The sequence below is a fragment of the Amphiura filiformis genome, chromosome 2 (genome assembly GCF_039555335.1).
Source record: "Amphiura filiformis chromosome 2, Afil_fr2py, whole genome shotgun sequence".
Classification (NCBI taxonomy): domain Eukaryota; kingdom Metazoa; phylum Echinodermata; class Ophiuroidea; order Amphilepidida; family Amphiuridae; genus Amphiura; species Amphiura filiformis.
Genome location: NC_092629.1, coordinates 28,622,711 through 28,766,889, shown reverse-complemented (window position 1 = coordinate 28,766,889; position 144,179 = coordinate 28,622,711). Strand labels below are relative to the sequence as shown.

The 144,179-nt window shown below is 37.2% G+C and overlaps 2 protein-coding genes, 1 long non-coding RNA gene and 1 other non-coding gene across 5 annotated transcripts; 3 read left to right on the top strand and 1 right to left on the bottom strand.

Annotated features, from left to right (window-relative positions):
• Nucleotides 1-678: 678 nt before the first annotated feature.
• LOC140135804 (uncharacterized) lies at nucleotides 679-1,914 on the top strand. Its single transcript, XR_011856571.1, has 3 exons — nucleotides 679-738; nucleotides 1,124-1,190; nucleotides 1,832-1,914. It is a non-coding gene; the product is annotated as an uncharacterized lncRNA (long non-coding RNA).
• A 38,577-nt stretch (nucleotides 1,915-40,491) lies between these two features.
• On the top strand, nucleotides 40,492-84,056 carry LOC140139565 (uncharacterized). Its single transcript, XM_072161273.1, is given in 18 exon segments — nucleotides 40,492-41,904; nucleotides 41,906-42,495; nucleotides 43,405-43,558; nucleotides 47,976-48,132; nucleotides 53,865-54,079; nucleotides 54,909-55,440; nucleotides 56,325-56,468; nucleotides 58,860-59,029; nucleotides 59,837-60,032; nucleotides 61,282-61,423; nucleotides 63,117-63,316; nucleotides 67,681-67,842; nucleotides 75,988-76,159; nucleotides 76,651-77,000; nucleotides 78,191-78,710; nucleotides 79,840-80,111; nucleotides 81,723-81,941; nucleotides 83,956-84,056. Coding segments are annotated over 18 exon segments (5,709 nt in total).
• Nucleotides 52,737-52,808, bottom strand: Trnap-cgg (transfer RNA proline (anticodon CGG)). The gene has a single exon. It is a non-coding gene; the product is annotated as a tRNA-Pro (tRNA).
• LOC140146061 (uncharacterized) lies at nucleotides 82,675-96,142 on the top strand. 2 transcript variants are annotated; one of them, XM_072167805.1, is made up of 4 exons: nucleotides 82,675-82,837; nucleotides 83,956-84,052; nucleotides 85,396-85,831; nucleotides 94,932-96,142. In XM_072167805.1, exons 3-4 carry the CDS (start codon nucleotides 85,531-85,533, stop codon nucleotides 95,339-95,341), a joined length of 711 nt encoding a protein of 236 aa, XP_072023906.1. In that variant the 5' UTR covers nucleotides 82,675-82,837; nucleotides 83,956-84,052; nucleotides 85,396-85,530; the 3' UTR covers nucleotides 95,342-96,142. The 2 variants fall into 2 exon arrangements, with proteins under 2 accessions (XP_072023906.1, XP_072023905.1); XM_072167804.1 differs by lacking the exon at nucleotides 82,675-82,837 and adding an exon at nucleotides 82,871-82,978.
• Nucleotides 96,143-144,179: the final 48,037 nt, after the last annotated feature.

The window sequence follows — 144,179 nt, the reverse complement described above, 5'->3', positions numbered from 1 at the left end:
CTGTCCGGTACCGTACTTTTAAATTAGTCCCAGTTGAAATCCGTACATACCCTATGGACGACATGGCCTTAAACGTCCACATTTTCAAATGGTGTTAACTGAATGGGTGACTCCATTTGAGGTATACGCCCCCTGTGTGGGGATTAATTAGAGAATAAAGGTATTGTTTTTAGCCCTGGAGTGCATCTATCGTCTCATATAACACTGGCGACATCATTATTTTAAGTACGAGGCGAAACCGCGTTGTTTTACGCCAAACATAATGATGTCGCCCGTATTATATGAGACGATAGATGCACGACAGCGGCTAAAAACAAAACCTTTATTCTCATTCTTAAACACTTCAATTCAAATAAAAATATCATACAAATTTTAATCAAATTAAATCCTAGGGCTTAAAATCGATCAGTCTCGTTGTTGCTGTGCGCCTCCGATTGGTCCAAATAGCGAGTACGCGTATCGCGTTGACGCACACGCGCTGACCCGTGTGATATCGTGGCATATCACACGGGTAAAGCTGGGTAAGAACCAATAAGATTGCAGGAACGTTCTCAAGTGTTTAAGAATGTCTAGTCTTCCATAGGGGGTGTATAGTTTTCAACATAAAAAGCTAATTTTAAGTTATTTCCTTAGTATGTACGTTTTCATTGTCTGTCATTTGTCTCAATGTTGTTACCCCATCCTTATTACGCTCGTCTCTGTTGCTACTGGACACAATTATTATGGAAACACTGAACAGTAAGTAATTTCTTAATGTCGCCGTCATCAAGGTCATTAACAACACCGCTATCAAATCAGCATTGTTTTCCGACATTGGTGGCATCAGCTTTTCAGCAGAAAAAATTTCCCACGGGGGATGGTCAATCCCCCCCCCCAATGTTGACGCCTGAATATGGGTTTCAGACCAAATTAACCTCATATTTACCCATTTTAGCTCCCAAAGGGCAATTTTGTACCATAAACTTATTCTGTCACCAAAAGGTACTGGATTCACTACATGTATACTTCAAGAATTTTTTCCCATCCTATCCCTCCCAATGTCAAAAGAAATATTTTCATCATAATGGTACGGAATTGTGAATAAAATATACAAAAGTGTTTTTGTTCTTCTTTTTACTCTTAGATGCTGGTTGTCGAGAGAACAGGGATTCCTGTGGGCCTTCCTAGGTCCCGTCTTGCTCATTATAACGGTAATGACATTAATATAATAATAGTAATAATAATCAAAACAATGATATAATAAAACTATATTCTGCTACTATTATAAACAGTGTTTATGATTTCCCAGAAATAACGTTTTAATATATTTCATGTTTTTAACAGCGAAGTGTTCCTGAAATCTTGTAATCATAATAGGCTTTGGAAATTATCCTTTAAGACAGTTTAGTAATATCCTTGTAAATGCCAGAGGCTGTTCAAAAATTATGAGCCAGGAGGGTAAAATTTCTAGATACCAAGCCAAAATATGCACGCTCCCCTCTCGGTCAGCTAAAATGGCTTTCCCACTCTCTTTCTGTCAAAAAGATCTCTGCCCCCCCCCCCCTATTTGCACATACCCATATTTGGGGATCTCAATTTGCAAGCCTTAAATGGCCTAGATTATATATTGCAAACTCAGCGAGTAGGAAAATTTGCACATTTGGTGTTTCCGTACTGTTTTTGGAGCATTTAATTTAAAAGGCGCCCAATGAATGTGTGCCAAAATTCGCTTGCTCCCCTCTTGGCTTGCCAAACATTGTTTGCCAATGCCCCCACTTTCGCCCCCCCGCCATTTAACTCTCCCCCAGAGGTTATAGTTAATTTTAATTTGTTTCGTCATCCATTATTTTAGGCTAACGTAGTGATTCTTGCCATTGTCATCGTCAAAACAGTTACGGCTGCCACCTCAACCCGAGAACATGAAACTCTTGCTCTTGTCAAGTAAGTGAAATTTAAAATGTTAACCCTGTTTTTTGCCTTATTTTTTCGGGGAAGGAGGTGTCCAATGTCTTGCCAGCCTAGCTCAGTTGCAGATGAGATACGCTAGTTTTCCCTCACAAAGAGACCAATTGACCTTTTCGTTAAATCCCATAATTCTTTAAAGTTTTTAATTATGTAGTCAAATCCAATGAAATTCTACTCAATTAGACAGTTTCGTCTTCGTGGTCGGAAGACTTCTTCAGTAATGCGATAATCCACTGGTTTTCCCGCGAGACTTCTCATCCATAGGATGCACAGTTCTTAGTAGTGGATCATATATGTGATTTAGAGAATATACACCTTCATCGCGATTTAGCGTCTCCTTCCCCCTCTTTCTGATCCATATTGCCTCGCGTATCCATCTTGTGTGTTTATTTGTGTGTTTATTTGAATCCTTTTCGAGAATCTTAGCCCCCCCCCCCTCCTTTGCGTTTAGACCTGACATGTCGTCAAGCCGATGCGGACATCGTTACTGCGCACTTCACGGCTTTCAAATGCGCGGTAACGATGATCGCTAAACGGTGTGACGTCAATTGTCGACATCTCAGGTCTAACCGCAAAGAATTATGGGATTTGCCGAAAAGGTCAATTTATCATTGTTGTGAAAGATAATCATGTTGCATGGAACTTGAACCTGATTTTGTCATGCTTCGCATACATAATTAGACTGCATTAAATGGAATATTTTTATTTTTCAGAGTTGGGTTGCGTGGTGTCTTTCTGTTGCTCCCAATGCTCGGAGTTGGTTGGCTTGTCGGTTTAGCTGGAAATTATAGCATGTATGTGGCCTATGTGTTTGACATTCTGAGCGGTCTGCAGGTATGAAACAAAGTACTTCCCTATTAAACAATAACTTTGTTTGTTTTTTTTCTTTGAAAAAGTTCAATTTGTTCATTTTGAACAATTCCAAGTAAAAACGAAGTTGGTTCACTCACGTTTTTAGTGACGTTTCACCACTACACTAGTGGCTTCTTCAGACTGGCAACTCATCACATCTGACTACTTGCTTTTATAGGCAACAGGAAGCACCGTAGAGGGCGTGATAAGTTGGTCAAACATGTTGTTGAGTGAGTAGGCCCCCTCGTCCTTGTTTAGAGTGTCTTGACCTTTTCGGGGATCCAGATGATCTTGTCTGCTTCACGATCAATCACTTTTGAGTCCTCCCAATTGATGGAGTGATTTGTAGAGGCCACGTGATCAGTGATGGCGGATTTGTGAATGTCCGTGACAGATGATTGGCGTTTTGCTCGAGTAAATGGTTTTCTCCACCTCTTTCTGGTGCTCTTTGAGTCGGATAACCGTTCCGGTCCATACAAATGTAAATATTTACATGGAAATTTACTGAAAATCGGTACTGATTATTTTCAAAAGCCTTTAGATATATAGAGAAACGCACGTGTATTCGTATACAAACCATTTTGAAAAAATAACGCCTGTGATCGGAAGTCTTGATGTGTTATATGATCATAAAAGAAAATTGAAATGGAACCGATCTGATCATACTGACCGCCCGGCAATCCTAAAAAGCAACCACAAAATGCAGAAATGTAACTAAATATGTTTATAATGATGATTTACAATGTACGGGTATCTAAGTTAATCTGTAAACCGATTGGGCATATTAAGGAACATAAGAAATACACGGAGATAGAGTACAAGACAATTCCTACTGATACATCATAATGCCATTTAGATGAGACGTTTAGGTAAGAGACGGAGTGGATACACCGTGCGGACGACGTTACAAAGAATTGTCCGATATTATGCCACTAAATTACGCCAAATAGGGTTACGTTACTACCACAGTTGATTAAAACTGAATTTACTTTGTCAATTACATTTCTTTTAATATTAGTTCTTCCATCAATTTTACAACACAACAAATAGCATTTCCTCACTTAATTTATACGACGTTCCTGATATGACGTGCGACGATACGCCAGCGCTAACTTTAACTGACTCGACAAAGTTGGGACAGTTGGTCACGTCGGCTGTTCGTCGTATGCCGACTGACTTCACGGGGTTTTACTCCAATTACAAATCAGGAACACTGCCTCATCACACTTGCGTGGTCACAAGGGCTGAAAAGGCAAATTACATCACTTATTATCGCTTTATACATAAACGTCATGACAGAATCTTAAAAACAGTATTATTTTCTTACAGGGTATCTATCTTGTCGTGGTAATCTGTGTGGTGAATTCTGAGGTAATTACATTATTTCAGTAATTATTGTCATACACAAACAAAAACACAATAAGCCCCATTCCCTTTGTAAATGCGCATGTGCGAAGTGCAGGTCACAGTAAAAAATTAGAGATAATGAAAGACAGAGATAAAAGATTTTATCGCGTATGATGTCACTTTCAATTACGATCCTTGATTGGTTTACACAGGTAATGGCGCGTAAAAGGAAGGCCGATTTATCTGGTGCCGGTCGGAGAAAAGGAATAGCAGAAAATGACGAAACATTACGTACTTTTACAAGACAAAAAGCAACTTTTCTAGGCATTGTTGACATGGTGCCTCCGCGAAAGAAAGTTTCCTACTATAAAGACCTAACTTTTGAGATGGTTTGTATGTTTGAAGGTGCAAAATTAACAATAAGGCGCCCGGTTATACCGCCGCGTTCAGCAAGTCATCATCACGACACTTGTAAACAAACCGTGCTCGAGTTTGATTGACAAATGACATCAGACGCGATAAAAAAAATTTTATCTGTCTTTCATTTTATCTCAAATTTTTTACCGTGACCTGTACTTCGCACATGCGCAGTTACAATAGGGATGACATCAAAACCCGACCACCTTTCGTCCACAGGCGCCTTGGCAACACTGGTGGTTTAATTGCGTTTTATTGTTGACAACAGTAGGAACCAGTTTCCATCACCAATTCAGCCAGGGCGTCAGCGGTCAAAATGTTGTATTGTTTTGAAGTCATCCCTTACGTTACCTGTAGCATTGATTTGAAACGTTATCAATTATTTAACTTATTGTTCAGTATATTAATGATTTCCTCCAACTAGGTGCGCAAAAGTTTTCAACAAGAGTGGAAGCGGCTACTGATGAACAAAGTATCAGATGATCCTCGGGTTAGTACTTTTTAAATATGCCTTGAAATAATTATTAGTAAAAATAAACACTTCATGTTATTAGTTTAAGGTCGTCTCATATTTCTTTGGTTTGAGGAATCACGCCAGTATTCGACCATAACAATAATCTACATCTATAATTCGATATAACACTTTAGCTAGACAATACCAAAGAATAAGTTTAGTATACTTTTCCAATCCTTGTATACGTTCTCTAATTAAGAATTGTTCCACGATTGTTTATGTTGTCCCTTTTTAATTGGATGATTGTTAAATGTGAGTGGTGGTTAGCTGTATGCATGTAATTGTTATACGTAAAACGGCAGAGAGGGCTAATCCATCTAATTGAAAATGCTATTTGCTTTTTTTAATCATTGTTTGTTTTAATTCTTCTTTTGCCTGGGTTACTCATTTAGTAGATGTTTTCAGGTATCCTCTGTTATGCCATGAGACCCATGTTAAGATTGTATTATACTTTTCATTGCTATTAGAGAGGTTGCGATTCTATCTTTTCAAAATCACTTTACTGTAACGGGGCGAGGTTGATTATTCTGCACGTTCGAAATGAACACGTGGTAATAAATGCACAAAATGTGTCAATTTTAGAATTATATTAAAGAAAGTCATTGCAACATACGAAGGAAAGTCTAACTACCTTTTTAAATAAATCATCGTAATAAAGCAACAGTGGAAATTTGACTTCGTTCACATGTTTGATTCATACGTGCAGATTGTCCATTACTTATGAGATTGTGATTTGTATCTTTGATAAATATTTACAAGTGTAACGCACAGAGGACAAAAATTTTGTACAGCGTCGTGCCATTCATGCAACGTGTCTAATTTTCTCCGCGAAAAAGTATTATTTTGAAAATAAAGTCATGATATATGCATGAAGTGGTGCTTAATCTACCAACGGTAGTATATGTTCTTGATAACCATAATATTCGGGTAGCACTGAAATACAATTAATTTTAAGCACCATGTTATATCGAAATCAAAAGCATGCCAAATTAAAGTACACAAAAGGCATAATCCCTATACCTTTAAATTGTGTTTGTCGCCTCTCCTGTGGCCAGGCACAAGCGTATTATTATCATCATCATCATCATCATCATCATCATCATCATCATCATCATCATCATCATCATCATCATCATCATCATCATCATCATCATCATCATCATCATCATCATCATCATCATCATCATTATTATTATTATTATTCATTATTAGATAATGGACACAGAAATGTCACAACTAAACACCAATGAGAGATCCAGAAACGTTGATAATTCTGGTGCAAATCACAGTGATGGCGTCACAAACACTGCAGATGATTCAAATAACGTTGATGATGACAATCAAAAAGCCACTAACAACACCGTTGCTGATGACACCAATAACGATGTTGACAACATCGACGAGGCTGATAATATTACAACTGTTGACGGTGTCATCGATAATCATGATAACACTCTTGATTTCGCCATTAAATTTATTGACGCCAATATCGCGGCTGGTGGCGCCAGTAAAATAATGAATGACAATATCGATAATGGCAATATTGCAACTGATAACGCCAGTGGCGGTGTCGCCGATAACCACGATAACACCCCTAATGTTTCCGTTATGGAAGCCAGTGAAATTGTGAATGACAGTATCGCTAATGATAAAACCAAAAATGACTCCGATGACGCTACTGCTATTGCAATTAACGCGGCTGGTGACGCCAATAGCGCGGCTGTATGATGAAGACGTCGCTAATAATAGCATATACGCCAATCATATTATTTGGGCGACATGAGTTACATGGCATATGGAATGTCCTTGTCTGTGATACACAGGAAACACCAGTTCAAATATTCCATAACTCAACCCATTAAATAAATCTTTCTGCTTTCCATTCCTGGTTCCATACTCATGACATTGGGGCGATCAAGCAAATCCTAGTTCATAAGAATCTCTCCAAATTTAAAAGTAGGATGGCAAAACAGTTCCTGGTAGCGATTTAGTTCTGACAAGTTTTTCGTGATTTGGTTTGTCTCTCTCAATTCCTAATTCATCAATTCATCATCCATAACCCACCCAAATCCAAGGTTAGATTATATCAATTTGAAAAAGTTAGTTGTATTAATCATGTTGAAAAGAACACAGGTGTGTAGATGAAAAAGTAAAAATAATGATTAAAAAAGTGAAACAGCACTGTTGTAAATTTTGCACTGTAAATACCTGCACACATGATGTTTAAAATTGTTTAATGTGTAACTTGTATTGTAATATTAATGAAACATATGACTTAGGGATGGGCACTGCAATATTGTATAAAACAGATGACTAGCTAAATAAAAATTCCCTATAAAAGGGAAAGCCAGCTTCAATGTAGAAGAGGTCTTGTAATTAGTTTTGGTCAATGTGAAAAGCATTTTTAGGATCACGCTTACATCCATGTTACATGACAGTCCAACAAACCATCAACGATGAGAACATGTAGGCCTACACTGAAACAGCAGAAAACATTAATTCCTAATCTCATGTCAACTCTTTAATTCATTACTTCAAATTGTTCTGGTCTGCTTTTTTGTTGTTGTTGTTGTTGTTGTTGTTGTTGTTGTTGTTGTTGTTTTTTGTCTTTTCCGCTTTTTACCCACGATATCTCAATTTCCAATTTTGTAATACCAGAACTTACGAACTCAATATCTTCGCTTAGGAATGTCCGATTTCACTGCTTTCGATATACCACGTTAACTTACATGTACATTTTATTTTAAAATAATGTAGTAAAATGGGGTTCTGCTCATTTAATCTAGTGATGTGCGCCTGTAAGCTGTTTTTTTTGTTAGTGACCTCTGACCTTGGTTGCACGTGAATTGGAGATGGCTGCTTGCACGAGTGTGTTTACAATGTGAAACTTGATCGGAAAACCGTTTGATACTAGGGGAAATCATATGAAATCAATAATAATGAGGTGACATTGTAATTGCAGAGGAATATTGTGATTGCAGAGCATAATTTGGGACGATTGACAGTGATTTTTGTGTGATTTTGTGCAGTAAGCTTACTAATGAAACTACTCAAGTTGAAATGTGCATCAGCATGATCATGGAACATTGAACACTCAAGTCTGACTCGGAGACCTTCTATAAGTTACTGAAATATCAAACTGGAAGTTGTCGTAGCATTATAGACTACCATTTAACAGGTGACAGTTATTGAAGTACTTATATGCAGTGTTGTTGTGATTTTATGAAAAGAAAACGAAAGAATAACTTCTGTTATATTTATGTGTGCAGTCTGAATCACTTTTCATTTGGAACAATTAGATCTCTCGGGGTCTTCCACTGGCCCCAAACGTCCACCCGCCATCGCCGCTCGGCCCGAACCCCATTTCTCCACACTTGGTGGCAGCGGTGGGATCTTGAGATGAAAAAAATAGCGGTGGGATCTTGAGATGAAAAACAGCGGTGGGATTTTGAGATGAAAAATAGCGGTGGGATCTTGAGATGAAAAAAAATAGCGGTGGGATTTTGAGATGAAAAATAGCGCTGGGATAGCAGAGATCAGCGATTGGACATGACATGTTATGTACGATGGAACCAGGTGGCAAAGAACACCGGTGCTACGGAGGACTATTGTCACATTTACACAATGTATTGTTGTCAAGAACTTCTTCCAAATGAAGAGACATTTTAAACATCATTAAGAGTACAGTAAAGGAACAGTTCCAAAGATGGTCAAGATTGCAGATTTCATGTTCGCTGTGGGAAGTCAACTGTCGACAGTTGCATCTAATTCTGAGACTGAGTATGTTTTGACGGCTGGATTTGATCGTGTGATTGTCAAGGATCTGGGAATTCGGCAGTGAGAGGACTTTTGTACTAATCATGTGATGTGGTGGAGGAAGTATTTGATGCTGAGATCAAGTACCGGTGGCTCTACGTGTAATTAATGTTAACTAATCAAGCGAACATGATCTGTCTTCTATGGTGTGTTGTACATGTAGTAGATATTTGAGATCTAACTACAAAGTGACATTGTGTACTGTACTAAAAGTAAATATGATGCACATTTTATTTTTAATGGCAACAGATCTTAACTTTTGATATAAACTTGTGAAAAAAGTGTTTTTTTTCTGAACTGAATCCTGACCAGGTACTTGTTTTTTTTATGTTTTCAAAATATATATTTTATGTTCAGCTTTTTCACATAATCATTCAAATTATTTCTGGTGCCCAGTCTTGCCTTAACTGGTTGGGCTGGGGACTGGGAACTCTTTGGTAATGACTGTCTTGCTTTGATTAGTTGGGTAGTTATTTATCACAGAGACGGTTAATTTCTTTGTCACATAATCATTCAAATTATTTCCAGCTCCCGGTCTTGCCTTAACTGGTTGGGCTGGGGACTGGGGAACTTTTTGGTACCGTTATGGCTGTCTTGCTTGGGTAGTTATTCATCACAGAGATGGTTAATTTCAATTTCACAAATGTGTTCTGAAAATATTTGTTTGCTAATTAAAACAGGTTCATGCTGTGTGTAGGCTTTAAATGATTTGCTAAGTTAAATTCATAGTGCAGCGCGACACATTCCAAATTGGGTTTTGTTTTGTCATTTTGGACGCGCTGGGACAGCGCTTGGGCGAAGGAGGGGTTGTGTAGTAAAATGGGGTTCTGCTCATTTAATCTAGTGATGTGCGCCTGTAAGCTGTTTTTTTTGTTAGTGACCTCTGACCTTGGTTGCACGTGAATTGGAGATGGCTGCTTGCACGAGTGTGTTTACAATGTGAAACTTGATCGGAAAACCGTTTGATACTAGGGGAAATCATATGAAATCAATAATAATGAGGTGACATTGTAATTGCAGAGGAATATTGTGATTGCAGAGCATAATTTGGGACGATTGACAGTGATTTTTGTGTGATTTTGTGCAGTAAGCTTACTAATGAAACTACTCAAGTTGAAATGTGCATCAGCATGATCATGGAACATTGAACACTCAAGTCTGACTCGGAGACCTTCTATAAGTTACTGAAATATCAAACTGGAAGTTGTCGTAGCATTATAGACTACCATTTACAGGTGACAGTTATTGAAGTACTTATATGCAGTGTTGTTGTGATTTTATGAAAAGAAAACGAAAGAATAACTTCTGTTATATTTATGTGTGCAGTCTGAATCACTTTTCATTTGGAACAATTAGATCTCTCGGGGTCTTCCACTGGCCCCAAACGTCCACCCGCCATCGCCGCTCGGCCCGAACCCCATTTCTCCACAATAACTTAATAACTTAATTCGCAATGTATAGTTTAAAGGTCCGTAACCCGATCGACAGCATCATCCCCCGATTTTTTCATTGTTGATGAGGTTTTGGTATCACATAATAGATACTATTTTTCTTCTTTCTATCTTGAAATTTGACGCTCCAAGTCGATGTATTTCCGGAGAAATCATGAAACACAGCGGTTTTTACAGGCTACCGGTTTGTAAAAATAAAAATTACTTCGGATTTCTGGGTAGGGAATTAATTGCGAACCATCGAGACGGTCTGCCGTATTTAGTTATAAAAAAAATCGGCGATGTACATCGTGGGCTAAATTGCTCAATCGGTTAGCGCGCTGTGCGTTACCCGAAAGGTACCCGGTTCAAAATCTCGTGTCGGAAGATTTTTTTACCTCTCCATTTTAACCCAAACTTTTTATATTCATTTGAAATGTACATATTGCAAGGGAAAATATATTTTGTTTCCTTTTTTTCTGAAACGGTACGAAAACAACAACAAATAGTTTCCGTTCAATACGGGCCGGGCATTATACAGCATGTCAGCATTCGTCATACGAACGGGAATTGTTGTTGCTTGCTTGCCTGCCCAGCATGCAATTCACGTATACCAAGGTGTTGGATTGCAAATTTGGCTATTTATTCACATTTACGCTGAAAATGCTCTCGTTTTTCACAAAGCAGCATAAAGGGGCGATATTTGATATTATCATGTAATTTTAAAGACAATCCATATCCAAAACCAATAGGGTTACCCCCCCCCCCCTTTAAGCCTACTATATTATAATAGATAGTGGCCAGCACAGTTATAAAGGACTGATTACTCACAACAATCTTCACTCTTAAACTGTGTTTTTCTGAATGTGCTGATCATGTTGATTGCTAGTCGGAAACTCCTGCGAAGCTATGGACATGGCATCTTACCTACTCCATTCTATAACAGTCTGCCTAGTGCCTTGTGTGTTTTCTCTTCAATCATTTTGTTGAACATGATGCAGTCATGTCTACAGTAGAATTCATCTCGACCTTTGCAGGACTTAAACCCCATTAAAAGCTATTAAACCAAGTTAACACTCATTGAAACAGCTCAACTGATTAAATCGGATCTTCTCTGGTTGTGCACATGTGTCTGTTTTCATGTGCGATATCGCAATAAAGCTGGTATTATAGCTTCAGTTGGGTAACCGATTATAAAGGAAACGAAAGGAAACAATGGTATGTGTACCTTTGTTCACGAAATGAGACAATGGCCTGCTTTTTGTAAACCAGCATTCTTGAAAATGAGCAACATAATGATTGTTGACTTAACACGGTTTGGAAATAATTTCTTCATATTTTTGGTGTTATCTGTCGTTTATATATCCTTCCTAAAACACAAAAGTGCGACCCTCTCCAAACACCTAAATTAGCTAAAAATTTAGGACATGTTACAAAACTATATTTTCTAGAATTTCATAGAATAGTTTAAATGTAGCTTGTACCGTTTTTTTGTGGCATCCTTCAGAACGGAGCGGTCCGTTACCAATATAGCTCAATATTTTCGGTCAAATCTCCATTCAGTTAACACGGGGAGTTGGCTAGCTATGAGCTAGCTATGCTTTGCCCTCACTCATATTCTACGAAAGTGCGACCCCTTCTGAACATCTAACCTAGCTGTAATTTTAGGTCATGTTAGAGAAATATATTTGCTAGAAGTTTGGAGAATAGTTTAAATATTGGCTGGTTATTTTTCACACAGTGATGTTAACTAGGCAATGCCCATATACCTATAACATACACTGTTTGTAGAGGTCACGCGTCAATGGTGAGAGCACTGTGTATTGTGTATAGGAAAACGGACAGTAACTGCAGTATGATGTAATTTTATGAATCAAATAAAAAGGATAGTTATGTGCAAGTCAAATGGGGTACATTGTTCAATAATATAGGCCTACATGCATAAATTATGCCCATATTATAGCTAGGCCCTAAAAACTTTATTTTGCATCGGATTTTCCCGTTAAAAAGACAAAACTGATGTTTATGATAGCAACTATTTCATCAATAACATTTTGAGTCATTTTTATCCATAAAACGACACAGGCTATGATAGATAACTACTTTCACATCAATATAGTCCATATGATCACAGATTGTTGAGAATCTGTGATATGACTTGATTCTATAGATCTGTTATCAACATGATATCACGCTGTTCAGTGGTCAAGGAGTAAGGACCCCGGTCAAGGACACTGATATGACATCATAGGTGATGTAATTTTCTTCTGCTGACCATATGATGCTGTATATTAACTAATATTGTTACATTTAGGCCTATACCTAGAACTTTTAAAGTCATAATTAGTTCAAACATAACTTTGGTAATACTCGTTTTCATTCGTTGAAACGGCAAAACATACTTACTTTTCCTTACAAATCGAATAACAATAAGTTTAAAACATTCCACCTCAAAAAGTAAAATAAAATAATTCTTACCAATACCAATAAAGTTAATCTCTTGAGCATACAAACCCAATCTCAGAAATAGATACCAGCCCTGCGTATGGGCTGGCGAAAAACGATCGCCGCTGGCAAGAATTTTCGTACTACGTGCGGCGAAGTTCACTTTGAAGGGGCGAACTGAAAATGTCAAGTCGTCTGTGAAATCATAAATGGCGAAAAGGCGACAAGTATTGTGACCCTTTCCAGCGAAAATACGGCTTACTTAGCCAATGTCAACATGGGGTCATCAGGTAAAAAACTTTTCTAACATATTGGTATAACTCCACAGCTATATGATTCTTCACAATATACTGGCAATGGAACGAAATGGACAAATGTTCCTCCAGCTAGTTCGTCCAAATCCAAGGGTGCCCGTCGTCTAGTTATTTATATATGATGTAAAACATACGACTTATGGATATTGTATAAAACATATGACTTAGGGATGAAATCAAAACTCGACCGGCGGTCGCCCGCCGGTTCCGTCCGGTTAGAGCCAGTTTCTATTGTTCTAACGCAATGGAACGCGGTTCAACCACCGAAAACCACCGGTCAACCGGCGGCCGAATTTTGATTTCATTCTTAATCTTGTATAAATGAGACGAATTAGGGATGGACATTGAAATATTTTACACATACTTAGGGTGATCACTGCAATAGTGTATACAACATATGGTGGTGGTGGCGGTGATGGTGGTGGTGGTGGTGGTGGTGGTGGTGGTGGTGGTGGAAGTAGTAGAAGCAGTAGTAGTGGCAGGGCAGTAGTGATAAAATTATCAGTGGTGTTATCTAGACGGGTGTTGTTGTGTATGATATAGATGATGAGCCAATGTGTGTGTGATGAGCGTATGGTGTGGACTAATTATTATAACAAGTTAAGTTTGAAAGAGCATAGTTACATACCTGACCAAAAAGGTCATTGAACAAAGCTAATACAAATACTTGAGTGCATTAAAGAGAGCACGTGGCTTGACAGGGGCAAACGGTCTGATTGATCTCTATGTGAATTAACCCACAATGAAAGCTAGAGTAAAATCAGTGGACTCCTTAAATGGAATACAGCCACTCCGTGACTTCGATCTAAAATTAGTCCCTATTGCAGTTAAAGGAGTATTTCGTGATCCTAGCATCCTCTATTTATGTCATTTTTTATTAGATATCCACGACAAAAACCTATTCCCAAAATTTCAGTTGCTTCCTATTTTGCGTTCGCGAGTTATGCATGATTATGTGTATTACACTGCTCCATAGACAATGCGTTGTAATTTCGTTCTGGTGCACCAGAACGAAATTCAAATTTCACGATATCTTTGCTAAACGAATTAATCTGCAAGAAATATTTTGTACATAAACATTATGTAGCCAGAGGTTTCCAGTGATATAAAAATCTCAACTTTTTTTAGAAAAGTGGGGGATGAGGCTGTGGATCACGAAATGCCCTTTAATGTAGACATTAATTATTAAGAATTATGGAGGGGGCAATTCTAAAATAAATTTTAAGAGATTATGTAAATACTAAATGTATCTATAATGAATGTGGCGTTTTACTGCATGGAATAAAATATACCGTTTGCTTTGCAACTAGTTTAGCTGTTTCATCCCTGGTATAATATCATCTCATCACAATCAGGCACCCGATTATGGGATATTTGACTTATACTTGTACTTGCACCTGTATATACCATTAGTGTTTGGGATTATGATATATTACAACTTTAAAGCAATATTATAACATTTTCAAACAAAATAGATTAGCATTTCTTTGCCATAAAATGTTAGCTTTTACTGTCAGATATATTCCCTTTTATTTTTGAGCCGAACAACTACGGCAAAGGACGGAATGTGCAGTTTCGCATGCGGAACTGCAAGCGGATGTGTGCGGTACTGCACATATAACGGTCGGTTGTAATACCTGGTTTGAGACCTTGACGTGTTTTTGAGACCATAACGTGTTTTTGAGACCATAACGTGTTTTTGAGACCATAACGTATTTTTGAGACCATGTGTTTTTGAGACCATAACGTGTTTTTGAGACCATAACGTGTTTTTGAGACCTTTCTCTGTTTTTGAGACCATAACGTGTTTTTGAGACCTTTCTCTATTTTTGAGACCTTTCTCTGTGTTTGAGACCTTTCTCTGTTTTTGAGACCTTTCTCTGTTTGGAGACCTTTCTCTGTATATGAGACCTTTCTCTGTTTGTGAGACCTTTTTTCTGTTTTTGAGATCTTTCTCTGTTTTTGAGACCTTTCTCTGTTTTTGAGACCTTTCTCTGTTGTTGAGAGATTTCTCTGCTTTTGAGACCGTTCTCTGTTTTTGAGACCTTTCTCTGTTTTTGAGACCTTTCTCTGTTGTTGAGAGATTTCTCTGCTTTTGAGACCGTTCTCTGTTTTTGAGACCTTTCTCTGTATTTGAGACCTTATTGTACTATTGAGACCTTGTCGTGTGTTTGTTTCTGAGACCTTTATGTGTTTTTGAGACTTTATTATACCTTTGAGACCTTATTGTGTGTTTATTTCTGAGACCTTTATGTGTTTTTGAGACCTTATTATACTTTTGAGACCTTATTGTGTGTTTATTTCTGAGACCTTTATGTGTTTTTGAGACCTTATTGTACTTTTGAGACCCTTGTGTGGTTTTGAGACCCTTTTGGCGTTCATGGCCGCCCATAGTATACCACCGTCCCGCACGCCGTGACGTACTGTGTGTTATGAACATCGTGTATGCGTTCGACTAATAATTCCATCGTAATAATAAAGCGCTGAATCAGCCTTTAATTCAAAATCACGGATTTTGACAAAACTACAGCACCTAGAGTCTTGATTTTTGGTATATAATAAAGTACAATTTAATAGTGTAAAAAAAGGAATTTTAAAAATTCAGTGAGGGCGTCTTCCTCAGCAAATGTTATAATATGGCTTTAATATATAATGTTGCTACCCTCTTTAAAGTTTCGATCATTTTAAAATTTAAAGTGGCCCTGGAAAGAGCCGTTGTATTTGCATGCATTAACTGCATGGTCTCTAGACAAGTTATTTCCATAGACGGCTTATACCATATAACAAGACTTTATGATATGGAGCTTTATATCAAACATTAAATTTTGCATTTAAGCATCGTACGGTACACTTTGCACCAGACTCATCGTGTATTACAATACACAACGGTATGCAAGTACTATAGACATCTGATTAAATCCTCTCCTTTTCGTCTTTTAAATATTTCCACAATTTGATCATGAGTCTCCATGTTAGGATTAATGCTCCACGTTTTGTCGTTGATTCTTGTGCGTGTAAGCTTACTCAAGCATGGTAAATTGCAAGAGGCATTTTGAAGGTATTTCACCTCAGACCAGAAGTAACCCACATGACCATTAAACCCAAAATTCTTAACACACTATATACACTGTTTATGTGACTAATGTCAATTCATTTGTAGACAATACTGATTGGTGGGTACGGTCAATGCTATGGTTTGTTTTGTGATAAGGCTGAGCATATTACTGCATATTTATGAAAAATACACTGCTATTTTGATACAGGCGATTTACTCAATTACTTCCAACTGACGAAATTTAGTTCCTGTTATCTTAATTGGAACCGTAATAATTATTGGGCCAAGGTTATTATCTGCATGGTATAATTGAATTTCAATAGGCCTATGATAGTGATAGTGATTTGAAAGTTTGTATTTCAATGAGTTTTTTTATTATGCCTCAAATCACTAATTTATTGTAAGATCAGTTCAGAGTATGTTAGATATGAAAATGGAAAGTTAGAACCAATTACTACACACCTGATCCGTGAACTGTGTCTTTTTGAAAGATTCTTCTTGTTTTATCTACGTCGTGGAGTAAGATTTACCATTAATTTTGGGTGAAAATAAAAGACCACCTGAAACATTTCATAAGCATAAAATAACTCAATTTACTCAAAATTCTCGATTCGTCAGTCTGCTGAATTCATAACGATATAATTAATTTTCAACTTACATTTTGCGGAATTCCTCTCATTTCAGCAATGTTGCGATGCAGTAAGCCAAAGAATTAAGGTACCAGTTGTGTGAACCCCTGTATATCCTAAATAAAGACAAATATATCAAAATTAAAACAAGCAGCCAATACCTGTACTCTTTATCTCTGATTTACGATTTTGTTGAAATTGGTTGAGAATTAAAGAAACGGTGATCTAAAACGTAAGGAAGAAACGAAATCAAAAGTTGCACTTTTGTGTTCTAATCAATGAAAGCATGACGCTAGTTTTACTGTGCTAATCAATGGAAACACGGCGCTAGTTCTCTTGTTCGCGAACGCTTTGTGTACAAATCAATAGGGCATGCAATGGAGCAAACTGCAACTTTTAAATTGGCATCTTTAGATTTTAGATCGTCGTGTCTTTATTTCTTGAACGATTTCAACGAATTAGGTCTCAAATTCGAGCTAAAAGACGCAGCTATTGGCTGCTGGTTCCAAATATGATATATCTGTTTTTGTTTAGGATATACAGGAGTGAACATAACTGGTACTATAATTATTTGGCTTATTGTATTTTTCTGTAGTGTGTGTATATGATGTACAGGTAATATTCATATATTCTTTTATACATAGGATGCTTCAGTTTCTACGCAAAAAATATTTTATTGAAAACCCTCCCATCCGGCTATTTCTAAAAGGTAATCAGTCTCCCTTATAGCATGTGCATTAAATCAGCATTAAATAACTTTTATTCTAAGAACACTTTCAGAAACTTTTCATTATGGCCTATATTGCTGTGCATCTCGATCGAGCCACATATACATAATTTTTTACTTAAAGGTGGGTGGTACAATTTGTTTTTTACCATGGTGACGTTTTCCCATATTGAGACCCATCACCCAGATATTCTTGTAAGTTTTGAATTAAATTGCTCCAACCTCCCATCAAAATGCATTTGTGGTATCAGATTGCAAAAACATTCGTATTTTGCTTGCATGTGGAATAGGTTAGTGTTGGAGTGTCTGTCCACTATATCAAATTCATTTCTGTATGAGTCGCTAGTCCGAAGGTTCTCTAGTCCGAAGCCAAATTAAGTTCGCTAATCCGAAGGTTCTCTAGTCCGAATATAGAATATATATATATATTCGGACCAGAGGACCTTTATCATTCGGACTAGCGAACCCTCGGACTTGAGAACCCGATATTCGGACTAGCGAACCTTTTTCAGAATTCGAACTAGCGAATGGTAAATTATGTGTTCGGACTAGCGAACCTTCGGACTAAGGAGCCTTCGGACTAAGCAGCCTTCGGACTAGGGAGCCTTCGGACTAGAGAGGTGCCGCCGCGTTTAACTTAATATAATAATATTTAGAATAGAGTTGATTAAACGTCTGGGCCACCAAAGCGAAGTAAGTAATGTAAACTCCAACAACCTGTAAGATTAATGATAAAAATAAATATGAATATGATAAATAAACAAACAATTGTGACAATCATTTATCGCCCATAGTTAAAAAGCAAGCCATTTACGCCCTTTATATATCATGAAAATCAGACATCTCTATAGCGAACACAGTACCTTTCAAAAACAGAGAAAGCAAGAAGCATAAAAATCAAATGATGTATTAAGGGTACGAGCCCTCCAAAAAGTTTTTCGATAAATTCATTAATTTCTCAAAAAGTAAAACTCTCAGTTTAATAAATACCGGTTAAAATGAAAGCCATTATTAGGGACCTAATTATCGTATCATTATAATAGGTCTGGCACCAATGCAAGCATAATTTGTTTTAGTGTCCCAAGTTCATAGTCAAATACGCTCACGCTGTTTTTTACAAATCGCCTGGAATTGCATATTTAGGTTTCAGCGATTGCTGAAAAAAGAATGGTATGTTTCTGAAAAGCGTTTCCGCTTGGAATGTAGATGCCTATTGTGGAGCTTAACTGTCCGTGATCTTAATTTATAAGCTCTTTCATCGACAATTTGCAACGTCTTTTGCACACCATACGGGTCGCCTGCTTGAATCCCGATATATTATCGGGTTTTTTTTAACCAAACAACCAGCCACATTATTTCTCTAAACTGTACTGCAACCGCAGATAACATTACATCGGCTGTGCTCTCGGTAGAATTTAAACGAGCACTCAAAGTGTTCGCCGAAGTCATGTAAATATGGACTATCGCAGAATATAGCGTTTTTGTAAGAAGTTGCATTTTTGTAAATGTTTTATATGTTTTTGCTATGAAGAACATTAAGAACTTACCTCACACGTCTTATAATTATGTAGTTTACATACCTATTTCGGTTCGGCTATGTATATATATAAATCCTTGATCATCGTTATTGGCAAACATTTTAGCACTTTTCTCCTACATAAAATGGCGAAAATATTCCAAAACAGAACACCACCCCCAAGTCACGTTAAAATACACAACATTACCATAGCTTGCGTTTCCAGTTCTGACAGAATACAAGCCACTATGCCTTTAGCGTATTGGAATCCCAATTCTTTCTCACATTGATTGATTTTCAAACAATTTATTCGAACCAACGCCCTTGATCCTAATGTACTGTGTTCTGAAGTTTTGAATCTTCCTTAGGGTGCAAGCTTTGTTGTCTGTGAAATAAATTAATTTTAAAGTCAGGATTATTGATATGGTTTTACTGAATATAGTTTGAACAAATTTCTAACAGCTGGACTCAGTCTTGCGCATAATAAGTGTCTCATTGTTATTTACATTAGATAAATGAAGTGAAATGAATCATCATCATCAGTCGGCCACTGAAAAAAATAACGACCGAAAAGCTAGATTATAATTTCATTGTTTTGTGCTAAATGGGCGTGCCAATTGGCCATATCGATGACGTAATGGGATTCTTACGGTCATTAAGGTCAGAACTGTGTAGCTGCCGATGATGTTATTTGATAAGGACAGGGAACATAGGGGCTGTCATTTTCTTCGGAAAGAGTGGGCCATGAATTTATTTACTGGGGGTCAAGAAAAATATCCCGCGGTAGTGCCACCACTGAACATAACCCTGACTCTAATTTTAATTATAATTTTAACATAAATTGATGCATGACGAACCTATCGGAATAATGACCCTCTCGGACTAATAGGCTAGCTGTCCCCTCCCCGACCCCTCAACCCTAACTTACTCATTATTAAAGCAACAAAATGGACTAGGCTGTGCAATAATCATGAGCCCGGGAGTAAATCAAATCGGCATCAAAGGAACAATGCGTTACGTAATCTATTGCTTCTCCTTCGATATCAATTATCTTTGCAAATTAACATCGAACCTCCAGGCAATGTGCCTTGACAGTGCTAGCCACAAAACAAGGTCGCAACTGTAGCCACTCCCTCAATGGTCGCCATTTCAGTGATTGACAGTGAGTTTCAATGATGTAATGCAAATGTGGCACTGGCCAAGTCAATTGCGTATTTATAAAGCGCATTTATAAATATACCCGAAGTACACTGAACACTGAAAAGATCAGATGTGAAAATCTACTAACCAGTCTCAACGCAGGACAACCGATTCTTATTGTTCGGCAAGGCTCACTCAGTCATTTAATGAGGCAATACAAACGATCGAATTTGGTATTCAAATGAACAAAATTTTGAGTTACACCTTTTCAGTGTAAAACTTTTTTTCTCGGCCAAATTAAAAGCAATAATTTTCATTTTTTCAGTAAATGTCAGGAAAAACTATAATGCTTGATACTGTATTTTTTTCAAATCTTTTTGTTAAACTTAGGCGTGAAATTCGGTCATTTAGTGTAAGATTTTCGATTTTGATAGGCTTCAACTCTGCCCGCGAGCCTTTTTTTGGATCAACCTTTTAGCTTTTCAAAGTAATATAGTTGGCTAACGAAGGATTTTTCCCAACTTTCTAACGCACATCACCGTGAGCGATATATAATAGTTTTGTCAGAATTTCCGTTTTGATTTCACCTTTTTTTACTGCCGGCTGAAAGTTTTCAAAATCAACGCGTGAAATCCGAGGCATTGTAAATCGATATCCCCGGGTGCCATATGCAGTGATATGAAGACCGGCCTGGCTACAGTGTTGCCAGAACTTCAATACAGCAAAGAAATTCCCAGGCCTAGCGCTCCTATGACACTGTGAGTGATTATTTTTTTGATTTCATCATCACCGTGATCATCGGACCAATGTGTTGAAATTTGCTTCTCCTCAAAATAACTTTGCCCAACATTTGGTTAAAAAAATCAACAATCTTAAATGCAATTGGACAATATTTTAAACAAAACTTTCATTTACAAAACATAAATATTACGCTGTATGTTTTATAAACTGTTTGGAACACACTTCCAAATAACATTCGTAACATCCCCAGACTTTCGTTACCGCATTTAAACGCCAGCTCAAAACCAATTTTTGTAAATTGATAGTTTTTATGTTTGTTTGTCAATTTCGTGCTTTACGCGCTTTGAGTTCCTCATCGGAAGAGATTGTGCCTTATAAGAACCATTCATTATCATTGTTAACTAGGCTGTTCAAGCAATTAATTAAAAATGCTTGCCTAAAAACAGAATAACTTGGATGTTAATACTTGACCTAGTGTTTCAATTGTCATGAAGGTGACTGGGTATGGTGCCTTTTGTTTGTGTTTGTTTGAAACTGCTTTTGGAAAACCAGCGAAAGTCATAAGAAAGCAGCCAAAACAATACAAGGTTAAACATGGAAGTTTATAAAAAACCTATTAAATAACCTAAAGGAAAAAAAAAACACATTTGTGGCAACAATGAGCCTTGCATTGAAAGTCATATTTAAAATGTGTTGACTACCACCCCAAAGTTTCCCTATACACACCCCCTACTGCCCACCTCACACACCTCTGCACCCACCCCACACCCGATAGGCCTATACATAATATTACATACCGGTATAATAATATTTATATAGCACGTTATAGCTATTAAAAAAGTATAGCCCTATTATGACAAATAGGCCTAGGCCTACATGTCAAATTAAAAACAAACCCGAACACAAGTCTGAAGGGTGTAATGAAAATGCCAACCCGCGATGGGGGGGGGGTCATACAAAATTCACCTGGAGATAGGAGGAACAGAAAAATAAAATCCCCTATAATAACACACTCATTTTTCTAGGTTTGGACAGTACAACGTGCGTCTCTTAATACGGACTAACCTAGGTAAACAAACAAACAGACAAAATGGTCGACATAATCATGGAAACCATATTTGCCATTGCAGGCTATCACCATGATCACGGAAGCAAATATCCAAAATTCACTTTAATTTACCAAAGCACCCAAATGTGAGATTTGGGCTACAAAATCGCCCGTCGAGTAATCCTGGCTTTCAATGCAGAAGAGACCTGGATTAGATCAATGGAATTATCGACTATTTATGCTGCTTGCTTTCGAGATAAAGTACTGAGTTTGAGATTTTAGGAACATGACGTGAAAAAAGGTGAAATCAAAACGGAAATTCTGACAAAACAATAATAGATAGACCCACACGATGTGCTTTACAGAGGTGGGAAATATCTTTCCTTAGCGAATTATATTAGTTTGAAACGCTAAAATATGAATTCCGAAAAAAGCTCGTGGACGGATGTAAGGCCTATAAAATTCATAAATCTTACACTAAACGACACAATTTCATACCTAATTTTAACACCAGGATTTTTAAAAAAAATGTATATCCAAGCACAATGTTTTTAACTGACATTACTGAAGAAAAAAATATTGCTTTATATTTGACCGAGAAAATTAATTTCATAGCAAAAGGTGTATATCTGAATTGTGCTGATTTTAACATGTATCGATCGACTTTTAGCGCGACTATGCATTTCTAAAGAATCGGTTGTCCAGCGTTCTAACTGCAACTGTGCACAAATTAATACAAATCAGAAAAGTACAAGTGTCCACCACGCCAAATAATTTTCCCTCCTTTATCATCATGCAGTTATTGTTGCCTACATGTATGCACACAACACAGGGGCACTCACAATAGGTAATTGACCCATACTGGTAGCGCTGTATTGTAGATATAGGAGATGAACTAGCGTCATATATCGAAAAGTATAAAAGCTATGATTTTAGTACTTGCTCCATGTTTCAATTACTTATTCTTTTCAAAATTTCTGAATTTTCAACACGGTACAAGCTTTAAGGGGGGACCATACATTTGTATGAGAAAGAAATCTGCCATCTGGCTTGGCCGCATTGGGAAGAGGGGTGTCACGAAACCGTAATAGGTACAAATTTAGTACTTTCTGTGAATCAAGTATGGTTTATTCTCTAGATGTGAATCTTTAAATCATTAGCATAGTCCTTATAATAACGGGGGACCACCTTGATGAGTAAATGACAGCAAACCAGTGAAAAATACCCCAAAACTCAGTTAGTGGAGCTCCGCCCGTACATATCAATAGCGTCATTATCCCGGGGTCATTATCGATTGGATTAATATTATTACGTGGTAATAAATTTGCATTGGACAATCGATTACTATAATGATTTAGTACTGCATATCTCGGTTTAATCTTCACTAAGCGGGGTTATGGCTGGAAAGGTCACGGTGAATTTGCCGTGCATGAACATAACTGCACTTAACAAAGTTACAAAATGAAAACGCCTAAAATGTTTTTTAAAGTGTTGCAGCTAAAGGATGTGCATGCAAGAGGATTAACCCTATAGGGCTGCTGGGTTCGCGTTCAATCATTGTTGCAGAAAGAAATGAAGCGATCGGGTCGGCTATGAAGTCTTCCAACGGATTTAGAATGACAAAAATGGTTGGCATAACATGTTAGGGAACGTTCACAAACACTGGGAGCCTGATGCAAAAGGGGGGCCTTAGAAATTTTGATCCTCCTAAGGGGGGCCATGAAAAAATGACCACAAATTTTCCTGGGAAAATTGAGTTTATATGCTTTTTATATCAAAAGGGGGGCCCCTGAAATTTTTGAGATCTCAAAAGGGGGGGCCGAAAAATTTTCCCGATCAATTTTTTTTTTGCTTCAGGCCCCCCTAACAATTGTTTGTGAACGGTCCCTTTCAAATGTGGAATTATTTACCAAGTTTTGTATTTGCGCTTTAAATTAATGGCAACGTCAAACTTGATGTGACCACCACCGCCTGATTGGGTGTTTAGTTTAGTAGTGTGCCCTCACCAATCCTCAAATGTAATCTAATTTTGTGCGTATCAAGTGGTGAGCCTGCTGATGATGGCGAAAGCAAAATTAACCAGACCACGCAAGTAATTTAATTGTTGTGGTATGGACCACCCTGGCGGCAAAATATTGGGGGGTTTACCGACCTCCCCCCCCCCCCCCGATCTAGGCCTACGCCTATGGTAGCAAACACAAAACGTTTTACAGAAACCATTTTATCATTGTCATGTTAGGCCAAAAACTAGACGGGTCCATGGAGAACGACTGGTAATGTAGATTACATAGCATTTTAATCAGCGCTCAATGGACTTTCGCGTTCACTTATAATACGAGTATATTTCTATATTGCTGCATGGTTGACTGTGGTGGGTGTAATTAGTGGCGTCGATTTGTGGATGAAGAGGAATGGGTTTTTGGCATTGAAGAAAATAAGGGGGGGGCCGGGTTACAGGACTTTTCATATTTTTTTCATGGGGCATTATATTTATTGTTACATTATCCAGAGATGGAACCGAACCGAGACTGGGGGCCAGTCTAGCCAAAAACCTGCTTTTTACCTCCACCGACCGACCAAAATTGGCCAAAATCAGGGTCAGCCCTTTAAAAAAAACCCAGTTTTTATTTTTTATTTTTTTATTTTAATGGTTTTTTATTACTTTTTCTGTGTCTAAATTTGATTTCAAAGCTATTTGGCCTACAACATTTTCTTAAAGGAGGATTTCGTGATCCTAGCATCCACTTTTTATGACATTTTCAGATATCCACGAAAACAGCTTATTCCCAAAATTTCAGTTGATTCCGATTTTGCGTTTGCGAGTTATCAGGTGCGGATCCAGGGGGCGGAGGGCACCCCCGTTAAAATAGCAGAAGTAGGAAAGAGGGGGCGCACGCCCCCGTAAAAACGGGAAAAGGGGAAAGGAGAGAAAGAGAAAAGGAGAAAAAGAGAAGAGAAAAGCGAGAAAAAGGGAAGAGAAAGGTTAAATTGCGCGTAATTTAGTAGGCCCGTGCTTAAATAAAAATTCCTTTAAAAAAGGAATGGCGCCCAACTGTTTGGATTTTTTTTTTTTTCTTTAAAACAATAATGTAATATTAGCATAGAAAGCAAAGAAAGATTTGGAAATGTAAAGCTATTTATTGCAGTGGGAGAGGTGTAAAATCGTTTGCATGGATGTAAGAGGATTGGTTTCAAATAAAAAGGAATAAAGCTCAGGTTACCATTTCGATTAGTATTGTTAGGAAATGGTAGATCATGTGGGGGTTGGAGCAAAATTATTTCATTCAGAATAGGCCTATAGGTTTACATATTTTATCCTTATGAATTGTTGTAAAACAGCTTTTATTCCTTATGATTGACTGCATCAGGTTTCCATTTGGTAGGAAATGGTTTATGATGGGGGTGGTAATTGTTGGAGCAGAATTATTTTATTCAGAATATAGGTTTACATATTTTATCCTTATGGATTGTTTTCCAAACAGGGGTATTTATAAATTTCTTATGATTGACTGCATCGGTAAAGAAGACAAGGACAAACAATCTGAAGAAGTGTTATTTAGTGATTTAAAAAAACAAATCAATAGGCCTACTAAAAGCCATGAATATTAACATTTAGATAACAATGCTTTAGGCCTATACAAAAAAATAGACCACTTAACGTGTTATAGAAATAGATAATAAGAATTACAGGTTGTTACTAAGGTGATTTATAGACATTTAATTTATTTTTCACAAAATATTTAATAGGCCTACTGAATACAAAATAGCCCATGTTCAGGGCCTACGTGATAGTAAACATGCATACATAATAATCATTGTTATTAAGCCAGAATTTATTATTGAATAAAGACAATACATATCTCAATATGTGCTAAACAACACTGAGAACTAAATGCCAAAAAAACTTAGGCATACAATATCGATTTTGTTCAAGTTTCTCCCTGTTTCTCCCTCTCTAGCTCTGCAGGGCTTCCATCACCTTTAGTCAGGTAGTTTGACAAATTATCTTTTGTCTCAACACCGATAATATTGCATTTCTCCATGTGGAAATACACCTAAAAATATTTTTATTGGACAAAATACGTGTCATACGAGTGAGCGGTTTTGCCGTATCGCACATCACCTGGAACATACTCTGTGTTAGTATAGCGCCATCTCTTGATTGCTAAGATCTTGGCAATCAAGAGATTTCGCTATTAGGCCTAAAGGGGCATTTTTCAACATGTTTTTTATTTTACTTGCCTAAACCCCCGTAATCTTAAATTAATCCCCCTCTTCCCCCCAAAGACCACATAGTATTCTCGTCACCCCCCCCCCCCCGCCATACCTATTTTTTTGCCCCAAGACACTTATAGAAAGTCCTACTGTTACGACATCTGTCCCACAAAGACTCAATTTTTTTTTGCTGAAAGAACCCATGCATCTTCTTAAAGGGGGGATAGCTGCCTGCCATCCTTGCATGCCTCCCCTTTGGTTATGGACCGTTCACAAACACTTGTTAGGGGGACCTGATGCAAAAAAAATTCATCGCGAACATTTTTCGGGCCCTTCCCCTTTTCAGATCTCTAAAATTTCAGCCCCTCCTCCTTTTTGACATGAAGATTATGGGTCAATTTTTTTCAGCCCCCCGTCAACACTTTTAAGCCCCCCATTTTGCATCAGCCCCTAACAAGTGTTTGCGAACGGTCCCTTACGCCACTGCTCAAGTATGGCATATAAATATTAATCGGTCCCTAATTTTGATATCTTACCTAACTTTGTGAAATTATACATTTCGCGAAAAAAAAAAGTTTCTATTCTCTAGCTAACCGATCGTTAGTCTCCTACACAGCCAGTTCTGACGCTCGTCGATCCAAATAAACCTGTATGTTCGTGATAGCCACATATAATACAGTCTGGCCCGAGACTACTCGACCATCTGTTCGTTGGGGGTTGAGTAAGGAACATATTGGTACCAGGTCAATTCTCATTGCCAAGTTACTTAGCCAAATGACCCGAAAGTAGGTGGTATAGGAGTGACTGAGAAGTTGGAACTAAAATAGCTCCCTTAGGCCTATTACGGATCACCAAAAAACCATATCACCTGGGTTTTTAGTCAGGGTTTTAGTGCACCTTACCCAAGTCCCCCAAGTTAGGAGGCTTGTAAATTTTTTTTTTTTCTCAAATTATAAATCTTCATTTCATACCCGGATTTCATATAACATACTTTTGTTTCAGAGAAACTCCAATTTGCACATTTGACGAAATCCAAGATATTAAAATTATGATTGAATGAATTAATTTCGATCCAAGCACACTGCACAAGAAATTATTAAATTCCTTCCTCGGAATTTTCAGATGGATTTATATTTAGTTTTTATCGCTCGGATTTATTGTTCAATTGTTCATATTTATTGAATTGAAAAACAAAAAAGAAAGAAAGAAAAAACCAAGAAAGGAAATGTATAGAAGAAGAAGGGAATTTTTACAAATACATGTATGATGTAGGTTCGTGATCCTAGCATCCTCTATTTATGTCATTTTTAATTAGATATCCACGAAAAAAATCTTGCGTTCACTAGTAATATGCATGATGTGTATTACACTGCTCCAATGCTCTATAGACAATGCGTTGTCATTTCGTTCTGGTGCACCAGAACGAAATTCAAATTTCACGATATCTTTGCTAAACGAATTAATCTGCAAGAAATATTTTATACATAAACATTATGTAGCCAGAGGTTTCCAGTGATATAAAAATCTCAACTTTTTTTGAGAAAAGTGGGGGGATGAGGCTGTGGATCACGAAATGCCCTTTTAACATGAAGAACATGCACTTGTTCTCCCCAAATTACACAAGGGAGCTATTACATTTATGACTGGTTTACACTTTATCTGACGGTCGGTGTATCGTATGTCAACAGATCAGCCTTCAAAACGTGCACAGCTACAGAGAGAGATGGTCTAAATGCAATTTCTATGAAATGGGCACAGCTTGCTTGAAACATGCTACAAATTCTGATGGAAAGTATTTTAGTATTCCAATTTCCAAACATTGAAATCTTCAAATTTATCTTTGAGCTGATACAGCATTGGTTTCAATTTTGCTTCTTATGCACTGCCATGATCATGATGATGTCATCCACAGCAGTTACCTCTCGGATGCGGACCGTGGATTTATCAAATTGAGCTTTGATGATTTTCCCACCAGTAGATAACCATACGGGGCATACCACTTGTTGACGAGCAGGACCTGTTGACGAGCACAGATCCTGGAAAGTGATTTTAGTGAACATTGAAGTTCTGAACTCATAAACGTATAATCTGTCAATTCTAGAAGAATGGACCTATCGTGATATATATATTTTTTTTATATGAAGCAACTTTTTTTTGTGATCAACTTTATTTTAACACAGGTAAGCTTTATAGCATCATGCATGTCAATGTCATGTGAGAAAAATGAAAGTTGGAAGAAATTCTCAACCAGACAAGGTCATTATACATGCAGGCATCCGCGGCAGCAAACACATATTCATAATGATAATATTAATATTTGGTCGCATGTCACAAGTTGGTACCCCAAAAAAGGTGGAGGTGTTACAATTTTTCGAATGTAGGCGAATGAAAAATGTCATAGTGAACCAACCCCTTGTTTTATTGAGCTACTTTGGGTCTCATTTTAAAGCTAAAGTACAGGGCTAAAACTGTGTAAACTAATACTGAAAAGTGAGTCAAACTAAATAAATGGCATCAGCTGGAATTGAAAATTGATGGGGTCAGGAGCAGGTGGGTCAGGAGTAATGTATTAGCATAGGAAAATGTAAGATTTCCATAGTGTTGGTTTGAATAAATTATTGTATCTTCATAACTCCTTATCATATTGAGCTTTTTAATGTCTCATTTAGAGCCAATTACTCAAAGAAACAAGATTGACTTCAAAATTGATCAATTTCATATTCCATATTAGTTTCTCATTACATTTTGTACCACAGGTTGCCTCTAAATGCACAGAAGTCAATGCAATCACGTGCAAAAACTGCAAAGGTCCATATCTCCTTTAATATTCACTGTATCATGATAAATGTATGTATTTTCTGAAAGGAAATTGCACAAGGAAACTAATTTTTGCATTATAAAAATGGTAGGAAGTAGTGTTGGGAAAATATGAATGATTAATTAAATTTTAATTAAAAAATATCAACTTTTTTTGGCGCACCCTCTATATCGTGAATGCGATTGCATAATTTTTTTTGAAGGGTGAGACTGATGCATCACTATGTTGTGAACATATCCTAGCAAATTGGACAAAATCCAACTTCAGACATTTGTTGTGGGGTATTTTATGTGAATAAGGTCCAATTTGAGAAAAACGCATTGGAAAGTTTTGATTTACATTGCGGCCTATGGGCTAATTAGTTATTAATTAGGCAATTACGCCAAAACGATAAACATTTTTGAGGTACAAATGGTATGAGATGTTGCAGTTTTACAATATCTATAACATATTAAAAAATAATTTTTTTGACCATTTTGACCATGTAACACAAAATGGACCACCTCATGACATGCGACCATTTATGTTTTTTAATATATTACAAAACAAAGTTCTGCATTTAGGTTTTGGGTCAAAACGTTTTTTAATAACAATTAGTTTTGGGTTGTATAAACTTTCAAATGTCTGGTTACATATTTGTGATATTCCTTTTCAATGTTTTTACAAGGAAACTTAGAATTGCGAATATACCCCTCGGCCTAGTGACGTGGCTAATTCTCAAAATAGTCTGCCAAAAATGCTTGCTGCCCCCCCCCCCCCCTTTGGCCTGCCCTTGCCAACAAATCCCCCACTTTTTTGACATGCAAAAACCTTTGCCCCCCCCCACTCTTTTTAATGTGCCTAGTACTGCCTACAAATCTTTGCACCCATTACACATCCATGCACAATTTTAGGGAACCCAAATTTAAAACCTTATTATTATAGGCCTATGTTGTCTTATCATATCTTAAACAAATTCAAGCGCAGCTAGCAGGAAATTTTGCATTTGACTGTGTTCTATTTTAAACATTTTAGGGTATAGTAGGCCTATAGAAATGGTGCCCAAAACATCTGCCAAAAACTCACTTCCACCCCCACCCCATCCCCCTTATGACCTGCCAAAAATTGCTTGGTTCCCCCTTTCAACCTGCCTAAAAATGCTTGGCCCCTCTTTTATCATGCTGAAAAATCTTTACTTGACAGTAATTGAACACCCCATGGGTATGAGGCCGGTCGAGTGCATATCCGTCAGTACACGCTTTTCAGTACGGAATAAATGCTAACCTCATCGTGACATCATCCAAGCAGCTAAGTTCATTTCCCATTGAAAAGCGTTATACGACGGATATGCAGTTGACCGTTCTGGTACACATGATTATTGCACCAGAAAAAATGACCTCATCCCAATGGCATAGTTCAATAACTTCAATTAAACAATCATAGTGCAAATTTTGACCTCAATTTGCAGGGTATGAGTTTTTGCACCCAAATTTTCAAAGGTCAATCAATGAATGTAGAAATGTATTGGGGTTAAAGAACTGTGGCCGATATATGAGAATGTTGTCATGTGGATCCTAGCCTAGATGATACATTCAGGATTCGCATAGCTATGGTAGGTACCTGCATATTAGGAATCTCATTTGCTGATATAAGGTGTTCATCCACACATGAGCATGTTTATGTTTCAAGTTAATTGTCCATTAATTAATCTAATTAGTTAATTATTTTGAACTTTCATTGATTGCTGATGCATAAAATTGATGTTGGAGCATCTGTAACTTCCAAGATCCCGTAGCCTTCTATCACATTTATTGCATACTTTCCTCCAGTGGCATAGCGTCATACGGTCAGGGGGCATGTCACCCAAAATGCCCCAATCAATCGCAAAATTTAGAATATCCCATAGGAAAATTGCCAAGAAATGACTTGTGTTGTGCCCCCCCATCAGACCCAGTGCCCCCCCCCCCTGTCAGCGTCTTGCCCCACCCACCCCCTCCTCCCCACACCATCCACTTGCCTTCTTCCACTTTCCTGCCTAGGGACATTTTTAATTTATGGTAATTTTAAGTTTTAGGCAAAATTTACAAACTTTTTATAAGTTCATGTAGGTTCAGTGAAATACTGATCAAATTGTTGATTTGTAAAAATACCAAAATTGCAAATATTTTCCCCCAGGTCTGGGTATGCCATTGAACATTATATCACAATCTGTGATCACATACAAGCAGTTAAAATGACCTCTTCCACAGTGTTCTCAGATACCATGCATATGATATAGGTAGGCCTATGAGCGTGTTTCTACAGAGCCAAATACCGTTTTGGAAACGGTATGGAACCGTTAATCACTCCTGTGGAAACAGCCTCCAACGCCTTTTTGCAACGCCTTTTCATCGCCAACGGAAACCTCGTTGGAGTAGGTTTTTGCCGTTAACGAAGCGGGTAGATTTTCTGTGGAAACAGACCTAAGCGGTAACTTGCCGATTATTGAGCAAAATCAAACAAAATGGCTGTTAATCAACATGTTAACTGGACAGACAACATGACAAAAACGTTAATAACAGCCTGGGCAACATAACAAGTCCAAACTATTATGTAAAGCCACAATTTCTCCGTGATACGGAAAAACAGAAAAACTGACGGAATTCGTGGTTTGCTCACGGAAATTTGAAAATGCTACAAAATAGTGAAAAACTGTGTAAAATGTAAAACTTTTCTGTTGATTTGCAAAATATAACAACAAAAAGTGATTATTTAGCAATAATCAACCATTAAACAATCCATTCTAGCATTACTATTCTAGGCCTACGATGCAAGATTTTGGCCATACTATCGTAAAAGGTAAGACAAAATACACTTTTAAAACATGTTTGTCATTCAGATTAAACGGTATGAACACGCCAACGGCAAAAACCTGTCTGTGGAAACAGCAGGTTAAACGGTAAGATAGCGTTATCCATTTAGCGGTAACTTAGCGGTGCGCCTGTAGAAACACGCTCTATGATCATGATATGCCTCTAGGCACAGAATGGCACACAACTGGTTTTGGAGGGTTTGTTTGGATAGATGGTAAACAAGGTCAGGTTTATTAAAGTAAAACAAGGTCAACAACAAGATGGGGGGGGGCTATTGAGTATCTTTGGTTAACTTCATGATCTGATCATGAAGCTCTACTCGCTTCATGGTCAGATCTTTTTGAATTCAATTAAAAATTGGGATATTTTCAGGGGTGTCAATAGACCAGAAAGAGCAAAGCGGCATGGTCATTTAGTTTTAATCCTTTAATTGGATTTGTTTGAGAACCGGAACTTATTGAGTTATAATTTAATGGACAATCCTGATGAATTTATTTGGGGAATAAAATTGCATGATTTAAAAAGGATACTGTTGGTAAAAAGGTGACAACTCTTTAGTCGAAAGGTTCCCTAGGCCGAGGCCTCTTTAGTCCGAAGGTTTGCTAGTCCGAATACTTAATTTACCATTCGCAAGTTTGAATTCTGAAAAAGGTTCGCTAGTCTGAATATCAGCTTCTCTAGTCCGAGGCTTCACTAGTCCGAATAAGAAATGAGGTTCTCTAGTTCAAATATAGAACAAGGCTCGCGAGCCCTAACCCTAACCCTTATTATTCGGACTAGAGAATCTTCAGATTAGGGAACTTAATTTGGTTTTCGGACTAGCAACCCTTCAGACTAGAGAACCTTCGGACTAGCGACTCTTCGGACTAGTGAAGTCACTGTAAATCAAGGATACTCCTGGTAAAATCTAGATACTATTACTAAATGTGTTTCTGCAGGAGGAGGGCTGTCAACTTCTTGGAACCGTTTGGAGTGTGTTATAAATTGAACAAAGGCATAGGTCCAGGCCCGTACGCAGGGGTGGGGGGGGCGGGGGGGGCGACCGCACCTCCCCAAATTTGCAAAAGTATACAAAAAGTCCCAAAATTTAAAAAAAATCAGGTTTTTTACGGGTTTTTTGGTCAAAAAAGGTCCAAATTTGAGGGGAAAAGTCAACTTTTCACAAAATCACCCCCCCTTGGAAAAAAGTCCACTTTTTCAAGATCAGCACCCCCCCCCCAAAAAAATCCTGCGTACGGGCCTGCATAGGTCTACAGGACAGAAATATTTTTGCAGACTAAAATGGTTAATTGTTATAACTCCTAATTTTTGTTTGTGTAAAATGTCAGGTAGGGACTTTTTTCTCCAATTGGAATTTTCTCTTTTTCGCCAGCCCATTCGGGCTGGTACCTGTTTCAGGTTTGGGGTCAGTTTACTCAAGAGATTATATTTTAGTGGTATTGGAATGATTTTTTTTTTTTTCTTTTTGTGGTTAAATTTTTTTTAAATATTTTAATTGATTTGTTAGGAAAAGTAAGTATGTTTTGCCGTTTCAACGAACAAAACGAGTGAGTATTACCAAAGTTATGTTTGAACTAATTAATTATGACTTTAAAAGTTTAAAGGCCTAAATGTAACGATAATAGTTAATATATATCGCATCATATGGTCAGCAGCAGAACGTCTGACATCGCCTATGATGTCATATCAGTGTCCTTGACCGGGGTCCTTACTCCTTGACCACTGAACAGCGTGATATCATGTTGATAACAGATCTATAGAATCAAAATCTTCATCATATCCTCGGATCATATCACAGATTCTCAACAATCTGTGATCATATGGACCATATTGATGTGAAAGTAGTTATCTATCATATCCTGTGTCGTTTTATGGATAAAATGACTCAAAATGTTATTGATGAAATGGTTGCTATCATAAACATCAGTTTTGTCTTTTCAACGGGAAAAATCCGATGCAAAATAAAGTTTTTAGGGCCTAGCTATAATATGGGCATAATTTATGCATATAGTATTGAACAATGTACCCCATTTGACATGCACTTATAGATAAATAAATTGTCTTACTTTATTAATTTAATAACTTCTTTATTATAAATAAAATGACACATAACTATTTGATTCATAAAATTACATTCAACAAAATGATTGAAGAGAAAACACACAAGGCACTAGGCAGACTGTTATAGAATGGAGTATGTAAGATGCCATGTCCATAGCTTCATGGGAGTTTCCGACTAGCAATCAACATGATCAGCACATTCAGAAAAACACAGTTTAAGAGTGAAGATTGTAGTGAGTAACCAGTCCTTTATAAATGTGCTGGCCACTATCTATTATAATATAGTAGGCTTAAACTATACATTGCGAATTAATTAAGTTATTTTAAAATAAAATGTACATGTAAGTTAACTCAAACCGGCAGTGTATATATCGAAAGCAGTGAAATCGGACATTCCTAAGCGAAGATATTGAGTTCGTAAGTTCTGGTATTACAAAATTGGAAATTGAGATATCGTGGGTAAAAAGCTGAAAAGACAAAAAAACCAACGACAACAACAACAACAACAACAACAAAACAAACAGACCAGAACAATTTGGAGTACATGTAATGAATTAAAAGAGTTGACATGAGATTAGGAATTAATGTTTTCTGCTGTTTCAGTGTGCATGTTCTCATCGTTGATGGTTTGGTGGACTGTCATGTAGATGTAAGCGTGATCCTAAAAATGCCTTTCACATTGACCAAAACTAATTACAAGACCTCTTCTACATTGAGGCTGGCTTTCCCTTTTAAAGGGAATTTTTATTTCATCCAATTTGCAATTGATTTCTGTTCATAAGTAAATATGTCCAAAGCCACCACCACCATCACCAATATTTTGATAATGCATGTTGGAGATTTTACTACTTTGGCATGAGAAAGTGCCCCAAAGCATGACACTCACGCCAAATGAGAGAGTTGGGTTGATCCTTCATTTAATTATTTCACGTAAGCTAATCCCGTATAACCCTAAGCCTTAGAATCCTAATCCTAGCACTAATCATACCCTAACCCTAAACCTATCCTAATCCTAAACTAACCCTATTCCAAACCTTAACCCATAACCCTAATCCTAAACTAACCCTATTCCTAACCTTAACCTAAATTTGTATAAAATTCCAGGAGTAACCGAGAGTTGACATGCAGCCTGAGTTTCAATTTGGATATTTTTCCCTGCAAGCAGAGTCCTGCAAGTATAAGGGGCTGTGCAATAATTATGAGCCCTGGTGGGAGGGTAAAATTGGGGGGCAAGAAATTTTTGGCGAGCTGAAAGGGGGATAAACGATTTTTGGCACACATTCATGGAGCACCTTTTAAATAAAACATTTTCAAACGGCTTCGGGAAAACAGTACAGAAACGCTTGTGCAAATTTTCCTGCTCGCTGCACTCACACAACATGTATCTAGACCATTTAATGTTTGCAAATTGGGATCCAAAAAATTTGGCATGTGCAAAGGGGGGCAAAGATTTTTTGGCAGGCCAAGAAGGGGGACAAGCAATGTTTGGCGGGCCGCGAAGGAGGGCAAGCGATTTTGCTTCCTGAGGGGCTAATAACCCAAACTACATGTATATAGCTCTAGCATGGCACCAATCTTTCAGAGACACCCTTCACTATGGAGTATGGACCACAATGGCCTCATCCCAATGGCATAGTTCAATAACCTCAATTAGATACTGGTAGTGCAAAATTGGACCTCAAGTTGCAGAGTATGAGTTTTTGTACTCAAATTTTCAAAGGTCTTTCAATGAGTGTACAAATGTATTGGGGTTAAAGAACTGTGCCCTGATAGATGAGCATGTTGTGGATCCTAGTGCTTTATATAAATGTGACAATATAAAACTTGGCTGATGATACTCTAGTCCTCTAGATGTAAGCCACATGTTGGCTATGTCAGAAGGTTACTCGTGTTGGCACACACAAAACAAGTTACATGCACCATACTTCAGAGAATGATAGTTGTACATGAAGATGTGCTGGAATTTGTATCTGTCAAAATACTTGACTTTGCACCAAAAATTGACCTGTGCATGCAGGGAAAAGTTTAGTTGTTTCTTGGAAAAGAAACCCCGCGAAACATCCCATATAAGATCATAGGCCTATTGCTACCATGTAACATGCATTTGAAAGCATTGACTGCTGGTTTCTCATTTAATAGTGTTAGGTTTAGAATTAGGGTGCATGGGGTGCGTTCACACCGGAAGTGTATTCCACAGGATCTAGATCTATGCCCAATTTACAAAAGTATATAAAAGAATCAAGCCAAAAAAAAAAAAGGTCCATATTGTGGGGAGAAGGTCCACTTTTCACAAAATCCCCGGAAAAAGGTTCACTAAGGGGTGTAGCCAGCTTTCTTGGTCAGGGAGGGCAAAATGAAATTTCAGGAGCACAGCTGAAAAAAATTGCAGTGGCTATTTTTGTCTTTAGAGAGACTGTACATGTCTTCGAGCTTCCAAAAAAGGATTTTTTGTGATGATGTGCCCGAGTATCGCGCAAAATTTTTTAAATTTCACACTATTTTTGCCCATGATCGAGATGAAAATGGCTTTATTGTGACAATGTGCAAGCGCAGCGTGCAAAAATTTGGTATTTTACACTATTTTGGCCCATGATCTGGGTGAATTTTGATGCCCTTTTTCTTTTCCTTTGCCCTTTGGTCAAAGGGGCACTTCTTTCTTTCCCCTGCCTCCTCCCCCCTCCCCCGCTGGCTATGCTACTGGGTCCACTTTTCAAACTCTGCACCCCCCCCCCCCACACACACATACACCAAAATCCTGCGTACGGCATGTCTATTCGCTGTAGAAGTGACGTAATAGGATTCAAACTACCATAGCAACAGATGAATACAATTTTTGAATATATCGCCCTGCACTACAAGCAGGTTGCACTTATCACCTGTGTATGTCTGCAATCATAGATTGAATACAATACCACTCTTTTCAGAGATACGTAGCTTACAGACCTGTGCGAGTGATGAGCATAAGGCCCTTTGCAATCAATCTTGAGTTCCCCGTATATAATTTCTAAAAACAAGTGAGGTAACTTTTTCATTATTCATTATTTTTGTGACTTTCATTATATGACCAAACACAAGTGTAAAATGCATTATTATTTACCGCTCATGCACTCAAAGATGGATGTTTATCCCAAGTGTGATTTAAAAGTATACTAAAAAGATGCTGCAAGTTTGTTAGCAATGTTTTGATTTTGATTTTTCCATTAATTTTGCACAGATATTCATCTTTTTTGTGCAAATATTACCAGTTTTTATTGTTATTTTTGGAAAATCACAATAATGAATTCAAGTGAGGGTCTGAAAATGAAGTGAGTGCGGGAGATGGGAAACTCATTATCGGCTTTCATTGGCCTAATATGAATATTCTATAGAATTATGATGCAGGTCTTTATCCCTGTTCTTTGACATCTATGGTTAGGCCTACTATTAGTATTAGCTACTTGCAGGTTCCGCCATTATGCACTATGTGCGGGGAGAGCCTCGAACTGGCAGCATACATGAATGGGAATTGAAATAGACATAACGTTCTGTGTAAAGTTACATAATTCTTCCTTTCATGTATGGTGCCAGTTCGAGGCTCTCCCCGCACATAGTGCATAATGGCGGAACTGCAAGTAGCTAATAGGGTCCTCAAACAGATTTTTCTTACGCACACATGCTCAAAAATTTTCCACCTTCTCCCCTCTTCTAAGGCTCTTCAAATTAAATTCTTAGTTTACTGTTTAAGATTTTACAAAAGGCACGAGGTAACTTCTTTTAATTATTAATTACTTATTTATATTTTCTTTATTTTGAAATGAGTGGTCACAGCCCAATATCAACAGTACATGTTGGCACTGCGGGTTTAATTATATTACAATGTAGGCCTACAGTTAATATGATTGATTTTATTATACATTGTTGATTTTATTATACATTGATCATAATCAAAGTGAGAAAGTAGCACATTAATGTAATTAATTTAACAGAGAAAATGTCAAATAAAAAGCAAATAATTAAATGTTTTGCAATTCTCAATTTTGATGCGGGAGGGAAACAGTGAACTCAAAATCAACTGTGAAGGGCCTTACGCAGACTTTGTGCATAACTTAAAATAGCCAAAATTATTGTTTCCAATGTTCAGACTAAAGTAATTTCTAATGAATGTATCATTTCAAACATTACCTTTAACCTATAATTGAAGGTGCTATAATAAAGGCAGGCAAAGGTATTGACCAAAATTCAAAATAATTGTACTTTTGCAAAAGGAAAGAAAAAAAATAGGAATTTAAGATTTAACCTTTTTCAAGGTGTGATGGCAAAGCTGCCAGATTCACAAAAAAGATCAACCAAGTTTAAGTACGGTTAAAGAAACAGGGGCCATACAGTCCTTTTCAACAAACAGCTTTAAAGCAAGTCACTTCTTTTGTGGGAGCTGGAGGCAAAGGATCAAAAATAGCTAACATGCTCAATTTGAGCTGTTTGCAATAGACGAACCTCCTTGAGGGTAATTTTGACTTGTCCATGCTTATCAAAATTCCTGGGACAATTGCATAGACTTTCTCATGACTCAAAGGCTGACAGGAATATATTATTCACTTGGTTTTCAAAGATTTCAGTCTTCAATGGAGTAGTCTGGACCTTTCTATGATCATGTGAACGTTACTGAACGTAGGCCTACACCAAGTATTGGCTTGCACTTAAAACTTTAAAAAGTCCATGGGAACATTAATTAGGTTTAACCTTATATGGTGTTGACTGCAGATGACAATTTGGTGTTTTTTAATGTCAAATTGACAAATTTCAAAATTGTACATTTTCATGACCATATTTCGGCATGACGAATGCATTAAAATGAGCACAAACAAGCTTAGTATTGGTTCAGTGGTTAACTGGTTATTGAGATAGTTCTTGATATTTTCAGAAAATATCTTAAAACTTGGACTTCTTATGTTGAAATCTATAGCCAGCATGCAGGGCATTAAGAATAATTTTGTGACCCATTCCCAGGAACAAACAAAACATGATTACAGCAGACCTAATTGAGTGTGGTGTCAGTTTGCTATTGAGATTCCCTTTTGCATTGCATTGTATTTTTATGTGTTTGCAGAGAATTGTAAATAAAATGGTGATAAGATGACAAAAAAAGCCTTGTTTTTTTATTGCTGTGCAATAATTATGAGCCCTGTGGGAGGGTAAAATTGGGCGCCTTTTTAATAAAATGCTCTAAAAAGGCTTAGGACAACGCTTAAATATGCAAATTTTCCTGCTCGCTGCGCTCGCAACATACATCTAGACCATTAAGGTTTGCAGATTGGATTCCCAAAATGTTTGCATGTTCAAAGGGGGGCGGGGCAAAGATTATTTGGCAGGCCGAGAGTGGGGACAAGGTATTTTTGGTGGGGGGCAAGCGATTATTGGTGAGCCGTTTGGAAATTTTACCTGGGGGGGGCTGAGCGGCTCATAATTATTGCACAGCCCCTTACGGGCCCCTCTGACCCAGATTTTGCATTTTTGGATTGATCGCGATATTGAACACTTTATTGTGACATTAATATCATTCATAATCATTGGTTTAACATTTTAAGCTTTATTCATAAAACATGGATTTAGAAATTCTACAACACAGATTACAACACGGATAATTGATTTTAGAAAATGGCAAACTTAGGACTCTACATTATTTATCTCTATTCAGTGGTGATGAACATTTATCATACCACTAAGGGACACATCAAAGAACACTGCTAAGTGGATATAATTATTTTATCTAGTCAATGATACTTACGTTTTATATCTTGCCAATGAGGGCGTATTGTGCTGGGGTATTGTTTGCAAGCATGATAGATACGCCGAGATATGTGTTAAAAAGCTCAGTTTCAAACTGGGTTCAGCCTTTGCGCAAAGTAGTTTCCAGTGGCGTACCGTGGTCGCTCCTACCCCGGGGCTGAAGAAAATTCCATTTTGCCACCCCTTCCTCAACAGCCTGACCCAATTTTTTTTTCGGTGGTTTTGAAAAAGTGAAGAGCAAAAAAAAAAAAAAAGGATTTAAGGCGCTATAGTACCATTTTTTCACAATTTTTTCCACCCTTTTCTCTTTACTAATTCTTTTTGCGGCCCTTCTTCTTCCGCCGTCCCTTCGTTTTGGCCGCCCCCTGCTTTTACCCGGGGGGGGGGGGGCTCACGCCCCCCAAAGCCATTCCATCAGCTGCGTCTAGCTCCGTCAATAATCACAATAATAATATACAATAATAATTATACACGCATTGTAGGTGCTGTACGTCGACTTGATGCATAAACTGTGTGTATATCCCTGTTCGTCTTACATCTTGTTTGTTTATCCCATCAGGTGCGTGAAGCTCCCATTATGATCGGTGACCTAATACACGCGTTGGAATGAAATAGCAATTTTCTTTGTTTTACCTCATTTGTTTGGCTCGAAATTAAAAGGGGATAATGTGATATGATATGCAAATCACACATTGCTTTAACTTAATTTGGAGAAGTTTGTTAAATTAAAAATTATTTAGAAAATATAGATATAACAATTTAAATAATAAGTTTATCTGGGCTAGCTGTTTTGCTGCCAAAATTATGTACAGCCACGCTTAAATTATTTTGTCTTTTTTTTTCTTTTATTTCAGAGTCTTTCATCATGAAGTTGTATTGCCATAGCAACCTTCTCTACCTCATTACCCTCTGTCTCTTTCTGTACCATTACCCACAATGCAATGCAGTTGTTCTAATCAACGAAGTCAATGCGCATAATCCTGGAACTGACAATGAGGAATTTATTGAATTATACAACAATGGTGATACCCAGGTATCGTTGGATGAATATACGGTTGTTCTATACAATGGAAGAGGGCGCATTGCTTATGCGATTATACCGTTACAAAATGGCGTCATTCCTCCAAATGGATATTACACGATGGGAAACCAAGGACTAAACCCAGATAGACTGTTGTCTGATATTGACGGAGATGGTTTAAATATACTGCAAAACGGACCAGATGCCGTTGCGCTATATCGTGGCAATACAACCATGTTCACAAACGGGATGCAAGTTACGAACACGTCACTTGTAGATGCTGTCGTGTATAATGCACGGAATAATGGAGGCCACCATAGAAGGCTAGCAGACGTGCTCACCCCAGGAGAGCGAACCGTTCACGAAGATCGTGGCCATATTGAAGGCGGTGACGAATCCATAAGCAGATGTGGCGGGATGGATGCGAGAAATCTTACGCAATTCCGTTTAGCACCACTAACCCCTGGTCGAGCCAATAATTGCTCTTACTTTCCTCCTACTGAACCCCCAACAACACCTCTTCCTAGAACTACTCCACCTTCGATCAGTCAAAATCTCTTCCCAAAGATAGTCATAAATGAATTTGATACTGCCGCAGGTGTACAATTCATAGAATTATACGACCTTGGTGTGGGTGGAACATCATTAGATGGCGTAGTCGTTGTATTTTACAGCGAAGAAACTTTGAATGCGTATGCTTCTTTTGCATTGGACGGATTCGAGACTGACGATCAAGGATATTTTGTGATCGGTCAGAGTGACTTGCAACTACGCCCAGATCTTATTCTTCCAACAACGTTATCGAGACGAAGAATAAACGCAATTGCATTACACTACGGAGAATCTGAATATATAAGAGAAGGTTCTCCTGTAACAAACAGGAATTTAATGGATGCAGTTGTCTATGGTGGAAATCAGAGAAATGTGCGAAGAAGCCAAAATTTTGATCTTATCAGAACTTTACTTGCTGGTCAAGTGATTCTTTGGCGACTTGATGCGGGCACAGCATGGGGGCGCTGTCGTGGGTGGTTGCCCACCATGATATCGTCATTTGCTATAAATACCCCTACACCTGCTGTAGATAATAATTGTGCTTCAAGTATACCGGATATTGTCCTTAATGAAGTCAATGCTGCAGCAGAAGGCGATGCGGCAATATCGGAAGAATTCGTTGAGATATTTGACGGCGGAATAGGTCATTACCCTTTGGATGGTATCGTTCTTGTTGCGTACAATGGAAAGAACGATGCCGCATATCGTCACGTATGATTTAACTGGCTACGCTACTGACGAGCGTGGCTTTGCCGTGCTCGGAGCTGCCGACCATAGTTACGTCACAATACCGGTTGAGGTCAACCCACGTACAGGATTTATTCAAGCTGGTCCTGACGCGATTGCGCTTCATCTCGGGCCTGCACCAAGATTTGGACGTGGATCGCAACCGACGTCTTATAACTTAATAGATGCTATTATATACGGCACTGGGGATAAACCGGATGTAGCGCTACAGCATGCATTGCTGCCCTTGCAACCAATGGTGAATGAAATTCGAAGAATCAGTGATATCGACCACTCTGTAAGTCGGTGTGAATGGGGGCGCCGTAATGCATCTGCATGGGGTGTTGGTCCAGTAACGCCAGGTGCATTAAATCGAGAATGCGTGCGGAACGGGACCACAGTGATAGAGACAATAGATCACTATAGAAATATTTTACGTATTAATGAGATTCATCTTACGAAAGCTGGATTGAGCACGGGGGAGTACTTGGAGCTGTATGACAGTGGATTGGGGAATGTACCTCTGGACCAATTCACAGTGGTTGTCTACAACGGCAATGGTGATCAAAGGTAAGAGAATGGGTATTCCAGTTAAAATCCATACACCCCCTTTATTATATAAAGGTCATTAAAATGGTTGGAAATGTTTTGTAGGGCAAAAACAGGGCGAAAATGTTTTTGCAAAATATAAAATGTACTTTTGTCAACACTTATAAAATAACAGTGTGTTAAAATGATTAGCAGCAATTTCAAAAAATATTTTTATAATGTTATTGAAAAGTTTAATGACCTTTATATAAACCATTCACATTTAATCGTTTTCTGGCAACATTTGCTGTGCTTTTCTAACCTTTTAGGAAAATGTATTTGTGTTAATGGTCATTATAATGCATACAAATATATGCATGCTCTGGCAATGTTTTCTGCCCCTTTTCTAACCTTTTAGGAAACTGTATTGTGTTGTTGCTGCTAACCATGCTAACTGGGTATTAACTGGTCATTATAATGGATAAAAATGGGTCTTTAAAAATATTTTTATATTCAGTGGAATTCATGTCCTTTAGGTCATATAGTACCTGGGTATACTACACTGGCTCTTCTAGCCCCGGAGGCAGGATTGGGGGGGGGGTGCATAATCAAAAAAGTGGACCTTTTTTCTGGGAGGAGTACATTTTGTGAAAAGTGGACCTTCCCAAAATTACCCAAAATCCCAACATTTAAAATGTTTTCTTTTTTTTAGGATATTAAATACATTTTGTTGCTGCTGCTAACTAGGTATTAACTGGTCACTATTATGCATAAACATATATGCTTGGGGCTTTAAAACCTTTAAAAATACTTTGTGATGAACCAGTGTATTCAGTGGCACATCCTTTTAGGCCTATAGGTACACACTGGCTCTTCCAGGCCCGCACACTGGATTTTTTTTTTTTGGGGGGTGTGGATTCATTTTGACCTTTCTGGTTTTTTATATTTCAGGAGCACCACCCTTCTATACCTAGATGGTTATGCCACAGACAGCAATGGCTTCTTTGTGATTGGTTCTTCATTCCTGGATCCCACACCACAGTATAGTCTGAATACAAGGACTATATTGTTCCCAAGTACATCAGGAGCTGTTGCTATTTATAAGGTGTGTAGTTAGTAGTATAGACACCGGAGTTTCGCGCGATTTAAAACAGCAAAATGCACGGCCGGTTTTTTATAAAGCGCGAAAATGCGCGAAAATTCAAGTCAAAAAGCGCGAAAATGCGTTTTCCAGTATTTAAATTCACGATTATGACGATACACACGTACCCCGGGTCTACACCTCATCAAATGTTGATTGTTAAAAAAAATAAAAGTGCATTTTCGCGTGATATTCCATCTCCGTTTGCTATGATAATTTTTCTCATTTCTGTGTCAGTTTTGGTCCGAAACGTGGTCAAAAACAGGTGCAAAAACATGAGCAAAGTCTGTCAATCTTGAGCAATTTTCGTTTGTTCTTTCACTTCCGCATTTCTTTTTTTAAATTAACGTGTTGTTGATGCTACAAAAACTAAAACACGTGCTACCACAAATAATACGAAAAAGGGGTACGGTTATCATTTTGATTTTGTCTTTAAAATTGCTTTTATTCATCGTAACAATAATACTAATAAAGAAAACCTAGATTATTTATGAGAAAATAAACTTAAAATATTAAAAATTGAATATTGTCAGGTTGTGATAAATAATTAAATAAACATTAACCGCACGTTAGCGGCACGTGCTTGGTTGTAAACAAATCAATCGGGACTTCCCCACCATCAGGCCAGCGATCGATCGGAAAGCATGCAAAATGTGCACGATTTCCTGACGTTGCATTTACAAATATTGCAGAATTTACTTCAATTCTCAGCAGGTGGGTCAGAATGTTGGGGCTTTTATTATCTGGACGCAATGACGCACACTAACGGGAAGCCTGTTATGTTGTAAAAAGGTTATTATTGGTGAATTTACATTGAAAAGTAGTGTGTTTGGCAAAATTCTCAAAATTCATGATGGACCACCAAAATCGCGATGGACCCCCAAAATTGTCCTTTTTGCGCGATCGCGCGAAACTCCGGTGCCTATAGTAGTACTTAGTTAACTCTCTCCACATGAGTGATGACTGCAGACAAGTTTCAATATTTTTTGTTAATTCAGATTTCAGAATTGTACATTTTCATGACAATAATTGGAATCGGCATGAAAAATGCATTAAAATGAGTACAAACAAGCCTAGTATTGGTTCAGTGGTTCTTAAGAAAGCTCTTGATATTTTGAGAAAGTATCTCAAAACTTGGGACTTTTTCATGATGCAGCCTAGGTCTAACATGCAGAGCTTTAATATAAGGCCGAAAATTGTGTTGCCCTTAAATGAGGAAAAAGCCACTAAAATATTAAATAATTCTTCTTCCATGACGGGCATTTATATTTTGTCAATTTTGACTACTAACATAATATAGACAAAAATAATAGTATACAAGTTCAAAATTTAGTAACCAAGTGTGTTAGGGATGAGGGGGAGTAAACTCAGGTACTGGGCAAGTTGGTAGTATAGCTCATGTTTAGGGCTGTTGTCGACTAGGCTGATTGTCGACAAAAAGACTGTCATTCAAATATTAGAGATAAGCTTAAGATAAACTTAACATTGCCATTATTAACCATGAAATAACTGCATCAATCTTCTATTTTTGTTTGTAAGTGGTGCAGATTATCAATCCATTACAATCACAATATTCTGATGCTACATATTAATATGGGATGGCAATATTTTGATGTAAACCAGCAAACACAAAAACGTTTTAAAAACGTTTTTAAATAAGTTATATTTTGGCTTTTGGTTTAAGTAAAAACGTTTTAATAACATTAAAATGTCGAGTTGTATAAAGGTCATGATAACGTTTTAAAATGTTTTGTATGAAAACACACTACAACAATATTTTTTAATGTTTTCAAAAAATGTTATGATAAACTATTTTTAAAAACATTTTTACCAAATGTTTTGTCAATACTTAAATGACATTATGTTAAAATATTTGAACCCAGCAAACACAGAAATGTTCTTAAAATGTTTTTACAAAACCTTTTAATAACATTTAAATGTCGGGTTATATAAAGGTCATGAACGTTATTGCAAATATTTTGGGCAAACATTTTTCGCAAAACATTTTTTAACCCCAAAATAACATTCTGTTTAGAATGTTTTGTATTAAGTTTTCAAGAATGTTTTTTTTATTAAAACGATTTTATACCCTTTATATAACCCAAAAGTTAAACGTTTTCTGTAATACATTTTTTGTTTGCTGAGCAGTAGATTATCAAAAATGTTTTTTAAGGTTATGAAAACGTTTTATACTCTTAATATACCCTTTATATAACCCGACATTTAAACGTTTTCTGACAACCTTTTATCACCTTTTGCGAATGATGTCGAAAACGTTAGTGTTTGCTGGGAATAAAGGATGCATAATATGGTCTCTGAACTTATTATTTTGACTTTATTGATGTATTGCTTTGCTCTGTCGTCAACTTGTCAGATCTAATGCTAATGTCAGATCTTGAGATTTGATGATTGTCGACAATGAAAACTCTACTCGACAACATCCCTACTCTTTCAAAATATTTAACTTGGTCTGAGTGGAAAAACTGATTTTGTGTTACAAGTTTCATTTTATGATTTGTTAGTAGGGTTTACTTTTCAAATCAAATAATGGAAAATAGGGCAGGAAAAAGAAAACCAGTTGCACACATTTGGTGGTTAAGTGTCACACACTTGTGGACCAAATTGACATTATGCAGTTAACCCCATTTTTAAGATCTTTGAGCAATTTTCATCTTAATCCTCTCCCGATTTCACTTTGACACCATTTCCCCCACTGAAAACAATTATTCTCAAATGATTCTTCCTGGTATTAGCATTTATTAATGCTCTGTGCTAGCCATCATAAAAAGTTCCAGGTTTTGAGATATATCCTCAAAATATCAAAAGTTGTCTTAAGAACCACTGAACCAATACTAGGCTCGTTTGTACTCATTTTAATGCATCGCCAGCCAAGTAATTTCCACAAAACTTACTTACTCTAACCTATTGCATTGCACTGGTATTGCAAAACTCAGTCCAACAGGTGATTTTCTCATAATGGGTGAAAGCCGACCGAGTGAGTTTTGGAAACCACTCTTAATCCTGAAAGCCTTCACCATGAACCCTGAATTAATGTCATGGGGATGTCATCATAATCAGTAGGCATTCTTGACACTACCATGCATGTTCCAAAGCAGACCAGGATGTATTAAAGTTTTCCATTTTTTAATGGATTTTATTAATGTTTAACTTTATTTTTTTAAGCAAAAGATCATTTCATCATTAAAACTAAAAGAGCAAAAAAAAACCCCATTTTTTTAAAGAGAGTAATATCCTGTAGCCTATTTACAATCTTTGCGTTCGCTAAAAAGATTGCCCCAAGCATGCGTTCATCATGTTCGATTGGCTCTCACATTGTCAGGTTTTTTTAACATACATCCCTGGCAGGTGCAGAGTCATTACTTTGTGTGACATGTGAAAATATGGAGTGGATTTGAACATGCCATGATGGCCTATTCAGGGTTCAACAGGACTCGATTTACCTTTTGCTGGCACCAGTGGTGTAGCCAGGGGGCAAAGGTGGGCAGCTTCCCCTATGAGAAGTCTTGCCCCCCCCCCACCCCCGCGGGATGCTGGCTGTCCTTATGTTTAAGTTTTTCCCCTTTAAAGTTGCCTGCCCCCCCTTTGTCCAAGTGTGCCCTGTGATAAATCCGGCCTTGGGGTTAAGGGCTGGGGTATGAACGGTTGGACAGTATTTATTTTGGGACATTAGAGCACATCAGACATATCAAATTGCATTCTGAATACGAAGAATGTCATTCTGATATCAAATAATTTTGAATTTTTGAAATTAGCAATTTAATACACATTTTATGGCAAATCATTAAAATTGATATTTTTGATAAATAACAGTACTTGAAGTAAACTTTATAAATCTGATGATTTATACTTAAAGTGTATGTAGGTGGGTTGAAAAGCCGACGATCAATTGAAAATTTTGACCTTTTGTATTGAAGATATGGATTTTTTTTCCCAGAACACCAAAAAAATTAGGTCTTTTTGGGAAAAAAATCCATATCTTCAATATGAATGGTCAAAATTTTCAATTGACCGTCGGCTTTTCCTCCCTGCTACATACACTTTAAGAATATATCATTAGATTTATATAATTTACTTCGAGGACTGTTATATATCAAAAATTGAAAAATATCAAATTTTTATAATTTGTCATAAAATTTGTATTATATTGTGATTTTCAAAAATGAAAATTATTTGATATCAGAAAGACATGCTTCAGATTCAGAATACAATTCGATAGGTCTGAGGTGCTCTCATGTGCCACAAAAAATACTATCGAAACGCAATAAACGTTCATTTTAGATCCCTTAAAGCTTTCATGAATTACTCAAATAATTGATTAGGCTTTATTGATGCAGAATTCTCTTTCATGTTTCTTTTTCAGGTTCCTCAAGGTGGCCTGCCCACTTTTGTGACTCAATCAATAGCTACTCGTGAGGGATTGGTTGACGCGGTCCTGTTTGGTGATAATACCGTAGATTTCACATTGGTAGAATCACTTGCAGCGGGAAGTGTCCCGATTACCATGGAAACCATTACAGGTAATTTGCTTATATACTAGTATTTTATTCTTCATTGGCAGTCGCAGTAGACTTTTCTGTAGTCCACTTGGACATACTCTAACACAGGTCTCTATGTAAAGATAGGCCAATTTCTGGCCTACTAAAATTGGCTATGATGTAATGGATCTGGCTTGTGATTTGTCACCCAGATCTCGCTATGGTTTAAATCGGCTATGATAATCATGATAATACTGAAAACACAGAAGGTCGAAGAGTTTTGTAATGTCTTTTTTCTTATGTATTTTATTGGGTTTTTTTTATTTACTCCATATTTTTGCCTTTATCTCAATTTCAAATTTTCCGTCTTTGACCATGAACCAGATCGTGTCACATAATGTTTTGTTTGAAAAAAATATATATATTAAAATGGATAATGAGGACGGGTTAGTGTAGTGGTTTTCTCACTCACTTCTCACCTGCGTCCCGGGTTCAATTTCTTGCATAGCCACATAGGTTTTTCTCTGGTTGCTCTGGATTTGATCCTGCTTCTAAAATAGGACTCCTTTCCATACCCCTGTCCTGTCATATTCGTTTGGCATCCCTTTAATTTAGTAGCATTTGAACACTACTGGGCTTTGCATGGTTTTGGCCGAATATTATAAAAAAATATTTTAAAAAAATCCTGATCACTTGAGAGGTTAGCAGTTATAAATCTTAAGTCCAGACCAGTGCACCACTAACCCTAACATCAGTAAATTCCATGATAGCATGATGCGAACCCCCTAAAGTATACACACAAAATCACTGGCGGGGAAAGCAAAATCACGGTGGCTACCAGTCGGCGATTGTGTACTTGGTATGCGATGGGTCTAAGGTTCGAATACCGGGGGTACCAAGTGACTTCTTTGTTCCTTTTTTGTTTCTTCTCTAACTTCTGATTGTAAAAAAACCATGGGCAATGTTAGGGTTAATCATATCATAATACTAATTACAGAGTGTCCGTCTGCGCGCTATCGCGTTCAGCAAGGTGCGATATCGCGTTAGCAGCGGTGCGATATCGCGTTCAAGACGGTGCGATATCGCATACTCAAGCGGTGCGATATTGCGTGCTTTCGCGTTATGCTATCGCGGAGTATCAACCCCAGACAAACATATGTCTATGGTATCAACGGGCCACGCGCAGAGTACCGCATCGCGCATCGGAAAGCATTACAGTGTGACTAACAGGTGCATCTCATCGGACCAATAGGCCTAAAGACATGATTAACATAAAAATCATCAGTTATGGTAAGGCCTATATAACCCGTTTGCGTTCACATTTCTCTCGATTGAATTGACGGCCTACATCCAGACACTTGGGTCCTCCGATGTGGTAGCAGGATAGGGCTTGGAAGAGGCGAACGATGGGTTTTCAGATTATGGGTTCCGAAGTAAGCGTCACAGCTACAAAACAGAGTTGATAGTTGTGTCTTAATCATTGAGAGACGTATATCGTAGTCATGGTAGTAGTTTAAAAGGTCAGGACAAGTATTATGGGTAACGGGTGTTGGGTAATATAGAGATAGGCCTATCACGAGAACCGCCCAACCCGAGAACCGCGAAATCTAGTATCTACTAATACTAGGTAACCAAAATGAAAAAAATGTAAGCAGTTGACTACACATCCGGGGGTCACTCTCACAAAAGTGCTACCCACCGCGTCCGACCACCTCTGAAATGCACCCTTAATGGCGAATTTTCGCTTAACCCTAACCCTACCCGAGGTTTTTTGGCTATCGGAAGGGAAAGAAGGAACGAAAAAGGAGAGAAGATGAAGAAGAAAGTCACTTGGCACCCCGAGTTCGAACCTCGGACCCCTCGCATGCCACGCAGAAGATCCCCAGCATGTAGCTACACAGGTGGCGTTGGCCCGCCAACGATTCCCTGGGTATATATGACTTGGTCTGATTAAGCGTCATCAAGTCCCGTGGAATGCATGCACGCAGAGCGGTTTTAATAGTGAGCTTTAGTGTGTCCTAGTTCTGTTAGGGTTAAGAAGGCATATAGGGAAAATATGCATGGTCACTAACCCTAACCCTACCCGAGGTTTTTTGGCTATCGGAAGGGAAAGAAGGAACGAAAAAGGAGAGAAGATGAAGAAGAAAGTCACTTGGCACCCCCGGGATTCGAACCTCGGACCCCTCGCATGCCACGCAGAAGATCCCCAGCATGTAGCTACACAGGTGACGTTGGCCCGGCCAACGATTCCCTGGGTATATATGACTTGGTCGATTGGGTCATCAAGTCCCGTGGAATGCATGCACGCAGAGCGGTTTTAATAGTGAGCTTTAGTGAGTCCTAGTTCTGTTAGGGTTAAAGGGCAGGTCTATAGCAAAAACAAGTTTATCTCTATTCGAAGAGAATAATTATTACATTACAAGTTGACACTTGTTGCAATTTTTTGTGCGTATTTCTCCTGAAAAAGGAGAAATTGTGTGGGTAAAGTTCAGCCTCGTCGTGTTCTTCCCCCATTTGAAGCGTCGTGTTCTCCCCGTTGACTGATGACGTAGGTAAATGAAGCGGACACTTTATCATGCTCTCATCATACGATCACAATCACTTTGACAAGTTTGACATTAGCAACAATGAGTTGTACTATCACTTACCATAACAATGCTGCATAACAATATGCACCCTATTGTTATCTTTCGGGAACAAAGCCCACACAGTAATTGTTACTTTTCATTTGCTTTGTAATATTTCATCCAACTGAAACTATAGCAATGCAATATACAGGGAAATCAGATACATGAGTTTGTAGACTAACACGGTGTATATGCTAGTCTCAGATGAAATTTTAAGCTCAAATTATGTATTTATTTTTTAGGCCTAATATTTCTCATGATATTGATATACATATGAATTGTAATATCACAATTGTCTAATATATAAAAATGAAGCGGCTGATTTTATCCATATGTTTAAAAACCATGAAATTTGCAGTACTTAATTTGGATTTTTTTCTGTGAACAGCAACAGTATACGTTCTGTCCATTGAGAGCGTTTATAGTCCCTTTTCTCACAGCGGGCACATCTCATTTCATGACGTCACCGGTTTTCAAAAAAGGAGTAATTTTCATTGTCCTCATAATATTAGCTTGCCAATGATATGATGTTGTTTTTGCTATAGACCTGCCTTTTAACCAAGTTGAACCCCTTAAGGCCAAAAAAAATAAATTGTTTGTTTGTCCATAGAGGCTTATGAAACAGTTGGGTCGGTAGGTCGGATTTTTTACAGATATTGCACTTGAAACTGACAATTTGAAGACTGGTAAATAAGTCAAAACACACAGCACTTTACTGGTTTAACTCTTGAGATGGTTCTGCATGTTATACTGTTCATTTTCTTTACATTTTCTTTCTTTAAATTTATACTAACCACTGTTTTACTAGCACATTCAACGCAAATTAAAAAAAAAAAAAAAAAAGAAAGACACGGTCGGGACCAGAGTACAGGGTCGGTCGGACGTGGACAAACAAACAATTTTTTTTTTGGCCTAATGGCAAAACACATGCAAAATCCTACCCTAAATGGCGTAGCACATGCAAAAACCAGACCCTAAATGGCATCAACTGAGAAATATCTAATTTATACCCTAAGTGGCATAAACAGGAAAATGAGCTAATTTGATACCCAAGGTGTCTTTTTGATGTTGCAGACCTATAGATACTAGAAAAAACATGCACAAAGATAACAAGAATCAATTAAAAAGTGGTGATTTTTATCAAATTAGTGCAAACTCACTCAAATAACAATATTATTACTAACCCTAAACGTCTAAATGATTTGACTGAAAAAGGACCCCAAAATGGCTATGCCTTCTGAAAAAGTACTCCTTTTTCAAAAAGACGTTGACGACGCTGTGTGGTGAAAAACATACTCTTTTAGATGTTTTTCTTGGACGCGGGTGTGTAGCAAGTCAAGTAGTGAGTGACCCCCCGGGCTACACATACAGCATGTTTATATTGAATATACTAAGTTTTGAGTTCATCGTGTACGATATTCTTTGTATGTATACTAAAACTTTTGCTGTTCATAGTGAGACACTGTTACCGCACAAATCATGTACCAATTAACATTACCGTACATTTGCAATGACGCGGGTGTGTAGCAAGTCAAGTAGTGAGTGACCCCCCGGGCTACACATACAGCATGTTTATATTGAATATACTAAGTTTTGAGTTCATCGTGTACGATATTCTTTGTATGTATACTAAAACTTTTGCTGTTCATAGTGAGACACCGCACAAATCATGTACCAATTAACATTACCGTACATTTGCAATGACCCGAGGTTGCACAGGGAATGTGTAAATATTTTGGCGCAAGCTAGAAATGGCCCTTTCAACAGTGTGATCATGGCGGCGTACATGTAGCTTCTGTTTTGATAACTCTTGGGTGTGAGAAGCATTCCGAATGTCCTGTGCGCATCTAACGCATCATGAAAAAGTGCTACTTCCGGTAATGAAGCATATAATTTATCCTTGTGTGTTTATAGTGCAAATATCTCACGCCAATATCCTTTTGTTGAGAATTAGGATAATTATCGATGTACGGTAAATATAAATATGGCTAGTGTTAGAAGAAACAAAATATAGACAAAGGGCTTGTCCGGGAATTGAACCCGGGACCTCTCGCACCCGAAGCGAGAATCATACCCCTAGACCAACAAGCCATAACATCTGCGGTTAAAAATAACCATTTCAATATCAGATAGTGCAATTTGGGCAGGTTGCACAATAATATGACTGCTCAGTACCAGAAGTGGGTTACAACTGTAATAGCTGCCATGTGTAGATGAATAAAATATACTGTGTGTAGATCAGTGGCGTAGCCAGTGGGGGGCCAGGGGGGCCAGTGCCCCCCCACCCCCGCTTGTCATGGCCGTCGGTTCATGTAAGGCTGTAACAACACCAAAAAGGGGCGAATTAAAAAAAAAATGATGACAAATTGTGAATTAAATTGAATTATACATGAAAAAATTGTTGTTTTTATGTCGGTACCGCTTATTATCCTTTTTTTTTTTTTTCTCTCTTCACTTTTTCAAACCATGCAAAAAAATTGGGGGTGAACAAATCACAACTTTCGTCGGCAAAAAATATTTCCGTCGGTACATTTACAAGTTGTGCCCCCTCGGTTCCAAAATCCTGGCTACGCCACTGGTGTAGATTGCCAAATGTTCACAGGGCAGCTATTGCACTTGCCTACTTGTGGCACTAAGCAGTTGAACATGCATATCTTTCATTATCATGGTTATGTACACAAAATGTAACATAATTGTCATTATCATGATTGTGTACATGCTTTAAATAGTATCTGTACATTGGACTATTCAAGTTGAAATCCATACACCCCCTTTGGGAGACGTGACCTTTATTCAAATGGAATCACCCATTCAGTGTCGTCTGCCCCGAAGTGGACTATTCAAGTTGAAATCCCTACATCTCCTATGGAAGACATGACCTTAGTCTCCCATACAGTGAACTTATGGTACATTATAAATGGAATCCACCATTCAGGTAATTGCATTTGATAGGGGGGTGTATGGATTTCGACTAGAGTCCATTCTCGCTCTTATATCTGGCCCAGAACAGCAACAACAAAAAAAGGAATTTGATTGACAAAAAACAGGAAAAAGGCTAAATCCCTTTAGGTCCCAAATTAAAGGAACCTTATGGCAGAGATTTTTGCCTGATCACATTACATAATTGTTTTCTATTTTTTTTTCCAGATGAAACATCCATTGTGCGCTGTTTTTCCCATGATGCTTTGAGCCAGTTCTCTTTTGTGGTCAACCAATCAACACCTAGCGCTGCTAATGTCTGCCCATACCCACCTGTCGTACTGAATGAGGTCAATATAAGGTCACAAGGAAACGACATGGGTGAATTTATTGAATTGTCCAGTCTGGGAAGACCAGGGTTTCCTCTTAATAATCTCCAGGTTGTAAGTACTGTATTTTTCAGCATATGAGCAGCAATTAAAACAAAGAATAACATGGTCTAATACTATAAATAGTTAATGTACTTAGGCCTAAAAAAATTGTTTGATTGGCGTAACCCGGCCGACCCTAAAAATAGGCCCGACCCTAGACTTTAAATTAAATTTTTTTTTAAAGAAACAAAGAGTTCCAAGGCCTTTATCATTATGCAATTTACAGCTTAAAATGTGTGTGTAAAAAAAAATAATGAAAAGAATAATAAAAAAATTGCCGACCGACTGACCCTATTTTTGTATGTTACGCCAATCAAACATTTTTAGGCCTTATTATAGTTCATAAAAACAGTATGTTTCAAACCTTGTGAAGATTTTTAAATCCAATCTGAAATGCAATTTTATCCAACTCAAAACTCACTTTTGGTTTTCGGGAGAAAGTAATTGTTTCACAAAGGCATAAACGGTCCAAGTCAAGGGGGTAGAATCATCATCTTGCTGACTCGCCTTTGTATAACTTTACCAGGACAAATGTGTGCAAAAGTTTGAATATAATGCTAAAATTGTTTAAATGAGAACAATTATAGCCGAAAACTGGGTCAAAAAGATGGTCAATTTTATCTCAATATTTCGAGCCATAGTGTAACTTGCACCACCCCCTCAGTACACCTCAGATGTTTCAGCATTTTAATTTGCTTCATAGTACTCACATATGTTTTTTGGAAAGGGAGAATTTCTGTATTTAACCACAACATTTTTGTAAAATGTAATGTTACAAAACGTAACAATTCAAAATTTCATTAATTTGATACCATGTTTGCTGTATTTTGATTTCCTTTAGGTTCTATGGAAAGGAAATAGCAAGAAAGCTTACAGCGTGATAAAGATTGATGGCCGCCACACTGACGAATATGGATACTTTCTGATTGGCTATCAGGGTCTTTACGCACCACGTCCGGATATTACACCATTTGACACACCTCGCAATAACATCCGCGATGGACCAAATGCCGTCACCCTCCATTCGACTAAATTTGGCAAATTCCGCGAGAATATGCGATTGAATAAAACCGGGTTTATAGATGGCGTTGTGTATTATATAAACCCAGATCGGTATTCGCAAGATTTGGTGAACTTTTTCACTCCGGATATGGATCCTGTTATGGAATATCATGCGTACAGTGAAAGAGATGAATCTATTAATAGATGCGATACAGAGACTGGTACCATGTGGCAATTGGCTCATATTACACCTAAAGATCATAACTACTGTCCATCAAGAAATGCTGAACTGGTTATCAACGAAATAAGTTTAGTGAATGATGAGCAGTACATTGAATTGTGGGATAAAGGAGCTGGCTACACAAGTCTGGGTAGGTTAGGGACCGGTCAATATTTACACCGAGGGGAGAGTGAGTTTTAAGCGGGGAATCTAATTTGGAAGGGTATTGAGAGGGAATCTGAATTTTTTATTTGAACCATGCCTGAAATCCTATTTTTTGTTACTCCAAATGACTGCACTTTTATATACTTTCAGCCCATTTTGAGGCTTTATAGCCCAATTTTGCCTGCTTTTTTATTCTTTTCCTGCAGAATCACTTCAGGCCAATGGCATCACTGCTATATTGAATATTTCACATTTTCTAAAGAACTACAGATCCATGCATGTCTAAGGACTTCTTGTTGGAAAAAAAACAACAACTACCCACTGCAGACGCCCCATACGAGGACCCGGCGCCCAGCGCCAACTAACCCAAAAGATGATCGGCAGAGAAAGTAGTGGTCCCAGCAAACACAAAACATTTTTAACAAGTTATATTTTGGGTTTTAGTTTAGGTAAAAACGTTTTAATGACATTAGATGTCGCATTATGTAAAGGTCATGAAAATGCTTTAAAATGTTTTGTATGAAAACACACTACAACAATATTTTTTAAATGATTTCAAAATGATATTGTAAACTATTTCTTGCAAACATTTTTTGCCAACTTTTAAATAGCATTATTTTAAAATATTTGCAGTAGGTTGTCAAAAAATGTGTTTTAATGTTATGAAAACCTTTTATACCCTTTATAACCCTTTATAAAACCCGACATTTAAACATTTTCTGACAACTTTTTATAACCTTTTGCGAATGATGTTGAAAATGTTTTGTGTTTGCTGGGGTGTTGATTACTGGTCAAAATGTTAACTAATTTTGGTATTATCATTTATATGTAAGTGATATGAACAATTTATGATTATATTTTTCATTACAGATGACTTTGTAGTGGTACTGTATGGAGAGGACAACCTGTCTTACTGGAGCATACCATTATTGGGATATATGACAAATTCTAGAGGATACTTTGTGATGGGTGTAGCAAGTATCAGGCCTCTAGCTCAATTTGTGTTTGCTAATGGTGAGTTGGCAATAACTGGAGGGAAGGGGCTACAGGGGAGGGAGGTTGAGGGTTTAGGGGTACATGTACTTTGTGATAGGTGCATGTAGCAAGTATCAGGCCTCTAGCTCAATTTGTGTTTGCTAATGATGAGTTGGGAATAGTGTAATAATTGGGGGAATGGGAGGGGGAATGCAGGGGAGGAGGTTGAGGGCTTAGGGGTACATGTACTCTGTGATGGGTGTAGCAAGTATCAGGCCTCTAGCTCAATTTGTGTTTGCTAATGATGAGTTGGGAATAGTGTAATAATTGGGGGAATGGGAGGGGGAATGCAGGGGAAGAGGTTGAGGGCTTAGGGGTACATGTACTCTGTGATGGGTGTAGCAAGTATCAGGCCTCTAGCTCAATTTGTGTTTGCTAATGATGAGTTGGGAATAGTGTAATAATTGGGGGAATGGGAGGGGGAATGCAGGGGAGGAGGTTGAGGGTTTAGGGGTACATGTACTCTGTGATGGGTGTAGCAATTGTGGCTCAATTCAGGTTTCTTACTGTAAGTTGGTAAGGCCTAAAAAATTGTTTTATTGGCGTAACCAGACCACCCTAAAATTAAGCCCAACCCTCAACTTTTTTTCTTTTATTTGCAAAAAAATAAAAAAAGGAAATGAAAAATTAAATTTAAAAAAAAAAGTAAAAAGGATCCAAGGCTTTTATCAAATGCAATTTCCAGCTTTAAAAGTTGCATTGGTAACTTTGGTCACAAAGAATGTCCTTGAATATACTTTTTTAAAAATCCATAGACCTACCGACCTACCCTATTTTTTATGTTACGCCAATCAAACTTTTTTTTTTAGGCCTAACGGCCCTGTGGGGGGTGAAAGGGTCTGGACATAATATGATACCATAGATTTTAAATACCTTTATACTGAACAACCTATTTTTTAGCAGTCTGCACCAAAAGGTTGTAGGTACGTGTCAAACTGGGCATCAGATCTAGTACCATTGACCTATGGGGTGGTGCAGTAATTATGTGTACCAACAGGGTGGTGAATTACAGGGGGAGGGGGTCGCAAAGATTTTTGGCAGGCCAAAAAGGAGGGGGGGGGCAAAGATTTTGTGTCAGGCCAGAATGAGGGAGTGAGAAGCAATTTTTGGCACAGATATTTGGGCACCCTAAACAGATGTATTGAGACATGTTAAGAAATGTTCAAATATGCATAATTTTCTGCTCACTGCACTCACATCACATGATTAGACAATTTCAGGTGTTTAATTGGGGTAAGTGATTTTTGGCAGACCATTTTGAGAATTCTGCACCACCCCAGGGTACACACTACACATAATGATTGCACAGCCCCTAATGGTTCTTTGTGACTGGTAGGTTAAATCCTAACACATCAGTGTTGATCAAAATGAGCTTTTAGTACAAAAGCCTGTAAAGAACAGTCTATAATATCGAATTGATTAATTCGAATTAAACAATTCATCGAGTGGCGATGGGCAGCGCCATTAGACATGTTACAAACTACCAAGTGACAGGTGATGGATGGACCGTATACACACAAAAGAATAGGCACTTTTTTGATAATTTTCACTAAGGTTACTCAAAACTTACCTAGCTAATTATATTATACAGTAGGGGTCTCTGTCTTTTTAATATGTTATGACAAACTTAATTTAAAAAATATTTACCGACAGAAATAAAACTCCATCGACGGATAGTCTTGTTATGCTCTCTCAAACTTAGAAAAAAATCTGAAATATCCGAAATTTTGGTCTAAAAATTGGCCAAGGTTACTGCTGTCCCATTCAAAAGCACAGGAAGACCACCTACAGCGTTGACCCAGTGCTAACATCAATGAATTGTTTAATTCGAATTAATCATTTCGATATTATAGACTGAAGAAGAGACTGTAAAAGTGTGTGTAATTTTCCTCTCTTTGCTGATTTTGAATTTCTCTTCTTGTTTTTAAATTTTTGATTTTGAATTTTCTTTCATACATATTTTGGTAGCTGTTAGTGTTCTGCAAAATTTGTTCACATTTGCAATACATTTTTAAAAGTCTGAAAAAATTATTCATTATTAAACTTCAAAAAAGAAGCTTTTATCATAAAGATTTGAAAAGAAACTATTTTCATTAACATTTGAAAAGGAGCCATTTTCATTCAAGTATTTTGGCTTAATTGATTTTTATAACTTCAAAATTATCTTTCTTCCCAGCCCATTAAACAAGAATTTTCTGAACTTCAGAATATTGTCGTTGGGCAGGAAAAACCTCATATGTCCTAGTGGCCCTTGAACATGTTTAAAACAGAACTGCCAAGTGATTACCTAGGAGGTTTTGCTTTAAGGGGCCAATGACACATAAGAAGTTTTTCCTGTCCAATGACGATATTCTCCTTTTCCAATGGCAGGTTTTATGAGAACTCGTTATGGCGCCATCACAGTGTACAAAGTTTCACCCGGAACCATCCTCCTAGAGGGGGCTGGGCCATCTACTGAGGGTCTGGTTGATGCTATTGTGTACTGCCTGGAGAGTGTACACAATCCATTATCTAATGTGCTGATACCAAATTCAATGCCGGTAAGTTTACTCAAAAAACTAATGAAAAACAGATTGATGAATGATAGAATAAACGAACAAAATACTGAAGGAATGAAACAAATGAAGGACTGATTGAGTAAAACCAATTTATGGGTGGAATGAATGGGGTACACCCTGTCAGTCCGAACCACCGCTAGTCCGAATTTTAAGCTTACCTAATGCTAACCCTTAAGCCCTAAACCTAACCCTAACATTAACCCTAACCCTAAAAATTCGGACTTGAGGTGGTTCGGACTGACAGTGTTTAGGACTGACAGGGAGACCCCAAATGAATGAATCAAGAAAACATGAATGATTGAAAATTAGAATAAACAAACGAATGAATGACAAGAATGAACAAATGATCAATCAATCTTGTAAATTGATATAGCCTCAGAAAGTCGATCTTGAGTTTTCCATCACATAATTTCTGAAAATAAGTCAGGCAACTTTTTCATTATTCATTATTTTGTGACTTTCATTATATGGCCAAACGTGAGTGTATTTAAAACGTTTTGTAATTTACTATCAGACAAGTTGACTGAATCGCTGGTAGCAAAATGGATGTTTTGATTTTGATTTGTCCACTCAAAATGAACAGATATTTATCAAGTTTTTTTGTTGCAAAAATTACCAGAGTTTATTTTTATTTTTGGAATATCACAATAATGAATTTAAAGTGCGGGCCCGAAAATAAAGTGCGTTTGGTGGACGGGAAACTCAAAATCAACTTTCTGATTGATTAACATTGATGTGATAATTAATGTCATTATTGTAATGCACTTTTGTTCTAAACTATGTGTACAGGTGCAGTCAGCCCTGCTTCAAATTTCAGGCCAGTCTCTCAGTCGCTGTTTCTCTCATGACCTTCTATCATCTGATGCCTTCGCAATCACATCACAAACACCAAGAGATTTGAACAGCTGTCCTGTGTTACCAAATGATATTGTCATTAATGAGATCAATGTTGAACAACCTAGAAACAGATCAAAGGAGTTCATAGGTATGGATGATAATTTAGATTTGAATTGAATTGAATTGATGATACCATACTGGCATGGTATGGATGATAATTTGGTTTTGAATTGATTTGATTTGATTTGATTTGCGGACACCATTATATTCATATTCATATTTATTTCCATAAAAATCATTACATTACATTACATCAAAAAATATACAAACATGATACATATGGAGGAAAAGGCTGAAAGACCAAAAAGGCCTGAAAGTTAGTCTTTCCCTAAAATGAAATGAAATTAAATTGAATTAAATTAGCAAAAAAAGCAACTTTACCAAACATAACCAAAATACAAGACAAGGGACGGGGACGTGCTCACGTAAAAGATTAATTATATTGAGAAATAAGTTGTTTTTTAATTCATTGCGGAAATGTTTGACAGATTTTGAATTTTTATCTAAAAAATTCCAAAGAATGGGACCTCTTGTAGGTATGGCATGATCAGAAAACACTTTCTTATTTTTGGTTAAATTTAGGTCATTTACATATACCATACTGTCCACACTGCGACATTTCATGGGTGTTATCATTTTGCAAAATGTTTTTTGGCAAACATTTTGGCAAAATAGTTTGCTGACATCACTTAAAGCCAAGTAAAATAAAAAAACATGTTTCATGTACGGGTTTTCGTAAAAAAAGGGGGAAGAGTGGCTTTTTTATTTTCTATTTTTATAGCAAAATCGGTGTAAATACCCATACTTTGAGCTGTTTTAGCATATAAACTAATGCCCTGGAAAAAGGAGGAAGCCTTTTTTATTTTGTTGAACATTCTGAGAGGTAGGTCCCCTCTCAAAACCTTCCAAACATGTTTCTTGTATATTAGCAAAGCTATAGAAAGCATATCAACTACTTAGACATATTTTTTGAAAAGTTATATAACTGAATTTTGAAAAATAAAAATATAATTGAAGAAACCTCAAAAAAGAAAGCGGGAGGGGACGTTATTAAACATGTTTATTTTTTTATTTGGCCTAATAACATTTATTAAGAACTTTAAGGCTTAATTTATTGAAATGGTGATTTTTGAGTTTCAGTGTTTTACCAAAAAAAGGGCCGTCCATGTGAGGTTTATTGCAGCAATTTGTAAGCTTGATCATGTCACATTTGAATGTTGTTTTGCTTTGCTTTGATTTGATTTAATTTTGATGTTTGATATGATTTGATTTGATTAAATATTATTTGCTTTGATTTGATATGATTTGATATAATTTGATTTGATTTAATTTGATAGAGCTTTTTGATGGTGGAAATGGAAACACTCCTCTGACCTACCTGACTCTTGTTCTATTCAACGGTCATATTAGTGACAAATCCTATATGACCTTTGACCTTGATGGTTACCATACCAACGACAAAGGGCTATTTTGTGATTGGTTCTGATAGGGTCAGGGGTGATGTTGACATAGCGATAAATACAAGGAGTAAAAGGTGGGTACAGTTGTTGGAATCTGAAATTACAAAAATATCTTACACTTCCCACAATGCATTTCACCCATTTTAATTTCTGTACTGATCTGCTATCTAGTTCAACATGGGTTGATTGTGACGAAATGTACCTCATTGAGCAGACCATATCCAGATCTTGCAAAATATGTTTAATTCTTGACTTTCGACCCATGCTTAGTAGTGATGTGGTCGACATGCCTTATGTCGACATAATGTCGACGTCGGCACGTATGCCGACATGTCGACATCAAAAAATCATGTCGACAAAATTTTTTTTTTTTTTTTTTTTTTTTTTTTTTTTTTTTTTTTTTTTTTAGTTTTCAAAAAATATTTTGGGCCAGAAAAGCAAGTTATAGGCCCAAACTGACTTCATTATTCAAGGTTGAAACCAGAAATACTGCTACTAAAAATAAAAAAAAAATGGCAATTTTTTTTACAAAGTTGATGAACTTGTACATTTTGATTACCTTTGCTTCTATTGAACAGTCAGGGACACATTGAATTAGTATGCATTGCTAGCTGTTCAATAGAAACAAAAGTAATTAAAATGTACAACTTTTTCAACTTTGTAAAAAAAATTGGCATTTTTTTTTTTTTTTTGAGTTTTTTGATTGGATTTGCTATTAATATAATTTTTCATCTGTTCTGCTCCTCCTCTCTTTATTGGCTGTGTTTTTCTTTTTTTTTTTTTTTTTTTAGAATTTTTATTTATGTCGACACACACTGTCGACGCCGGTATACTGAATTATATCGACATGTCGACAATAAAAAACGGTGCCGACCACATCACTAATGCTTAGCCAGTCTACTTTCAAAATGAAAACAAAGGGAACCTGTACAAGGTAGGCCTAACGGGAGTATCATTTGATCCAACATTTGATGAAATGAGGTGATACATCATGTTGCAAAGGATTCTGGGAAGGGTAAGATATCTTCTTTCCAACATGTATTTTCAGTCACATTAAACATTTTATAATGTATTATGTGTGTGAGTGTGAAGAAGAGGCACTAAACATTTATTTTGTATGTGTTTATGGTCCCAATATTTGAAAGAAAGGTCTTGGAAAAACTATGGTGTTGTATATTAATGATGTGGAGAACTGATTTTTAATGATACCGGTATGGATTTGGAATGAAATCACTGAACAAAAATAATTTTGTAGGCAAACAGCCAATACACATAAAAGTCTAATCCTGACATTGTTTAAATTGAATATTTAATTTTGGTTAATTATTGCATATGAATCACTTGTTGGGAGTGAAATTGTATAAAATAATGCATGCATATGTCTATTGCACAAGCCCTGCAGATTATATGCACATCAACATCTCAGTACAAATGCATTATTTTGTACAATTTCTCAAGAAAAACATTCCATGATTTTTGCTATTTTAATGACAAAATTGTCTCTAAAAATGTTGGAAAATACAAGCAAATGTAAATACATCAACCTGCAAGAAAAATGAGGGTGTCCGAAAGCACTTCGTAGTACGTGCCTGCCGCCTGTGTATTATACATTATCAATGCATGGTTTGTATTTTTCTAACATTTGCTCTGATTGGTTCTCACTATCTGTTTCACCCATTGATGTGTGAATGTATTAAATAATTGCCTTGCAGGCAAGCTGTTCCACAAATTGGCAATTACTGGACAGCAGGGGGTCTTCTCCAAGATGGGCCTGATGCAATAGTTCTATACAGGGCCCCAGCTGGGGCCTTCCCCTACATGAGTGATGCTACACCTAATGGCCTGATAGATGCTGTTGTATATAGTACTGGCGATGAAGACTCACATAGTCTCATAGATACACTTATGCCTGGTAAGTAGCTATTCCAGTTGAAATACATACACCCCTTATGGAAGATGTGACATTAATCTTCCACACAGGGAGTGTGGATTTCAATTACCTGACACAGTGTAATTTACCCATTACCAACTTCAAAGTAATGCGCCATATTGCCTTAGCTCCAAAGCTGCAGCACCCATATTTATCCAACAGTCAAATATGTTGAAAAATCACTCATGAACTTTCATGTTCATTTATTTTTCAGGTTCAAATTATTGTTAAATTATTCAAATGCTTATATTTACCCCATAACGTATTTGAGATTAAACATTGACTTTGTTTTATATTTTACACCCTGCTACGATTGGTACACTCAGTCAGCAGTACTAGTGTTTATGCATGCAGGTCGCTATTAATAGAACCCATGCGTGCATAGCTGACCCCGTTCCCACACACACACCCCCACACACAGCGGCCATGCGAAAGATGGATTTTTAATGTCACAAAAAACAAAAGATCCGCCAAATTTGCAAAGGATCCACCTCACAAGCTTCAGCGCATTCAACGCAACGATAATACACGATGTTAATTTGAGTAAGGCATTGACATTCATGATTACAAAAATTAAATATTTGCAATTAAAAACTCGTGTTTTTGAACGATTTTGAATTTTATCAATGAAAATGCAGCGATGACGTCATTGGGTTAACGATTTTCCAACTGCTGATTGGTTGATTGCGTTACTGTCAGTGATCTGTGCATGCACGGTATGGTCCGTACGGAATGATTTTTCGTATGGGTAAAATACACTGTGCCTGAATGAGTGAATCCATTTGAAATCCACACCCCTTAAGCTGCCCTGTATGTTGAACCTTTATAGTTCCACAATGAACTAAAAAAGAGTTCTGCAAAGCCATAAAGAACCATTTTAGACATGAATAAAGGATCTGTGAAGACCAGAAAGAACCATTTTAGACATAAAGGATCTGTAAAGGCCAAAAAGAATCATTTTAGACATGAAAAAGGATCTTTGAAGACCAGAAAGAACCATTTTGGGGTTCTTGCTGACCCTTTTCTCTTGAGCTGGCAAGCCTGTATGTAGAACCCTTGGAACATTTTTCTCTAAGAGTGCATTGGACATCATCATGTTCCTACCACTGCTGGAGTATATGTGACCGTCCACATCGAAACGCTCGTAAAGTCGGCCCCTGATCAATTTTGTTTTCTTCCGTGTTTAGAAAATATATATCATAAGCTTTACAATGATATATTATTTGACTTCAAACAATATCCAGAAGCGGATTTATGGCTTGTTAAACTTTGCTCCTTCAGTAAAAGGGTACATTATTTTGGTGCTAAATTATTTCTCTTTTCCACAATCGCTGGTATTACATATCAAATTGTCATAATTGGCGGTCACTTCAAATCATCCTCAAGTCAACAAGGTTCAGGAATGTCCTCTCATTTTTGATTGTTAGTTAATGCACATATCAAATGCATCCCCGGCCCCTGGGGACCCGGGGATGGCCGGGTCGTGGGCCGTGGATTTTGGGTTTAAAAGTTCAAGTCCCGGTAAACACCTGGCCAGTCCCGGACCCACCCGGCAAAACTCTCAGCCACTCCCGGCCCCGGGCGAATATCCGATGCAAACCGATGCAAACCCCGGTATTCCTCGGCCCAAGTTCCCGCCCTGAGCATCGGATATAGGCCTGGATCTACATATGGTTTTAATATCGCGGGCTCAAAATTCGGTATTCAGGTATGTCTTCACTAAACATGCTAAATGGACTGCCGAGCACTGGACATGCTGGGAGGATTCAAACGCTTCAAATATAGGCCAACATGTGTGTTCCATGGCAGATACGCCAGTTACTCACCTTGTTGCGGAACATCTAAAAACGATAACGAAATTAGGCTACCTAGATTCTCGTCACTAGTGCAGAGCAGTGTAATTCTCAGATATAGGCCTACTGTTTCCACTTCGGACTAACGTCTATTATGTCAAATGACCCTTTTTCGGACGAGCACACCGTCGAAGGAATTTTACGTTACATATATCAATGTCGGACCCCAGTCACCCGACTTTCCCACCTAGTCATTTCGTGTATTTTTCATGCTTTACAGTGGCAGGGGAACGGGACAAGAGGGGGATCCCTGTGTGCCATCAAGTGCTCTATTTAATATGCATGCTTGTTTTAAATATATTACGAGGCATGAATGGCAGGTCGGAAATGCCGGGAATAAACCAGGAATATCGTGCCTACATGTAGGTCTATAATATGATTAAAACATCAAAGATATGAAAGAAACAGCTCACTGCATAAACATCTGTCCACGATTTTATACGGGAGTGGCGAATGTTCGATCTTTGCATGAACATTTTAAGCACATAATATCATAGGCCTATGTATGATTTTTTTTATGTCAATCCAAAATGCAACTTCAATAATTATACATGCATGTAATGATAATTATAATATTGAAAACATCCTTTCAACGATTTGTGATTAATGATATTATTAAACTCTCCAACATGAAAATATAATATAGTTTTGAGATCTGTATATTAACACAAGACATTGAATTTAATTTTTATATCATACACCTATAATTATTTTTTTTAAAGAAGAAAAATACAGCCGGAGAGTTTATAATATAAAGAACATGTACACTACCTATAGTAGGCCTATCTAGTCTTCTATTAAGTATTGTGGCCATGTAGCAGTCGCTCGCAGATGTCACAAAAGTACCATGGATTCTTTTATTATCACGGTCAGTTTTGTTTTTGAGTGTAGGCCTAATAATTTAAAACTTTACTCTGGGCGGTGGTTAAAACATTTGGCATAAATAAGCGTATAGCAGGCTCTCGCTTTGCGTGCATGTCAAGAAGCCAGTGTGGTCTGGTTAAACATGTTAACTTTAGAGCCCCGCTAAATAGCAGATACATGAACTACTATGACAAAATTTGGAAATGGATTTGTATGAATAGTAACATTAATGTAGCGACTCAGTGGATTATTAATATACATCCACGGCTCAAGTACGGCCAAGTGATAGGATTCCCTGACCCATACATGTGGACATAGCAAACCACGGCCCATTTTACTGGTTGGAAAACTCCGGGTAAGTTACGACATAATCCCGGCCCGGCTCGGGTCAAGTCCCGGCCCACTTTCCCGGGGTTTTGGCCGACGTCAAGTCTTATACCAGTCCCGGCGAACACCCGGCTCCCCCCGGGAGTAATTTTTTAGTCAAATCCCGGGTCACATGATGGCAAGTCCCGGACCATCCCCGGGTCCCCAGGGGCCGGGGTTGCATTTGATATGTGCATAACTCACCACTTGAACAGGGTTTGGCCAAAGCAAACAAAGACTAGGGCTATATACTAACTCTATACATTAGCATAAGCTTATTATCCTCTTCAACAATAGGATTAAAGATTGGCGTTTGACCGACACTAAAATGAGAAACATGTAGGACAAACATTAGATAAATATGAATATTATAACATTTAATTATACACATTTTGCACTGTAACTCGAAATACAATTTGCCGACTTTACGAGCGGTTTGAGATGGATGGTCACATATAGTAAATTTAGCTCAATTTTGTTCTGTGTCTTTGTATGGATGGATGATGTGCTTCAGGTTGTGAGTAGGTGCAGGGTCCCAATCAATAGCTACACAATCGGGGGCAAAATCAACACATTTTCCAACAAGTGCTGAAAAAGTAGACATTGCTTAACCCTAACCCGCCTGAATACTACAAAATACTACTTGATATATGCGCTGTTCGTGCATGCATCCCACATGGTGTGATGACGTAATCGCCCTAAGTGATATATAGGCACGGTTTCGCTGGCCAGCGAAGCCCAAGACCCGTGGCAAAGTGTCGCCGACCGAGTGCTTGGCATGCGAGGGGTCTCGGGTTCAAATCCCACCCAGAGCAAACAACTTCTTTCCTTCTTTTCTCTCTCTGTCCTTTCCTTCTTTCCCTTCCCGTCACCGAAAAGCCCTTAGGGCGTTAGGGTTAGGTTACCACTATCGAAACTCAGTATAGGCTTCCTTAACCCTAACCCGCCTGAATACTACAAAATACTACTTGATATATGCTCTGTTCGTGCATGCATCCCACGTGGTGTGATGACGCAATCGCCCTAAGTGATATATAGGCACGGTTTCGCTGGCCAGCGAAGCCCAAGACCTGTGGCAAAGTGTCGCCGACCGAGTGCTTGGCATGCGAGGGGTCTCGGGTTCGAATCCCACCCAGAGCAAACAACTTCTTTCCTTCTTTTCTCTCTTTATTCTTTCCTTCTTTCCCTTCCGTCGCTCAAAAGCCCTTAGGGCGTTAGGGTTAATGTTGTGTGGACTTTTGTCCTCTTTCTTTCTCTCTGCAGGACACAGCATGATAAAGGAGGATGAGGAGCATCGTGCTAAGGATGAAACCATCAGCAGATGCCTTGGAATGCAACGTCTGGATTCTACTATGTACATCTTATCTAAACCCACACCAGGCAGGAGGAACAATTGTACTGGCACTTCAACAAAGTTTGAAACTAGTAAGATCATATGTGGTGCGATCGAGCAAAATCAATCTGAAGTCAGACATATTCAATTTTCAGTTTCTTATAGGATTGTAAACAGCATTTGCAAAGCTACAGTTTTCAGAAAACCCCATTGAATTTGGACAACCAGTTCAAAAGATATGAGCAGCTGAAGATTTTCCAAAACAGTAGGAAACTAAAGTTTAACGATGTGCAACAAGTTAAACTCAATTTGCCCTTGCCGTGAAAGTGGCGATTCCATTTGTTTACCGGGTCAGAGGTCATGTTGTCATGCCAGCGTTGTGGTGATTGACCCGGGAACCAATGAGAGTCGTCGCATGTCGCAGGTATGGGACATGATCCTGGTGATCAAATCATTGTTGGTTTGAAATCATACAAGTCAACATCTAAAAAATTTTGTCCTGAATATTTCGTCTTTAAGTGAATAAGCGGTTAAGCTTACAGCACACAAAGGTTGTGCTTTGAATACATCTAAAAATGATGCGCTGGTTAGACAATAATCATCTCAAAACGTGAAATTCCGTGCTGGAATATCAGGTTTAATGTGCAGAAATCACATACTACGCTACGAGAAATTTGTGCGGTAGATCGGCTTGAATAGTAGATCGATTTCTCGATCAACGCTTGTCGTGCAACAAAATACACATATTACATCAAACTGATATTAAAACATCGATTAGAAATATCAACAATCTAGGCACGTCTCGTGAGTTTTTATCCGTAGCTGTAATAATCATCGTGATAATTGGATTGACTCGATGAAGCCGGTGAAAGGATGAAAAATTAACCAAAACATCTCGCTTATCTAACCAGTGTCACTGTTGTGTTTGTCGGCCATCGTGGGCCGTGGCTTGACCTGAGCTACAGAACCGGGTGAGATAAATTTTATGTTATAGTGGGGACCCGATTTTGTAATTAAAAATGTTTAAAGAAATATAATAATTATTGGGATGTCTTTCAAAAAGTTTGGAGTCGAAAGGGAACATTCCCGTGTCTTTTGGTCATTTAAAATGGTTTGTTTACGAAGTCAGCAGGCAGGGAGAATTGACTGAGGCAAATATGCAAATAAAGTCAGCAGGTAGGGAGAATTGACTGAGGCAAATATGCAAATAAAGTTATGACAGCTATGGCTGAAGATGGGGACGGTTCGTTTGCCCGTATTTTAATAAATTAATTCATTTAATAAATCGTGTTTTAATAAGTAATGAAATCAGTAATGATAAGATTCAAGATTTATTTATTTGATATTCATCTTTCAATTTTAAGATATAATCAAATAAAGGATACAAATAAGTGATAGTACAAACGACATTACAAGATGGCAAAATAATCATGTAGTACGTATGTTTATCAAAAGATGAGGAAACTATCGAAATCGCGGGCGCCAATGTTGAAAAAATGTCGCCCAAATTTTTCTTAACTAGTGGTTTTGTGGGGCAGGAAATTGTAATAAGTCTCTGGAAAAATCTTCAAAAGTCGCCCAATTGGGCTACCAAATCATGGGTTTGGCAACCCTGATGAGTTAACAAACTGAATAACCCGATGAATGGTATCATTGTCATGTTAGACCAGATCGATAGACTGTCAAGGTCACAGATGCTAAAAATATGGGCATCCAAGCATCACGGTTGCAAATGCGTTGGGAAAAAAAAAAAAAAATAATAATAATAAATAATTAAAATTAAATAGCTTATGAGATGATGTGCAGATACAATATTGAAAGCTACTTTTAGCAAAATAGGTAGCAAAAGCAAGTATTTTTGGCAAAAATTCAAGTTAAGCCATAGAAAATCTGAAAATTCCAAACATCTCTGAGCATTTTCGTTCGTATTATTTCGCTATTGATAGCCCGTCTCCCTCAAGAAATTTGGACGTATTTGGCGTATTTTGTTCAATTTTGGACATTTTCTTAAAGGGCCTAAAACATTTTGAGGTTATGGCAAGTAAAATTTGATAGTTAATGTAACATAAGCACGTCAGGTTCTGTGATTTAATGAAGTGAAAGGCTATTATGAGTATTTTTTTTTACCTTTACATTTTGGAAACTTAGGTGTAAAGCTTACTGACTCTGCATAAAACGTATATTTAATATGCATACACGATCATGTCAGAAATTAATATTTTGTTCTGGGTCTGATTATTCGGACTAACATGTCACAAGGTTGTTTGGTGTTACAATCTTGCTGGTGGGTTAAATGTTAACTGTTGCATAATGCCTTATTCATGAGGTAACCAAGTTCAATTTCATCTTAACTTGGTCATGCAGAGCTTGAAAAAAATGTAACTAGGCAATGCTCTTTGGAATCCGTGGATCCTTTGTCTATAATGGTCACGTAAGACTCAAAAGAAGGCAACTTGAACATGCAATGCCCGTTAGCAATCCTGGGTTACGGATTTGTACAATTAATATTTGGATAAATAAATAAATAAGAATAATAATAAAAAAAAATAAAAAAATACCAAAACGATCAGGATATGAATATCTGGAAAAATAAACGAATAAGCTTTTTAGCTATCTTATCTAGTATAACTGGTTCATGCAAAAAAAAATAAATAAATAAATAAATAAAAACATCCAATGCTCTTTGGAATTTCTGGAACCTTTTATTAGAATTGTTATGTGAAAGACTCAAACGAAAGCATGGAGGACTTTTTAGCAATTTGGGTAATATTAAAATATTTGGAAAATAAAATAAAACGAAAAAAAAAAAAAGAAAGAAAAAAAACTTGGAATGGGATATTTATATTTAATATCTGGATAAACAAATAAGTTCCTTACCAATCCTTGGATTCGAATTTTGATAATTATATTTGGACAAATAAAAAATAAAAAATTAATAAATTAATAAATAAAAAAAATAAAAAAAATAAAAAAATAAAAAAAAAAAAATAAAAAAAAAAAAAAAAAAAAAAAAAAAAAAAAAAAATAAAAAAAAAAAAAAAAAATTAATAAAAAAAAAAAAAAAAAAAAATTTTTTGGTAATCTAAGGTCATCAATTGACACCTGTATAGAAAAGAAAAAATTGTAATTTCCTGATGGCCACTAAATGGAGATCAAGTCAAAGTCATGATATAAGTAAATCTGTCCCTATTCATGCATAGGACCCATGTATAATCAGTGGCAGTGTGTCATTCTGGACTCCCTCATCTGCATATTAGTCATAACTGGCTAGCTCATGAGTTAGGTAGGAAGTTGCTCAAACAGCAGACTACCAATGCAGGGCACAGTATGCCTTGGGGTACACATACAAGTTGATATGAGATTCTAAAGTCTGGCTCAGCAAATCAAGTGTCAACTAGAATTAAAAATGTCAAGGTAACACTGTATGATGGTAAATAGTTCTTTAAAGTATATAATTTGAAATGTTCAAATTTCATGAGGAAAGATGATGGCAAATGTTTATGTCTCATAGCTTCAGAACACGACAACATGAAAAAGCTCCGAGTCGTGGGCAAGAAATTAATAAGAACCAAAAAATTGTTTGACACTACCGACATGTGATCTTTTTGGATCACAAATTAAATTAAGATATTAATAAATTAATTTACATATGGTAATTATTAAGGCTATGCTGTCAGGTGTTTCTCCTCTTTTCTGTTTTTATTATATTTTGCAGGTGAGGTCAATGACTCTTAAAATTTGGCACCAAGAAGGAAGCCTGCTTGCATACATGTACATTTGGATACCCATAATTGCTAGTGTCAACTAGACCGGTGTGAGCCTACATCAACTAGACTGGGTGTGAGCCTACATCAACTAGACTGGGTGCGAGTCATCATTGACTGTAAAGATACATAGCAAAGATATTGGATATTCTCAATTGTTGACACCTCTATAGATTGCAGTGATAGATATTCTACATTACATAATTATGGGATTAAAGAGAACTGAAGAAAGCGGACCTTAGAGATTGGGAAATTCTTTCAACGCCACATTAGCAGTGGACTTTAAAGTGGAGTGAAGGGACAACATGCATAAAAATTTGATAATATTTTACAGAGTTGTTCGAAAAATAGCGGTCAACATTAGAAAGTTGCATTGGACAATTGAATCTGATGCTGTGTTCTCTGTTTATCAAATATTTGAATGGCATAGTGTTTTATGAGGTCATTGCCACTCGATGCTGGGCGCTGAATTACAGGTGCACCTGGATACCCACAATTGCTAGTGACTACTAGACGTTGGTGTGAGCCTACTGTAGGCTAAAGAGGCAGCGAAGATATGGAATTCCTAATTGTTAACAAGAAAGTACTTATCAAGGTGGTTATCATAGCTTTAAAAAGTACAAGTTTATTTCTACAACAAGTAACGATTAAAACAATCAACTGCAATCACCAGGTTATTTCTAGAGTATTAGATAATCTACAGTAATAGAGGACTAAAAATTACTGAAGATAGAAGGAAAGACTATACAATCAGCCAACATCTAGCGATACATGAAACAAAATGTAAATTAAAGGTGAACAAAATTATGCGCCACTGAATAATTATGTCATTACATTGGTAGTGGACTTTCGCATTGGAGTGAATGGACATCATGTATAGAAATTTGATAATTACAGAGTTGGACAAAAAGCGGCCGACATTGGAAAGTTTCATTGGCCGATTGAATCTGATGGGTCGGAATATCATCAATATGTCATCTTCTCACCATGAACTGTATCTGTGTTGTAAATAAAACTTATAGAAAATGAAAACATAGTTTGGTGGCAAGCCCTGGAAGAGAATATATTGATGTTCTTCAGATTAAGCTATAGTATGTCTACCATATAGTGAGATCAGAGTGCATGAGTAGATCACTTCAGAGTCGTGTTTTATTTCAGCAACACGTCATATTGTGTTGCCCATTATGTAAAATCCTATTCTCGGGTGAAGAAGCATGAATGTTTCAAAAGTTTTAATGAAATTAATTTCAATGTGTGCAGGGTTGATCGATTAACCTTGTTATAGCTTCCTCAGCAAATGGAACGCGTGCATGGGTCATTGGGGACAGCATTGTGTACCGGGCTGGCCAAAGCAACACTCAGCTATATGGTGGTGGTGAAGTCCAATGGTTCGGAAAGCCTGGTGGAAAGTGTAGAGGCCTTGTGAACTGGGTGCTATTTCTCTTGAGAACAAATCCATACCCCACTACATTAATATTGCATGTCGGCACCAATGATATCTTATCAAGTCCTACGTGGGATATCAGACAGAGGGTATTAGAGAACCTTACCGAGTTGAGAGAGGTGTTGCCAAACACCAGAATTATTTGGTCAGATATTATGCTTCGCTTAGGTTATGCAGAAGAGATAAACAGGGGGGGCAGGAAAAAATGCATGAGAAATGTCAACAAGTACACGCACATGGGGTCATTAAAAAAGAGATGGGGGGCAATGCTCACATTGTAGTTCATTCTGGAAATTTTACTTCCAATAGGCGCAATGAGAATGGAAGACCCATTTACCTATATGATTGTGTTCACCCATCACCATTTGGCTTGCTAGTGTTCAAACAAACACTGTCAAACGCATTAGTCCACTTTGATAACAGACCTCAGTCCATAGTCTATCCGCCAGATGCTATTATAGACGAGGTGTAGGGATTTTATGCAAAATAATTAGTGAGCAAACAAATTGAAGGGGGGAGGGGGGTGATTGGTCAAGTTCCATATATAAATAAGTCACTTGTGTGGGATTTGAATTCTCTTTTCTTGAATGATAATAATACTCATGTCGTGTAATAACATATTTTATCCTTTGTAACTTCAGGTGACCACCTGTTGAGTCTTGGGACACACGCCTGGGAGCATTTGACTTGTATACACCAGTACCCTATTGATTGTTGAAATTCCAGCCATTATATTTTGCTTTAAGGATCCCAGGGTTCAGGGTCAAAACACTCGGCATTCAGTCTTAGGGTGGGGGCACGCCCTAGGGCAAGTGTGGATCACGTGTTGGTTAGCCATGATTTTTCTAGGTCCAACACCGAGAATTTATGCCAGGGTGGGGGCACACCCTCGCGCAATTATGATCACGTGGGGTTTTATGGAAAAAATATTGCGGTAGCGGCCACTGCTATAAACAGGAGTCAGTCGCTGGTCACTGACATCTCAATTTTCCTGACCTTCATATACATGGCTTTTACGGCTGAGATCATAGGGACTTGGTGTTGGTCTGAAAACAAAAGTCAATAAATGGTTGTCTTGTTTGATTGCCAACGAGATTGCAATTTTTGCGTCTTTGTGCTTCTTCAGTTTCTCGGTCTTAGGGTAATAAAGTTTAACGATGTGCAACAAGTTAAACTCAATTTGCCCTTGCCGTGAAAGTGGCGATTCCATTTGTTTACCGGGTCAGAGGTCATGTTGTCATGCCAGCGTTGTGGTGATTGACCCGGGAACCAATGAGAGTCGTCGCATGTCGCAGGTATGGGACATGATCCTGGTGATCAAATCATTGTTGGTTTGAAATCATACAAGTCAACATCTAAAAAATTTTCCCACCCACCGCTCCCATTGGGGGCAATTGGGCAGAATTGCATGATAAATCGTAAGCATGTATAGTATAAAAATTATGTCAATTAACAATAGCTAAATTTATTTATTTTAGGTACAGTAAGTTCTGCAAGATAGTGCTTGAAAAGGCAAAGCACTCAACTGGCAGCAAGAAGGGTTAAAGGAAAATTATAAATAATAAAAGTATGTTAATTGTATATACGTGAAAATAGAATGTAGGAAAAGGAGAGCTTTTGTTGATCATCAAAATTATTTATTTTAAAACTTCCGTTCTAGCAAGAGTATAAGAGAGTGCCTACATCGTCAAAAGATGCATATATATATTGTTTGATTAAGCAATAGTTCCAATTAGTAGATTGATGCTACAATTGTTCCCTTTCTTGTATAGCATGGGAAGAGCAAGATCACATATCAGCAAATATATTCTGCATATTTAAATTATGTATTTATTAATTGCAGTTGTTCATCATCGTCGGAGCTGTTGTACAGGTGTCATTTAACACCAGCGTATTGTGCAGGTTTTCTTTTAGAAAAGGCAAAAAGTCGCACAAGCAATAAAGAATGGGATTTGAATTCTCTTTTCTTGAATGATAATAATACTCATGTCGTGTAATAACATATTTTATCCTTTGTAACTTCAGGTGACCACCTGTTGAGTCTTGGGACACACGCCTGGGAGCATTTGACTTGTATACACCAGTACCCTATTGATTGTTGAAATTCCAGCCATTATATTTTGCTTTAAGGATCCCAGGGTTCAGGGTCAAAACACTCGAATTCAGTCTTAGGGTGGGGGCACGCCCTAGGGCAAGTGTGGATCTCGTGTTGGGTAGCCATGTTATTTTCTAGGTCCAACACCGAGAATATATGCCAGGGTGGGGGCACACCCTCGCGCAATTATGATCACGTGGGGTTTTATGGAAAAAATTATTGCGGTAGCGCCACTGCTATAAACAGGAGTCAGTTGCTGGTCACTGACATCTCAATTTTCCTGACCTTCATATACATGGCTTTTTACGGCTGAGATCATAGGGACTTGGTGTTGGTCTGAAAACAAAAGTCAATAAATGGTTGTCTTGTTTGATTGCCAACGAGATTGCAATTTTTGCGTCTTTGTGCTTCTTCAGTTTCTCGGTCTTAGGGTAAAAAAGGAAATACTTCCTTTGTTTGGCTATATTTCAAAATCAATATTTTCTTCCGATTGATTTTGCTTGATCGCATCACATATATATTTGTTATCCTAATCTTTCACTTGTTTTAACCAGTGACTAGCACCAGTGAAATCCACACTACCCTTGTGGAAGATTTAGCTAAAGTCTTTTACATTGGGAGTATGGGTTTCGAATAGAATAGACGGTTGGGTAACTTCCATTTGAAATACTTACTCCAGTTGTGGATGATATTGGTTAAGCCATAATGCAGTGGTAGTAGGGGTTTCAGAATGATTAACCATGACCAATTACATTGAAAAACATATTCCCCTGTGGTCGATATTTCCAAAATCTTCCACGGGGGTAGTGTGGATTTTAACAGGTACATGTATAGTCCAATAGAGCTTATGACCTGTGATTTTAGTTTGTTGTTTGCTGTTGTAATTTTTACCGCACTGTCCACATAATGTGCTATTTTTGCTTATTTTTTCCAGCCGTCATAATCAATGAAATCAACGTAGACATGCCTGGCACTACCAGCATGGAATTTGTAGAGCTCTATGATGGTGGGGTAGGAGACACGCCATTGGCTGGAATGATCCTTGTCTTCTTTAATGGAGCCAATCAAGACAGGTCTTACTTAGAAGTTGACTTTACTGATGAAAGGTATTTATCACCTTATTGGTTTGACTAATTCAAGTCTGCCAATCAAGACGGGTCTTACTTAGAAAATGATTTAAATTAACTGATAAAAGGTATGCATCACCTCATTGGCTGGAATGATTCTGATCTTTTTTAATGGAGCCAATCAAAGCAAATCTGACTTAGAAGTTGATTTATCAGATCAATCAAAAATTCAAAAAAATTCACTTTTTGCAGCAATTTTGCGCAAATTTTTTGATTTTGCACAACCCCTTAAATTTACTTTTCACCTGTCAATAATTGTACACAAATGGGAGATTACCAGTGATGGCACCACAAATCACAGAAATCTTTACTTTCTAGACCCAAAATACAAAATTTTAGACAAATATTTGGATATTTTGCCAATCCAAACTTTACTTCCCCAATTGGCCTCCTGAAATACATGGTGCTGCCACTGGAGATCACATTGAAATATTACTGATGCCTTAAATTTTCTTCATTTTTCCATAAAGGACCAATACGAGTGGTTACTTTGTCATTGGTACCATCAATGTCACTCCAACACCGAATATCATCATCCCAGACAACGCAATCCAAAATGGCCCAGATGCCGTCGCCCTCTACCACGCTACCACACGCGACTTCCTGCGTGGCACCATCGCCACCTCCGATAATCTCATTGACGTTGTTGTGTATGGCCCATCAACCAATCAAGATCAAGCTTTGATGGGGAAGCTGTCACCGTCACAGGTTCAGCTTCAGGAGAGTCTATCAGAGGACACAGCGGATTGGTCACTCTCTAGATGCTCATCCAATCAGGTTATGTCTATGATGGCTTTTAAATCTGCCCCATCGTCTCCAGGTAGGTGAAAAGCTCTTGATATTTAGCAAATCTAAATACACAAAATGGCCTTTTTTTATGGGTTTTTTTTTTAGAAAAAGACCATATTTGTTGCAAATGATAAAAAGAAATCACATTTTGTTCATTAGAATTTCATTAGATTTTATTTGGCTGGCTTTGCATATTTTGAATTAAAGCAATATTATAACATTATCATACAAAATAGATTAGCAATTCTTTGACATAAAATGTTAGTTTTACTGTCAGATATATCCCTTTTATTTTTGAGCCGAACAACTACGGCAAAGCAAAGTAAATTGGAATTTACTACCAGCGCGTATGTCGCCAATACGTACCACTCCTTCGGTCATGTTATGGTACGACCCATTGTTGTGTAGATCACCGTCCTGCACGCCGTGTGTACTGTACGGTGTTATGAACATCGTGTATGCGTTCGACTAATAATTCCATCGTAATAATAAGACGCCGGTTCCGGCGCTTTATTCAAAATCTCGGATTTTGACAAAACTACAGCACCTAGAGTCTTGAATTTTGCAGGGTATATTGTTTTAATAAGGTACAATATAATCGTGTAAAAAAGTGAATTAAAAAAAATCAGTGAGGGCGTCCTCCTCAGCAAATGTTATAATATGGCTTTAATTGCACATCTCATTTCATCTTCGCTTCCTTGATGCCACTGGCTGAGAGAGCTGACATGATAAGGCATAATATGCCGTTATTCAATATTTTCAACTTAACATTACTGTGTTTGTGATGATTATAATAGCTCTCCCTCCTTTATTTATAAGTTATTTCTGTCGCCTGATATCCTCTTCTCACGCTTTTGGGTATTGAAAGCGCAAAACACCCCCACTTGGCTATATGTGACACGATCTACTCCATGGGGGCCAAAGGAGGCATTTTTTAAAATTGAGTTACTATAACTATTACCTTGTAGTAACATTAGGCTATCATATACTGAAAACATACTTGGTCCTTAAGTTATGAGGTTTTGTGATGTGCATTTTCTTATGTATTTTATTGTTTTTTACTCCATATTTTTGCCTTTATCTCAGTTTCAAGTTTGCTGCCTTTGGCCCCCATGGACCAGATTGTGTCACATATACACTTCTGTCCTGTCCCCCAGGAGGAAATGCTAAATTTTGACAACTTGATGTCATTTTGCCTGTTCTTTTGATGTTCCCACACAGGAGCTCCAAACCAGTGTTCACGTAGTCGATCAGCACTCCCATCACCTGACACAATACCAGATCAAACCCTTACAAGTCTCATAATAAATGAGGTCTACTACTCCTCCAGCAATACAGACTCATCAGTTACAGAGTATGTTGAACTCAAAGGTCCTGCTAACACTCCACTAGATGACTACACACTGGTAACATTCACCTCAGATGGCTTTGCCTCTAATGCCGTGAAGCTTACCAACCAGCAGACATCATTCTCTAGTGGTATCATTACCATAGCAACTAGAAACATGGCGTCATCAGTTGATTTGACTGTGTCGTTTAGTCCTTTTATTCAAAGAGGAAAAGGAGCTGTAGCGTTGTATCAGGATGTGGGAGAGGTTAATGTTGATGGAAATGATATGGTTGGGTATAGGAGTAATTTGGTAGATGCACTGGTTTACACAGATGATTTGACTGCGTTGACAAATGTCCTGTCGCAGAGACTGATACCTGATTCCGGCAGCTTTTATCCTGGAGATTTAGGGTAAGCTTTGTCTTGTCCATAAGTCTAATTGTTAAAGGCCGATATTGGAATGTCATCTTTCCCTGGTAAGATCTGACACCAGGCCAGCCCATGGCCAGAGGGTAACATGAGTAGGTTTGTTTTACCTTGAAGGCAAGGGTAGTCTTGCAAATATGGGCTAACTTTCCCCTAGGCCATCCAATATGCCATATACAGTAGGACTACAACTGGTATCTATGGTCAGTTTATACTCCTATTTTCCACATCTGTTATTTTAATATGCTCCTTTAATCATTTTGTCCTCATATTCTATGGCAATAAAAAGGTATTAGGAGGTGAACCTGCTTTCTCCTTCGTGTCGTCTTTTCTGTCTGTCTTGTGTCCAAATGTAATTTTTGTTGCCTCAGAAGAGACACATGATTCACTCACGTTGTGTTCTTGTTTTACTGGATTGAGGTTTCTTGAATATTGCAGAACTAAAATGAGACATAGGTATGAAAATCACAAAAAGCCCCCCTCCCCCAGCCCTCTAATAAACACCCCACCATATTTCAACCAAACTGTTTGATAAAATTTACTGTTTTGTATAACAGTTACCATAGGGTATTAAATAAAAGGCACTAAATTTAATGCCCACGTGACCCATGGGCGCCGCCATACCAAGACCACCAAGTGATCAGTAGATGTGCTATATACAATGCTAAGAGATAGGAATTTTTCAGACAAATATCATCAAAATTGCTGAAAATTTAATGTGCAACTTAATTAAAAATTGGGAGATTCTGTTTTTTTAGTATGTTTTCAAGAACTAAATTTGGAAAGTTTTGGTCAACCTAAAAAATGACAAATTTGCTAGAAAATTTGGACATGCATCCCACGCTTTCCAATTGAAATACACAGAAGACCCCGCTGTGCCAAAGGTCACTTTTCCAGACATCCTGTATAGACGCTGTAATGTCTGCGCCCATGTGGTCACATGGGCATTAAATTAAGTGCCTTTATTTAAATGCCCTAAGACGACTGTATAATCTTTTATATAATATTTTCCTAAAAAGTGTCTGCAAAATGCACCACATTAAAATTTGCAACAACAAAAAATATTTGCCTAAATCTTTTGTTCATTTTATTTACTTGCTTCTTTTGTTTTCAGTTCTCAACCACAAGACATCTCCATTTCTCGTTGCACTTGCTGCACTACCAAGACAAGCTCTGTCTTCACACTGACCAGCAAGACACCAGGACAAGACAATGTCCCACAGTGTCCTGCACAGAACTACAGCCAGGTTATCCAGATGAAACTTATCAATGGTGATTATGGTATATGGTCTGGCAACACTATGTTGGTTGCTGAATTGAAGAATCAGATAGCAGCTGGTATCAATGAGTATTGCCAGTGTGGATTCAATGTCAATTACTTGATAGGTGAGTAGGGAAAATAAATTTTGGAAGTTTTGGCTTTTCTATGCACTTTTCTAGTCTACTGTAGTAGACCAGTTTAATTTATCATTCCCTAAATTAATCTCTCTGAACTGGAAAACTCATCCTGTTCTGATTCAACAGCTCAGATATCCATGAGAAAACTGGTCTACTGTATTTCGAATATACAATGAACTATGCACTCTATAGTGGGTATGATATTACCTCATTAAAAAATGCAGTCTTGGCTGTTTATGCACATATCCTGTGGTTTTTACCAATTAAGCCATTTGAATAGCCGTCCAGTGCGTATTATTTGCACAAGGTCCAATGTGTACGCTTGACGTCGCGCACGTATATCACGCGATGGTTAAGCTTTCAAATGAAATCTGAATAACAGTTTACCTGACCCAGATAGAGCTACCCCACGTGGGTTGGGTTCAGTGAACACAGTGGGTTGGGCTAATGCATAAACATGTATGCTTGCCTATCTGTTATTGGTTAAGATTTACCACCCACATTGATTTTTACTTCATTAACATTCATCTCAGATTCGAGATGAAAGAGGTTGAGTCTATGTGTTAAGATAATTATGGTGGGTCACACAGGTCATATCCAACTACCGCAGTCCTTTTTTCTCTGGGCAGGGCAGTCACTGGAGATGTGATGTGTTTCGTCATAGATTTTATATGGTTTCATGCATGGAAACGTATGAATTGTTTATCAAAAACAAAAACAAAAGGAATGCAGCGCAGTCTAGCACATATTTCAGGCTAGTGTTCTCAAAGGTTAACTCTTTCCACGCAGGTGTCGACTACACGGCACAAGTTTCATATTTTCTTAAAATATTCAAAAATTTCAGAATTGTTCATTTTTGTGACCATATTTGGAATCAGCATGAAAAATACATTAAAATGAGTAAAAACAAGCCCTGTATTGGTTCAGTGGTTCTTGAGATAGCTCTTGATATTGAAAAAATATCTTAAAGCTTGGGATTTTCATGTTGAAGCCTATTGCCAGCATACAGAGTTAATGGGACAGGCCTGGTAGAATCCCCTGCCTGGCAGTTGGGACAGCCAAAATCTGACGTATGTAGGGCAACCATAAACACTGAACATGCCAGCAGGCAGGCTGAGGCAGCTAGGTACTTTGATGACAGAATTGCCCTTACGGACTTGCCGAGCGAAGTGGGGCTCTGATTGGATAACTCAATTGTCTCACAATCATAACACCAGACCGGTATTCTGATTGGTCAGTTATGCATCAAAGAAGTGTTAAGTGCATGACAGCTGCTCATGAAGGGAACACAAATCCTGGAAAATTCCAATTTTAGTATTTTTGCAATTTAAGGGGGGAAATGGGCTAAAAACATGCCATTTTGCATGTTTTCGTACAATTGTTGTCACAAAATTTTAAGACTTTACACAAGTCTTAATATTCAAAATCTTGACTTTAGGTAAGAGTTAGCTCATAATTTTAATATTTGATGTTATTTTTGATAATTGGTTGTCAAAAAGATCAGAAAATAAAAATGTGTACAAATTGGGCAAGTTGTTTTCTACGTGGAAATGTTGACTCATCTTTTCCTCATTACGATCTATTTGTGTCATGACACAGATGATAAAATTCTGAATGGAAGTGTCATCTACCAGGCAAACATGCTTGCATCCAGTACCAACCAATCACAGATGTTGTATGATAGCTATGTCAGGTTCATCCATGAGGTCAAAAAGGTCAAAGTTCATGGAGCGATTTATTTGGTTGATAACAAGTGTGTCAGTGATTGTATGGGATCACCATCAGCTGTAAAGAAGAGTGGGAGTAGTAGTAATAAAGGTAAGAGGTCACAAAAGGTCAAGAGTCCAAAATAAAAGGTCAAAGTTCATGGAGCGATTTATTTGGTTGATGACAAGTGTGTCAGTGATTGTATGGGGTCACCATCAGCTGTAAAGAAGAGTGGGAGTAGTAGTAATAAAGGTAAGAGGTCACAAAAGGTCAAGAGTCCAAAATAAAAGGTCAAAGTTCACGGAGCGATTTATTTGGTTGATGACAAGTGTGTCAGTGATTGTATGGGTCACCATCAGCTGTAAAGAAGAGTGGGAGTAGACTGCTGCCCTCAGTCGTCAACCATCTGGATTGACGACTGAGAAAACTACGTGGAAAAAAATTGACGGATTTTGCAACAGGATTCCTGTGGCATAGAGCGTGCGCAGTTGTGTCCAAATTGACCTTTTGACCGAGTTTGTTGTTTTTAGAAGTTCAGAGCGCGATCTTGTCACAGCGACGCGGTATACGGGCGGCGCTAGTCAGTCGCGCTACGGCGCACAACCAAAGTCGCATTATAGTTTTCAGAAGTCCGTCATGATATGGACTGTAAGATAATCAGTCGTCACTACGAAGCATACACAGTACATGCGAAGTGTAGACGGCTGATTGGAATTAGTCTAGAGTGGGAGAAGTAGTAATAAAGGTAAGAGGTCACAAAAGGTCAAGAGTCCAAAATAAAAGGTTAAAGTTCATGGAGCGATTTATTTGGTTGATGACAAGTGTGTCAGTGATTGCATCCAGTACCAACCAATCACAGATGTTGTATGATAGCTATGTCAGGTTCATCCATGAGGTCAAAAAGGTCAAAGTTCATGGAGCGATATATTTGGTTGATGACAAGTGTGTCAGTGATTGTATGGGGTCACCATCAGCTGTAAAGAAGAGTGGGAATAGTAGTAATAAAGGTAAGAGGTCACAAAAGGTCAAGAGTCCAAAATAAAAGGTCAAAGTTCATGGAGCGATTTATTTGGTTGATGACAAGTGTGTCGGTGATTGTATGGGGTCACCATCAGCTGTAAAGAAGAGTGGGAGTAGTAGTAATAAAGGTAAGAGGTCACAAAAGGTCAAAAGTTCAAGAGGTCAAACTAGTGAAAAGGTTCAAGACTTGGAGCATTTATGAGCTGGTCATATATCTTAATTGTCTAGGATAAGGAGCAGAGGCTATAATACCATGAATAAAGATGAAGGGGCGTACAAACTAGACAAGATTTATGACCAGCTCATAATTAAACGGTAACCAAGAAGTTTGGCTACATCATCAAGACCAGACTGTGTTGCCACTTCTAGTAACATCTAGAAACACCAGAGTAATTAAGAATTCCTGATAGGAATTGAAATATTTCTGAGTGAGTATCACTTAATTGTGTGCTTAGCACTTAGAAATGTTGATTGTAAGTGCAAATTTGCCAAATATTTCTTTTTTAGGGTAATATTTAAATATATTCAATTTTCAATTGGAACTTTGAAAATTAAAACTTCACATAGTCGCAATCCCTTGATAATTTTATGCCCCCAGTATATGCATTAACCCCTCTTCTGAGGAAAATGACAGCCTTCTTATTTCTGTGTAATTAAAAATGTATTAATTATTACAGTTCTTAGAATGCATTGAAACTAAAGAAAGCTTGACAAAGTGTACCTTTATCTTCACATTTCAAATGTACAATGCATAAATTTCGCACCATTTCAAAACTTATTTTCTATAAGTTTGACATGGATATCAATTCTTTAAAAAGTACATACACTATTAGAAAATAGTTTATAAGTACAACCTAAATAGTTCTTGAGCTACCGTGTATGTGGATCCTTACATGGTTCTGCAAAGAACAGAACAGGGTATTAGAAAGGTTAGAAAGAATCATTTTAGACTGGAAAAAGGTTCCGGAAAGAACCGATTCTGCCCAATTTTCAGGAATCCTTTTCTCTTGGTGTTCTACATACAGAACAGCCAAGAACCTTTTTTTTTAAGGCTGTAGGCTTATAATATGATTGGTTTACAATTTTTGTTTCTTTTCTTTCATAGGTGCAGTTGCAATAGCAGTATCCATCCTTATGGTTGTGTTAGTTACAGCAGTTGTTGTTGTCATATATCTACTGATAAGACATAAGAACCTATTGCAGTAAGTAGGATTGGAGAATTTCATTTGATATCTGTCCTACCCCCTGTGGAATATTAAAGGAAAGTATTCCACAGAGGGAGTATGTTTTTCAAATGGAATTGGCTATAGGATTAATTATTTTGAAACCCATACTCCCTGCATGGGTATTATGGCTTTACTTTTATCTTCAACAACTGGAGTGAGTCTTCCAGATGGAAATTACCCAATTATAAACTAATACCACCTCTGTGGAAGACTAACCAAATCTTCCACATGGGGAGTGTGGATTTCAACTGGAATTATAGCCCATTTGAATTGCCATATATCTCCTATTTAGGCCTAAGTTAGAAGTTCTTGCAGTAAGTAGAATTTTTTGCTTCTAACTTCGTCATTCTGGTTCATTTTGTGTGACATTTTTAAGCATGTCATTACACATCCTGTATGATCCCTCAGAGGATGTTTAAAGCCATTCCCATAACCCAATGGGGTTTCTGACCTTGGTATTCTTCATTTTGTACACACGCTATGGTTGACATACCTTGCATTGGGATTATGTGTAAATAGCTGGTGTTTTCATCCTTTTATTTAACATTCAAAACATTGAGACTTATGAATAAAATTAATGCAATATGAATGTTTCCTGTAAGAAAGTCATATAAGTTATAAGTCTCAACTATTAGCTTGTTGGCTGCAGTTTTAAAATTACCATTTTGTGTGTATGGCAATGGGGACTTTGCCTTTAAAATTAGGTTATAGGCCTATTGATCAAATTTCCCAATCATAGTTCATTGTAGGAATGCCTTTTTGTAAGCCTCCTCTGGATCCCTGGAGTTGGTAGGGTGCTTTTGAATACGATAGTCTTCTCATGCATTATCAAATTATTTTTCACAAAGCTCCCTATAAATAAGTTTTACCAGCAAAAATACCACAAAACATTTTACACCACATTTTGGACTCAATTTAGAAAAAGTTTGAAAAGGTACCCTTAATAAGTTAATCAAGTACAGAAAATTACCCATTTTTGTTGATGAACAGTATTTTTTAATATCAGTGTGAGTTAAACGTGTACAATGGCTCCTTTTTCACTTACATCTGTACACTGCAGAAAAGGGTGTTTAGCTTAAATACTTTTCTAAACACATTCGTGCGTTCACTAAATACTAAACATGCTAAGAGTGTCAAAAGATGATGTTTAGCCATTCAACGTTGATGTTTAGGCATTTGATATATAATTTTTAGCCTCTAAACATGCTTATAAAGTGAAGACAAGTATGTGTTCAATCTGTAAACACAGTTTTTTTAGTGTACAGTGTATTTCTGTGCAATGATTGTAACTAACATATAATTGGGTGTGTATCATACAGGTACCTGAAGGAGTTTACAGACACAACCCGCACCGCAGATGGTGAACTGAAAATCCCGGCAGATGTTCTTTGGGCCACCTGGACATCTTTGCGCAACAATTCCGTCAAGCAGAGAGCTTCTCTAATCCTCTCTACATGAACAGTATTAGGGAGGGTAATGGTGTGGTTGATAATAGTGATTCTGTTACCATGGCAACAATACCTGAGATGACCATGCCACGTACTACTAATCAAGCAGAAAGCTTCTCCAATCCTCTCTACAAGAACAGTGTTAGGGAGGGTAATGGAGTCACTGATAGTAGAGAATCTGTTACCATGGCAACAACGCCTGAGATGGCTATGCCTCACACTACTATTAGTATTGAGATAGGAGAGGTGGAACGGCAAAGGAAGCAAGAGGCAGCTGTTGTTGAAGTTACACAAGTTGAAAATCAAGGTAAATTTATACATTAATACAGGCAACAAAAACAAACCGTGTTTCAACCAGACGGGCCTCTCAAGGACCTTTTTTGCTTGCTTTGCTCGTATTTTTCGGTTAAGAAATACAGCGGGAAAAAAGTCCTCAAAATGCAAAATTTGGGTCAGTTGTGGCCAATATAGAACAGCTTTTTAAAAAGTTTTAAGCCCTATCATGCACGTGCAAACTTTCAAACAATCTCTATGTCTAAATTTAATTGGTAATATTTACAGAAAATTTTCATCTCATCTATGAGGTAATTATTTAGAATTGGGTTTATATACCTTCATTCAGAGGGGATGTTAAGCATGTGCAGTCTGAGGGGGTGCTTATATTTTGACAGGGGTGTGCAGTTGGAACTCTGAAACCCCTACACATTCTTACCTAAAAAGTAGCTGATATTTGCAGTTTATGACAATTTTTTTCAAATCAGGACTCATTTTTAGGGATTTTTTTTTTCTCATATCGGAACCCATGTTTATTGTTTTCTTGCAAAAAAGCAACCAATTAGAGTGGCACATCCAAGCATACTTCATGTAAGGTCTGGTACCTTATATATGTGAACCCCCCTCCGGTACAGTTATTAAGCAGTTTGATGTACAGAGAGCCTTACTTAGTACTTCATCAATGTATTACCCTGCAGACTAATTAATTTGCGATGTGATCTGTGAAAACCTTCACATGTCAAATTATCCTATTTTGTTTTATAAACATAAAGTAGGTAATGGTGCCTCCAACGGACAAGGTACAAAACACACCAAGGATCAAAGGATGATACAAGAGGATACCTAGAATTTATAAAAACAGAAAGATTCGAGCCAGGTATACCAACTAGGTGTGGGGAACAAAGACAAAGACAAGATAAAAACTAATGCAGTATGTAAACCAGAATGGTGTACATGCACTGTTACGTCTGCATTAAAAAAAAAAAAAAACCACAGGGATGGTAGACAAAGTTAACAAAAATACAACCGACGTTTCGAGCAGATAAACTGCAATTCTTCAGGGACAGACAACAAAATATAAAAGCAAACAACGAAAACTACATACTGTAACTGTAGTTAAAAAAACACAATTTTGTAAAAATAAAATTCAAGTCAAAAACTGAAGGCAAGTTCAAATAGAACTCAGTAGCAAACAAAGCTCAGAGCAAAATAAGCACGCCTTACCTCTATGAAAGACGGTTCACTACAATGAGAAACAGGAAAGCAATATAATTATGTAAATGAGCAACACCGCAGGACAATAGGGTATTGTCCTAATTGACAGGATGTAAATGTTTTTTTTTTTTTTGGTGATGTGCACCCTTGAAGATGGCTAGCCTGCTGGCTTAAGAAACCTGACCTAAAATTCATCTTTTTTGAAAACTTTTTTCAGTGTAACTTTCAATATAATAATTTTAATGATTTTAATACCACCTGTGAAGGCTGTGATATTTAGCTATACTTATTCTCATCAAATTCTACTACTACTGGTGACCAGTCTGGAGTTAAGCTTACACATAGCAGAATTCTGCAGCCTTGCCTGCAGCTACTACTGTCTTCTAATAGGCTAGCATCCTTTACTGCTAAGTACTAATTTCATCAGATATTTAAGGTGAGATCATTCCTTGTTTCCTCATCAAAGATGTTTACGGTCCTTAATATCATCATCCTTCTTATTGGGACAGCGTCGACTACCAGTCTTTGTTTATCTGGTTCTACACATCTGTCTGTAACTCGGACACATAGTCATAAACCTTTGCAGTATTCAAAAAGCAGACTCTGCTACTTCACGAATTGTACACCAACCTTTCAGCTCATACTCAGTGGGGATATAGAAACCAACCCCGGGCCTAATTTTCAACAATTATCCGACTCTTTATTTAATGATTCTCACGCATCTGCATCTGACTCTACATTCAACTCTTCTGCATCAACCTCATCTACAATACCATGTAATCGAATTACATCCCTTTTCTTCAACTCCCGCAGCATCATGAACAAATTACCAGATTTCCATACCTTACTAGATGTGGAATCTCCTGATCAGGCCCGTACGCAGGGGGGGTGCGGAGCACCCCCCCAAATCTGGCAAAGTGTACAAAATGTCCCAAAATTTCAGAATTTGCGGCGTGGAAGCGAGCAAAAAAAATAGGGGTTTTACGCTTTTTGGACAAAAAGGTCCAAATTTGGTCCACTTTTCACAAAATCGCCCCCCCTTGGAAAAAGGTCCACTTTTTCAAAATCAGCACCCCCAAATGAAATCCTGCGTACGGGCCTGCTCCTGATATTGTTGTTATTAATGAAACTTTCCTGGCAGAGCACATATTTGATGCTGAGGTTATCACTTCCCCTTATGTAGTTTTTCGCCGTGATCGTAACCGCAACGGTGGAGGTGTCATGGTTGCAGCCAGAGACTCTCTCAAACCTACTAGGGCTCCGGAACTTGAACATGATAATCTCGAGCTCATATGGACCAAGATCACATGCCTCAAAGGAACATTGCTTTATGGTACTCTTTACTGCCACAAAAAACCTAACTTGGCCTTTTTCAATGATTTAAATGAATGTGTTGAAAAAGTTCTCGAGCATGCCAGTTCGTATTTAGCGGTGTTGCTTGTTGGTGACTTTAATATTGATATTCCACATACACAACCATCTGGGAGATTCTCAGAAGGAGATACTAGACTTTTTAATCTCCTTTCGCAAACTTTAGATCCATTAAACCTTACTCAATATGTTGACTTTATCACAAGAAGATACTCTGATGTAGATGTGGATGGTACCATTATTGATCATCTGTACTGTAACAACCCAAATATTATGCAAAGGGTCTCTCCTCATGATGGTATAACTGGCAGTGATCATTCTGGTATTCATCTCACTCTCAGTGTTGTTACTCCTAAACCTGCTCTTCCTCCTGGCACATTTTTTCAATATTCCAAGGCTGACATTGATGGGCTTAGAAACGATCTTAATAAAATCAATTGGCATGCACTTATCGAGGATAAATCCATCAATGATGCTTGGTGTGCTTTCCGGGACAAATTTCTTGCATGCATTCACAACTTTGTTCCAAAAAGGAAGGCTAAGAGGAATCCAAAGAAACCTTGGATAACATTGGAAACAATCAATCTTGCCAGAAGGAAGCGCAAACTATACCGTTCTTACCGTAGATCACCTAATAATGTTACCAAACTCAACAAATACAAGCAGTGCCGAAATAAACTTAAATCCCAAGTAAGAAAAGACTATCATAATTATCTTGTTGATATTGCTGCTGATGACTCCAATAATGGGACTAAATTCTGGTCCTTTGTCCGGGCATCCAAAGCTAAACAGTGTGCTAACTCGTTTAAAGTTGATAACAATGATATCACAGATCCAACCTTAATTGCTAACACTTTTAATGAATTTTTTGCCTCAAACTTTACAGATGCTGATTCTGATTGCAACACCATTTGTGAAGGACACATTGGTTCTCATCAACTGTCATCCATTAGCACTAATGCCAATGAGATTTTTGATCTCATTAACCGTCTTAAATCTGGTAAGGCACCTGGTTCTGATGGAATTACATCCACCATGCTTAAGATTACAGCCGGTGAGATTGCTTTGCCTCTTACGTTGCTGTTTAACCGCTCTTTAAGAGAAGGTATTATTCGGATGACTGGAAGAGAGCCAATGTTGTACCGATTCACAAGTCAGGTGACATCTCTAGTATCAAGAACTACCGACCTATTACGTTGTGCTCTGTGGTTGGAAAGCTGCTGGAGAGGGTGGTTACAAATCATATGATTGTTTACATGCGTGACGTTGGTTTAATTTCTAAGCAGCAACATGGCTTTGTCGCAGGTCGATCTTGTACAACCCTCCTCAGCTCAGTTTGCCACCACTGGGCTCAACTGCTTGATGTGAGATCCCTCCAGTTGTTGACGCATCTTCCTTGATTGGAGTAAGGCATTTGATAAAGTCAGTCACTCAATTCTCCTCAGTAAGTTGCACAATTATGGTATTTGTGGCCCCATGTGGCACTGGATTTCTTCATTTCTCAATCAGCGTTTTCAATGTGTTCAGTTTAGAGGGTCTTCTTCCAATTGGTTGCCTGTTTTATCGGGAGTCCCTCAGGGTTCTGTTTTAGGTCCCCTTTTATTTAACTTGTTTGTTCTCGATTTACCCAATTTTGTTCAGTCTAACCTCCCCAGTATGCTGACGACACTCTGCTTTATAGGCCCATCCACTCGGAAGATGACGTCACCATCTTGCAGAATGATCTTGATAATATAATTTCTTGGTGTACCACAAATAAAATGTGTTTAAATGCAACTAAATGTAAAGTCATGAGGCTAAGTAAAAAGGTTACGTGTGATGGCACTTCTCCTTCATACAAAATTTCCAACTCAAGTTTAAGTGTTGTTCAAAATTATAAGTATTTGGGTGTTATTATTTCCTCTAATCTCAAGTGGAATGACCATGTTAATCATGTTGCCTCTAGAACATCTCGGCTTGTTGGTTTTATTAAACGCATTGTCCGTTGCAATGACCCTGTTATTTTAACTAGGCTTTTTAAAACCCTGTGCCGCCCCATTCTTGAGTATGGTGCTCCTGCATGGCTGCCCTATCAACAAAGTCAGATAAACCGTCTTGAAAATGTTCAGAAGAGGTTGGCACGTTCATGCATTCCAGCACCTAGGGGGAGCTTACTTACCAATTCAGACTGGAAAAACTAGGACTTTCATCACTTGAAAACAGATTTCATTACTTAGCCATAGCTTTTGTCAGTAAATGTCTCTATCGTGTGTATGATGTGGATCCTTTTGTTTATGTTCAAATTAACACTCGTCATACTGACACTACAAAATTTCACCACAATTTTGGTAGGACAGATTGTTTCAAATATAATGTTTATACCCGTTTTCCCGTGCAATTCCAATCATTACCTCTCCACATTAGAGATAAGTTGAATATCAGTCTTTCTAGCTTTTTATCTAACTGTAAATTACATTTTAAACAATCCAGCTGGCTGGTTGATTCATAACTAAATGTAAATGTAATTAATTTATTATGTGCAATATCATTATTTTCTTTTTCTTTAGATTTGGAGCCTTTGGATGAGATGGTTGGAGAACAGCATGCATGCACTTTTGTTCTGTTTCTTCATGGAGTGCTTTTAGGTTGACCACTTCGAAAGTGGCATTTGCTACTATTTGGTCTTCCCTGCCAGGGCACTCTCGTTCTTGTTCATCCCTGTGTTCTTGACTTGTATCCTGTTCATCTACACACCTCACCCAAATGCTCCCCCTTTTTTGCTGTTGATATTTTATTGGTAGGAATGTCAATTTATTGTTTAATTAAATTTAATGATTGTATTTAATTTAAAATCATTTCCCTCATTATTTTCATTTTTTTTAAATGTATTTTATCATGATTGTATTGTACTTTTATATTGTATGAATTTTGTTTTGTATTATGTGTATTTTCTGGCAAATAAAATGAAATGAAATGAAATGAAAAATGTCAAGAGGGGTCGCAGTCAATAGAAGAGGAAGAGAATGAATAGAGAGAGATAAGTGGACTAATGTCACACAAACTAAAAGAGAGAAGAGTGATATGCATATTACAACCCAAGTATTGTGAGCCTACAAAATACATGTGTTAAAAAATAAATAAAATTTAAAATTTAAAAATTTAAATTTGTTTTTTGTTTAAGTTAAATTTGCTGAATAAAACAATAAAGTCGGGTAAGTACTCAAATATTAAAGTGTAGCATGCATACAGAAAAAGAGTAGGTGGGGGGGGGGGTTAGAAAAACAGAGAAAAAGCAAAATATGCAAATGGTCCGCACATAATTATAATTAACTTCAGAGCATGAGTATAGGCCTACGGATAAAAGTAAGCCAAAAATCACTATAACCAAAGCACAGTAAAATACTGTTACTAATTGGCATGAAATATGCCAAAATAGGAAGTGATACATGGTCTACTGAAAGATGGACAAATATTAACAAGCAAGTAGGCCTACAGTAAGAAAGCCAAATGTGAATTGACACATCAAGCATGTACAATACATGTAGGCCTAGATCCAATAGTAAATGCTAACAAGATCCATAGGCCTAAAAGGATACACTGGCAGAAAATTACTCTTTCATGTTTATACCATGAGGGTTACTGGTCTGTAATTTAGCGATCCAATCCTTCTCTAACTTCTTCCTCATAGTACTGTTAGTTTTGGGTGGTTTGTCGATACAAATAACTGAGATGTTACGTGCATTGTGGCCGGGTTAATTAAAATGTCTAGCATCAGGTGTATTTCTGTTGTGTCGGGCATCGGCACAGTGTTCAGCCAGACGTTGTTCAAGAGTGCGGATTGTTTCTCCTACGTACTGTTTTTGGCATTGTGTGCAAGTAATTAGGTACACAACATTATCAGTTTGACAGTTGAGATGTTTGTGGATAGTGTGGGTGTCTCCAGTGGATGAGCTGGTGAATGTAGTGTCTTCATAAGTGTGTGATACTGGCCCAAGTCCATCAATATGATCATGATGATCAACGCTTGTGTGTTTACATGATCTGCATTGGCCACAAGTAAATGAGCCTCTGGGAGGAGGTTGTACAGGCGGGAGAGTAGAACGTACAACCATATCCTTTATGTTGGCACTTCTTCTGTAGGCCACCATGGGAACATTGGGTATGGCCTTCTTACATCTGCTGGAAGAGTGAAGGATAGGTAAGTGTTTGTTCAGGATTTGAGACAGTTTAGGTAGAGACGGGTGGAAGGTAACCACAAGAGGGACCCGTTCTGGACTGGAGTTAGAGTCAGAGCCTCTTGGCTTTAGAGCTTCAGATCTGGGTATAGTAAGGGCTCTGCTGACTTGTCTGTCAATGACACCTATAGGATAGCCTCTGGCCTTCAAGAAGTCCTTAAGTTCTGCAGTTCTGGTGGTAAGGGTCTCTGGAGAAGAGCAGATCCTGTTAAGACGGAAGGCCAGGCTGTATGGAAGACTATGCTTTGTGTGTTTATAGATGATATGAGGTCCAGTGAAGAAACTGATGGGTATCAGTGGGCTTAGAGTATAGATCAGTGTGAAGTTTGCCATCCTTGAAAGAAACAAGAACATCGAGAAAGGGAATCTTGTCTGTGGAAGATTCCGAAGTGAATTTGATTGTCAAGCGATGAAATGAGTTGCAAAGTTCGATGAAGCGCTGGAGTTCGCCTTGACCATGGGTCCATATCAGAAATATGTCATCGATGTACCTGATCCATAAGAGCGGCTTAAGAGAAGCAGATGCCAGAAGTCGTTTCTCCAAGAGACCCATGAAGAGGCAAGCCATAGACGGGGCTAGCTTCGTGCCCATCGAGGTCCCAAATATTTGTTTGTAGTGTGTACCATTGAAAGTAAAGTTGTTATGTGTGAGAACAATTTCCATGAGTTTACAAAAAGAGTCAAGCTGTTCAGGAGGAAAATCTGGTTCTAAGAATGAGCGACAGGAATTGATGCCTTCCTCGGTAGGAATATTAGTATAGAGAGAAGAAACATCCAAGGTGGCTAAGATGATATCAGGAGGAAGGGGACCATCTTCGTTAATGGCCTCAATTTTGCGAAGAAAGTCCATATCATCTTGGACATAGGAATCAAGAGTAGACACATGAGGTTTAAGGTGGTGGTCTATAAATAGAGAAACTCTTTCAGTGACAGTTCCGTTAGCACCAACAATAGGACGACCAGGTGGAATGTTCTCGTATTGTTTGTGTATCTTTGGCAAAGTGTAAAACCTACCTGGCTTTGGATTCTTAGGTTTCAGAGCACTTTTTAACTCACTGTCAATAAGGCCTACTTGATAGGCCTTGTCAAGAGCTTTACAAGTGGTTTTGTTAAAGTCAGTAGTAGGGTCATGTTCAAGTTGTTTGTAGTGTGTGGCGTTGTTAAGATGTCTATTGCATTCTTCAATGTACTGATCTCTGTCTTGTATGACGACGGCGGAGCCTTTGTCAGCCTCTTTGATGACTATATTTCTGTTATTCTTTATGGTGTGAAGAGCATTGTATTCGTCTTTAGATATGTTACGATACGTTTTCTGTTTAACGCCTTGAGTTATATCCGTACTGACTGCGGTAATGTAAGCATCCAGAAAAGGGTCTTTTCCTGCAAAAGGAGTGAAAGAGCTCTCTTTCTTAAGAAGAGGATGATTGAGAAGTTGGTCACTGGTGTTGTAGCTGTCTGAAGTACTGTCGCTTTTCATCACTGTAGAAGTATTCTTTGAGGCGAAGTCGGCGAGCAAATAGGTCAATGTCTGTGCGTAGTTCTAAAGAATCAAGAGAAGAGGGGGTAGGGCAGAATTTAAGGCCACGAGAAAGAACAGAATGCTCATGTTCAGTGAGATCGTGTGAAGAGATGTTGACAACAAACTTGTTGTTAGTAATAGGTGCCAATTTAGCGCGGTGTCTGGACCTTTTAACATTTATAAACATAATAAAGGGTAAACTTTTAACCATTTTTTTTCCAATCCTTCTTTGCTCATTTCAGTAATATTCTTGGTTTTTTTAATTTTGTAAAAAAATTAAAATTATGTTTTTCATCAGTGGGGTTGTCGGACACCTAGTGATTTAGTTCGCTATTAGGTAATCCACCAAGAGCCCTGTTGACTATTTTTTTGCATTTTTCCTGCTGTATGTTCACTTGCCTGGTAGTAGGGCAGCCAAGACCCCATATGGACCGTCAGGTATAGATGTAATGGTAGAAAAAAACCACTGGTCTCAGGTGATAGACGTTTACCCCCATGGGTATACCTATCACCTGGTGGTAGTGTCTTTTTTCTACCACGCTGTGTATACCTGCACCAAATATCTAGAATCCTTCTTCAATTTAGCTGCTCTACTATGGATTATCAATATAGCAAAATCAAATCAAATCATAACTTTTGATGTTGATGTTGAAAATAGTTCAAAAAGTTCTAAATTTCCATATTTTTTGTCCACAAAACAAAAATGACACAGATCACATCACATTGAAGTAAAATAACTTAAAGGTTGAAGGTTCCCACTCGCCTTAGATAATATAACATCTTGTATGTCGAATTTTGTCTTTTGTCTATCACAGAGTCAAAGAAAGAAGACGCAGTTGGTGGGAAAATACAAAATGGAGTACAACATGAAACAAGTGAAGAGAACCAGAAGGATGCCAATCAGAATGAAGACAGTGTTGTGATGAATGAAAAAGATACCACAAAGATACTACCAGGTGAAAAGAAAAAGAAGAAAAAGGAAAAGAAGGAGAAGGAAAAGAAGGAGAAGGGACGAGATAAAAAGGGTTTGGAGAAAGTTTTAAAGAAACTACGTGAAGGTGGTGATGATGATGGGGCTAGTGGTAGTGGGGGTGTGGTCAATGAGGGTGGTAGTGGGAAGGGTAAGAGTCCTAAAAGGTCTCCTAAACCAGGAACAAGGCCTGCTCACGGTGCTGCTGCTGATGATGATGATGAATTATCCTATAGGAAGTATGTCAGAATTTAAGTCATTGAAAAGTTTATTGTGAATTGGGCTATTCAGATGAAATCCATACACCCCCCCCCCCCTGTGGAAGACATGACCTTAATCTCCCACACAGGGGGTGTAGATTTCAAATGAAGTCACCCATTCAGGTAATAACATTTGGAATTCACACTCCCTGTGTGATAGATTAAGGTCATGTCTTCTATTGGGGGTGTATGGATTTCAACTGGAATAGTCCATTATGTATACTCTGCTTGACAATCAAATCTAAAAGAAAGTGGTGCTCTAAAACTTGCCAAGTATTTTTGAAACAAATTTGCCGAATATGTTTGATATTCTCTTATCAATATTATATTGAATTGTATTATAAAAATTCTATGACTATGGTAGAATTTCTTTACAAAGTTTTATAAGTTTTTAGTCAATTTGCTTCAAACAAAACAGAGAAAAAAAAAACTAAGTTCTTATTTTTGCCAGTCATGTTAATGAATGTTATTTTTATCATATAAGGCAGAGTAAAAAAATAAACAAGTTTAACGTCCCCAAACTCCTCTTATTTTTTTTGTGGAGATTATTCAAATTTCTTTTTATTTTGTAATTTTTTATTTATAACTTCTTTTCAAAGATGTTTGAGTTGAAATTTTGTATACAGCTTTGCAAATGTATAAAACACATTTCAGAAACGTTTTGTGATCACAGGAGGGGCCTACCTTCCAAACAACAAAATAAAAAGTACCTCCTCCTCCTCATTTTCGGATATCATTCACAACACCGTTTCAGAGCAGTTTCAGTAAAAAAAAAAATTAAAAGCCCTCCTCCTTCCCTTTTTAAAAACATGTTTTTATTTTTACTTGGCCTAAGCGGCCAAAATATAAGTATAATATGTTTGAGTCATTTTGCTCTGTTTTTAGTCAATTACGGTACTCTTAAGGTGGTTCGAAAGGCAAGGTTTAGGGAAATCATGAATTCCAACATTTTTGCAAATATCTCCAAAACCTTTCATGATACAATCTCAAGTGAGTTTGTGCTTATGTAGGGATATGTTGGCCATGTTATGAAGGTAATAACACCGTTGCCATGGTAACCAAGCAGTCGCTATTGGCTTCTGACCAATCACATTCAAAGTTGGTTTTTTCGCAAATCACTTCATTTTTCCCAATAGAAGTATACTCACATGTTGAGTCATGTTCCTGCACACCTCCACTGATTTCCCGTAAAAAGTTTGTAAGTAATATGGAATTTTTGGCCAAAAAAACGAAAATTTCACTTTGACCCCCCCTCCACTGGGATTTTTTTTACGGAAAAATCAGTGGAGGTGTGCAGGAACATGACTCAACATGTGAGTATACTTCTATTGGGAAAAAAAGTGATTTGCAAAAAACAGGAAAAACCCAACTTTGAATGTGATTGGTCAGAAGCCAATAGCGATGCTTGGTTACCATGGCAACGGTTTTATTACCTTCATAACATGGCCAATATATCCTACATAAGCACAAACTCACTTGAGATTGTATCATGAAAGGTTTTGGAGATATTTGCAAAATGTTGGAATTCATGATTTCTAAACCTTGCCTTTCAACCACCTTAATATTAATTTCTTGCCATGAGACAAAAGTATAGGGTAAATTGCAGTGGACTGTCGCAAATAATGTTTCCCTCATTTGTATATATTACAAAGCAAGATATTTTGTACCCTAAAGTGGTCTTCCAATGGCAAATTGTTTGAAACTTTTGGCCAACTTTTGGTCTTCGTGTCCACTCAGACTCATGGCCAGTAATGGATAACATGTAAGAGTCCTAGGTACAATGTATGGTGATGATAATGATGAACTTGTGTTGTTTAGATTTACAATGCAGCTCTGTTTGACCATCAAATCTAAAAGAAATTGTATTGTTATAAGAAAATGGTGCTCCAAAACAAACAAACTTGCCAATTATTTTTGATATTTTCGTATCAATATTATATTGAATTGTATGAAAAAAAACGGTGCTCTAAAACTGGCCAAATATTTTTGAAACAATCTTGCCAATTATTTTTGATACTGTAGAATTTCATCTTCAAGCATATATGCCTCCAGCTGAGGTTTTTCCAAGAGTGTGATTTTATTTAGTTATAAACATTCTATTATAATGTGGCAATGAATTGAATGCAAATGTAAATTAGAATATGATTTGTCCATGCAATTTTGCGATCATGGCATGCCAGTAAGCATGCAACACTATCACTAGGATCCACAACATGCTCATCTATCGAGGCACCGTTCTTTAACCCCAATACATTCGTACATTCATTGAATGACCTTTGAAAGTTTGGGTACAAAAACTCATACTCTGCAATTTGAGGTTAAATTATGCCGTTGAGATGAGGCCATTGTGATCCATAGTGTATATGCATAAAATGTCTGAGAGCCAGAAGGCCCTAAGTACAAAAATGCCTGTGTTATTTCATGCATATAGTGTTGCATGCTTGCTTACTATGCTATGGCATGGGTATTTTCTGCTGACCCTACTCAAAAGTCTGTGTGCTCGTAGGAGAAGGCTGTTTCTTGTGTAATCTACCAATATAAACTGAGCTCAAAAAGAAACTTATAATTTTTCACAAGGTCATATCTTGAAATCCTGTCCATCAAATTGAATCAAAATTACATGGAGGCTTACTTCAATACTCTACTCTTAACACATGTCAGTAACCAAGCAGTTATCCAATTGACACAACAGCAAAATGCACTGACATGGAACAGCTTCCTGGACCACATTCACAGCCCAGCCCTGTTTCATGAAAAAAGTGTATGAAAAGCAGAAAGCAGCACCGTTTTATCATCTGTGCAAGGATCTTGTGTGCATTCTCACAGATTTTTTGTGCTGTGTGTCAAATGTTGGGCTGTGAAAGTGGAGGAAGTCCAGGAAGCTGTCCCATGACAGTGCATTTTGCTGTTGTCTCAGTTGGACAACTGCTTGGTTACTGACATGTGTTTTGAGTAGAGTATTAAAGTAATCCTGTGTGTAATTTTGGTTCATTTTGATTGATAGTATTTTAAGATATGACCTTGTGAGTCACAAGTTGTAAAAAATATAAGTTTCTTTTTGAGCTCAGTTTACATTAATATCGAGCTAATCAAGGTGTCAGAACTAAAAGGTCTGAAGTACAAAAATGCCATGTAATGACACAGGAGTTTTTGTACTTGGGGACTTCTGGCTCTCACACATTTCATGCATATAGTGTTGCATTTAGGGCTTTACATTTTCTGTGGCTTATATAACTTGTTTATGGTATACAATCATAAGGTACTCAGTGTTGTAAGGATTATTTTGGTACTAGACAGCCATGTGCAAAAACTCCACGTTGAGATACAGGCATTTTTGTACTTAGGGGGCTTTCATTTTCTTCGGAAGGGGGTCATGAATATACTGGGGGATCATAGAATTTTTAGACCAAATATAGGGGGTTAAAAAATTTTAACACCCAAAATAGGGGGGTTATAGAATTATTAAGGGCTGGTGACCCAATTCTTTTTAACAATCAAAATGTGCATCCAATCTTTCGTTAATATATAGTGCAAATTTTTACAACGCACTCTGCACACTTTCTTCGCTTTCTTTGGTGCGCTCCTCGCCTTTGTTCCGGCAATGAATAATTTATCTTGAGTCTGTGTAGGCGGAAGGGGGGTCATAAAAATATTCAACCCGCGATAGGGGGTCGTAAAAATATTTGCCCGCGATATGGGGGTCATAAAAAAATTTACGCCGGTCACCAACATATTCATGACCCCCCCTGCCGAAGAAAATGACATCCCCCTTAGGGCCTTCTGGCTCTCGCATATTTCATGCATAGTGTTGCACTTAGTTTCCGTGGCTATATAGCTTGATTCCGGCTATACAATCAAAAGGTGCCCATTGTTGTAGGATTATTTTGGGACCAAAATCTCATTTTGGCCAAAAATGCACTTTAGGGCCTTTTGGCTCTGACCCCTCGATATATTATCGTCTCTTATTTTATTGTATACGACATGATCTGATCAAATTAGACCAAGTCAGCAATAAAAAAATGAGATATAAACAACATAGGTGTTGAAAGTGTAAAAATATAAGAAAATGACAAGCAAATATAGTCATTGTAAATAAAAGTATTTTTTAAATGCAGATGTTTTACTACAGGTAGTAGATTTGTATTATAACATTATATTAGTTGTAATGTATTAAGCTATTGAAGATTTTGCAAAGATTTCCCTAAAATTTGTGCGAACATACACAGTGCAGTATGTGTGCATGGATAGCATGGTTCATGATTGACATGTTATGTAGCTTTATGTTATTCTGTCGGTCCAACATCCGGGCTATCTCTTCAAGCTTCACATGGCTAACGGTTTGTAATGAACGACATAAACTGGCTGTGAAGGAGACTAGTCACTCCAGACTGGAGTGGCAACATCGTCTGGAGTGGCAACATTGTCAATTTCGGAAAAAACAACACTCGACCATGGACTTTAATTGTCGGTTTGTCATTATATAAAACGATAAATCAAGTTCCACTCTGAAAACTTAGAAACTTGTTTGATTCCAGTGACTATTTGCGATCGAAATATACACAGCACCAATGACAGAATTCATCAAGAAAAAAATCGAACCAAGGACTTGTTTTTCACTCAAATTTGAGTCGCATCATCAACCGGAAGTGACGTGGCACGGACCGACAGAATAGCCAGTGACCTGCTACATGTAGTCATCGTAAGCTATTGTAGAGCTTTGTAGCCTAGTTGTTGATGGGGTGTGCCACTGAAGCTCGAATTCCACTACCCCATTTCTATGGGTCATTTTTACTTGGCCCCATGTCTAAGAATTTTCTGTAAAAAATACCCCATATCTAGGGATTTGTTAGAAAACACATACCCTTACTCTGGCTCAGAGCACTGGGTAGGAGTGGGATGGGGCTCAAGCCCAAATAATATTTTTGATCACATTTATCGATACATGTAGATATTTAATACCGTAAGTTGAGCTCTGGGTCTGGGTTGGTGATATAGCTTGACTCAAGTTGAGAGTCATGCCATGTTGGATTTCGCAGTGGCAGATTGGTCTGGAATGAAGTGCGTTTACACATTAGTGTCGCCTTCGTACAGACAACTCGCCCATCTACACATGTTTATATGCCCGTGGGATTAGGTTAGTGTGCATGATCTGAATCTACCACCATGAAATTCAGCCTGGCGTTACTCTCAACTTCAGACAAGACAGACTATACCATTTTTCACCTGATGTGGCAGTGACGTCAGTGCGCATTTCATTAGGCGCAGCTTCAAGTGGCTAGCGGATGCTCAAAGCATTGGTGAACGCACACACACGCTAAGATACCTCATAGATGTGCACAAAACAACTGCCTCAATGCGTTGACCTCACTGCCGCATCCGGTGAAAAATATTATACAATAGGTGTGACTTATAGATGAATATAATAGAAACATTTTTTTTTATTAACATTAAGTGTATAGATAAACCTTCACTGCACTAGCGGTGTGGTATTGTATAGTGGGATTTGTATGCAATTTTATCAATTCTGGACAATTTAGTATAAATAAATATTTTTTGCAGGGTTAAGAAATTGCAGCTTCCTGTTCGACCGCGAAAAGCGCAAAAATTAAAACCCCACAAAAATGTCCCACTGTACAGTAACTATTTTGGTGCCATTATAGGTTATCACATTACATACAGATCATTCCATATTGTAGTATATATATTTTTATGTATATTTTTATGTAGGCTGTAGAGTTCCCAACCCCTTGTGTGGAAGTAAACTGTGACATACCTTATAGTAAATGAGTAGTATTTCAAATATGGTGAAAATAATTCATTAATAAAAATGCAAGATTTCTTTTATGTCTTGTCCAGAAGTTCTCAATTATTATTTACATTCCACAGAGGGTCAAAATCAGTTTAAAGGTTTGTGTTTGAGGGATACATAAATATACCTTATTTGGCTAAACTTTACATTTCGGAGCTGTACATTTCATTTTTCAATTCTCGCTATTCACAATAAGGGCGCCGCCAGCGGTTTGCGATGTAATTGTGATGTATCATGGGAAAAGGTCGACATCCAAGTCCGCGCAATACGAATATTACCATGCTATTACATAGGAACATGTGACAATATTTTTTAGTTTGTCAAAATAAAGGTGTTACACGCGAATCGATATGCAATAATACTTAATAATGTGATTTGAAATGTGCACAATTAATTTTTTCTCTATCGATTTGCGTGCAATACCGTTATATTGACAAACTAAAAAATATTGTCACGTGTTCCTATGTAATAGCATGGTAATATTCGTATTGCGCGGACTTGGATGTCGACCTTTTCCCATAATACATCACGATTACATCGCAAACCGCTGGCGGCGCCCTTATTGTGAATAGCGAGAATTGCAGCAATAATTGTCTTGTATGGAAACTATCAGTGCTTGAAATTAGCCAAACTCTTCAAGGGCCATTTGGGCCCTTGAGGTTTTAAATCTATGGGTCCTCATCAATTTTCACGCCCCCCCCCCAAAAAAAAACAGTTCGAACTAAGTTGTAAAACATCAATGCTACATTAGTCCACATTTGTGACATTTTGTAAGACTTCAGACTCAACAACAAGTTCTGTTGTTGCACTACTTTTGGAGAGAGGGTAGAACTAGTCTCGTTCTCAAACTGCCACGCCTCTCAAACATCTCAATACGCTATTTTAATGCTCTATTTAAAATAGTGCTACAACAAAATATAAACCAATACAGCAAAATCAATAGGAGTGAAAATTGATGAGTTTTAATGGATCGGATAGCAACATTTGCACAATTTCTTTTGTTGGACATGAGAGCACATCAAAACACTTCAAAAGACCTTTTGAGAAAAAAAGTCTTTTGAGGAAAAAATATGTATAATTATCTTCAATACGAAAGGTCAAAATTTTCCAATGATGGACAGCTTTTCCTCCCAGCTACACACAATTTAAGTACATATCATTAGATTTATAAAATTTACTTCGAGGACTTTTAAATATCAAGAATATAAAAAATATCAATTTTTAATAATTTGCCATAAAATTTGTATTATATCGCTAATTTCAAAAAAATCAAAAATATTTGATATCATCAGGGCATTCCTCATATTCAAAATGAAATTTGGTGTGTCTGATGTGCTCTCATGTCCCACAAAAAATACTGTGCATGTATTGCTATCCGATCCCGTAAAGGAGTATTTTGTGATCTCTTTTGTGACATTTTTCAGAAGGTAACCACGAAAAAAACTTACTTCAAAAATTTAAGTTTCCGCATTTGCAAGTTATGCATGATTATATCGTTATGAATTAGGCAGACGACCAAATCCGGATTCGGCTTTTGGTAAATTCATTTTACGCATGCATTACTTTTGAATTTGAGAACATTAAGGGATCCATGCTGTACATAATAGAGGGCAGCATATAAATTTTTTAACGGAGATCAGATGATAACAGCATGCATCGGTGCATCGCAGTACGGTCAACGAGGATAACCATTAAAAAGTCGATATGCTGCCCTCTATAGGTAAAGTATTGATCCCTTGTTCTCAAATTCAAAAGTAATGCATGCATAAAATGAATTTACCAAAAGCCGAATCCGGATTCGGCCACCTGCCGAATTCATAACGATATGTATTCATAGGCCTTTTTTGAAGGCCTATGTTGTATTACAGGCGCACTGTATTACATTGCTCCATAGGCCACTGGGTGTAATTTCGTTCTGGTACTGTACACCAGAACAGAATTCAAATTTTATGATATTTTTGCTAAACGAATTATACTCTGCAAGAAATTTTTGTACATAAACATGTAGCTAGAGCTTTCCTGTGGTATAAAATTCTCTTTTTTTTTTATAGAAAAGTGGGGGATGAGGCTGTGTATCACGAAATACACCCTTTAAGGGGGCTTTTGAATTGGCTGATAAATGGTGCTTTGCATTTAAAGGCAAATATATATAATTACAGTTGGAATTTTAACAAACAACATCAGGTGAATAAACTTGAAAGTTTAAATTTAAACCTAAAACCAACTGACCTTTTTATAGATTGTCTATAAGTGTGGTGACTTCTGACAGGTTTTCCTAGGCCACTACACTTATAAGGGTCTCTGCAATATTATGAACTCTGGGTAGGGAAATATTGGGTGGGGGAGAGTGAGCCATTTTGGCAGGTTGAAAGGGGGAAAGCATTTGGCACACCATTTGGGAATTGATTTTAATCATGCACTTAACTTAAAAAGGCATAGAAAAGTGCCATGAAAATGTTATATAAGCAAAATTTCCAGTAAATTTTGGCACATTGATAAAAAATGTTACTCTCGGCTCAGAATGAAAATACTGTACAGCCCCTAAAGCAATTTGTAGTCAGTGTCTGTGGGTTATTTTGCTTGTAACACTGAATTTCACTGGTTCCTGATGTCGTCTATCCCACTGGACTATGTAGTGTGCTGTAAGTGTAGTGCGTAATACGCAATCGCATTATCGCAGTACAATGACTACGCGAAACTTAATTTGTAAACAGGTTTAGTTAATTTTAGATTAAGCAGATTTTTCATGACAGTAACTTAATTTTCCCAAAATAGAATCAGTTTTTAGTATTAAAATATTATATGTATTTAACTGGTTAAGAATGAGAATAAAGGAAAGGAATTTTTGTTTTCACTGGCATCCACTACTCCAAATATTGGACTTGCTTATCGTCTGTTAAATGACAGAGGATAGACACATACATTCCTATCATTTATTCTCTAATTAATTACACTTAATTATATTAGCAAAAATAAAGCGCCATGATTTATAGTGCTCTACGCACAGGCACAACGCCTAGATGTTGATCCACAAGCATCAGCACACTTTACACATATTAGCTAGCTAACATTACATTTATAGACATGGATAATTTGCATATTAAGTCTTGTCAATATCTGTTCTAAAAAGCTTCAGAGTTGCCAAATATTTCTTGGTTCAGAGTGCAACATCATCAGATAAGCTTCATCCATGACCTCATCCCTCCTCTTTCTCATCCCCTCTCTTTTTCTGTCCCTTTTTATGCGGATTTTAGGGGGGATACGCCACCTGGATCTGCCCCTGTGAGGCTATCATGTAACCAATAAAACCCTTGTCATATGCGACTTTACGATAAAGGGAAATTTTATCCTACTCTACTTGACTATTATATTTACAAAACATTCAGGTACATTGTAAATCAAATGCAATGTAGCAATGATTGAGTAAAGTCCTATTGATAACATGGAATTAATGAGACTACAGCATAGTCTCCATATCATTGTAACAATGTGGGTGTGTTCGATCTACATAATGCTTTGCTACACGGTCTACAGTAGCATACAGAAATGGATTGAGTACAGAATTGACTGGTAAAGCAAATGCTGTTATCCATGGGATCCATTCAGGTGAGAGTTCCTTTACTCCAGTCTGTGCTAGAATACCCAATACAATAATGGGAAGCCAACACATGAGGTCAGTCAATGCTAGGGCACCCATCTTTATAGCCATTTTGAAATCAGTTTTAAGCAGTGCGAATCCTGATTTCCAGATATTTAGGAATAAAAGTATGTAGCATGTTGCAATCATCAAACACAAGATAAAATTCAGCCCAAGAAAGAGGCCAATTGAGAAATAGTTTCCTATTTCTGAGCCAATTTCTATAAAAGTTTCTGACTGGACATGATCATCTGGTCTATCAAAGTTGTAAGATACTGTAATGTTTTCATTCTCTCTTCTATATATTTTACTTCTCACTAATGGTAACCCAATGCATACATCAGAAAATTGATATAATTTATCATCATTAAGGATAGCTGGTACAATGCTTAATGCAAGAGCAATAACCCAAGCAAATATTACCAGCAATGCTTGTGCCCTTTTACCAAAAAGCTTATGTGTTATAAAGATTTTTCTAAATGCCCATAGTCTATCAACTGCTATAATGGTTAAAAAAAGAAGGGATGCTTCACTTGATAAGACTGATAGAAATCCGGCTACTTTGCAAAATGTGCTGTTTCTCCACAGTTTAGCATACAAAGGAAAGTACTCATTATAGTATTGATCAACTGATGCAATAACTAACAAATAAATACCCATAATCAAGTCTGCTAGAGCTAAATTTGTGATAAAAACAATTTGCTTCACTTCTATTTCATCTGCTGATTTAGACAATATCTTTTGACAACCCCAAATTAAAACTAATGTGTTTGCAAACAAAGCAGAAAAGCCAAATATCCATGTACAGCACTTAACTGCAGTAGAGGGAAGAAGTTGCTTGCATGTCAAGTAAGGAGATTTTTCATTTCTGGGAACACATTGAGTCCGATTTGATGGTTCAAGAAAGCAACATGTGCCAGGATTGTCAACACTAAGGTAGCTGTTGTTCTGCAGTGTCATTCCTGTGAAAGAGGTTTTAGTAATCTTTGTTAAATCATTGTGGTCAAGGACAAGGTGTTTTAGTTTGGTTAGACCATACAGGGATCTACTGTGGATTTGATTGAATGTGTTATAACTAAGATCCAGTACTTTCAAATCTGTCAAATTTTCAAACTGATATGAATAAAGGTTATTAATTTTGTTTGCATCAAGTGTTAATATCTGCAATGACATTCCATTAGATTGATGAAAAAAGTCTTCTGGAATTTCAGTCAACCTGTTTCCATTAAGATTTAGTACTTTTAAGCTTGTGAGGTCCTGAAATAAAGTAGGAGGAAATGTTTTAAGCATGTCATAACTCAATAATAGATTGCCCAAAGTGTGACCTGATGGAAATGATTCAATGCTATTGTAATGCAGACCTAATATCTGTAACTTTGTCAACCCATTGAAAAGGTCAGTTTGAATCATCTTCAATTTGTTATTGCCCAGCCAAAGCTCTCGCAATAATTGCAAATCTCTGAATACACCTGATGGTAATGATTCAATGTTATTGGTGTCCAGATTTAATATCTGTAACTTTATCAATCCATAGAAAAGATTGGTTTGAATCATCTTCAATTTGTTGTTATTTAGACCAAGCTCTTGCAATAATTGCAGATCTCTGAATACACCTGATGGTAATGATTCAATTCTATTGTAATGCAGACCTAATAGCTGTAACTTCATCAAGCCATAGAAAAGGTCAGTTTGAATCATCTTCAATTTGTTGTTATTTAGACCAAGCTCTTGCAATAATTTCAGATCTCTGAATACACCTGATGGTAATGATTCAATGCTATTGTTGCTCAGAAGTAATTGCTGTAACTTTGTCAATCCATAGAAAAGGTCAATTTGAATCGTCTTCAGTTTGTTGTTACGTAGATCAAGATCTTGCAATAATTGCAGATCTCTGAATACACCTGATGGTAATGATTCAATGCTATTGTTGCTCAAATATAATAGCTGTAACTTTGTCAACCCATAGAAAAGGTCAGTTTGAATCATCTTTAGATTGTTCTTATGTAGACCAAGATCTTGCAATAATTGCAGATCTCTGAATACATCTGATGGTAATGATTCAATTCTATTGTAACTCAGATCTAATAGCTGTAACTTCATCAAGCCATAGAAAAGGTCAGTTTGAATCATCTTCAATTTGTTGTTATTTAGACCAAGCTCTTGCAATAATTGCAGATCTCTGAATACACCTGATGGTAATGATTCAATGCTACTGTTGCTCAGATGTAATAGCTGTAACTTTGTCAATCCATAGAAAAGGTCAATTTGAATCGTCTTCAGTTTGTTGTTATGTAGACTAAGATCTTGCAATAATTGCAGATCTCTGAATACACCTGATGGTAATGATTCAATGCTATTGTTGCTCAAATATAATAGCTGTAACTTTGTCAACCCATAGAAAAGGTCAGTTTGAATCATCTTTAGATTGTTCTTATGTAGACCAAGATCTTGCAATAATTGCAGATCTCTGAATACACCTGATGGTAATGATTCAATGCTATTGTTACCCAGACCTAATAGCTGTAACTTTGTCAACCCATTGAAAAGGTCAGTTTGAATCATCTTTAGTTTGTTGTGATTTAGAGCAAGCTTTTGCAATAATTGCAGATCTCTGAATACACCTGATGGTAATGCTTCAATGATATTGTTACCCAGATTTAATACCTGTAACTTTGTCAACCCATGGAAAAGGTCAGTTTGAATCTTCTTCAGTTTGTTGTTATTTAGCCAAAGCCGTTGCAGTAATTGCAGGTCTTTGAATACACCTGATGGTAATGATTCAATGCTATTGTAATGCAGATATAATAGCTGTAACTTTGTCAATCCATAGAAAAGGTCAGTTTGAATCTTCTTCAGTTTGTTGTTATTTAGCCAAAGCTCTTGCAGTAATTGCAGATCTTTGAATACACCTGATGGTAATGATTCAATGCTATTGTAATGCAGACCTAATAGCTGTAACTTTGTCAACCCATGGAAAAGGTTAATTTGAATCATATTTAGTTTGTTGTTATTTAGACTAAGCTCTTGCAATAATTGCAGATCTCTGAATACACCTGATGGTAATGATTCAATGGTATTGTTGCTCAGATCTAAAAGCTGTAACTTTGTCAACCCATAGAAAAGATTAGTTTGAATAATCTTCATTTTGTTGTTATTTAGAGCAAGCTTTTGCAATAATTGCAGATCTCTGAATACACCTGATGGTAATATTTCAATGCTATTGTTGCCCAGATTTAATAGCCGTAACTTTGTCAGCCCATGGAAAAGGTCAGTTCGAATAATCTTCAGTTTGTTGTTGTCTAGCCAAAGTTCCTGCAATAAATGGAGATCCTGGAACACCCCCAATGATAATGATTCAATTTCATTGTAACTCATACCTAATATTTCTAACTTTGTCAAATTCTTGAAAAGATCAATATGTATTTTCTCTATTATATTATTATATAAGCTTAGGCGTTTTAAACTATGAAGATGACTGAATATATCATTTGGAATGGACACTATGTCATTGTTTGATAGAACTAGTGATATCAATGTGGATGGAAATATTGTTTGGTTGAGGAGAAAAAGTTGATTATTATCAAATGATATATGAGTTAAATTCTTTGGAAGATCCATCGGAAGACTTGAGAAAGTGTTTGAGAAAAGGTCTAACAGAAGCAGTTCACTGGGAAGGTTTTCAATTTGGGATAAATGGGAATCAGTTATTGACAAGACTTGTAAACTTTCCATGTCAGAAAATATATCCGACTCTACATCGTTGATAGTATTACCACCAAAATATAGTACTTGTACTCTAACTAAACCATCTAACCAACTATGTGAGATATACGTTAACTTATTTACATTTAATAGTAACCGTTTTAACATATGCAAATGTAAGAATGAGCCCGCTTCAATACTTAAGATTTGGTTAAAAGACAAATCCAGTGTATGAATGTTTTGTAAACCTTGAAAAATACCTGGTCCAATGGAGCTAATGTTATTATGACTCAGCAACAAAATGATAACATCCGTTGTACTGAAGAAGGAGTTGGGTTCCATTTGAGTAACTCGTCTATTAGAGAGGTCTATTGCGGTTGAGTTCGCGAGAATCATATCAGGAGGTTGATACACTAGCAGAGTGTTTTTGTTAACAGATCTATCGGGACAGTCAGTGAGAAACAACTGGAAGTTTAAGGAACAAAAACAGCCAATTGGACATGGTGGGAATTCAGCCAAAAGTATGTCATCTGGAAGGCCAAGGTCAAATCCAGGTAATTCTTCTGGATTGAAGTGTGGATCACCTGTTAAAGTTATCTTGAGAGATGGGTTGAACTGTTCTAATTCAAAATAAGGAACTGGGTAATATGGAATGTGAGAAATATCATCAAAGATCTCGACATTTTGACACTGATGGAAATGAGTATTGCTGGATTCTTGGAGATTAGTTGGATCAAGCAAAACATTTCCATATGATGATGGTATCCAAGTACTCCTGTGTATTTCAACTATAGAAGAAGCTCTCGTGTTGATATACATAGTGCTACAATTAAGTACTATCGCGCATGGCACTTGAGAAGATCCAATCCAACCAAAAGATCGATTGAAGCATTCTTCTCCTGCTTCCTGTAGAGTGAAGTAGTCGTAAATAGACCATGAGGACAAATGAAGAACATTCACCGTTATTCCTTGGTAATTGGATGAGGATACAGTAAAGTTACAAGTTTCATTCTTATATGTTTGAATTGAAATTGTATCATTCTGCCGGAGAATGAAGTCCTGCTGTTGGCATCTTATTATATCATGGGTGGCTTCAGTTGTGATTTCTACGCAGATCATCCCGAGCGTAAACAAAATAAGGCACTGGTATGATCGGGTCACCTTCATCATGACACCTGTATGTCCTGAACACAAAACAGGAAATACAATTATTATTATGCAAATTTGAATCAGAAGAATCGGGTATCAATCTATTCCTGCTTCAAGAAATTTCTTGAGGTAATAACACACTGGTAACAAAAGTTATGTATATTATAGGGGCAAAGAATCCAGTCAGTACACTGGAATAATATACATAACTTTTGTTACCAGTGTGTTATTATTTTTTGAGAAAAATGCAAAAATAGTCACAAATTTATCAAGGGGTGTAGTACCACCTGAAAACAATATAATTCAGTTTTGCCAGTTAACGTAGCTCAATCGTAATTTATTTTGACTTAACTGGGAATAAAAGTTAAAATTAAGTATACATTTTAGTGGGTTTCTTTTGTATGCTATAACATTAACAATCACCCGTTAAGACTTCAGTTTATCCAATCATTCATAGTGTTGGCAAAGGTGCTTCATATTCTCAGTAATAACCTCATTTATAAAATACATTTTAAACTGACAGCACAAGAGTGAACCCCTATTCATTTAGGGCTATATAATAATTATGTGTAGTACCCCAGGGATTAAATTCGCAAAATGGTCTGCAACAATTGTTCCTTTCCTGATGTCCAAAAAATCTTTGCCTCCCTTTTCACATGTCAAAAAAAATGCCTCCCCTTTTGACATGTCAACAAATGTTTCCCTCCTTTTTCAACATGTCAAAATAATCTTTGCCTCCCCTTTTGACATGTCAAATAATCTTTGCAGCCCCTTTTGACATGTCAAAAAATCTTTGCGGTCCCTTTTAACATGTCAAAACATCTTTGCCTCTTTTGAAATGTCAAATAGTTTCCTCCCTTTTGGTATGTCAACAAATATTTGCCTTCTCTTTTGACATGTCAAATAATCTTTGCCTACCTTTTGACATGTCGTCAAATAATCTTTGCTTCCCTTTGACATGTCGTCAAATAATCTTTGACATGTCAAATAATCTTTGCCCCTTTTGACATGTCGTCAAATAATCTTTGCTTCCCTTTTGACATGTTGTCAAATAATCTTTGACATGTCAAATAATCTTTGCCTCCCTTTTGACATGTCAATAATCTTTGCCTCCCCTTTTGACATGTCAATAATCTTTGCCTCCCTTTTGACATGTCATTAATCTTTGCCTCCCCTTTTGACATGTCAAATAATCTTTGCCTCCTCTTTTAACATGTCAAATAATCTTTGCCTCTTTTGACATGTCAATAATCTTTGCCTCCCTTTTGACATGTCATTAATCTTTGCCTCCCTTTTGACATGTCAAATAATCTTTGACATGTCCAAATATCTGCCTCCTTTTATATGCTTTTGACATGTCAACAAATATTTGCCTCCCCTTTGACATGTCAAATAGTCTCTTATTCACCCTTTACACATGGTAGATCTTGGGAAACCCAAATTTAAAACCTTAAATTATTTATTCTTGTGATACAAGTGTAGTTAGCAGGAAATTATGCATATTTGAACGCTCTCCCTTCTGTTTTCTACACCTTTTAACGGCATAATATTGGAAAAGATACCCAAACATAATCTGATTTGAACCCCAATTACATTACAAGTTAGGCAAACCCCAAATGCATAATCTCAAATACAAAATTATGAACACAGATATGGAGGTTGAGGCAGATCTTTGTATTGTAAAAATTGATATTTTAGACAACAAAAGAAGTTCATTTAGTGTGTAAGTCAACGTAGAAAACTTGAAAATGAAGCACGAAAATGACTTGCACAAAATTACTAATTTTATTTAAATGTTTTACAATGCAATATTACCTTTCAATGGGTCAGTTGCAGGTTGCCAGAAAATCAACGATCACAAGTAAATGTCCAACCTGATATCTACGATCACAAGTAAAGGTCCAAGATACTGAAACCTGTGTGGATCAAAATGCTGCCGTCCAAGCTAGTCCAATAGTGTGTGAGATACCAATGTAATGTAGTCAAAATGTCAAATCGATTCCAGAGTAATGCACTGATAATATGGATAGTATGGTACCAAGCATGTAATCAAAATCAAACAACCCAGTGGCAAGCACGATATGCCTCTGAACCACTGGTATATTGTTTGTGTGTACTTTAATGTCAAGTCAAAGTTAGCATCAAATCAAGAATACAATTTGCACCATTTATCGCCCATATACAATACAAAGAACTGTAAAGCAAATATTTCACATTTCCTGATTATATACAAAGGTTAACCTTGCACCCACATAATACAATATTATTGTAAATCTCAGAATGGTAATTTGACAGGGAATTCCCCACCCTTTTATTTCAATTCTTCTTCACAATAGAAAGTTCACTACCACCTACACACTATTGTGAATGGAAGAGTTCAGGTGCAAAACAAGATATACACCATGGTATGCTGCCCTGTGTTATTATTACTCATCAGTTATGTTATTGAAATTGCAGTGGCGTAGCAAAGGGGGCAGCTCCCCCATCCCCTGTGAGAAGGTCTTGCCCCTCCCCCCACCCTCCTGTGGGATGCTGGTCGCCCTGATATTTAAGATTTTTAGCCCTTATTTTATACTTTTTAGCCCATTTTTGTCAAACTTTTCCCCCTTAAAAGTTGGCTTGCCCTCCCCCTTGTCTCCTCTTTAATCACCCTTTGAATAAATTTGAAAAAAAAGGTGCTGACTACGCCACTGTGAAAAAAGTGACAAAAAAGCAAGCCCTGTTCTACGGGAGGATCGCGATCGGTCATAACAAATTTTTAGTTTTTTTAGCAAATGACTCTAAAAATCATCAAACATTAATACAAACCTCCTGCACACGGCAGCCTTTTGCATCTCTTCAATTACAGAATACTGAGTGATTCACGGGGATTTCCCATACAATATTATGTAGTTCCTTGTATTGCACAATATCCGCTGTTATTGACACCCATAATATGCCTCTTTTATTTTTAACCTTTCAGGAAAAATGGGCAAAAGACCCAATAATTTGGTTTTACATAAATTTACAAGATCTGTGACATTTTCATAAAAAATAATCAATTTGCTAGTGTAATTACTATTCTTCATGTCATGTCATTGAAATAGAGAATTGTATTTTAGGCAAAGAAAGAAATAAACCCTGTTTTACGGGCCCAACCGAACCAGATTTTGCATTTTGGGATTTTTTTTTTGCTAATTTAAACAAAAAAATCAGCAGGTAGTTTATCAGTGCCCACATCTACTGATGATAGCAGGTAGTTTATCAGTGCCCCTATCTACTGTTGATATCAGGTAGTTCAATGTCAACATCTACTGCTGATATCAGGTAATCAAGTTGTCAATGACCACATCTACTGCTGATAGCAGGTAGTTTATCTGTGCCCACATATACTGCTGATATCAGTGCCCACATCTGCTGCTGATATCAGGTAGTTCAACAATGTAAACATCTACTGCTGATATCAGGTAGTTTATCAGTGCCAACATCTACTGCTGATAGCAGGTAGTTTATCAGTGCCCACGTCTACTGCTGCTGATAGCAGGTAGTTTATCAGTTTATTAGTGCCCACATCTACTGCTGATATCAGGTAATCAAGTTGTCAATGACCACATCTACTGCTGATATCAGGTAGTTTATCACTGCCCACATCTACTGCTGATATCAGGTAGTTTATCACTGCCCACATCTACTGCTGATATCAGGTAGTTTATCAGTGCCCACATCTATGCTGATATCAGGTAGTTTATCAATGCCCACATCTACTGCTTTAGTTATCAGTGCACACATCTACTGCTGATAGCAGGTAGTTTCTCAGTACACACATCTACTGCTGATATCAGGTAGTTTATCAGTGCCCACATCTACTGCTGATAGCAGGGAGTTTAGCAGTGCCCACATCTACTGCTGATATCAGGTAGTTTAGCAGTGCCCACATCTACTGCTGATAGCAGGTAGTTAATCAGTGCCCACATCTACTGCTGATATCAGGTAGTTTATCAGTGCCCCTATCTACTGTTGATATAAGGTAGTTCAATGTCAACATCTACTGCTGATATCAGGTAATCAAGTTGTCAATGTGACCACATCTACTGCTGATACCAGGCAGTTTATCAATGCCCACATCTACTGCTGATATCAGGTAGTTTATTAGTGCCCACATCTACTGCTGATATCGGGTAGTTTATCAGTGCCCACATCTACTGCTGATATCAGGTAGTTTTAGCAGTGCCCACATCTACTGCTGATAGCAGGTAGTTTATCAATAAATTATCAGTGCCCACATCTACTGCTGATATCAGGTAGTTTATCAGTCTCTCATCTACTGCTGATAGCAGGTACGGTAGTTTATAAGTCTCTCATCTACTGCTGATATCAGGTAGTTTATCAGTCTCTCATCTACTGCTGATTTCAGACAGTTTATCAGTCTCAGTGTATCCATGCTCAGATCTATTGTTGATATCAGGTAATTTATCAATGTCCACATCTACTGCTGATAGCAGGTAGTTTATCAGTACCCGCATCTACTGCTGATATCAGATAGTTTATCAGTGCATACAGCTACTGGTGACAGCAAGTAGTTTATCAATGCCCACATCTACCATGTCTACTGCTGATAGCAGGTAGTATATCAGTCTCTCATCTACTGCTGATATCAGGTAGTTTATCAGTCTCTCATCTACTGCTGATATCAGACAGTTTATCAGTCTCAGTGTATCAGTGCTCAGATCTATTGTCGATATCAGGTAATTTATCAATGTCCACATCTACTGCTGATAACAGGTAGTTTATCAGTACCCACATCTACTTCTGATATCAGATAGTTTATCAGTGCCTACATCTACTGGTGATAGCAGATCATAAGCAACATTAGACCTACCAATTGCATTATGTACCCACCACTGATCTTTTAATTGGTAGAATTCAATCTAAACTATTATTAACATCGATCTAATTGTTTCTATTTATTAATAAGATATTACATTATATATTTCAGCCAAAAAAAACAGAAACAAAATTCTTAATTAGCTGCTTAATTAGCACTTAATTTCTTAACGAAGTGCTCATATGGGCCTATAATGCGTAACAACCGAGCTCATGCAGCCTCACCTATTTTCAATTTTCTAAGTGAATTTGAAGATAATTCCCAACAAATAGGGTATCACAGAAAAGCTAAGACTCTAAGCAATGTCGCTGAGTTGTGTACGGATCTATTTTTTGTGAATGAAGTTTTTGTTGTTGAATAATGTTATGTAATGGTTTCCTATGAAAGTGAGTGAAAGTTTGTTAAACTCACACCTGGATGTGAAAAGTGTGGAAAAATCGGCCAAAACGCTATCATATGAAATGAACAAATGATAAAGTTCAAAATAAACATCTTTAGGATGACAAAAATTGCACCAGGAGTTCAGAGTGAGATGATTCCCATGATCAGTCCACTACTCAAGATTGACTTCAACAGTGATTACAAGCTAAGTTTCTGCTTAAATTGCCCCTGTAGTAACAGTATTTTTGCACTGTTGTTCTTAACACTTTTACATACTAATGAACATGTGATTGACAGTAAGTACTGAAAAAACAATAATTTTTGAGACCATTTTTTACCAGATCAGTCCATTTTCCAAGATGCTTGTTCAGAGATATTTAACAATGGACCAATAGAGAAAGCATGTAATGCCCTTTGATTTCTATAGTTAACATGGTTAACATGTATAATATTATAGGCCTACAATATATTTCATAAGATTTATTATGTTAAATGTTGTCATTATGAATTTTTTAAATGACATTTAAGTTTCAATAGCAATTCTAAGGTTTCATGTTAGCAAAAACATAGATTTCTTCATATAGATATAGATGGAAAAGCTGAAATTGCAGTGTGCATCTTAGTGTATCTGCACACAAGGTCACACTTGCACAATCACAATAGGCATATACAAAAGAATTTGGCCAGTTCTTTTGTGCTTACCTACACACAAGCAGTGTGTGCTATTTCTTGTTACTTCTGGCTGTTACACATTTGGTAGGTCTGATCTTGCTTATGACCAGCAAGTAGTTTATCAATATCTACCATGTGTACTGCTGATAGCAGGTAGTTTATCAGTGCTCACATCTTCAGCTGATAGCAGGTTTATTTATCAGTGCCCACATCTACTGCTGATAGCAGGTAGTTTATCAGTGCTCACATCTTCTGCTGATAGCAGGTAGTTTATCAGTGCCCACATCTACTGCTGATAGCAGGTAGTTTATCAGTGCCCACATCTACTGCTGATAGCAGGTAGTTTATCAGTGCCCACATCTACTGCTGATAGCAGGTAGTTTTATCAATGCCCATATCTACTGCTGATCATCCATCATCATAAACGCTTCTTGTCAGCAGTTTGACATAGCGCCATCAATAAAGTTACTCCAGGTGTCTCTCTCTCGAAAGTTCAGTCGCTTTCTTTATGGTTAAGTCTTCTTTGATATCTTTCAGCTCTTTTTGAATTGCTGATATCCACATAGTTTTTGGTTTCCCTCTTGGTCGTTTTACATGTCGTTCGTATTCTTGAAGAGCTTGCTTTGCTGGGGTATCATCAGGTAGTCTCAGGAGGTGTCCTAACCAAAGGAGCTGCTATTTCTTGATTTTATTACTCCATTTTGTTTCCTTGGTTTTCTCGTAAAGTTCTTGATTTGAGATTTTCTTTGGCCATTTGATGTCTAATAGCCTTCTCAGGAGTGATCTATGCAAAGTGTCAATTTCTTCCTCGGTTGATTTTTTTATTGTCCAGAGTTCGCTGTTATAGTTTATCAATGCCCACATCTACTGCTGCTATCAGGTAGTTTATATGTGCCCACATCTACTGCTGCTATCAGGTAGTTTATCCGTGCCCACATCTACTGCTGCTATCAGGTAGTTTATCTGTGCCCACATCTACTGCTGCTATCAGGTAGTTTATCTGTGCCCACATCTACTGCTGCTATCAGGTAGTTTATCCGTGCCCACATCTGCTGCTGATAGCAGGCACCGTAATTTATCTGTGCCCACATCTACTGCTGATAGCAGGTAGTTTATCTGTGCCCACATCTACTGCTGATAGCAGGTAGTTTATCAGTGCCCACAATCACATCTACTGCTGCTGTCAGGTAGTTTATCAATGCCCACATCTACTGCTGCTATCAGGTAGTTTATCTGTGCCCACATCTACTGCTGATAGCAGGTAGTATATCTGTGCCCACATCTACTGCTGATAGCAGGTACTTTATCTGTGCCCACATCTACTGCTGATAGCAGGTAGTTTATCTGTGCCCACATCTACTGCTGATAGCAGGTAGTTTATCAGTGCCCACATCTACTGCTGCTGTCAGGTAGTTTATCAATGCCCACATCTACTGCTGCTATCAGGTAGTTTATCAGTGCCCACATCTACTGCTGCTATCAGGTAGTTTATCAATGCCCACATCTACTGCTGCTATCAGGTAGTTTATCTGTGCCCACAATCACATCTACTGCTGCTATCAGGTAGTTTATCTGTGCCCACATCTACTGCTGCTATCAGGTAGTTTATCTGTGCCCACATCTACTGCTGCTATCAGGTAGTTTATCTGTGCCCACATCTACTGCTGATAGCAGATAGTTTATCTGTGCCCACATCTACTGCTGATAGCAGGTAGTTTATCTGTGCCCACATCTACTGCTGATAGCAGGTAGTTTATCAGTGCCCACATCTACTGCTGCTGATACCGGTATATCAGTGCCAACATCTACTGCTGTCTGCTGATAGCAGGTAGTTTATCAGTGCCCACATCTACTGCTGCTGATACGGTGATACCGGTATATCAGTGCCAACATCTACTGCTGTCTGCTGATAGCAGGTAGTTTATCAGTGCCCATATCTACTGCTGCTGATACCGGTATATCAGTGCCAACATCTACTGCTGTCTGCTGATAGCAGACAGTTTATCATTGCCCACATCTACTGCTGAAATAGCAGTAGATGTGGGCATGACAAACTACCTGGTATCAGCAGTAGATGTGTACATTGATGAACTACCTGATATCAGCAGTAAATGTACACTAGTAGACAAAAGTTCAACTTGGAAACCTTACAAAGTGCTAAAGGGCGAGCACCCTCAAAGTTTCTTCCCAAGAACCCTTTTATCAGTTTATGGGATTCTTGAAAGAAACCTCTTGCATGGTTCTTTATAGACCCAATGAAAGTTCTTTAAAGAACCTTTAATGTTTCTTTAAAGAACTATTAAAGGTTCTTGAGGTTTTTCCCATATTGAGCACCCTAAATGTTATTGTTCGTGAAAGAACCTTTAATGGTTCTTGAAGGAACCTTTAATGATAAATGAACCTTTTATAGTTCTTTCAAGAACCTTTTCCAGATCCTATTAAGGAATCCTAGAGGTTCTTTTCATAACCTTCATTTTCAAGAATTGTGTCCAAAGGGTGAACTCTAATTGGGCTATTCCAGAAAATATTACTTCATTTTGATATGTGATCCTTTAGACTCCTTACATAGTCACTGTGCAAAGTCACACATTTCTCCCACTATTTATTGACTGTCCACAGAACTTTCAAGTCATTACATACAGTACACATTATTATTCAAACAAGTTTCACTGCACATTTTCAAGCAAGTTTCATATTGAAACTAAGGGCGAGTTTCTCGACAGGAGTCTTAGTAAGCCTTAGTTCTTAAGGTGGCCTTGATGCTACTAAGCCTATTCCAAGTCTTAACTCTAGCCAGATTTCTTAAACGCAAATTCAACCTGGTCTTACACGACTTCTTAAATTTTCATTGTCAACAACCCTTAAAAGGGTTGTTGACAATGAAAATTTGCTGTGACAAAAACTGACAAAAAATAATAACTTTTATGAATAAATCAAAGAACCTTTCAAATGACTTTGGCCCATCATAACATGTGAAGGCCTTCATTTACCCACCATTTTACTTGGATTGGGTAAGCTACAGAATAATAACATTAAAAAATATATTTAACAAATTAAAATGCAGGAAAATCCAAATAATTATGTTACCCTTGCCCCGGCCCCAAACATGAAAAAAGAAGGGCATTTTCACTATGATATCAGGTAGTTTATCAATCACTCATCTACTGCTGATATCAGGTAGTTTATCAGTCACTCATCTACTGCTGATATCAGGTAGTTTATTAGTCTCTTATCTACTGCTGATATCAGGTAGTTTATCAGTCTCTCATCTACTACTGATATCAGGTAGTTTATCAGTCTCTCATCTACTGCTGATATCAAGTAGTTTATCAGTCTCTCATCTACTGCTGATATCATCTAGTTTATCAGTCTCTCATCTATTGCTGATCGTCGTCGTCGTGGTCTATGGGTCATGACTGACCCTTTGTGACCCTGTTGATGATGGTATTCCAGCAGCTTCTGTCTTGAGCCAGACGGTGGGCTGCGACGAGAGAAAGGTCTGTTAATTGTTTAATTCCATCAGTCCATCTAAGCTTCTGTCTACCTCTTCTACGACTGTCTTCTACGTGACCTTGTATAATTATCTTCTCAATGCTGTCACCATCTCTTCTAGAAATGTGGCCAAAATACGCCAGTTTAAAACGATCTATTTTTTTGGCACATGGAAGCATGGTCTCCAATTTGGTTTCTTACAAATTCGTTGGTCTTATGTTCTTTCCACGATATTCTCAGCATCTTCCGCCAGCACCACATTTCAAACGCCATGATCTTTTTCTTATCTGTTATTCCAACCGCCCACGTTTCACAGCCATACAAGGCAATCGGGAAAACCAGAGCATCCATAATATGAATCTTGGTAGCTTTAGAAATGCCTCTGTCTTTCCATATATCTGTCAACGCAATTGCTGATGATCTCGCCATGGCTAGGCGTCTTCTGATTTCCTGTGAACTGCCCCCTGTATTGTCTATAAGTGATCCCAGAAAGTTGAAAGTGTCAACTTGTTCCACATCTTCTCCATTCACCTTCACTTGCTGATTTGTATCTCCTCCACAGATCATTATCTTTGTTTTCTTGACATTGAGATGCAGCCCAAATTCCTCACTGCTTGCTTTTACTTTGTCTATGAGGTCCTGAAGCTCATCTGATGACTTTGCAATAAGGGTGGTGTCGTCAGCGTATCTGAGGTTGTTTATCTTTCGTCCTCCGACTGACACCTGACCTGTAACACCAACCAATGCTCTCCTCATGATGTACTCTGCATATATGTTGAAAAGGTACGGTGACAGAATGCATCCTTGACGAACGCCTTGGTCAATAGTGAACCACTCACTGTCTCCACTCTCTGTTCTAACGGTGGCTTCTTGGATGTGATATAATGAGCAAATCAGATTGGTCACATGCTCGGAGAACCCCATTTCTTTCATTATTCTCCATAGCTGCCTATGCCGCACACAATCAAATGCCTTTGAGTAATCAATGAAGCAAAGGTATAATGGTTGCTGGAATTCCCTATTTTTCTCCATTAAATTCCTCAAATTGCCAATTTGGTTTCTTTTCCTCTTCTAAAGCCAGCCTGCTCTGGTGGTAATTCATTCTCAAGATGATTTCTAATTCTCTCAGCAATGATATGGAGGAGGACTTTACTAGCATGTGAAATTAAGGCGATGGTGCGGTTGTTAGCACATTCCCTTGTTTCTCCCTGCTTTGGTAAAGGTAGGAATACTGCCTTTTTCCAGTCCTCTGGCATCAAGTAGTTTATCAGTATTTATCTGCTGCTGATATCAAGTAGTTTATCAGTCTCTCATCTACTGTTGATATCAGGTAGGCCTAGTTTATCAGTCTCTCATCTACTGCTGATTACAGGTAGTTTATCAGTCTCCCATCTACTGCTAATATCAGGTAGTTTCTCATCTACTTCTATACTAATATCAGGTAGTTTATCAGTCTCTCATCTACTGCTGATATCAGGTAGTTTATCAGTCACTCATCTACCGCTGATATCAAGTAGTTTATCAGTCTCTTATCTACTGCTGATAACAGTTACGGTAGTTTATCAGTCTCTCATCTATTGCTGATATCAGTTAGTTTATCAGTCTCTCATCTACTGCTGATATCAAGTAGTTTATCAATCTCTCATCTACTGCTGATATCAAGTAGTTTATCAATCTCTCATCTACAGCTGATATCAGGTAGTTTATCAGTCTCTCATCTACTGCTGATATCAGGTAGTTTATCAGTCTCTCATCTATTGCTGATATCAGGTAGTTTATCAGTCTCTTATCTACTGCTGATATCAGGTAGTTTATCAGTAACTCATCTGCTGCTGATATCAGGTAGTTTATCAGTCTCTCATCTACTGCTGATATCAGGTACCGTAGTTTATCAGTCTCTCATCTACTGCTGATATCAGGTAGTTTATCAGTCTCTCATCTACTGCTGATATCAGGTAGTTTATCAGTCTCTCATCTACTGCTGATATCAGGTAGTTTATCAGTCTCTCATCTACTGCTGATATCAGGTAGTTTATCAGTCTCTCATCTACTGCTGATATCAGGTAGTTTATCAGTAACTCATCTACTGCTGATATCAGGTACTTTATCAGTCTCTTATCTACTGCTGATATCAGGTAGTTTATCAGTCTCTCATCTACTGCTGATATCAGGTAGTTTATCAGTCTCTCATCTACTGCTGATATCAGGTAGTTTATCAGTCTCTCATCTACTGCTGATATCAGGTAGTTTATCAGTAACTCATCTACTGCTGATATCAGGTAGTTTATCAGTAACTCATCTACTGCTGATATCAGGTAGTTTATCAGTCTCTCATCTACTGCTGATATCAGGTAGTTTATCACTCTCTCATCTACTGCTGATATCAGGTAGTTTATCAGTAACTCATCTACTGCCGATATCAGGTAGTTTATCAGTAACTCATCTACTGCTGATATCAGGTAGTTTATCAGTCTCTCATCTACTGCTGATATCAGGTAGTTTATCAGTAACTCATCTACTGCTGATATCAGGTAGTTTACCAGTCTCTCATCTACTGCTGATATCAGGTAGTTTATCAGTCTCTCATCTACTGCTGATATCAAGTAGTTTATCAGTCTCTCATCTACTGCTGATATCAGGTAGTTTATCAGTCTCTCATCTACTGCTGATATCAGGTAGTTTATCAGTAACTCATCTACTGCTGATATCAGGTAGTTTATCAGTAACTCATCTACTGCTGATATCAGGTAGTTTATCAGTCTCTCATCTACTGCTGATATCAGGTAGTTTATCAGTCTCTCATCTACTGCTGATATCAGGTAGTTTATCAGTCTCTCATCTACTGCTGATATCAGGTAGTTTATCAGTAACTCATCTACTGCTGATATCAGGTAGTTTATCAGTAACTCATCTACTGCTGACATCAGGTAGTTTATCAGTCTCTCATCTACTGCTGATATCAGGTAGTTTGTCAGTCTCTCATCTACTGCTGATATCAGGTAGTTTATCAGTCTCTCATCTATTGCTGATATCAGGTAGTTAATCAGTCTCTCATCTACTGCTGATATCAGGTAGTTTATCAGTCTCTCATCTATTGCTGATATCAGGTAGTTTATCAGTCTCTCATCTACTGCTGATATCAGGTAGTTTATCAGTCTCTCATCTACTGCTGATATCAGGTACGGTACGGTAGTTTATCAGTCTCTCATCTACTGCTGATATCAGGTACGGTAGTTTATCAGTCTCTCATCTATTGCTGATATCAGGTATAGTTTATCAGTCTCTCATCTAATGCTGATATCAGGTAGTTTATCAGTCTCTCATCTACCGCTGATATCAGGTAGTTTATCAGTCTCTCATCTACTGCTGATATCAGGTAGTTTATCAGTCTCTTATCTACTGCTGATATCAAGTAGTTTATCAGTCTCTCATCTACCGCTGATATCAGGTAGTTTATCAGTAACTCATCTACCGCTGATATCAGGTAGTTTATCAGTAACTCATCTACTGCTGATATCAGGTAGTTTATCAGTAACTCATCTACTGCTGACATCAGGTAGTTTATCAGTCTCTCATCTACTGCTGATATCAGGTAGTTTGTCAGTCTCTCATCTACTGCTGATATCAGGTAGTTTATCAGTCTCTCATCTATTGCTGATATCAGGTAGTTAATCAGTCTCTCATCTACTGCTGATATCAGGTAGTTTATCAGTCTCTCATCTATTGCTGATATCAGGTAGTTTATCAGTCTCTCATCTACTGCTGATATCAGGTAGTTTATCAGTCTCTCATCTACTGCTGATATCAGGTACGGTACGGTAGTTTATCAGTCTCTCATCTACTGCTGATATCAGGTACGGTAGTTTATCAGTCTCTCATCTATTGCTGATATCAGGTATAGTTTATCAGTCTCTCATCTAATGCTGATATCAGGTAGTTTATCAGTCTCTCATCTACCGCTGATATCAGGTAGTTTATCAGTCTCTCATCTACTGCTGATATCAGGTAGTTTATCAGTCTCTTATCTACTGCTGATATCAAGTAGTTTATCAGTCTCTCATCTACCGCTGATATCAGGTAGTTTATCAGTCTCTCATCTACCGCTGATATCAGGTAGTTTATCAGTAACTCATCTACTGCTGATATCAGGTAGTTTATCAGTCTCTCATCTAATGCTGATATCAGGTAGTTTATCAGTCTCTCATCTACTGCTGATATCAGGTAGTTTATCAGTCTCTCATCTAATGCTGATATCTAATAGTAAATCAATCTCTCATCAAATTCTGCATGACATAACGGGGTTTCAGTGGTGGCAACTGGATTTCTTTTTGGTGGGGAATCCGGGGGTCTGATTTTTTTTTCAGACAAGGGCAACAGGGGAAGGCAAAGCTCAAATGCCCCCTGTAGGTTTATTATCCAGTCTCTCACTCATATGATGCTCATAGTATTAGGCCTATCCATATTCATTTGTTCTGTTGTTAGTTTTAATCATTTCTTTGTTCAAAAGAAACACAAAACCGAACAGCAACTAATTAGGTGTTCATAGACTATAGAAACAGAGCACAGATAAATGAGTAGGCCTATATTTATAGTAAACCACATAAAAATTTAATACGACAAGGTTTCACATCATGTTTTAGCATTTTATTTTTATTATCATTTCAAAATTAACTTACTATTAAAAATAAGTACAAGTGATTGTCAACAATACAGCACGTTCATACATACTCACGATATAACGACGTTTCTGATTGGATTTGCGCCCTTTGGTGCTGGTTATAAATACCGTTTATGACCAGTACGCAGGGCATAAACAAGCTGCGTCACGCAGCGTTGGAACCCAATTAACACGATCCACGATTTGCTAGTGTTGCGTACACGCGCATGTCACCGCGCCCATCTCACGCGGAGCGCAAAAGATGACGCGTATCACGCGTTGACTCCCGGCCGTTGACCTCATGAGCCGAGCTGCTTCCTGCAAGTAGGCCTACTCATTTTCTTCCAATTTATGAAGGAAAACGGTATGGAAATGTTATTTAAACTTGTAAACCCTTTTTATTTTCATCTGTATTGAATTGATAAGAATGTTGGGTATGTATGAACGGGGTTCATTCATAGGATTTCGGGCATGATCGATGTTTATGCCCTCGGCTCACGCCTCGGGCATAAACAGCGATCATGCCCTCAATCCTATGAATGAACCCCTAATTGATCTTTTTATGACGATATATTTACTAAAAAGTGTTGAGGGCATCTTCTCAAACTGTATTGTTCATCGTTTCAATTATAAATTAAGTTTATGTTCATAATTTTTCATTATCATCAATTTAAAATTGTATTAGGCCTACTACTACTAGCTGAAAGGCATAGTCACGGAGCGCTAGTTATAATGTTTATTGCATCATCACTGTTATTTTGATTAAAATAGGCCCTATATGAACAATTTACCCGACAATTTATGATTCAATATTGTTCATAAACATTCATTTTGAATTATTAATAAAAGGCGGTGGCTCTAGTTAGTTGTGTTCTTTTCACGGTTTCATTGTCGATCGATGGGCAGTTCAACATATATTTTTAAAGAAGCTCACTATCCGTCACCATCATCATAAATTAATCAACTCCCTAACCGTCTTCATTATGAGGATAATACTACTACTACTACTAGGGTATCATTTCCCAAATACTCCCTTTATCAGCTTTTATCGCACCAATGAATTGATTGGGCGCCGTAATGATTTTGTATAATAAATGATTTATTCAATACTTTTAAATAAGTAAAGGCCTTTTCAGTTTACGCCCAAATGGGTGTGAATAATAATCAATTTCCCGGTCAATTACCGCACCTGCATCTGAAAACCTCTCGTTGCTCTCTGTCAACTTCCGGCGGCGACATGGAAAGTAGATGCTAATTTTGGAAAAAAAATCTCGAAATTAAATGCTTTACTTTTGGCATATTGATGATGCAGATAAGCAAAATTTCTACATATATGAAGGATAAGAGTAATCACATACGTAACTGTTGATAAAAGAAGAACATTTATAGAAAAGAAGAGCAATTTGATATTGGAGATAGCAGAAAAATGATCTAGAAACATCGCTAATTAATTAATAAATTTTGAATGAATACGATGTCAGCAAGGTCATATTGATGTTGTGTACAAACACGAGTGATAAAACTGTGAAAATCCTGTTTGTTGTGGAGCTTATCACACCATCTTGAATCGCAAATTCAGAAGAGGGAATCTGAAGGAATTACAGGAATAATATCAACACATTATCGCTTGTTGGCTGCTTGAGTAGCAAGATTGTTTGTCAACAATAAAGGGGGAGTTTCCCATTCATCTGTCACGGTTTTTAGCCACGAGTCTGGCGGCGTTGTTCTCACTCACCGTTGACTAAAACTGAATTTGATTTATAAGCTTATTATTTTGATAGACACTTCTACGCACGGAAAGGATTGCTTTATAAGGAATACCATAGATCTTAAATTTGGAATTATATTTGGGCTGGAAATTAACATTCCGCTGATCTGGAGCTCGTGAATTGAGGTGAGTGTCACTCATGTCATTAGAAATTTTATAAAACATGTCTTGCACTGACTGACTCAATAAATTATGATTATTAAAACATTTTTATTGATTTATTTAATTTAAAGTAAGAGGTAAGCCTTTTAATTTTTTTTTTGCATGAAAAAATTCACAGGCAAATTTGAGCACCAACGTATTTGCTTGTTCGTTTGGCTCTCTCTGGCGCCGTGCATGTTTGCATGGTTGCACCGCATCACATTTGCTTGTTGGTCCTCATCAAACTAAGTTTATTAAAACCTTACCGTACAAGTGGGACAAATATTGAAAAAGCACAGAAATTTAAGTAAAATATTTTGTGTAAAAAAAATAAATTTCTTTTCATACGGTATGGTATTAAATAGGCTTGGGTTAAGACCAGCCTTAAAAAATTTGTTGGGCCATTGAACATTCAACATTCATTGTATAGTAATGTATTTTGTTACCAATTTTTTCTCCTTGTTTTTTTTTGTTTGCATGCAAATTTGCTTAAGGCTTAAAGAATTTAAACAAATTTGCATGCAAACATACAAAAACAAGGAGAAAAAATTGATAACAATTTTTAATGTTCAATGTCCCAACAAATTTTACAATGTTCAGGGAAGTGACAGGATTCTCATTCCCCAGGTTTAGGCTAGTAGGCCAACAACTTGCAAACTTGTACATCGTCCCCACCCTAGGCTCACCAATTTTTGGAGATTTTTAAATATTTTCTTATTTGCTCCCTTACTTTAAAAAAATTTATTGTGATGAAAATATGTGTTTAGTTCTTGGTTTATATATTTTAAAAAATTGCAAGTTACACTTTCTTCAATCAAGGGGTAGCTTTGGAGAAATTTAGCAAAATATTTAGGAGCCTCCCCATTTTTTGACAAAACTCAATTGTCATTTTACACAGAAATGAATATAGTAAATTTGTAACAAATTAACAAATAGGCCTAATAAGGGTTTCTCTCACCAAATTTTGAGAAAGTGCAGACGATACGTGTTATTTTACTTGGCCTTATTCACAGTAATGCCATCAAATTGAGTCAGTGAAGCAATGTGAAAATATTTGCATGTTTCATACTTGAGATAAATTGCCCATGATATCTTATATATGCTTCTTGTAAACCATCCTCCCATGATGTTGCACTCTGGATGTTGCAAGGCATCTAACTAAAGGAGATGTTTGTCACCATCTCCTACTGTGATCAATTAGAGCTAGTGATTTATCATCTCAGATTGAAGCAGGGGATGCCAAATTTTCAGCCCAAACTGCGGGTCCATTCAAGCCACTGAAAAGTAGCCCAAATTTTCTATTAACCATTGGTTTCTATGGGAAAAGAAACTACCAAAGCTGCCGAGACAGCACCAAAAAGTAGCCCAATTTTTTCTTGGTTTTCCTAACAGTAGGGTCAGAGGGACTTCAGGACTCAGTCAGGAGTTTAAAAGTACGGTACGGTAACAATCACTGTCAATGTCATTGGGTTGAGGCCAAATCTTCAGAAATAGCCCAATTGGGCTACTAAAATGATGAGCAAGTTATTTACACTCTGACTAAGTTAGACTCAATAATTTATTTTACTCACTGTACCACGACTTGGGGTCAGGCTCAGTGTTCAAGAGCTCATAATTATGGTATTTACTTGAAAGAGCGCCACTTTTTCATTGTACAGTCATTTTTACTTCGCAAAATTTGCGAAAAATTGTGAATAATTTCTGATCTGTTTTTCATCAAATTTAGTTCAAGTTGGAGAGTTATTTCAGAGTCTCTTGAGTTGCACATTCCACCCAAAGCTAAGCGAAGTTGCTAACCCTGGGGCCTTAAAAATAAAATGGCTAAGGAATTAAATAATGAATTCAGCAGGAGGTTTGACAAGCTAGTTGAGAGAACAGAGATGTTGTGCCTGTGCATATGAGCTGTACTAGTAGTGCTTGCATGAGACACGATCAGATTTCACTTCATATTTTGTAGTGAGCCACCAATCCCACCATGCTATAATAAAGCATGCAAAGTGGAAATTTTGAATGTACTACATGTAGTATGTACCTTGGTACCGTAGGCCTACCTTTAGTTTTGCATTATGCAATCCATTTCCATGCAGCTATTTCAAATTTTAATATTTTACCAATTTTTGGAAAAGGCATAATTTTCTAATGTCTATCCATTATCAAAATTTGTAAAGCCTAGCCAAGTTCTAAATGCCGTACTCAAAATTTATTTTGAATGCATAGACTTGTGCAAAGTCTTTAAATTTTGTGAAAAACCAAGTTGACTTGCCCTTAGCATCTGACCTAAAAAAAGTCTGAAAATGATTAGGATAATTTGGTAATTAATCTGCTGATTGATCTCATTGATGAACTTGTAAAAGTTTTAGTTTTAATTAGGAATTCATTGTGAACAGAACTTTAGACTGCTATGCCTCGGGTTAGTCGGGTATCATTTATTTTATTTATTTATTTATTTATTTATTACCCTTTATCACTGGCACAGAATTACAAGAAATATATAATATTGCACATAAGTTACATCAAAAATTACACAATATTATGAAAGGAACATTTGTTTTAAAAAGTCCAGTGAATGGCTGGAGCGAACAGGTGCCAGGCACCTCTAAGACCGCCCCACCAAAACCAAAAAAAGAAGGAAGGAAAAATAAATTAGAGGGGAAAATGCAGGTAAGTTACATTTGCCTGCAATTTGGACAATTACAAAAAGAGGTCCAAGTGCAAACTAAGTACAAATTGTGCTCCCTTCGCTTGGATATTAAGGTAATATTTTATATTAGGCCAAAAAAAATGTTTGGTTGCCCTCAGAGACCGACCCAAAAAATCAGAAATCTTTGGTCGTGTTTTTTTTCCAATCATTTTTTTAGAAGAAACCTTAAATTTGGACAGTATCAAGGACATTTAATATTTGTTATTCACTCCTTTTATTTATTTTATGCATATTTGATTTAAAAACAAGAAGTATTTCCATTTAAATCCAGTCCAAAAACACACCAATTTTAAAAACCTAAAATGATCAAGCATTTATACTAGCCTTTTCAAAATGGAGGTAAAATCGAGGAAGAGCCCATGAAAAAAAAAATCAACCTACCGACCCTCCAAATTTTTGTCTTGGAAGGGCAACCAAACAATTTATAATTTTTTGCCTTAGATCAGCATTTTTTAAAAAGATTAAAATTGGAATGATGAACATTTAATAGTCATAAACCTCACAAGTTAAAAAAAATAATGTTTTGATATAAGTACAGGTACCGGTAAAGGCTGGTTGAAACCTTAACTTATTATTTTATAATTTTAAAAGGTCATTCTATCTTTAAAAGGTCATTCTATCTTTAGAACAGAAACATAGAACAATACAAGTATAACAATGATTGACACATCATCAGACCAGGCAATATTGACATTTTAATTGTTTCATTTTCTAACCTATTATTGTCTCTGACCTGTGACTCAACTTATAGATTTCAGCATTGTGATAATTGTGGTTGGTTATCCAGTGTGGTTTACTTTCAATGGGAATTTCCCAGCTGTTACAGTGTTGCCGCATGGACATGTTATCACCCAATTGGGCTAGATCTGTCATTATTCTTGTTCACTTGAGAAATGAGAATAGTTTGATCGATACCAAATAGATAGGACTTATTTATGGACAATGTACGTATGTAGCCTATTACATAAAAATATTGACATTTTAAGTCTGTAGGTTCATTGGTCCTGTAGTAAAACCAGGGGGCAGAGTGCCCACAACAAAAAAGTAAAAGAGAAAAGTGCCTCCTGATAAAATATGACAAGGAATATTGGGAAGGCAAAGGAAAAAAGGGGCAAGGAGCGCTGTTTTCCACCAAAATTCACACCATGGGTCAAAATAGTGTAAAATACCATTAATTTCACGCTTACAGCTACCGCAAAAATAAAAACACAGAAATATACATGTTCTTTTATGAATAGGTCTTTGTAAGAAAACTCAAAACCATGAATTTAAAAACAAGTGAAATGGTTACAAATCGGCAAAGCACACAAATTTACACACAAAAATAACCAATTTTCAAGTCCCCATTCCTTTTCCCATGAAATTTTCAATGGTTGATTGGCTACTGAAATGGCGTAATGTAGACCATAAAACACCCAAAATTAAGTGTTGGGTGATTTTTTCCCTTTAGGCTGGAGCTCTTTGACTGTTTCCCTAAACAATAGCATGCTTAATGCTCATGTGCTTTTTGACCTGAATATTTAATATGATGGCAACCCCTGAACTCAGTGTAAATATTTTACACTTCCCACAATGCATTGCTTCCATTTCAATTTTCTGTACTGTTTTGCTATCCAGCTCCAGTACAACATGGGTTGATAGTGACAAAAGGTACATCAATAAACATCACATCCAGATCTTGCAAATTATGTTTATTTCTGAATTCTTGACTATCGGCCCTTGATTAGCCAGTCTATTCTAAACTGATGGAACATGTGTAAAGTAAAAGTGTCATTTGATGAAACAAGGCAATGTACATATCATGTTGCAAAGGATTCTGGGAAGGGTAAGGTATCTTCTCTGCCCTGAACATGCTGTATAAGTGTGAAAGTGACGCATGAACAATGAAGAACAAAATTGATACATGATATTGATTAGCAGAACTTGGAACCAAGGAGGACCGTTTATCGGAATTTGTAGGTATTGAATTTATCAAAGATATTTTGCATAATACAGTTGATTTGCCATTATGATTTGCAAGGGAACATGATTCTTTTATCAAAAATGAATTGAAAATGGTTATTACTTGTTGGGAAAATACAACATTTACTCATATGTAAATCATCATAAATGATAATGCATTTTGATGGGAACACTATTGAAATTAGTGGGTCAAATTCTAAATTGGGCTATTGCAGTTAAAATCCATACACCCTCAGGAAGACATGACCTTAATCTCCCACTCCATTTGAAATCAATACCCCTTGTGTAGGAGATTAAGGTCATGTCTTCAATAGGGGGGGTGTTGGTGGACAAGAACAGCCAATAAAGAAAGGTTGATAACTATGAATATAATATGTTTTCTATCAAAACAAATTTGAGCATCTGTATACAACTCTGACCTGAATCTGATACAAAAGATTTCAATCATCTTTTAGTCAATAGTATATCAAAGGCATCACACAGCTAATTGGTTCATTGCAATTTCTTTATTTCACATGAATTGTATTTTTACAATAATATGTTATAACAATTTTATATCTCTCTGAGTTTTCTGCTATTTAAATAAAAAAATAATGATTTTATAGCCAAATTTGATAGAAGACATTGCTACAGCGTTGACATAACTTTTTCTTAGCAATGTCTTTGAACCTTGTGAAAGTAAAAGATTGTCTAAAAAGAGTGATTTTGCAATTACAATGTACACAAACACAGGACCAATGCAGTGCAAGTACTGGTTTTGATCGTAAATTCACCTTAGCAAAATACTCATGAAGTTAAAATATAGTTGCATCTTTTAAAAGACAAATTAATTTTCTAAAGGTGACAAATTTAAACTGAGATAAAGGCAAAATATGGAATAAAAAAACAGTAAAATACATAAGAAAATAGTCAAAATACACATCACAGAACTTCAGAACTTAACAGAGGTTTTTGAGCCTAAAAATGTAGGAACTTTGTTGTAAACTGTGCTTTTCAGCAGCACAATAATAAATTGGACCCATGTGAAAAAATAAAAAAATGTATAAGACCACAAAAAAAAAACCTTGTTCACTTTTACGACTGACCCAGATTTTGCATTTTGGGAGAATTTGTTTTAATTTTTTGCTCAAATCACATGTGTAAAATCATCCGTTTGGGGGATAAAACTGAAAATATTTGGAAAAAAATTCAGATCAGTTTCAAAATAAGTTTGCAAAAAAAACCATAAATTTTTGCAACATTTTCAAGCTTTCGGTGCAATTTAGAGTTTAGTCTCCAGAAAAAAAATCCAGACCAACCGACCCTACAATGTACTTGAAAAGTCCATCCTCCTTTAAAACAGGGTTTTTTGTGGCCTAAGGATTTTTTCCGCAAAAACTATACCCACTGGAGCGATCCAACATATCCTGCTTCAGAACAGTTCAACATACAAATTTCATAAAAACTAGGTCTTAGACAGTGACCCTGAAATTCTGCCGCAATTTTGCATAGTTTCCTCAGCCTTTCTTCAATGGTAAAATTCTCAATTTGGTTATTCCAGTTGAAATCCATATCCCCTATGGAAGGCATGACCTTAAACTTCCACAAAGGGGGTGTCAACTTCAAATGGAGTCAGGTAACTCCATTTGAAATTCACACTCCCTGTGTAGAATATTACACTCATGTTTTCCATAGGGGTGTATGGATTTCAACTGAAAAGCCCATTCTTGAGAGCTTCCGTGTGATCAAATTTACTGTAAATTTGCATTGGGCTATTCCAGTTGAAATCCATACACCCCCTATGTAAGGCGTGACCTTGACCTCCCACACAGGGTTTAGATTTCAAATGGATGGTCACCCATTCAGGCCCCGTTCAAGTTACCCCATTTGAAATTCACACTCCCTGTGTAAAAGATTAAGCTCCTGTCTTCCATAGGGGGGTGTATAGATTTCAACTGGAATGGCCTATTCTTGAGAGCCACCATGTGTAGCAAATTTACTGCAATACAATCATTACCGCTCCTGCTCCACTGCTCCCTACCATGTTGACACAACATAATTATGTCAACATCGTGTTTCGCAGGGGGCTTTTGTCGAGGAAATAAAGTAATGGCGGACGGCGATATTCTCGTGGCAGGATGCGGCCCACTTGGTCAATCAAAATGAGCAATTCATTAAATTTGATGCGGTGCGGTTGACATTTGTAAGTGAGTGAATAAGGAAGATGGTCGTTTTATCAGCAGCCTTTTAAACGGGCAAGACAAGACCTGTTGGATGATCACTCAATGTAGGGCATGTTTTTGTACCATAATGTCTTTCAAGATTGTGGCGGAATGCACAAGAGAGCCGCAAAGTGCTTCAATGTCTCAATAAGGAAGTATTTTTGCTCTAGTCACGTCCGGTTTAATGGCTTTTGTTTTCCTCAAGTTAGCCTGTGATTTGACTGATTGTTATTATTGCTGTCAGGAACGTCCTTGAACCCAATGCCTGTCCTTTAAACTCCAGGGCATCTTTTTGATGTTTGATGTAAATGAGGAATATTATAGTTATGTGCTTTTGTCATCGTCACTTTTATCTTTGTCACCACGTCATTAATACCATCATACCTCATGATCACAAATGCCATCATCTTCATCATCGTCATCATCATCATCATCATCATCATCATCATCATCATCACCAACATCACCATCATCATCATCATCATCACCAACATCATCATCATCATCATCATCATCCTCACCAACATCATCATCATCATCATCATCAATCATCATCACCAACATCATCATCATCATCACTAACATTATCATCATCATCATCATCATCATCATCATCATCACCAACATCATCATCATCATCATCATCGTCATCATTATCATAACCCTCATCATCATTATCAGCATCAATCATATTCATCATTTAACACCATCATCATCATTGATTGCTACAATGTAATGTCTCCATCACCTTGCCAGCATCATCTTGTTCTTTATCATGTTTATCGTTATCATACTACTTCCATTCAGCAACAAGCCATCTTGCCTTCTCACTTTGTAGAATGGTTTACCTGAAAAGTTTGTCTCTTGTTCTACCTTTAAGGTAGTATGAACGGCTAATCAAGCTTGCAGCAAAATAGCCACAATAGCAAATTGGAATTGTGTATTAATTTAAAACTTAGAACAAACTAAAGATAAGTCTTCACTCCACCTATTTTTAGAGTTTCATAAAAATTTTACCATTTCTTATGTATTTCTTTATTTTTTGAAAATTACCTAAATTTTACCACATTATAATTTTTTTTGCCAACATGGAGTGTGCTATAAATGGTTTCCAAACTTTCAGGGATGGTGTATAAGCTTAATATCTAAATTCTCTCGCCAGCTTTTTTGGATTAAGTGTTTAATTTTTTAGAAAATTAATTTTTAAATTTTTGATTTTAGGGAAATTTAGAAACACCTATAACTTAAAATAGAAACACTTAATTAAAAAAAGCTGGCGAGAGAATTGTCTAAATTTGATTACCTTTCATATGACACCTTGTTTGTAGAAATTGGACCTATAGTTAGCTCAAAAAAAATTCTAAAATTTAGGTAAATTAGTGTTTCTAGAAAAAGTCAAGAAAATTGAAAAAAGTACTAACATTACCATTTCATATCTCCTTTGTTAAGGTCAATATCTTAGAAAAAATTGCTGTCCTTTACTAAGTAGCATTTTTGCAATAAAATAAATTAAAAACCAGATTTATACAGTGGGTATAAAGAAGAGGAAATCACATTTAAACAAATTACTTGTTTTCAAAAATTAAGCCGATTTGAAGAACTTGGTAACATGCCAAAAACATGCCATGTGTAAAGTCTATGGGGTTTTCCAATCACAAAAAATTACATAAGTCAAAAACGCTCTTTTGGAAAATATTAAAAATTGGCAGGTGAGTTTTTCTCACCCATCTACACATTCTGTATCATTTTCAAGCAAATCTGAGCATGACACCGTAGCCGTTCATACTACCTTAAGGTTGCGGTTAATGCACTCTATAAATAGCATTTGCTTGTTTTCATTCCCTCCATGTGTGTCTGTTTGTCATTTTCCCTTTTTAGTCTATTTTTGTTTGCTTTGTGTTTAGGGCTTCCCTTTAATTGAGTGCTCTTTGAGCACTATTGGGTATTGCCTAATAAATAGAAAACATGATTCTCTTCTAAGATAAGTAGTGTTATCTTCAGTAGATAGCACCACCAATAGCATCTTCCATTGTATGTAAGTAATTTGATTTAAGTAAATTGTAAAACTAAACAGGTAGACTTTCAAGTGAGAGCCTGGGGCATTCACCCTAGTATAACAGTTTGTTGCTATTGGAGACAAGGTATGGAGTGCTGAAAAAATGGAAATAACATTATTAACTATCTTGGTTTTTGCACTTGCTACCGCGAAAATAAAAACATGCACAAATCAACTGAAGTTTTGGGAATAAGCTTTTTTTGTGGATATCTACTAAAACATACCCCCAGGGGGTTACTTAGTACAAATGACCATACGGGGACGTGCCACTAATATGGGTAGCATTTTCGGCCTTTTGGTATATCAATGACCCCTTTTTCTAAGCCAATTTTGGTATATGATTTCAATTTTTTCGAAAAGTAGCACAATTTTTCCTCAATCTAGCCAAAATTTTTCCAAAAAAAATTGGAAAAATTTGTAGTAACTAAGACAATTTGGGTTAAATTTGGCCGAAAATTTTGACTTTTGGTATATCAATGGGTCCAAATTTCTTGAAAAATCGGTATATTTATAGGTCCATTTTCAAATTCTCAGCGGCACGTCCCTACCAAAATCAAACTTGAATACCCCCCCCCCCCGGGAACATACCATAAAAAGAGAATGCTAGAGTCACAAAATACTCCTTTAAGATGTAAGTGAGAACCTCCCTGGCATTTACGCTACCCTAACATGTTTTATATACTTAAAAGGTATGAAGTATTGTAGGGTGCCTTATAATTCACAGTAAATATGCTACATCTAACACTTGCAATGTCTTGAGTCCAGCAGCGGAATATTTTAGCGGTATTAATGTTTCATGAGTTTTACTGTTCTGAACATTGTTTGATATTTATTAGGCAGAATGCAAAAAGAGCAAAATGAAATGTAGTGCGAAAATTTCCAATTATTACAGTACAACGTGGACTGAACAGGTTGTTCATCCTAAAATTACATTTATACGGGCACATTTACATTATGTAAATTGTAATGATCTAAAACTAGCTAATGTTTGAGAGTTTGACTAAAGATAAGACATAGTATGTAACCTGCAGGGCGATATGAAATCTGGGTCAAATGTGATTTAGGAGTCAAGTGAGGTTATTAAAATGCATATTTGGCTTTGGGATTTCAAAAATTTAAATGACTCCTAAGTTCTGATTTTTAAAGGAGGGTGGTCTAATCAACAAAACAACAACATCATTCATCCCCACTTTTTCTCCATCAAAATGGACAATTTTGTATCAGTGGAAAGCCTATATTTTAGTGTCTATAAAATAAGCTCCGGTGGATATGTATGATGTACAATAATGCATGTACGATGTGCTAAAAAGTGTTAACCCGTGGCAAAAAAACCAATTAACCCTTGGCTTCTTTTGTTGATTTCTCCCTGTATGCTTTGATCATTTCAATGAGAATTGGACACAATGACCCTTGGGTACATTGACATCAATGTATGTGAGGTCAAAGGTTATCTAGACTAGGGGTCACTGGAGGTCATTTTACAAATATGTTCAAAAAAGCTTCACATGTACAGAAATGATGTTACCGGTACTGAATTTTCATGGTACTTGCATGGAATGATCTTTTGGTCAAAAAAGTAGGGTGGTATGGAATCTGGGGTGAAAGGTCATGTAGAGGTCAAGTGAGGGCATTGTTGATTAGGGCACCAAAGGTTAACAGTTTCTCCCATAAGCTTTGATGGATTTCAATGTAGGCTTGAAAACAACAAACCTTTGTTGCAAATTCAGGGGCCAGTCAGTAGACTTTCTATTGTACATGTAAATAAATGAATTATCCAGGGGAGCAGGGGTTTCAACTTCAACTTTGGTTTGTACAGCTGTGACTCTGGAAAACTACCCAAAAATAAATTGGACAATTTTCGTAAATTTTGCCAAAATTAAAAGTTTGAAAAAACACCCTTTCTTAAGCCAAATTTTCAAGCAATTGAAGGCCAAAATGGCTGAAAATCACCCTGAGTCTAAACTAATTGGCTGAAAATGCACCCCAAATCTGCCACATGTCTCCATACCCTTATTTCAACTAAGACCCCCACCCGGGAATTATCACCATTATTCATGTACCGGATACCTGAAATCTTATGCTATTGAAAGCTATGGAAACAACTACTTGACATGATTGGCATAGATGGTCCTTGTGTGATGCGCAAATTTAATTGAATTTTAGATCTCAGTGTTTGTAAGATGGTGTTGAGAGATAAGAAAGTGAGTGAGGGAAATGATGCGAGAAACAGCTGACAAAATAAGACGGGCTATTCCAGTTAAAATCCATACACCCCCTATGGAAGACATGGCCTTAATCTCCCACACAGGGAGTGTGAATTTCAAACAGGTAACCTGGATGAGTGACTCCATTTGACATCTACACTCAATGTGTGGAAGATTAGGGTCATTATCTACCATAGGGGGAGTGTGGATTTCAGTTGGAATAGCCCAATGGAGCAGGTTTTGAGATTTGAGTATTTCAAAAGAGAATTGGTATTTTTTTTTAAATCTAACTTTGAAATTAGCAAGTATTTAAAACTTCTAAGATTATTGACTGTGCATATTATGTGCATGTAATGCTGTCTTCAGTAGATAGCAAGAATTTATTAATTTGCCTTATTGACTGTGCATATTATTTCCATGTTATGCTGTCTTCAGTAGATAGCAAGTATTTATTACTTGCATTATTGACTGTGCATATTATGTCCATATTATGCTGTCTTTAGTAGATAGCAAGTATTTATTACTTCAAATTGTCAGTTTCAAGTGCAATATCTGTAAAAAAACAAAAACCTACCGACCCAACTGTTTCATAAGCCTCTATGGACAAACAAACCTTTTTTTTTTGTTGGCCTTATTGACTGTGCATATTATGCCCATGTTATGCTGTCTTCAATAGATAGCAAGTATTTATGACTTGCATTATTGACTGTGCATATTATGCCCATGTTATGCTCTCATCAGTAGATAGCAAGTATTTATGACTTGCCTTATTGACTGTGCATATTATGCCCATGTTATGCTGTCTTCAGTAGATAGCAAGTATTTATTACTTGCATTATTGACTGTGCATATTATGCCCATGTTATGCTGTCTTCAATAGATAGCAAGTATTTATGACTTGCATTATTGACTGTGCATATTATGCCCATGTTATGCTGTCTTCAGTAGATAGCAAGTATTTATTACTTGCCTTATTGACTGTGCATATTATGCCCATGTTATGCTGTCTTCAGTAGATAGCAAGTATTTATTACTTGCATTATTGACGGCACATATTATGCCCATGTTATGCTGTCTTCAGTAGATAGCAAGTATTTATTACTTGCATTATTGACTGTGCATATTATACCCATGTTATGCTGTCTTCAGTAGATAGCAAGTATTTATTACTTGCCTTATTGACTGTGCATATTATGCCCATGTTATGCTGTCTTCAGTAGATAGCAAGTATTAATTACTTGCATTATTGACTGAGCATATTATGCCCATGTTATGCTGTCTTCAGTTGATAGCGAGGATTTATTACTTGCATTTGACTGAGCATATTTTGCCCATTATGCTGTCTTCGTATATATAGCAATTTATTAACAGTTGAAGATTTTCTTCTTATACATGTTATATGGTAACTACTTTCACTCATGGATTTGAATATACTAACTACAAGCTTGCACAGCGACACACTTCACACCCCACACACACACTTACCCCTATACACCCCTACATACGTATCCCTACCCCACACACCTACCACTCGCTCTTACCCCATATACACACACCCCTACGTACAGATCATATCACCTCGCGGCATTCTATTCACACATACTCTACCCACCCACACACATATCCTTACAATGTCCTTCAGTGCCAAGCTAATTACGACACCTTTTGTTATGATAACCAAACGACACGCAAACATCATTACTTGTCGTAGCCCAACTCGGCAGTACTGTAAGATATTTTTACATTATTAATTTTCATGACTTATGACAGTTCTGAGCAAGCTTCAAACAGCGGTACATTAAAGCCTATTGATATGGATATTTTTATGGATTTCTAATTCACGATTCTGAAATGAAAGCCATTGTACAATCTTTTAAAAATGGGTTTAGTAAATTTGTTTAAACCTGATTTTTTGTCATTATTTATTAGTAATGCAAGTGGATTCAGCCAAATTCATTGTGTTTTTAGGACAACAGAGTAATTTTGAATTAAAATCATATTATGACTTGAAATTTCTCATTGAGCACCACAGCTAAGCGGCTAAATAAGTCAATAAGCCAGTTTTCTTTCATTGTATTTACCTTATTGATTTGGCTTAAAAGGACCAGAAAACTATCCTGACAGTTGTTACTAATAATATTTTATAATATTTAGCAACCAAATTATAATTTGATTGAAATCATATATAAGGCTATATTAAACTGCACTGCGGAAAGCATGAAAATATAAACTTAGTGAAAATTTCCCTATTTATCATTAACAATAGAGCAGAGTAACGTGTTATAAATATTCCGTTCTTCGTTTTGTGGCAGTAGTTCAAGAGGAACTAGAATTTGATAAGCAGCAGTTGCACAAAGATGTATCTACATGGATTCACCTTAATGAGATGCTATCTTTTGCTGTGGTTTTGCAATGCTATTTTATAACTTAATGCTCTGCGTGCTAGCCATAGGCTTCAACGTAAATAGTCCAAGTTTTGAGATATTTTCTCAAAATATTAAGAGTGTTCTCAAGAACCTCTGAACCAATACTAGGTATGTTTGTACTCATTGTAATGCATTCTTCATGCTGATTCCAAATATGGTCATGAAAATATACAATTCTGATTTTTTTTTTTTAATTAAAAAAATATTGAAACATGGTCGTCTGCAGTCTGCATTTGACACCCGCATGGAGAGGGTTAAAAAAGGCTGATGATGCATGAGTTTTTTCTTGCACTTTGTGACTTACACCATTATAAAATATAAATAAGACAATGTAGCAACAAAATTTTGGAATATTAAAAAACAATATGTGACCCGTTCCAACAAAACCAGGAACAAGTCGCATTTTTAACATTTCATGATTTGAATAAAAATGTAATCACGGGACAATAAGCTTCAAAATGATTCCAAAATTATAGCATAGCATCAATACTTGTCAAGATATGGATAATTTTGTAAATGATGCCTTGATATTTTTTGCAAAATTGCTAGTCCGAGTAATGTGCTAATTAGTTTCCTGCCTTACACAGGATTGAGTAGGGATTATCATAGTTCAACTGTCAATTATTGATTAAATAAAATCTCTTTTAATAAGAACTTTCAAGGATTTGAAAGTCCACTCAGTCCCAAGGTCAAATACCATAAAATTAAGAATTCCAAAATTAGATTTTTTTATATGGGAATGTCATCTTTAAAGGCCTATAAGTCAAAAACATGCCTGGCGACTTGTTCTGGGTTTTGTTGGTGCTGGTCACATATGTTGTTTTTCTTAGTGATGCCTGGCTGATGGGTAAGGTGGAAATCAAACATCAGAAAATTCAGCGAAGGTAACTAAATCTTGATTAACTAATTAACTAACTAAATCTTGATTAACTAATTAAGCGTGCGTACACATTGCGCTGAATGAAGATCGAAAGAAGACATTGTACCATACACATTTGAAGAAAGTGTTAATTAGTGCCAATTACTCCCCTTCCTCGTCTTCTGTCCAGGTCCAGAGGGTGATTTAAGCACTACCCAGCGCCACTCTGTTGACTTGCGGTTAGCACAGCTGTGTGAGTGAACATGACACCACTGCTCGCACACTGCATAGACGTGCACAGATAAATTTGAATTTGGACTGATATATTTACAATAAAAACACATTTAAAATGTCGGTCGATTTCACATTTTATGTTATCTACAGAAGGTGTGATTTATCCTTCATGCATACATCACTTTTATTCTGAAATCGATCAAGTAATAATGACACACACGTAATTCTAAAACAACATCTTTTGCACAGAATTCAATGGGATTTGAAAAGTAAAGTGGCAGTTGAAACTTTCGTGATAACACTTTTACAGTGCATGATGGGGCTCCCTTAAATCATCCTCTGGTCCAGGTCTTACAGTGAGTACAGTATCGTTTGTCATGCCAATGTAACAATACTATATTGCTTATAAAACAAATTAAACTCTAAACAACAATATTTCTAAAAGGGTAAAACTAATGCTGAAAGTTAGTGAAACAGATGTAAGTTAACATACGTCAATAGACACATAATAGGGCACTGACTAGGGCACTGACTCATAATTGGGAGGTTGCGGGTTCGAGCCCAGGCGACGCCATCGTGTTGTGCCCTTGAGTAAGGCACTTTATCTCGATTACTCCTCTCCACCCAGGTGTTTAAATGGGTACCGGCATTCTTAAATGCCGGGAAGGTAACAGACTCGCTGTAGAGGAGGTGTAGCGATCCCCTATAGCAACATTACATGGAGGAGTCTGGCCCAATCGCCAATGAAAGAGAGATGGGCACTCCGATCACTGTTTATGCAGGATCATCTCCTTTACCTTTACCTTTTAATAGACACAGATGTGGTACATACAAACTTAAACATAGCCTAGCAATTGTCACTTGCCATGTGATCACTTTACAATTATGTTTTAAAAACATATTCATGATCTTTATATAGTCCGACATTGAAATGTTATTTAAACGTTTTAAGTACATTTGTGTTTGCTGGGTGGTGCCATCGCTGGTTTACCTCATCGGCTGTGGTGTATATAATGGCAAATTTATAATTCAGGGAATTTTTCCGCGTGCCAGAGAATCCAATATCCATGGTAACAGGCTGCTAGGGATTCTTAAGTAAACAGGAGAATTTTATTATGACATTATGAGACTGAGATGTTTCCCCTTTCTTGTATTAAATGCTTTATCGTACCAGGGTTGTTGAAAACTCCTAGACGATGTTTATATAATAGATTTTTCCACCTAATTTAAAGCGTTTCTGCTATAATTTAAAAGTAATAATTTCCGTAGTAGAATGTGACTAGGATGCTAGGATCGATGTTTTGTTTCGAAAGAGAACAAGTTGATGTATTTTTTGGAGACGACAAGAAACTAGAGGCATTAAGTACATCAAGGCACACTCTTAACTCTCTCCCCACGGGTGTCGACTGCAGACGACAATGTTTTTGTTGTTGAAAATTCAAAAATTTCAGAATTGTAAATGTACTTACTTGCTTAATTCGAGTGGTGTCCTCGAACTGCCTTCAGTCCAGTGTCATCTTTCAGAATGTCTATGTAGGTCAGAGCAGGTCTTCCAGGTTTCTGCCTCCCATGCTTGGGTATCCAATGAACTATTTTTGATGCGGGTTCCTCACTTCTGGAACAGTGGCCAGCAAACCGGATTCTTCTTTCCCTGATCTTTTGGCTTATTTTTGGAAGATCTGCATATAGGTTTACATTTGTCATATTATATGTTCCTTCCAATGCACATTCAGAACAGTTCTTAGCATGTGGGTATAACAGCCGCCACCTCCTTTGCAAGTTTAGGGGTGATGGTCCACGCTTTACATCCATAAAGCAGCACTGGCTCCACTGTAGCAGCGAAGATTCGAAGTTTGAAACTCTTGGTAAGAGTTGACTTCTGCATTTGTAAATGTACATGACCATATTTGGAATCAGCATGAAAAATGTATTAAAATGAAGTACAAAAAAAGCCTAGTATGGGTCAGTGGTTCTTCGGATAGCTCTTGATACTTGAGAAAATATCTCAAAACTTAGGACTTTTTATTTTGAAGCATATTTTAACAAAAATTTGTCGCCTGCAGTCAACACCACGCCAAGCATGGAGAGAGTTAAGGCAATTGGGATGACAAGAGCCATAATTTTTTTATTTTAACTGAAAAACTGCTGTGTTTTTCCTAATATTAATACATTGAACTTACAGTAAATGAGTAGAAAACCAATAACCACATTTTATATAATTATTTCCATAGGTCTTGCAGTTCTTTAAAACAAAAGTCCAATAATACATCACAACAAAAGTGTTGGTCATTTTCCCCTTTGTGAGAAAAATCATGCTCATGGGACGGAAGTGATACCCCTTTAATATATCAAACCTTGGGGTCTATTTTATACCATTCCTCCTATCTGTCAGCTTTATTTATCTCAAAATTTGCACACAACTGAACACTGCTAGGTCATGATTTCCTCCGACCCACCTTAAGGAAGACTGCAAGTCTGTCTGGGTATATGGTTTCTTTACTACTAACATTTTACTTTGGGGCAGACTGATTCACCATGTTCACAGACATTTGATAAAAGTGTTTGCGTCCCAAATAAAAACGCATTCAATGGGCATTTATAAGCAGTTTACCTGCAAATATTGATTTTTTAGGAGACTCACTTGCCTCCAAAGTATCAAATTGTGCAGTACTCTGCTGTGCTATAAGATAAAAGTGTTTGCATCCCAAATAAAAACACATACAATGGGCATTTATCGGCAATGTACCCTAAAAAAAAGGGTGTTTTCCTCTGAAAAAGTTTCTGTTTTAAAATTTTGCTGATGAGTATGAGTACCCTGGATACATGAAAGGCAGGGCAGGGTGGGACACTAGGATCCACAACATGCTCATCTATCAAGGCACTGTTTTTTAACCCCAATACATTTGTACATTCATTGAATGACCTTTGGATACAAAAACTCGTTCTCTGCAACTTGAGGTCAAATTTTGCACTATGATTGTTTAATTGAGGTTATTGAACTATGCCATTAAGATGAGGCCATTGTGGTCCATAGTGGAAGTGCATACTGTTCAGAACAGCTTAAATCATTTCAGGAAATTGATTTCAACCGGGTTTCAACTGTGCAATAATTATGAGTCCCCCTTATAAGGTAATCATAGGTTTAGGAAGATTTTCAACATTGGGGGGGGGGGCTGAAACTTGAAAAAATTTTGTTGGGCCAGATTGGGGGGGGGGGGTTCCCCTGGCAGTCAGAAAATTTTGCAAAATATAGGTCACAAAGACCCCTTTTCCCTCTATTTTATCACAATTGTTTAAGTTCACCTAGGATTATTGGGGGGCTGAAAGGTATTCCAGCCCCTGCACCAAAATTATTGAGGGGGCTGAGCCACCTCAAGCCCCCTGGTTCCTAAGCCTATGGTAATTATTGCACAGCCCCTAAAATATCCAAATGTATGCAGTGTACAGTAGATAGGAGCTGATAGGAAGTGTTACAGAGCTATGGCTGAGCTCATCTCTTGCAATATTTATGAAAGTACACCTCATTCCCTGGGTAGTCAATGGTTAAGAATGTTGCCTTCAAGCTTACAACGATTGCTTCTGACATATGACCAAATCTGGGCTAATGAAGTGGGTTGAATGGTCTGAGAATACTGTAGGGACAGGGGGTAAATACAGAGCTTCAGTAGTCATTGCTTGGTAGTTGTGAACATGGCCAAGATGCGAGTATGTAAGGACGAGCAGGCCCATAACTAGGATTTTTTTTTGGGGGGGGGGGCTAATTTTGAAAATGTGGACTTTTTTCAAAATTTGGACCTTTTTGGACATGGAGGGGTGTATTTTGAAAAAGTGGACTTTCTTTTCAAAATTTGGACAATTTTTGACCAAAAACGCATAACAAACCCCTATTTTTTCGCTCACAAATGGGACTGCTTTTTG

Excerpts from the sequence above, each read along its gene's own strand:
- LOC140146061 (XM_072167805.1), top strand. The coding sequence starts at position 85,531 with ATGAACAGTATTAGGGAGGGTAATGGTGTGGTTGATAATAGTGATTCT. Across the intron at positions 85,832-94,931 it reads TACACAAGTTGAAAATCAAG|AGTCAAAGAAAGAAGACGCA; the intron begins GTAAATTTATAC and ends TGTCTATCACAG.